Consider the following 137,153-nt stretch of genomic DNA (forward strand, 5'->3'; position numbering starts at 1 on the left):
CCGATTGATAAAGAGACCAGAAGGAGGCATCGGGAGTACTAGACACCTTCTGGGTGTATAATAAGTCTGTTTAATATGTCAGTATTATTTATCTGACAAACCACAGTCTAAAGTGTCACAAGTAAAGGCTAAATGGCAGTTCAAGTCCACGTTAACAATTCAACAATTAACAATTCAACTGATGTTCATCTGCAGGATGGTGGTGCACCATATGTGTTGTTATCTATCTGACCTTCCTGGAAAAACAAACTGTTTTAGGCCAAAATACTGGTGCCTGCACTGGTCCATACTGGGTGATTGATTGCTTGATACACCTGCACCACTTGACTACACTTGACTGGAGTGTTTCCTGTTCGCAAACCTTTTCAGGGAGACCAGAAGTGTCAGAAAGTGAATCTGCAGTATGATGCTCAGGAATAAAATAACCCAGTTATTTTTAACAGTTTTGGTTCAAATGTTGATAACGCAGCACATTTTGACACTAATAGCAATATTTACCAGCAGATGCATATTACTTTAATTACTGTAGATACTAAAGAGAGCTGTTGTTATATTCTTAAAACATTTTATTCAGTAAAGTTTCATTATTTTGCTATCACTATGTTCAATTGGATTTTTCTGTTCCAAAATATAAGTCTTGAAGATAAAGTATTTGCCCAAAACTAGATAAACTCCTTAGAAACTGTTTGGGGAACAACATCTGAGGTGTCCCCCCAAAGAATGATGAACAACTGTGCACGTTCCCTCAATATACAATATGTTTTTAGCTACTACTTGTAATATATCACAACCCAGTCTACTTTTATCAATAAAATGTAATGTCTCTACAAACTGGGAGTGTAGATCATTTCATTCCATGTAATTTAATCCATTATCTGTGTGTCAGAGCACCTTTGTAGACATGCCTGACGCCGCAATAGCACAAAGAATAAATTGTGGAATTTTATATATATGAATGACACAGTCAGGTAGTGAATGTGGGCATCTTGACCACATGAAGTCTTCTTTTCTGCCTACCCAGATTTAAAAAGGTCCACAGTTTTCAGTGTAAAACTCGGTCAGCAAAAATATCAGATTTGTGTGTGGACACAATGTGTAAACATAGCACAAGTTTCACATTTTGTGTGGAAAAAGCCAAAGATAGTTATCTGGTGGAAATACTGTGGCTCTTTGTAAACCCACAGCTCAGATTAGTCAGGGTCCATGAGTTGCTAAGTATAATGCAAAGTTATCCCTTATCAGTCATATGTATACAGTATATGCACAAGCTTTTTACAAATGAGGCAGCGGAGCTGAATATTTCTTTTTAAACATTTTATAGCAGTGTTTTGCTTTTAAATATAGTTTCTCTGTTTTTCTTTTTAACATTTTATTACCAAGTGTCCTGCACTTTTTATATTTATGCCCATGAAGGAGTGACAGTTTCCAGGCTTTCCAGATTTTTTGAAACATAGATAACACAGAGATATAATAATATGATATTGAGGCTGAGCTCAAAAAAGGAAGAGAAAGAAACTGAGATAAGAAGTAGGCAGCAGCCCAGACGAACATGGCGTGGCCCTTCCTTACTGACATCCTGAGGAGGAAGCTATGTTGCTCCGGCCCCTCGGCTGCAATCCCAGAGAGACGAGCTCCTCCAACGGGTCATCGGAGTGAGCCAAATAATGCTTATTAACACTTTCCCTTCCGCTTTTCCTCCAGTTCCAACTCACTTTTGTTATTTATTTTTATATTGAACTCAATAGAGAGCAGCCTACCAAAAAGGCTTTCTGTCTGTCTAGATATCTTGGTATCTATACTATATCTATTCAGTTTTCCTGCCTTTTTTGCTCCCACCATTGTCTCTTTTCTACAGTCTGGCTCTTTTTCCACAATTTCAATCAACCTTTCCCCTTTCCCTTCCTTTCCACTCGCCACATCACTTATTCCCCACACCTGCTTGTCATGATTTTATGTGGATATCATATACCAAACAACTGCAGATATCCACCAGACATGCAGGAGAGCAAGCATAGGGAAAATCTTGCTCCCAGCTCCATAAATCACTATTCAGTCAATCAAGCTAATTGCTGCCCAAATGGCTTCTAACGAAGCTCTAATTGAATAAGGTGGCTGATGCAGTTAAGCAGCACAGTGAGTTGAACTGGAAAGAATATTTTGTTGTGTGTGTGTGTGTGTGTGTGTGTGTGTGTGTGTGTGTGTGTGTGTGTGTGTGTGTGTGTGTGTGTGTGTGTGTGTGTGTGTGTGTGTGTGTGTGTGTGTGTGTGCACCAGGCCTGCTGGCACCAGACACACAGTGGTAAACGGCTCAGTTTAGCATTACAGTGGTGACTCCCCACGGGCCTGTCCTCCACTGCAGCAGCAACCTGAGGAATTGCAGGCTCTTAAAGAAAAAAGGCTGGAAAATAAAGAGTGAGACCAGAAGAGAACCAGACTGTGCCAGTAAAATATGTACTCTGCAAACACACAAAAGCAAGCAATATACACATTAATCCAGCAAGTTGTTGTGCAGTTTAAGTCATAGTTTATAGATTTCATTTTATTACATAGACACACCAGGCAGAAAGTAAGTGTTTGTCCAATCCTGTGTTGGCAAAGCACATCTGACCATGTCTGACATGGGTGTGCAACTTCTGGGGTGGGCCTCGGGTTTTTGACACCAGGACTTTGACACAAATTGTTTTGGTCTTGAGACTTGTTAGGTTCTGCATCCACAGATGCTCAAGCACATTGGGTTCTGGAGGTTGGATCCAGATTCCTTGAGCCATTCAAAAGTCGGCTTTGCAGTGTGGCATTGCACATTGTCCTTCTGCGGGCTGTCAGGACATGCAGCTTTATTTTAGGAACCATTCATGGTCTTAACCATGTTTAGGTGGGTGTTAGGCGTCAAAGTAGGACCGCATGAATGCTTGGAGCCGGTGTAATATTGCATTTTAATGAGATAATCAGTGTTATTCACTTAACTTGTCGCTGTTGTGGCTGATGAGTGTATTTCTATCTTGTTTTGAAATGTGTTCCCAGCTATCAAGGATTGGAGTCCACAGACATGTTTTCAACAAGGTGTGGTCGTCCAAGCATACGCCAAAAAACAATGGGAGAGTCACTCTTTTTAAAAAAAAAAAAAAATACCATATTGGGTAAGTATGACTGCCATGGATTGTTATTCCCCTTTCATTTTTTTCTCACATCTATTCATCCTCTATCATGGTTATCGGTTCTCTGCATGCCTGTTCAGCACAGCAGGGTTTCCCCGGGAGAACAAACCCAAACTCAAGGGTATGGAGCAGTCACACAGTCACCCCTCTCCCTCCTCCTCTCTCCCACTCTGTCTCCCACTGTGTCCCTGCCCATAAGCCCCATCAGTCTGCCTTATGACTGCATTGCTGATAAGACCAGGGGCCCCCACAGTGCCCAGCTCCTGGTGCCAGCACTTTCCTCTCATACAAAGTCAGTCCCGCTGTGTCACAGATGTTATGGGTGATCAAAAGCAGCAGCCCTCCTTAGCAAAGACCAAATACTGTAAAACAATAGGGTTTTGCTGATATGGCAGCATGTAGCAACTTTCTCACCAGAAGAGATTTCAGTTTCATTTTATCCAATAGTTCCTTTGGTTTGTGACCAAGTGTAAGCACAATTAATTACATTCTCATGTGCCACAGCTATACTCCATGCTTAATGCTAAATGGCACTTGTTAGCATGATGCAATGCTAAACTATTATTGTTAACATGGCAAATATTATATTTGACTAAATGTGCAACAGCTGTTTTGTTCGCCAGTGTGGAGCAGAAACAAGATGCAAACAGACATTAGCATGGCACTGAAGAACTGTATCAGAGTATTTCTACTCATTGCCCAAAGGATCTGCTGTGAGAACATAACAAAACTTTCTTTAACCTGCCAGGTGTGCCCATACCCAATTCAGTCATCATCAGTGTTGGGGTCATTACTCAAAAAAAGAAACGTGTTATACATTACTCGTTACTTGTCTTAAAAGCAATATAGTATGTTACGTAATTATTTACCAGAGAAAGTAATTAGTTACACTACTCATTACATTACTTTGTCATTACTACATAAAATAACTTGCAACACACTGTCTCATAATTACCAGTTATACAATAGACCGTCAGCATCACAGCAAAACGTGTAATGCACACACCGGTCTAGGGTCTCGGGCTATAGTTCCACACACCAACACAAATCCATATCCAAAGAGGACACATACAATCTTTCTGTTAGGTTAAACACAAAGTCGAAAACACAAAGCATGAAACCAGCCCTCAGAGCAATCACCACAGTGATTCTACTGTAGAAACATGAATAAGTACAAACAGAGGCTTCTAGTCTGCTTGCACATCACTGCTTTTGTTATCTGTTGAGGATCAGGCTCAGGCTGCTGGGCTGGGTCAAGCTTAAAATCACTCTGGGTTCTTAGCTAGCTTAGCGTTAGCATGCTGTCTGTGCAGACGCTCGCAAAGAGCCAAAGTTCTGTTAGCAGTATAACTGTTTCTGACTTGGATGAAGTTTCTGTGCTCTAGTCCTTTTGGCAATAAAAACAAAAGTCATGTCCATATCTCCACTCCTGAAAAGTTCTAGACCGCTCCACCATTGTCCTCCTCCTGCACACAAGCTGTTGCAGAAGTGCCCAGGAAGAAAAAAGCATCCTTGTTCTATCTGCCCAGTGTGCAGATAACTAAAGAACTTCTTAAATGAAAGTAGCAACTGTAATGTAATTACTGAATTTACTACAGTAGCATGTTGCATTACTGAGTTACTGAAAAAAGTGATTACACCAACCAGTGGTCATGATCAACCTACCATGGATGTACAACTGCAGCAGTGCGAGAACAGCACATTCACAATGAGTGAGTGTGTATCTTGTGACTTTTATCAAGCACCAAACCCTTCTAGGCCTAACAGAGCAGGCCTATTTCCAACTGGGAACATGTGTGAAGCAGACAATCTCCTGTTATGCACTACATGCTAGGAAAGCTGTTTGGAACCAGCACTGTCTTGAGTTCATGTGCTAAAAGGTTATTGTCACCATGTTAACATGATTAAGTTTGCTTTTAGCTCAATTATGCAGCAGTTGCAGCAGTTCATCACTCAAATTCTTTTCCTTTCTCTATTTTGGATTTTTAATGAAGTTGCTTGACCTGAGACAGTGAGTAAAATCTATTTGTCTCCTTGCTGCCACAGGCCAACGCTTAAACAAGGAGGCACACGCCCTCCAGCTTCTCCAAAAGATACATACAACCCATAACTCATCCTCTCACTGATTCAGCCAATAATTCACTTAAGAGCACACCTATTGAAAGAGAACGTGTGTGTGTGTGTGTGTGTGTGTGTGTGTGTGTGTGTGTGTGTGTGTGTGTGTGTGTGTGTGTGTGTGTGTGTGTGTGTGTGTGTGTGTGTGTGTGTTTGCTGTCTGGCACAGCTGAGTGTAGTCCCTGTTACTATTTGTCTGGACATATATAACAAGGCTCATCAATCTTCTTCAGGGACTGTTCGGAGTTTGGATTAAAAACACCTGGGTCTCGCCAGACTGACTCATGAGGTGGAAACATGCTCCTATACCCTGTCAGAAACCAAATAGTGGTCAGTTTAACACAGCCTCACACAGATGGGCACACATGGGCAGGGTGAGACTGGTGGTGTGGTGCTCTGGGAGATGTCTGACATATTATATCTTCTTCCAGAGCAACTAATGGAAAGAATAGACAGAGAAAGACAGCATGTGAACCTCTTTGTTAAAACTCATAATAAATCTCTGGGGGGGGGGAAGAACTATATACCAGGAACAACCAAAACCTTTGCTTATTGATGATAAGTTGATGACTCAGTATGCATTCAGCCTCCTACTGGCTGAAAGTAGAAGAAAAACATCAAAACGCCCAGCAGTGAGAAGGATATTGGCTTGCTTTGTGGCCTGTTTGCCTTTCTTAGCTGTTCTTGGCACTCAGAGAGATTAAGTCAACTATGAAACAAGAAAGGTGAGACCTGAGGTGAGGTAGACTTTAAAGTGCACCCTTATTGAAAGACTGGTATAATCCACAAGAGGAAGGAAGAACAGGCAATCTGAGGGTGTTTCATAAATACATTCCTGTTCAAAGCTGAGGCAGTGCAGACAATAAATTTGTCTAAGTTGACATTCAAGTCTTTCCCTGAAAAGAAAAGATGATGGACAGTGTGTGTATCTGCATACGACTTTGAGTTCTTAGTCTGTGCGCATGCAATCATGGGTGTGTGGCTGACAGGGGTGCTATGACCCCGGTCAAGTCACTTGACTTCTCGGCACCTCAGCCTCCCCCAGCTGTAACAACACATCCCTGCTCTACCCGTACAGGCAGGCAGGCAGTGGGCCGGCAGTGTGTCAGGAGCCTGGCTTCAGCCCATCACATGGAGACTGACTGTTTGTGTGCATTGTAGGTGGAGGGGACCCTTCACCATAGCTCCACTCTGTGGAATTCTAATTATTCCTCTCCACCCTCACCCCCAACTGGCAACCATGCCCTGTGTAAACAAGCAGCTGGGGTCAGGGGCAAAGCAATCAGCACCACTGGGTAGCTCTTAATGGATTGCTGTGTTTGCTGACAGGTGGTTTGGTGGCACTTTGAAATCAATATGGACTCAGTAGAGGCAGGTTTTGGGATGTGTTGTAAGACCAATATGTATGTATGTTACGTGGCTCATGCTAATAACAATAACACTGTTATTGCTGTTATTGCAGGAGGTGCAGGTGGTGCAGTATTTAATAACAATATTAGACGTTAAAGTGTGATAAAAATCTTTGAATTTAATTCGCTATTTTCCACTGAGCCAAAATTTTCTCTAGCCTTGTTCTCTTATTCATCGTTATCCCTACATATGTGGATTTACATGGCTTACTTAGGTAACAGTGAATGACAAATGCATTTTCAAATGTAGGGACCACAAATTAATCAAATCTACATTTTGTGTTGATAATATGCTAATAGATGCATTTTCATCTGAATACATACCTGTAGCATTTTCCTATAAGTGAAGGTCAAAAATTTTATTGAAGTCTCTTGAGATGTAAAACGTGCAAGTGCTCGACCTATCATGGGACAAAGGGCAGTTAGCAAAGTGGAATCAAAAGCAGCCAACAGGATTCTAGAGGACAGTTAAGTTTATGGGGACCAGTGTCTACGAGAGAGAGGAGACGTGAGTTGATCTAGGTGAATCCTCAGATAAGGCTTCCACAGGAATGTATTGTGTATGTACACTCCTGAAATGTATTGTACACAGTATTGCGTTAGATGTGAGTAAAATTGTATATTTAGGTAATCAGAGGAGGATTCTTAGGAGGCGGGCTTTGGCTTCATTTAGTCCTGACAAAAGAGTCATAGGACGGTGGGTCAGCAAGTGAGTTGATGTGCTCTTCAATCCAAAGAGGAACAATAGGAAACAGAGAAATGCAGACATTAAACAAGAAAGGTTTACAGGAATATGATGGAAAGTCCTGATCACCACAGTAACGTAGCAGATGATCAGGTGTAGAATGGACTTAAGAGCTGGTCCTTAAATACTGGCTGACAGTGAGAGTTGATGATCAGTTGGTGTGACGACCAAAGAGCGGAAACTCAGGGAAACCTTCACCTGCGCAGCCCAACCAAGACTTTGGAGACTTCTGTATTGGGTCTTCATAGAGACTATGAGTCAAACATATTTGTCCCTCGAGTTTTTCCATTTCTTTGTACATTCCCTCGCATCCATTCCAATTACTTTTGTGCACAACATCTGTGAGTTCACTTCAAACACTACGGTGTAAAAGTATCCAGAAATACACAGGAGGACTCCATGATAGTGAGCATGCCAGTCACAATAGTTGTGGGCTGTGTTGATGCTACGTGTTGTTACATCTCCAGGGAGGTGTAGCTCAGGTTACAGGGTAGGTTTAACACAGGAGCATAAATCTCCTCTAACACTTGCTGTTGACCTTCTATTATACTTATGGTAACATAATACCTTGTTGTCAACATTGTAAAGTACTATTTCACTTCAGGTGACTGCTGTCAGCTCCACACCTGTGTGCAAGGAGGAGAAAAGGAGAAATCAGTCTTACTGTAAATTTTAGCAATTTGCAGCCTAACGACTCTCACTTTGATCCAAAGTAAGACCAGTGAAAATAAATGAGATGTATCGCACCAGCAAATTGTTTATTCGTTCCCCTTATTCTTCTTGGGCTTGTTTTCATTTATTATTTCACTAATAAATATCAACAGTTTGGTAACTTCATAATTTTTTTATCATCAGTGCTTCGCTTCACCGCAAACATCTTGTGCAGCTGTAACTTGTGTATCTGTAGGTTCAGGCGCAAAGGTGAATCACTGCATTGTGTTATATGTTTAGCTTTAAGTAATGTGATAAACATTTTAGGCCCCTTTGTTGTTGAATCCCATGTAATCCTTTCCACTTGCACAAAAAATCTGGAGAGCAAAGAGCCTGAGTTTAAAAAAAAAATCCTGCTTTCATCCACCTGAGGTCATGGCAGTTTGTATATGTGTTCATATCATGCTTCACTTCAGGCTCACTACGGAAGGTAGCCGGAAGAGGATGTGGATATGGGTGGAGGGATAGAGTAGTCGAGCTACACACTGCAAAGGGTTGTTTGTGTGGACATTGATACGAATACCAGGAATGAGCATAGGGTGTATCTGACCCTGGGATACAAGTGCGGAGAGACGCGCTTTTAAAAGAAATAAACAAACAGGTGGTCTTGTTAACAGCTAAGATTTTTAACACCCTTTAACTATTTGTCTACCTCACTTGGATTTGAAATATTAAACTTCTATAATTATAACAATTATAATTACAGCTTACATTTATAAAATCCCCTATTGAAATGCACAAGGTGCTTAATGAGTAAAATCACAGCTTTAGGGAAAAACATGAAAATGTTTTCCATTTTCAAAGACACATAAGGAAGATTTTCTTTTTAAAATTGCAGCTCTCCTTACGCTGCTGTTAAAATTATAATGCATGGCTTTAAATGATGACGCGCATGATGCATGTTTAATTTCTGCCCATTGGTTTTTATGTGGATTAAAGGATGCTGGATGCCCTCGTAAGTGGCATTTAATTTAAAAAATAAATTAAAGTCTGCCACTTTACTAATCCTCTCTCAATCTCTAATATCATTACGTTGATAAATTCATCTTGGAGCGGGAAGAATGAATGGGCCTCTTGTGTTATTATTATTATTTCTGGCACGGAGCACCACACACACGCCTGTGTAGCACTGACTGAAGGTCTATGCCCAGATGGCAATGGTGCTACAACTTATTGTACAACAAACACAACTTTCAAGTCTCCAGCCAGCACTGGCCTCAATATGGGCTGGGACAAGGGCCAAACAATGCATTACCTCTCACCGCCTAACCTCCACCGCTTCCATTTCACATAGTTAGCCCTCCACTGAACAGGAGCATACCAATCCCCAGGTTGATTTACTGGCCGAGGGATGCTATGGGTTTCCCTGCTCCAGAGTAGCTGAGGAGCTGCTGTAGAACACAGCATGTAGACAAATAGCCTTTAACACAATGGCACAAATGAAGAATAAAAGGGAACATTCATACATTTAATTGGTTATCAAGTTTTGTATGGTTTCCACTGGATGACTAATGACTATTTGGAGTTGAAAGCCTTGGGGCCTTGAAAGCTTGGGTGTGTGGTTCTATACAGTCTGTGTTCTGACAGCTGGTAGAGGGGAAAAAAATAACTTGGCAGAAGTTTGCAATCCACAAAAAAAGTAGTCAATAACAGGAACTCAATCAAACTGCCCTGGTTTCCGGCAAGCTATGTACTCTGGACTGCCTGGTCTGACAGGGGCTGGCTTGCAGAAATACTGTTGGCAGCAGGTTGGCCCCCACCGCAGCACAGAGTGCACTCAGTTGGCTCTGTTGTGTGTGCCACACTCATTTGTACCTAATCTCAGTGAGGTTTTTGTGTTTTATGCCGTATACTGCAAAAGAAAGTCATTGTCAGAAACATATATGACTTGTCACAAGTCAATTTACTGTAACCTGATCTGAGTTATTCTGTTTGCAGGATAAACAACATGTGCTAGAAAAGGAACATTTGTGGAAACAGAAGTTTCACATAAATAGTGGTGTGAGTGTGTACAATACTGATCAGCAGAATGTCTCGAAACCATGGACGTCACGAGCTGATGCCTTTACCCCCTTGAGATGCGTTTACTGCAGCCATCTTTAATTGCTGCTGGTCTGTGGGTCTCTGCGTTTTATATTTAGGAATTGGAAAACATGTTGTGTTGGGTTGAGATCAGGTGACTGTCTTGGCAATTGAAGAATATCATATTTCTTTTCCGACTCTTGGGCTGCTTTTGCAATACGTGTTGGGTTATTATCCATTTGCACTGTGATACTCCACCCAATCAGTTTTGCAGCATTTGGCTGAATCTGAGCAGCGAGTATAGCCCTGCACATGTCAGAGTTTATCCTGCTACTTCTATCAGCATTCAAATCATCAATAAACACTAGTGACCCACTTCCTCTGGCAGCCTTTCATGCCCATGTCATTAGCATTCCCTCTACCGTGTTTAACCAATGACGCTCTAGCATCTTCTCATTGACTGGCATCTAAGATTCCAGAGATGATTTCCTTTTATACCACATCCCTGACATAATATGTCATCTGAAACAAAGCTACATATTTATACAGATATAAATACAGTCTTAAAGATTTGGTTTAAAACTTTCCATACAGTTAAGGTTAGATCCAGTGAGCATGAATCATCGTTTAGTTATGCTGCTGTAGGTCTAGGCTACTTGGGCTTACCATGATGTACTTAGCGTTTCTTATTCAGTCGCCTTTTTTTACTCACTGTGTTTATATGCCACTTTGCATTTAATCATTAGTTATTATTTGACTCTGGCTCTCTTCCACAGCATGTGGTTTGTCCTGTCTTCCTTCCCTCACCACCAACTGGTCGTGGCAGATGGCTGCCCTCCGTGAGCCTGGTTCTGCTGAGAGAAAAGGGCGATAATGTTGATGCTCACATTGTATGATTTTGTGGTACACGTTGAAAATAATGTCATAGCGAGTAAACCTCCAGAGTGACATGCAGCGTTAGCTTTCCACACTTGGATTCCACAGCACCTGTCATCACCGCTACCTTGTTTAGTCTAAGTGTCTCTGTCTATCAGCTCACCTAACACAGAAGAGGCAATGCTTTGAAAATCAGATCCAGAAGTGAGAAATAAAAGAGATGTTTACAGGAGAATTTTTAGCATTAGACAGATTTTTATTTTCGTAATAATGGCCAAAATCACAAAATCATGGCTTCAAGTGTAATCTGTCTTGAACTGGTAGGGAGCGAATAGGTACAAATACTGTGCTTAATTTGTACTTTATTGTCGTATTTATCTTTCTGACAACTTTTTACTTTCACTCCCTACATTTTTAAACAAATATCTGTGCTTTCTACTCGTTACATTTTCAAAACACCCTTGTTGCTTTAGGGTCAACGTTCACAGCGTTTATACTCGGAAGTTAAAGTGGGCCGGATGGACTGCAGGTGTCCGTATATTGTGTTTGCGGTACTTATTTATCTAGCCAGCACTACAGAAGAGGTGGAGGGAGTGATGTTTTTTAAGTGGTAGGTAATTTAAAATTCAACATTTCTATCAGACTGAAAACTGTTTGTGTGCAGTTTGTCGCATAGTGTGTTGCTAGCTAAAGGTCTAGCTGCTGTATTTAACAGGAAGAGAAAAGAGTGCGACATAACTAAAGTGAGAGATGGAGAAAGATGTAGGAACACAGACAGGACAGGAAAGGAAGAAGAGAGGTTTGATTTAAAGGTAAGGTCTGCTCATTGACACCTGATAAACTCCAAATTTAAAGCTAAATAAACTAACACAAACTAAGCTGCGCTAACTTTGTGTTATTCAAATGTTGCATGAAAATACTGGGTAGCTTTGTCCAGGATAAACAGGTTAGCTTGCATTAATGTGGTGAGTTCACAGTAAAGCACTGTGTTGGATTGGTGCACGGTGCCTGTGGTGCTCATGACCAGAGGTAGGTTACATCAAGTGTAGCAGAGATGAATTTGGGTTTAAGCTGATGATGCTTAGATTAATTCACTGAATTCCAACTTTACACTGTGTAGTGTAAATACACAAGACAGTACAAACAGTATAGTGCCAGTGTAGGATAGACGTCAGCCATTATAGCTTGTGAAACTACTTGAATTCAGTTGTGTAAATCCACAAAGAGCAGCATCTTAGCGTTTTCCGACCTGCTGAATCTCAGGTTATAGGTTATAGGTGTGGAGGCAAGTCACCCTCTATAACATAGCCAACAGAAAATAGTTGTTTTTTTATTCTCTTTCACTGCTTTTGTCCTACATAACAGATTCAAGTGCAGTCATTAGAATTAGAATATAAATTTGAACATTTTTTCTTTTCATGTACTAATATTATTTTATTGTTATATTCATATAACCAAAGGGTTGCTTTGTACAAAAATTGTTAGAAGAATTGTCCTTCAAGGAGCTACTTTGTGCTTTCTTACTTTTTCACTTTTACTTGAGTAAAAGTTAATTCAGTACCTATGGTATTTTTTTTAACCTAGGTATTTCTACTTAAGTAAAGAAAGTCTGTACTTTTGACACCTTTGTTCAAAGCAGCTTACTGATGACCCATCAGGAATGAGTCACAGCCTATTTTGTATCTTTAATCAAGCTCCTGTAGTTATTTACGCCTGCTTATGAGATGTCATATAGGCGCCACCCTCTGGCGGGAAGCCTCATCTACACTTAAGAAAAAATTAACATTATCCAGCGTTATCAGTCCTCTTTAAAGTTTGTGTCTTCTCCTGTCCTGTTTGGCAAAAAAAAAAAAAAAAAAAAAACCATAATCATTGCCAGATCAGAAAACATTTGGGGTGGAGTTTTATCACATATGCCTCACACCACCACCTCCCGCATGTGCAGACCACCACAGTCTATCTGTACACTTTCTCACACTCTCTATTGCCCTACCCCATGTTTAGAGCCATGGCTTCAGACTAATTGAATAAGCAGCGACCCTGTGGACCGCCTCTCTGAGGGATTAGGATATGATCTCAAAAGAGCGCTCCTCTGAGGGCAAACATAGCCAATCTAGAGCCATTTCATGCTCTGGGCTCCAGCATATGAGAGGTCGGCATGGAGGCCCACACACACACCAGAGAAAAGTCATTCATGGGGTCTCAAATCAAACATGTTTTAAATTCTGGTCTTTCTCTTATGAAGCACAGATGTTCTTTATCTTTCTGTCAACCTCCCAAAATAATGGCAACTCTATTAAAAGTCAAAAACTACTCTGGCACTTAAATTCATCGCGTTCATATAGCACTAATTGTATTATAAAGAATTACAAAGGTAATATGTTTTGACACTTTTATTGATCAAGTGTTTGTGATGGCCTGCCTGAATTTCAGATGTCTGGATTTTTAAATCACTGCTGTCACACTTTTGCCTGCGTGCCATTCATCAAATTAACTGTATGAATCTTCTAATGACGCTTGCTTCAATTACAGTGATTAACGTTAGCTCTGTGGAGTGGTTCTCACACGTAACGTTGGCTACAAATCCTCCGATCCACCACTTTATTTTTGAGAAAATGCTGCAGTCTGCGAGCATTCACCTTGAGCAGCATTTCTGTGAGCTTAAGGGTTCAGAGGAAGCGAAGTCAAACAGTGTGGGTTTTATTACATGCCTCAGCAATCCAGGAAAGGGGAAGCACATGTCTCAGTGAAATATGATCAAATTTAGATTATCTGTGGATATTTTGCCCCATTTTAACCTCTCACATAAAATGAATCATATAAAAGTCTACCCTAATTCTGTGTGCATTATTTGTTACATGGAGCGTCTTCTTTTCCCCGTGGGCAGCCAGTGTAGCAGTTTATTTCTACCTCTCTTTTTCCAGCTGCCTATTAGGATTGTGGCTTCCCTGTTGCCGGTGTATTTCTCCCCTATGGCAGAAAGAGAAGCATGCCATTGGTTCACCAGACCTGCCATTGCTGTCAAAATATGAGTGGGCAGTAAGCATATTAGATACCTATATTTCCTAGTAGAGCAGCCTCCATCGCTGCCTTCTCTTTTGGCACGTGGAAGAGAAAGACAAAACCCAGATGACTGGGTCCAAATCTATGAAAACATGAACTAAGTACACTGCTTTGGATGTGGATTCCGAAAGAAAATAATGAAAAAGCCACTGGTGGAAAAAAAAAAATGCTTCTCAAATGACAATTCCCCTGAGAAGACAGTTTGCTGTCATGGTTAGCTACAATCCCAAGTGCATTGTCGTGCTTTGTTTACCTGCTTGCTCTTTTTTTTCACGAGTTTGTTTCATGCATTTTGTGCTGTACTGAAAGAAAACGTGTGTTTATTTACTTTTTTTCCAAACGCAATAATTCTATTTTTTTTTTTTCAAACAGTGCCAGTTGCAAATGCTCACAGTGCTACTTCACCTCATCTATCTTCATCAAGGGACTCAAATAGTCGGAAGCCATTTTTTGCTATTTAGTACTGGGTTTCACTTCCACAGTGAAGCCAGTTTGATTCCTTAAGTAGCAGAGGGAATGGTGCAAGAAAGATTTGTAATAAAAGCCTGCACAGGTAAATCAATTTTCAACCTGTCATCACCCACAAGGGTAATATTATTGGAAACAGGCGGTGTGTATAGCATGTGGATGCTGGCAACTGATTTCATGGTCCCTTATGACTTGGGCACTGTTGAATTCAACACTTCTTTGTGAATTATCATCAAATATTGATTTTTTTTCCTCATTTTTTAAAGTTCACTTTTTTGTGCATAGACCCAACTAGCAAAGAAAATCCCACCTTGTAGTAAATGTCTCAGAAATGTCACTCAGAATTTTATATTAATCTTAAATTAAGCATATATACACAAACTAAGACACTGTTATGCCTGCCCTGTGCTAACAACAAGCTAAACAAAACAGGAATGTGTTAATGATAAATCATCAATAATGATAATAAAAGTTTAAGATCAGATTATAGTTTAGTTGTGTTAATAATCAAACAGTAATATTTAAATATATATTGTTGTTAATTTAATACTGTATTAAGCAAAAATAATTTCAAATCAATGTATAATCTCAAGTAAAATAAAAACTTTGTAATAGTTCAGTTCAAAACAGAGAGATTTGAAGGTGACTAAATAATAAACTCATTTTCTGGATTGATTATCTTAAAAAAAGGTTAAATATATTTATGTAACTATATATAGTTTGCTTTAAATTAAAAAAAAATCTAATTATTGAGTTTGTAAAAAAAATTTAAAATGTATATTTTTTTCCCGTCACACGATTATTAATTCTGCAGTTATTTGAATACTCCCTCTGTCTGGCCAAAGCCTTATCCACTAAACTGAATCTCAGGGCAGTCCACAGTTTGTGTGAGCTCTGAATCTGCAGGCTTTGCAGGCTTTCCTCTTCCCCGGGCAGGGCGGAGAGGCTGCTGACTCCACATTCTCATCCCTCTATCCCTTTTCCTCCATCCCTCCATCCCCCAGTGTCCTGTTTACTCTCTGTAGCCCTGTGGCCATACCACCTCGGAGACTCTCCAGACCACCAAGGCCCTGGCGGCCTCCTTGGATTGGTTGGTGACGGCCCTCACCATGGGAACTGCAGGGAGAGGTGCTGGAGTGGGTGGGGGAGTGGCACGGACAGTGGCTTAGTGGTGGGGATTTTTCATGCTGCGGACCAGGCCAGAGGGTGAAGATATGATTACATGTGGCCGGTCCTTGACATTCAAAATATATAGGTAGGATGTTGCATTGTGTGGCCAGGTGACCTTTTATAATGTTCCTCTGCTGCACTGGAGATTTTTTTTTATCTTTACACTGGCTAATGACTATTTCAAAACCATAAAAACCATTATGAAAAAGAAAGGGGATTTCAGATTATCGTTGGAGAAACTATAAAGATGTTAAAAGTTCCAGTTCGAATGTCTTCTCTCAGATTCTACCATTACATTCAGTCTCGGCTCTGGTTGGCAGGAGGTTTTCATACCATCCTTCTTAACTTTCCTCTATTGCCATGAAAGTAATAAGAGATGTTATTTTTGACACTCTGAGAAAACGGGAGGGAGTTATGCTGGCCTGCTAATGTCCTGGGATTCTTTCCAGAGCATTGGTCGCCCTCTGCTGGTCAGAGTCTACAATCTTGTCCTTGTCAGCAATAATGTGGTGTGTTTGCACAAAACCTACGGCCTACCACAAAAGCAGCCACAGCAAGCTCCATTATGACATTTATATTTGCATGGGTGGTCCTCTTTACATTGTTGAACTCAGTAACAGCAAGCTCTTACAAATCTAAAAAGACAGCTCGGGTCCAATTTTAGGCAGTAAAAAAACGGAGCTCCGCTTAGGTCAGTCCGTCAGCGACCCATTAAAGCAAACAGCACGGGCCAAACAGCATATTGAAGGTTTTCTCAAAACGTTCACTGGCAGGACATCGTATTCTCTTCAGGAAGGCCTGCCATGGTGGAATGATGAAGGAGTGAAGGAAATATGGGTTTCTAGTTTGGATGCGATATATATGAGGTGTTCAGGGCTAGACTCTGGAATAGAAAGAGATGAAAAAAGGAGGCTGGAAGAGGATACAGGTGTGTGTGTGTGTGTGTGTGTGTGTGTGTGTGTGTGTGTGTGTGTGTGTGTGTGTGTGTGTGTGTGTGACATCAAGGCATTCTGCATTAATTTTCTGCTGAGGTTTTGGAAAGCAGGTCCCAGCTCTGAGTTAAAAGTGTGTGTTTTCCCCACACTGGTGTGCTGACGTGAGCTCTGTGGGCCTACAAGTTTCTTGTGGCCCCCTGAGTTCTTTCAGAAAAGAGGGGGAGGGTCTGCTGAGACAGCACATATAGGTAAAGAGTGTGGCTTGCAGTGGTCAGTGATTAAGCAAAATTTTAGGAAATGAAAAACTTGTTTGCGAATTATTGTAAGCAGCTTCTTAACTGGACAGTGCATATGTGTCGTTTCGTGTTCCCTTTAAAGTCTGAAAGGGAAGCTCTAGTTATTGATTCTAAAAACAATTATTTGTTTCCAGCTATATTCCTGAAAAATATCACCAAACCTGAAGCAGTTCTGGAAAATGCACTTTGGGGGGGGGGGGGGGGGGGGGGCTGACTCTAAAGTGTTTGTGTAGGGTCCTCAACATTTTGACAGCCACAGGATATGTGTGGGCCATTGTTAGTCACTCCAAGTGCTACCTCGGTGGTACAGCTTCCTCCTCTCCCACCAACTTCCATGCACCCACACACACTCAGACACACATTTACATGCCATTACACACAACTTTCCATATTACTATCACAAGTTGTTGTTTTTTACTTTTTGGTAAGTTTCAGATAAGGTTAAAGACTTTTCCTGCAGTTGCATTTCATTTACATTTACCCAACAGATACAAAGTGTTGATTCAGACAAGACTGAATAAATAACATAAGAGTAAAAGTACAAGAAATAAAAGCTAGGTTAGTGTTTCAATAAAAACCGTCACAAAATAATATAAAAAGGCATCGAACACGTCATTATTTCTTAAACTTTAGCTATATATGAATGATTTTTTTGGGTGAATTTAACTGCTGGAAGAAAAGAGTGTCACCGTTGTCAGAAACATCCACCTGATAGTATTTTCCAGCTGCAATAAATCTCCAGCCTCTACCAGTAAGAGCATGAACATCATCCAAAACACCCCTGAATAGACACAGTAAATCTTTTTTCTGCTTGCGCTGCCTGCCACACAACACATAAAATGTCTCCCTCAAAATGGGCTCTTTGTGTGGTCAAGTGAATATAGCCCGAAGAATGAACCGCAGTGCTGTGATTCTTTTCCTGTTTCCCCCCGTCTAAAAGCAGACTGCCCTGAAAATGAAGGCAGGCACAAAAATGCCAAACCAAGAACAAACCAGGGAGGAATTTTTAGCTTAGGTCAGGTATCAGTGATCCCCCAGCAGTGACCGCCAATCTACGATCAACACCCAAATGGATGTTATTAAATGCAGTCAGCAGCGGTGGACAGTAATATGAGGATATCTGGCTGCTGTAGCTGTATAGTGTTTCTCAAAATATGCAGTATTGCAAATGTTGGATCCATCTTTTGCGCTGTACTAAATGTTTCAACAAGACACAAACTAAGCTGACACCCATTAAATCATTAAATCTTTTGCTTCACCTCAGAGTGACCCTTATCTCTCAGTTTCATTGTTGTGTCATCCATATAATTCTCCTGTCCCATCCTGAGCTTCATCGTGGGAAATATTTCATACTACAATAGGAGCGGCTGTACGGGTTGCCATTTGGTTGCCTCGTGCTGTGTTTTTGTTGGCCATGATGGCTGTTTTTGGGAGTCAGACGGAGAACAGGCTAAGGGTCTTTTCCCCTCTGTACGGTCCCTGCTGCAGAGAGTGCAGCTCATCGATCACTGTGCACTGGGAGGGAGGACAAACTCTGTGGGTGGGATGGGGGAACATAACAGAGACATGTACAATATGGATGTAAGAAGCTTACATACATCTAGTATGCTGTATCCTGTAACATATGAGAGCTCTACAAGTTTTATGTGTGCGCAGGCAAGTCACACACTCACACACACACAGTTCATTGGACTAGATGAAGAGGAATACAATAAAACATGACAGGGGTATGTTGTGGGAAGGATAAGTAGAAGTTTGGGGGGGGTGAAAGGGTCAAGAAGGGAATCATTTGTGTCCCTGGAAAAATCCAAAGAGTTAAAACATGCGCACAAGCAGCGTGTTCAGACACCCACGCCTGCACACGAGCTCAAGTTAGCACACAAACCTCAGACACCAAGAACATGCGCCTTCGCCCTGCTTGAACAAGATGATCGGCTCCATTTAGTCACTTCAGCAAAAACTCCTCAGCAAGAGCTAAGGCATAAAAGCGCGAAACACATACATACAGAGGCCTGATAGATTGCGGCTCTTTCGGCCACAGAGGCCTCTCAGCGGGGCTGGCAGGATGAACAGAGACCCCATGCAGGCTGAGGGGTGAGTCGGAGGGATGAGTAAATACAAATCTGATGGAAAGGGACCGCCTAACCAGCAGTAGGGCCCAACCTGGAGATGACATGGAGCCAAGCTGATGACCCAACAGCGGGGAACCGCCAAGATCATTTAAGGTTTGAGCGTGACCATTTGATCGAAGCTGAAACCACTAAGTGAAAACACCGGACGCAGCAAGCTGCCATGTTTCTCCCTCGTCTGGAAATCAATCTGCCTGTGGGTGGGAGCTATTTTCATTCCAAGTCATGATGCACTCTCACTGAAAACAAAATTTTACTGTAAATATCTGTCAACCATATGGGACGTCAAGTTCCAAATAGTATCTGGAAAATTATTGTTAATATCAGACTAATTTGATTTTGGCATACTTTAGAACATCAACGTCCCTGATAATTTCTAGCTAAAGCTCTATTAACTGTAAGTGAACTTCTCATTGAAATTATAGCATTTTAGCTGCCTGTTAGAGATCCTGATCACTATTAGCAGCTCATTATCCAAAAGCATAGGCAACAAACCAGGTAAAATCAGGTTTCATTATTTTTGAGGGACATCGTCCATATTTTCTTGAATGTATTAATTATGTTTCTGCTAAGAGTGACCAAAGATGGCAATTAAAGAGCAACAGCAGATGATATAACACAGGATACTTCAGTGTCATTAGAGCTTTTAGAAAAGTCTCTAAAAGCATCTGGTCGTGCCAGATTTAAAGCAGTAGGTGTAAAACCACTGAGTGCACTGAACTAAAAACGAGTGTGTTTTATTGCTTGTGAGTTACACATTGCTTTTTTCTTTCAAACTTAGATCGTCTCGGTTTAACAGGAGAACAGTAGTTTGCAGGTGTGGCTGTTCAGGGTGAAAACTGTGAAGGAATAATTGGACATTGTGTTCTTATTGGTGTCAGACTTCAGCAGAGTAAAAAACAGATCACTCACCCAGCATGTTCCCACCACTGGACGTGACGACACGTGTACTGCTATTAACTGAACATAAACATGGTCTGTTCCTCCCCTGCACAAATCAGAACCACCTGCCCTCGGGCCCTGAGAACTAGCTGGTCCTCTCTCCGGACCTCCTTTGAGAGAGCGAGAGAGAGAGCACCTCTTGTTTGGACAAACGTCAGAGCCGGTCCAGCGGCCTCCTACATGAAACGAATAGTGGAGAAAAGAGAATCTTAGCCTTCGTGTAGCCTCCTTCAACTCCAGGCTTCCTCTCCACCCCGTTGCACAGAGCCCAATATTTTTTAATTACATACAGGAAACTCCTGTTACAAAGGACACTTTCATAGTCAATCTAATGGCGGGCTGTGAGAAGTGCTGGGGTCACCTCTCCCTGTCTAATTGATTGTGTGTGGGTGGTATTGACTAACAAACTGGAGAGTGTGCAACCTAGAAATTCGGATCCACTTTCTCAAAGCCAAGAAGGCACCAGGTGCTTGAATGCAACATGCTTCTTAAAGACACCAACAGCAAAACTACATGTACAGCTATTGTCTTCACTTTTACAAGCACCTGATCTAGCAGAGAAAGCTGCCTCTGTAGCACCTTCTGTCTTATTTCCTTGTTCGTGTATCCTGGATTAAAATACTTGTCAGTCTTAACAATATTTTATATTGCCAGACAAAGAGTTAGACATGTCAATAAGCTTTTTCAATTCTCAGATTTTTTGCTCTGGTGGTCTCTAACTGACAGGAACTGAGGCGCTATTTGTTATCTTTAGGTCCAATAAGTACATCTGGTTTTGGTTTGGCTCCTCAAGATCGCCCCTGGAGATGTGGATGGAGGGGACTTAGGGGTGAGGTGGAGTAGTGGAGGGGCAGTTCTTGGAGCCTTTTTTCTTCTCCTAAATTGAATTTCTCACCATTCCAACCTGGGCCTTGGACCAGGGATAGAGCGAGAGCTTGCATTTGGCTTCCAGCCCTCAGGCTCCTGAAAAGCTATTCAAAAAAAGAGAAAAGGTAGGGAAAAATCCTTGGCCCAAATCAGTATCACCTGTTTTGCCAAATGACTCGCATGTTCAGAGTAATGGTTATTAAGCGACTCAGATTCTCTCTGCCTGTGTTTGCAATAGAGGAATGTATGAACTCTCTCTGAACCGTTCCTGACATGAAACTTTTAGTGGGATGAAATGATGTGTGAAAGTAAACAAATAGTAGACTAAACAAGACTGTCAGCCTCAGATTGGAAACTATTTGAAATGTATTTTTAGGACGCTTTATGTAAAAGTTTTTTTTATTTTCATTTTGATTTTTCCCCTCAAAATTGGTTATAAATCAGTTGCCAATATTCTAGTTCGGTTCAAGCATCTGTAATATTTATACAATACTGTCAATTGCACGTGTTCAGTAGCCCACAGGAAAACAGCTGTTGTTGGAAGAAAGATTATTATAATAACCCACTAAGGTGGCCTATGTAAGGAAGTGTGTGTTACAGTTTTTTATAATTATTGACTTTAATTATTATATAATTATCATTTCAGATTCAGGGGAGTTTAATGATATAATCAATTTTTTTTTCATTTATGTTCTGAACATTTATAATTGAAAATAAATTAGTCAATTCAGCTTAAAGGAGACATTTGTGCTTCTTGGTTTATGTCTATTAAGTTTTTAAAAATCTGAAAAAGCAGAAAAAAGGCATCCAAACTGTTTTTCTCCCAGGTTGTTTAACTTTACTGTAAAATTGAGTGTCTGTGGGGTTGCCTTTAAAGCCAGCTTCAAATAGCCATTTAATGAAGTTCAGAAGTGACACTTGGTCACTCCAGACATTAGGATTGCAGTCCAATAGAATGCATAAAGAAATGTGTTCACTGAAAACAAAGCATACAAATACACTGCAGTGGTTTGTCATTTTTCATTTACAGAAATGCTCATAAACTTACTTCCTTAGACTCCATGTGCGACAATATGCTGCTTTATACATTATTTGTGCAGTTCAAAGTCAACCAAATCTTTACATTTAAGAGTATTTAATTGAATAAAAAGTGGATTTAATGGTTCTCTTTAACAAGTTTTATTTATGATTCTTATTGTTCTCTTTTGCAGAGTGCATATATTCAAGTTTTTGTCTTAAAGTTTAATTTATTTTAAGAACAAGAACAACAATAAGAACAATGATGAACATTTACCATCCTTAATATATATTATTGCCACATATTTACCTTATATACTCACTTTTCCAATATATATTGGAATAAAAAGCTTGAAAATTATTTGTTTTTCTTAGTGTTTGTTTTTGAAGTGCACTTATTCATGATAAAAAAAAAATTACATGTTTGGGTATGCTAACAAGCATAGTTTTGCATAAATGCATTTATTGATTGACTGATTTTGGTACAAATGGAGGTATGGGACATTATAGGGTCCCATATTGTAAAATGTTTATGTGCCAGTATTTACCATGTTTTTGACATATATTAGATATTCAGTCCAGCAGCTTTTCATGAAGAAACCTGTCAAATAAAAAGCCATTTTAATATGCAAGAAATTTGCATAGGCCTGTTAATTCTGAGAGTCTGGTTTTATGGACAAAGCCAAACTGGAACTAAAGGATCAGGCTGTGGTGTAGAAAGGGCAGTTAAAGAACATCCTGAAATACCCGTTCTTAATGAAGAACAATGATTCACAAACTGAAGATAAATCATAGAATTTTCCAGCAAGATATCAAGAGTCGAACAAATATGAAAAATCTTCTTTTCCTATGGTTGTGCCTCATTCTTAAAAATCATCAAACCTTCCATTACAACTACAGAACATTTCATTATAGCTATCATGTTTTCTTTGTATTCAGTTTCGATATGAGATGATTTTTAGTTATTTTCCATGTTCAACTGCACTTTTCACATCATGTTCATTTCCTAAGAAGAAATTCAACCAAAATAATTCAAGCTTCAGCAGATTCCAGGTTTTACAGATGGAAGAAAACCCGTAACTGTCTAATGCATGCTACGCAAAGCAGAATTGCTATATAAATCAAAATAGTTTATTTTCTCAACTCTTACGATTCTGTAGCATAACAATTTCACACTGTAATTGTACTCAAATACTGGGTTCCTAAGGCTTTGGGGGCAGTTTGCATTTCTGGTATTTCTCTACAACTGAATACATGTTTTCCTGTTGTACTCTCCCATAAAGTCTTTACTTATCCCTGATTAAACCCCTGGGTTCTGTACAATAAGTGCGTATAATGCTTGCTTTGTGGGAAAGTTCTACTTTTCCTTACTGTCATTCTCCTTTTTTAAGACTCTTAGCCTGTTTTTTGTTGTCGGTACAATCCCTGATACCCTGAATCCCATTACTGCAACAGCATCGTCACCCCACACACTCAGTTTATTTTCTCAAGTGACTGTATTGCACAAACTGACCCCTTCAGATTCTCCTGATTTTGCTCCTGGAATCTGCTCTACTTTCATTCTGAGTGAAAGTGTGTGCTCCTGTGTTTCACTTATTATGTTTATTACATAAACTGAGCCAAGGTTTAAAAAAAAATAACTCTGCCAAAAATAGAATATTGCAAAGTTTATAAACACACAAAGAAAGCTATAAAGGTCTCTGTAATATTATCTTACTAAATGGATTTAGTTTTTGACAACATGCAGTATACTTAAAATTCAAAAGAAGAAAGGACAACAAACGCTTGAAGATACAATTTCAGTTTAATGAGTGTGTGCACACTTCAAAAATACATGCTAAATATGTTAGCAATCAGTGAGAATGACTTATTTTACCAGAACTACAATAATCTGGCATTTAACACGAAGGTAGATGAAAACGTAGCTCTAACTAGAGAGGCAGCAACAGGTAGACGGTGTGTCACTCTCAGTTAGTGAACCTTCACAGAAGGCGTTTCAAATAAACACTTGTTTTCTTTATTAGCGATTTTAGTGCAATGAATATGCAGAAAGAGAGGCTCTGAAGCACAAGGTACAGTTAAAAAAAACTAATGTAAATTATAACTACGTACCAAGTTCAAACTTTAGCTGCAAAGACATGCAAAAAAAAATGTATATACTTTGCTAATAAGACATATACTGTGTTGTCATGGTGTTTATTTTAAGGTGACATGTGTTGCCGACTAGTCTGTCCAGTGGAACCTCAGCAGCATTGTGTGATATTAGGTCATAAAGCGCACATACTACAGCTTGTTAAGCCAAACACACAAATTTCATTGTCTCCAATAAGCACAATGCACATCCAACAGATTCTAATTTGAATTATTAGCACCTATTTACAGCTTACCGTGTTTATAACCAAGAGGGCAGCGCACATAATTACATTTATATTACAACTGTTGCTGTAGCCTTCAAGCAGTAGCAGCTGAGGTATATTTCTAAATGCATAAAGTTGTTGTTCTCAAAAGGACAAAAAAAATCAGCAAGGAAAGGCAGTACAGTGTTTTTGGTTAGAGATAAATAAGGATGAGTCCAAGCGAGAATTTTATAGTGAAATAAAAGAGAAGAAAATGCGAATTTTTGTGCTTTCCACAAGCAAACACTATCATACAATATGTGTAATAGCAATTTGTAATAATAATAATAATAAGTATTAATATGTTTCTATTAAAACTACATCAGATTATGACTTCAGCACCATTTTGAAATGCCAAATAAAAGAATATTGCAAACCACCAGTTGAACATGTATACTTCCCCTGTCACAGTTTCAACAATAACTGAACAGTAGTAGCTTCACAATGATAGCACAGTAATCACACGTCACATAGTAATTCTACTGGATTTTTTAGTGTTATGTGATGGTCTGTTTTTTTTTTTATTTACCCTGTTTTTTTGTGACATCATCACCAGTATTTAACACACAGAACTAGCTACTGTTATACCTAAACTGAGCTATTTTCCTTTATATATTTCATCAGGGTGTTGCTTACAATAACACAACACAGTGGATCACATGTCAGGAAGAGGTTTGCGGAGTAGACAGATTTTCAGTCAGTGTCATGAGTACACTGACTAAAATCTAGGTAATTTACAGGGACAGAAGGGTTGGTCCAAGTGGCCACAGGTGGAGCGTCACCTCAGTGTAGCACCCTGGAAAGAAACATTGCGATGGTTTACTGTGAGAGAACCACATCTGTATCGCAGCATCCATTCTGCTACTCCAAACAAAATTTGAGACATGCTTCCCTCTTGTGGATGATTTGAAAGCATAACTCTGACACTGAATTTTTAAGATGTCGTCCCACAGCCCAAAAAAAACACGTCGGTTCAGTTAACTCATGATTCTAAATTGGGCGTGCATGTGAGGGTGTGTTTCTCTGTGTTTGCCCTGATACACTGGCATCCTGCCCAAGGTGAGTATAAGGAGGTGTGTGCATATAAGAGGGGAACAGATTTAAATATAGAGCAATACTTTCAGACCCACCTCAGCTTTCAGTATTGGGCACACATGATGATCTCCGTGATCTGCACATAGTTTTCTGTGAAACAGACAAAAAACAATAATCACCAGTACAACGGTAAGACAGGAATAAATATCCACAACAAATGTAAAGCACAATAAGATGCATTCAAATAATTTTCTTTACTAGGTTCACATATTTTACAAATTTAAGTACTTTTCCAGCATAAAAAGCCTTTACCCTCACAAACGCATGCTTTACCTTTGTGTGAAGACGATGATGAAGAGCAGGGTCGGCAAGCCAAGGATGCCTCAGAGCCTCACATGCCCCCATCCTCCAACTAATGGGAAACACAAAATCACAATATTTGTTTTTACACACTTCATGTATTATTAGCTTTCGTAAGATCAGAGGTCAGTGTATGTGTACAAAATCCAAATACCTTTTATTTACAATCAGGAGTCTGGAGATGAAGTCTTTGGCTTCTTCTGATGTATCTACAAACTCTTGTTCCTCAAAGTTCCACTGACAGGCCAAGATGTTATTCAGAGTCTCATTGTCATCATCGCCGAGGAAGGGACACAGACCGCTCAGACTAGCAGGGAAAAGGGAACGGATGATCAGCAAAGGTTTGTGGATGTGCATGCATGCTTCTGTGTGTTTACTTACAGCATATATGTAATTACACCAAGGCTCCACATGTCTGTGTTGAATGACACAAAGTCATAGTTGATGACTTCAGGAGCGAGAAACTCTGGAGTCCCAAAATTCACTCGGAGTTTCTCCCTTGGTTTATATCTAAGTTTGAAATATGATTGAAATTCACAAAAATGACATGTTGCATGTTGTACGACCACAGCAGTTCATCCAAGTGGGAATAAAACAGAAGTAAATACCAGTACTTACATCCTGGCAAGACCAAAGTCAATGATCTTGACCTTATTTATGATTCTGCTCACACACAGGATGTTTTCTGGCTGAAATTCAGCAACAACAAAGTATTACCATTTGACTTTTTGAATGGGATAATCCTGTTATGCAATATATCTACAAAGTAATCACTGCAAACATGTGTGACTTTGTTACTTTCAAGTCGAGATGCAGGATGGACATTTTGTGCATGTGTTGCAGGCCATCGCAGATCTGCCTGATGAACAGCACAGCATCCAACTCCATCAAAGTGTGGTTTTCATCAATAATCCTGTCAAACAGCTCGCCTCCGGCAACGCTGAAGGCAAAGACGAGCACATGAAAAGCATTAAAAGAAATTTAAAAAAGAAAAAAAAAAGGCAGGTTAGATAAAATATGTAAGCAAAGTAAGCTGCATATGAAACCAAATTAGAAAAAAGGTAAATAATAAGCTATAAGTAAACCAAAATCCCTTCTGAAATAAATAAACATGTTTTTTAATAAAGGAACGTACTATTCAAGTACAAGGATGATGTCATTTCTTGACTCATAGGCCGCATACAGCTTGATCAGGTTGGCATGGTCGAGATTATTCATGACTTGGATCTCATTCTTCACGACCTCCTACCAAAGAGACAGAAACACAGACACACGGATGCGATGAGAGGTGTCAGCTGTTCTCTGCTAGGACAGACAATGCTTCTTCTCTTCTAGGTCAAATACTTGTCACCTCGGTGACAAGTATTTCCCTCTATCTCTGTTCCAAGAGAGATCTTGTTTTGTACTAGCGAGTGTTTAAAATTCGAAACCAGGACTCTGCTTTTTATATCATGTGATGTAGCTGTCACTGTACTTTGTAGTCGTGACAGTACATGAGAGGTGTCATACCCTTTCTTTCTGACTCCTGGCTTTGATGACTTTCGCTGCCAAAGTGAGACCGGATGAATTCTCCACACATTTGTGCACCTGGCCGAAACGACCCCTTTGAGGAGAGAAAGCAAAGACAAAAGTCAGATTTCTGTAGCTGGAGAGAAACGTGTCAGTTCCATTATCACATCAAGTCAGACGATCCAGCAGTTGGGAAAGATGGTGCTGTGATAGATGTATTTTCCCACGACGAATCAAAAACTGATCTTCCTTCATACGGGGATGTTTCTGGAGAGTCTTGTGCTTAATCTGTTATTTCATTAAATGTGAGCCAAGCTGTGTCTCCACTTTGAAGACTTGGATTAACACTTTGTGATTAGCTACCAGCTGGCACCGGGGATACAGTTTCACATGCCAGTCGGTTCTAAAGTAAAAATAACTGCCGTGACTCTGAAGTTATGAAACATCAGAAAGGCGGGGGTTGGGGGGACTTTACGCGGTTACATTTTACGGGTAATTAAAACCTGTTCTTACCATCTTTGATCTGTGATAGATCAACTTGTCGATATCTTTTACTTATTTTGCATTTCATGGAGATTTGAGGAGAAGTACAGCACTCACCCGCCCAGGATCTCCTGCCAGCTGATGGTATAGAAGTTTGTAATCAGGTTGGGCTTGGCTGACACAATGCGGTGATTAAAAGGAGCCACTGGAGGTGGAGCGGTGTCTAAAGTCGGATGGGGGCACAAGAAAAAAGATGTAATCTGTTTTAATAAGTTGAGGAATGTGAGAACATACAAGCTTCACTGATAATTAGCTACAGTGAGCCTTTGGAGAGTGTAGATAGCTGTCATAATCAAGTTAGCACATTGTGTACTAAAGTGCTATGATAATCAACAGCTACAGAGTTGCCGCTTTAATATAACAGGTTACCATTTCACTTCATTTTGTAGTATTCCATTTGTAATTATTTTTCTTTTTTTATCCTCCCTCCCCTCACCAAGAACCAGTCATACCAGATGGTCTGGCTGTACCTGCGGTTTCTTCCTGTTAAATGGGAGTTTGTCCTTCCCACTGTCGCCAAGTGCTTGCTCAGAAGTTCTTTTGATAACTGGGGTTTTATCTCTGTTATTGCAGTCTTTACCTTACAGTGTAAAGCAACTTGAGGTGACTGTGATTTGGCACTATATAAATAAACTGAACTGAATTGAATGAAGTCTGCGACTAACTATGCTCAGAGTCCCAATAAAAAGAGTGGGAACGCATATAAATGTATGTACTGATATATAAAGCTATATAAAGACTCTTTACAGATATTTGAGCAGTTCCAGTCAAGCCATTACAAAGACTTCTACTATACAGTGTACTATAAATGATACATACAGAATTTGTTGCTACCTTGAAAAAGCAAACACATTTTCAGTTTAAAAAATGTATAATGCTACAAAGATAAGTATATAATAATTTACTGGTGCTCTCACCGATAAAGTACTGCTCAGGACCATCGTCATCCTCCTTTCCTGCATCATCTTTTTCTCTCTCCTTCTCCACCTGTTGTTTCAGGTTCAGCTGGAGTTCAATTCCATCTGCCTTGAAGACACCCCAACCCTCTGACTCAGCCTTCTTCTCGTCCTTATTTTTGTTTTCTTCCTCCTCTTCCACCTTCTTTTCCAGCAGCTGGCTCTTTGGGTGTTCCTCTACAATAAAGTGTTCCTGGGTGACAAAGGACTTGGTGCTGCTGACCTGTGATATGGTGTCCTGTTCAGCCTCAGGAGATGGTGCTGCATCTTTGTGGTCATCTCTACTGAATGAAAGTCGATGTATTAGTATGTTTTTTGCATGTTTAAAAAAAATATTTGTTATGTTTTTGTGCATAAATTTGACCAAAAAATAGAAAAAACACAAACAAACAAAAATAATGTAATAACATATCTAACACTGTTATGAATTGTTATTGAATTAATGAAATGTTTTATATCTTAAATATATACTATACAGTCGCAATGTGACACCATACAGGACGTTCATGAAATATCATGTTTTGTTCAGCAATTTTTAACAGACACTAAAATGTTTAGTATTATAATTGTAATAATAATAAATTATTACAGATTGTTTTAGTCCTTAAATGTAATAATGGACTACCTGATTGGAGTTGCTTCCTTCTTCTTGTCAGGGGAGGTAGAAAGACCTGAGTCTTCTTCAGCTGCAGAAACACCTTTTTCCTCTTTGTCCTCTTGGACTTCAAGCTTTTCTTCTTCTTTTTGCTTCCCTAGATTCTCCACACTAGGCTTGAGCTCCTTCTCTGTAACATCCTCAGGCACCTTCTCTCCACTTTCCTCCTCACTAACTGCCTCAACATCCTCATTTTTCTCAGCAATATCCACTTGGGAGTCTTCTTGCAGGTAGTCCACCAAGCTGCTGGCAGAGGCATCGGGTTCTTGATCTTTAAGGGGCACTCCAGCTTCTAGATCCCGAAAACCAAGGGTGATCTGCTGACCTGATTTCTCAGCGTTCTCCCTGTTGAGTTTCTGAACCTCCTCAAGGAGCAAAATCTGCTTCTTCAGTGAGATATGTTCTACAAGAATACCAAAGAGAAGTTAGATTTAGTCTCTTAGGATCTGGTTAATATTCATCACTTTAAGAAGAATTAACATTTTCACTCTGAAAAATTCCACTCCGATCTTTAAACGTAGTTTCTATCCCAATTAAACGCTAGCAAGCAACAGCTACGTGTAATAACACTGTAATACAGCCACATGTTCCACTCATAGAAGGTATTTTAGAGTATTTATTTACATTTTGCTGCTGCTGTGTCTCAGATTATTTTGACTTGCAAAGAGACACTGGAGTTTGTAGAAGTAACAGTGTGTTGATCTCAGCACCTGCTGTATCTGGAGGCTTCATCTTCTTTTGTGCTTTCAGACCCTTAGGGCTCAAACGGGGTGTATCTGTCCCATCTTTGCCTTTGTGGTCTTTCAACTGTGAAATGCAAAACAGAAACTGTCAAACCAGAGACCCAGACGAGTACATTAATATGAAATGAATGCATGATCAAAGCTTTATTAGAAAATAAACAAAGCAGTTGTGTCGCCCTGGTACTATTTCTTGTCCCAGAGCGATTATAAAATACAAATGGTCTTCTTTTTTTTCGTATCTCTGGAGTGGCGATGCAAATATTTCACATGTTCTCTAAGCACATAAACGTACAAAGTTTCCACATTTGCGAGAGGTGAGGAAATGCTTTGGTCCGTGAAGCTTTATCTTGGGAGAAGACTGCAGAGTACTGGGCTCGCATGCAGGCGTTATCTCTTGTTTCCCTTTTTTCCCTTTATTAGAGGTAGTTTTCTAGTAAAAAGACAAGAAGACAATGCTTAGAAGGGTTACATGAATGCACACAGAATTGGTGGCATTTTGGTAAGTTAGATTCACACGTTAATGCACAGGATGAATCAAAAATCAAAGACATGTTGGATTTAGTGTCACATGTAAAACGCAACAAGAAGTTAATAAAACGTTGAGTAATTTGATGACAGGTGAATGAAGGATAAAATACGAAGCATTTTCTCTGTTCTCAGCACACAAATTAGCACAGTTAGTGCACATCTTTATTGCACTGGTAGAATTGCATGCCTTTGATTATTTGTGGCAGACTTGGATAGACAGGAGCAGGGCAGTGAATTTATAGCTTATCACTGGTCACACTCAGCGATGGAATGCAATGTCGACCCTGAATGGAAAATATTGCAAGTGACTGCAGGCTGTAGTTCAAATTTCTCAGCTAAGGAAACTCACTAAACACTCTCTGATCACCTTAGCATGGAAAAAAGCCTGTCTTGAACATCAGGTGTCTCACATTTGTTTTCTGTATGCTGTTGGGACATAAACAGCAGGGGAGCTATTTCAAGTGCAGCGTCTCCCCAGTGACCACGGTGATTGGAGGGTGAGGAAGTGAATGCAGATGCCGCAGTAGCCCGAATTACTTTCAAGTATGTCACACCTGTGGAGGTGGAGGAAGACGGAGCAGCCACCTGGCAAACGCTCTGACGAGAACAGAAATTCCCTGAAACGTGAGTCACGGTGAAAACATCACATTGGTATTTGGTCATTAATCATCAGGGTATAATTAAGCCATAAAATGTGACACAAACTTTTAACGGGCTTGATATCGTTGAGTCTGATTTTAACGTAACCAAGTATGGGCATATAAAACCTAAGAGTGCACCACTGCACAATGTGCACTGTTACGTAGGTATTTTTTCCAAGTATGTGATATCGTTATCATGTTACGTCAGAGCCATTTAAGTGAGTTTGCGATTTGCTTGTACGTCATACATCAAGAGAGATACAAGCTGTGTGGCGAACTGATAGGAGTGTGGTGTAAGATGTCAAGCAGCACTCAGTGACCTTTAGTGAGGTTTAACTGGATGTGAGTGGATCCTAAGTTTTCAGTTGGTGAATTGTTTTTCCTTTAAAAAAAAAGTCATATAAAAATGCATATTAGATTTTTTCTTTTTCTTCAATAAGTTCAACATTTTGAATCTTGGTAGACTTGGGGGCATTGCCTCAATGGGACTGTATTACTTCCATGAACTTGTAGCAGACTTCTGAAACACTATCTGCAGTTTAAAATAAAGACAATTACTGGAAGCTGTAATTCAAAAATACCTTGGCAGCATTGTAACAAGAACTCTCACCTAAGTTTTACATTTTATGTGCTGCAAGAAGTTTAGAAGATTGCAAGGAATCACAATGACAAAGACTTCAGACAATGACTGTTCATCAACAAAGCAATAATGGCAAAGATATGACTTGGATAGTAACACTAATAGGTCTGCACAAGAGAGCCGCAGAAATGAAATGGAAATGAAAGAAATGGACTGCATGACAGAAAAGGAAAGAAAACTCTACAGTTTGTTAACACCTGGTAAGCTGAAGGGACGCAAGACTATTTGGACCACAAACACTGTAGCCCGCATCCAAAGACAGCATTTCTAAACCAGGCCACTCGTATTTCACCGCAGACCTTGCACTGGCCCTCTCGTGCCCTGCTGGAGGTCCCCCCGCACGCTTCATGCGAAGGAGACCCTCAAGTTACACTCGGAGATCCAACATCGACACGTGTGAGTTAAACTGGGAGTTTATATATGGAATAAGTGACATACTGTCCAGTAGCTTACCCAACACTATAAAACTAGTCTTCTTGCTTACTTTACCTTTAATCAGCAGTTGGCAAGTTTGTACACGCCAAAACTCAGACACTATACCAGTCCATTATATGTGGAATTTCACACACAAGCCAAGTCACATTTGCTGCTATGATCATTTTCATATGTCCTGCCAAGAACAACAAGATCCCAGTGAGATCTTAAAAATCAAAGTCAGCATGGAAAATACAAGACTTGATGCTCATGGTGATGCATGGGCTATGATGCCTGGGCCACCTTTATATACATCAAAACAAATGCTTGTGAATCTAAATTGGATCAGTAATAAAGGTTGTCCCCTTTTTCTCCAAAACCTCATTCATGACCAAACATCTTACAGTCCTTTTGCAGTATAGAGCAGGTGCACACTTCAGCCTATATGTGCAGTGTCTTACTTCAGCTTGTCTCACCTTGTCAGGCTTTTTCGATACAGTATCTGAAGATGATTTCCTCTTTATAGCTTGCTTCCCTTTACTGTCTTTTGACCTCGAGCCCTTCTTAGCCGTCGGGCCTTTGAGCATCAGCTCCATTATCTTCGAATGTTTCACCGTCTCCCCGATGAAGCTGATCACCTGTTGCATGCTTAGGACCAATTTTTCCATTCCTTCCAGCTTCTGAGCCTGCTGCTCGGACCGCTGGTTCACCACCGACATGATGGAGCTCATCTCCTGGCAAATCTGCCCCACCTCTCGTCCCATGACTTGGGTCTGATTCATTACCCTGGGCGGGAGATGGATCTCCTCCTTGTCGACCTTCAAATTCTCCATATCCTTCTCAATGTCGTCAATGTCGTGAGACATCCCATCTAGTCGGCTGAGGACTTTTTCCTGAATATTGATGAGCTTGTCCATCTTGCTGCTCAGTGTCTCTATGCGATTTTGGATGATATCAAAGCCTGCGTTCTCGCCATCACCCACTGCATTTATTACCAGGGAACTCATGGTTTCCAGTGATGTAAAATTCACGTTAAGACACCAACTTGAGACAAGAATAGGACCAAGAATGCCCTCAAAAATACTTCTGCAAAAATCTTAGCCAGCTCTACAGAAAATGAAATAAAATTCAGAAAAAATATTCTACATCGAAAACTGCCAGGTGACAGATCAAATAAACTATAAAGCTCAATTTGTGTTTATCTCAGTTACTACTGAGTCAGACTTCTGTTCCTCCCAAACCTTATCCCTGAGCGGCTGCTCCTCTCTTCTAGAATTGGTATCTAGAATGGAGTGAGCAGGTGTCCCTAAATGTAAACGGCCAGCCTACGTCAGCAGGGTTTAAGTGATTGGGGTGGGAGCTTGGCAATGCTTGGGACATATGAGACGTTTGAGAGTCTTTAAGTGTTAAGCCCACCACCGTCACTCGCCTGCTGGCTGTCAAAACGTTCACTGTACACATTTCTGCTTCTAAGGACAATGCTCATTAATTTGCACAATTTATCCTATTTAACTGACGGAGGTATTAACTTGTTCCAAGAGACGGATACATGTGGTTCACATTTTTGAATCAACTGCACTAAAAAAAGACAGAGAGCTGAATGTGAAGTCCATGTGTGGCTTTTTAGGCAACGCAAGAGTACGTTTGAGATCATTTCAAAAGAGAAAATGTTCCGTTCGAGTGTTTATTTGTTTATTTGTTGTTTAAATGTTTGTGACATCAAGGGAAGGACTGGGCTGTAAGATATTTGGCACTGATGTATGTGACTGTGCGTGTACTGTTGTGAATGAGAACCATGTTGCAATGCAGATTCCCTCCTTATCTTTTGAATGCCTAAAACTCGCATTCAGTGTCAGGGCAACCTGAAGAGGTCTGTGTTTCTTGGTTGGGTGGAGATAGATTAAAATGTTTATCCCTGACCTGAAATAAGAGATGGGTAACATGGGCGAGTTATATGATGCTTACTCACTGACAGAAACATCCACCGATAACCATCCTTAAGACAGCAAAGGATCCATTTTAACTGAGCTGCTGTAATATGACCGCAATCCAGGTTCACTATATATCAAAATAGGCATGATGTATTCTACCAACAAATCAGAGAAAAAATATAAACACAAATGCAGCCTCGCTGTCGGTCGGGTTTTTGTTTCGTTTTGTTTTTTGCCTTTCTGAGTTCATTCTGTACCCATAAGTACACGGATGCCAAAATGAAGGAAGGATCCAGCTTTGCTCAAGCTACCATGAAATTCTTTTGACAACAGAGGCACAGAGCACAAATTGAGCCACGGTGACCTTAGCCAAACTCGTTGTGACTCGAGCCAAAGTCTGGCCTCACTGGTGCAAAGGACCAGGGAAGGTTCTGAACTCTGCAAAGGAAAGTGCAAGCAAGTGAAGTGGGACAAAAAGAGTTTACCTGTCGGCTTATGTTTCATGACAAGTCACCACACCGGGTTGAACATTTGTCTAATTTTTTTTTTTTTTTTTTTTTTTTTTTTGGTGTAGATACGCTATGTTGAACAAAGCCTTCACAAATCCTTCTACACCAGTGAGACCAGAGAGTGAACCGAACCACTGCTTCCCCTTGTATTTGTATTGTCTCGTGTCTCGCTAAAGCAAGACAGCTGCAGCGGGAAGACCAAGTAACTGTGACAGGGCAGAAACAGATGGAATGAAATGGACCATCAGTCACTCAAGGTAAGACACCAGTGCTCACACCTGTCTTTGAATGCCAGCAGATGACAGACAGCATGGGAATTAACAGCATGTTGTGTCAATTTAATGAGCTCGGACACTTTGCTTTCTTACAGTGTGCATGTGCATGTAACAAACACAAATATTAAAGACAAGACAGAGCAAATGATTCTGCAACATGGTGTTGTTGTCATATCAGTGGACATTAAACGCAACCTTGCAACATCCTGGCACAATCTCGGTAGATCTGTCAGTGGTCAGCGGTGGGAGGTTACGAAACCCAGCAGGAGATATAAAGAGACATTAGACTTATGACATAAAGCAAATGTCAAGTTTATATCACTTACACTTTACAGTGAAACTAATACCAAAGAAAGTAACAGCATCACGGCCAGGGCTCAAAGTCGTCTCTCACCATCTCTGCCAAGAGCGAGTATGTGTACACACAATGTGGAAGCTGTGAAATCTTTGCCCGGTCTGCTGCTGCGTGGTTAAAAGTTGTTACGTTAATGTGACAGCAAAATCACTGGGATGTTTAGCGGCATTGTGTAATGCATAAATGATGAATGCTTTATAAATTATTCAAAATAATTCTTTGTTATATTTACGGGTGCGTATCCCAGTTGAACTTGTAGTTCTCGAGTGACTTCTAGAGTGGAAAACATGTGAAGGTAAATTGATATACAGCACAGGGGACAACACCTTTAAATAGTAGAACTTAGAACTTTTGAGATCACCGTGTACCCTTTGTATCCCCAAAGTCATACGTAATAAAAGCACTAAGAAGAATCAATCTAGTTTATGCCACAATCACTTGGTTGCAACTGATGAAGCTGATTTATCACTCAGTGAATAAGTTCTTTGCCGTGTTGCAAAAAAAACCCCAGAAAACAGATGATGTTTTTGAATGTCTTATTTCTTCTACAACCATTCAAAAGCCCAAATATATTTATTTTCCCTGGTAAATTGCAGAAAAATACTCTGCGAATTCATAATTATGAACTAACTGTGCATAGATTTTTGTCACTGACCTCATTTTTTTAAGCTTCAATAAATTGTCACATTATTTTGGTTATTTATTATACATTCAAGGGACATGCTTTTGGAAAATGAATGCTTAGAGGCATTTTTCTGCACAAATAATTGCTGAAAGACTTACATGTTGCTTCAAATTTCCGATGAACCTATGTACCCCTCATTGTCCTCACCTGTATGCATACATCCATCTACACATACTGTGTACATGCAGCATAGTATGTTTTTTTTTTGTTTGTCTGTTTATTCATTTAAGCTTCTGTTGACAGCAGTGGAAGAATATAAAAAATGAAAAGAAGATACAAAAATGTAAAAAAGTTTACCTAAATGCCCTACAAATGTGTTTGTTTGCTTGCTTGCTTGCTTGTTTAGACAGCATTTTTTAAAGGGTCAGTGTGTGAATATTGTGGCATGACCCTCTGCATTAGGTTATTTGTTTGGCACTGAGACAAGATTAAAAATGGGCTGCCCTTACAGAGAACACAATGTCCTGGGAAGCTCTGGGGATGTGTGCTATGGCCACCATCCAGTCACCTCTCCGTCTCCGCTCACACACCGCTCTGTCTGCCAGCTCTGGCTATACTTTCTCTTGGAAACTTGTGGGCTTAAATGTGACTGGCAACCATGAAACTCAACTCCTCATGCTAATGTCTAAGAAGCCTCTTCTTTTCTCCCGCTGTCATCTCAGATTTTGTCTTGGCATGCAAACACGTTTTGCTGCTGCACTTTGACAGACTTTCTGGTTCTGTTTATATAATGTCATGAAACCACACTACACAGCGTCCTGATGATTCAATATAGTGAGACGCACACACTCCAACTTCACCCTCACCCTCTCGTTGCATACAAATATGTCTGTCTTGTTAAATGCAATTGTCACGAGGACGCATTGTGTGCACATTTCTGTATGCAAACTGAAATATGTACATATTTTGAAAGCAGCTTTTGGATCCTCCATCCAATGACCATTTAAGAAAATACAGTCATTTTTTGGGTGCTTTCACTGGTTTAATTTTTCAAATAGAAGGTGTTGTGATTTCCCATTATATTGTTAGTCATATACCACAAGGAGTGCTTCAAATAAAACCAACAAAGTGCCAGAAAACTTTCATACACGACCACCTGAGGGTCACTCCAAAAAGGAAGCTAATCCTGATAGACTCCTGTGTTATAATTTCCAACATCAGGGTAGAAATAAACATACTTACAGCTTGGTACAAAAAATATTTTCCCTTTTATAGCATATTGTCCACGCCAATGACAACTGTACAGTGGTTCCATTTCTTCCTAATTCTACAAGCTGCAAATTCTACAAGCTGGATACATTTTTTTTACATCATCTTGTAATTTTCTTATATTGTGGTGACTTCTGCCTTATAGTGCATCACATAAAGTTACAGAGATTATAAAAAATGACTGACTGAATGCTGCTTCAATGTTCCTCCACATAACATATAATCAGACAATATACATCTACAACTGTATGCAAGTCTATAAACACAATACACCCTCAAAATTTCTGTATCTCTTGAAAATAATTTATTTTTTATCTTTAAACATTGCTTTAATTCCACATTTAAACTGCTTCCATATTTCACACAAAAACTTCTTATGGTTCAATATTGTGCATCTTTAGATTTAACGTATGCCTTAAATTGTACCCATCCAATTTAAATTGCTTAAACAAAAATTCATAGGCAACGACCCATACAAAGAGAACAGTAAAATTACCTGCATACTGTCACAGTTGTTTGTTGTTGTTTTTTAATCTAAGCACTGCTCAGAATAATTTCATTCATTTGCTTCTACATAGCACAATAATCCTTATTGTAATCCTAATTCACTCCCATTAACATCAAGTGCAGTCCCACTGAGGAATATATTCCCTAAGGCACTATTATTACCAGTATGGAAATGTAAGGAGCGTTTTACACAAGAGATATCAACGTTAGTGACAGACTGCAAAGAAAGCTTGGTCAAATACGTGCCACTCTCCTAGAGTAAATGTCAGTGTGTGTCTCCTAAATGCCAAGGAATGGAAACAAGAGAGGGTGAGAAGTCTTCAGCTTGTCTCTATGGTATACTGCCACAGTATTAAAGATAACTAGAGGATGCGTGTATTTATAAGCAGCGGTGTATATAGGCAGTGTATATATTTACTCTCAGTCAGATTTCCCTCAGTATACATGAGCTTTCTTCAAAATAAAATGCCATGTAAGAGTTCTGATGGAAACAAAAACACATAGGAGACAAAGTGAACTGAACTGTTGAGCTGCAAACAACAAAAGACAAAACTGTTGAGTTGCAGAAAACATTTTTTGCTCTGATGTCAGCCCCTGAATGTACTACACTAAATCAAGGCTGCCAAAAATCACTAAGTCGCTAGATGGCAGCAAAGCCAGAATCTCCTGTCTGTTTCATCATTCAGCAGAGACACTACATTATTGTGTCTGTCATGCTCTGCCACTAGAGTACACTGTACCTTTACAGGTGATTCTCTAATGTGCTCCCACAAACGCCACCAGCTACAGTCCTAAATCAGTCCCAACAAACTGAATGTTGTGCAAAGAACTTTCCAACTTCTAATAAGCATAAGAGGAAGCCAAAGATTGTGCTGACATTCCCTTGTGGCAGTAACTGTTAAAACACAAGAAGAACAAAGCAAGTACTAAACTACACAAATAATCTAGCTCAACTATAAATTCTGCATTTACAAAGTTATTAATCTTCATCTGCTATTGACACTGACAGCGGATTTTTAGTTAAACTACTTACTTGTGATGTACTGTGGCATTGTATGTAACAGGATTTAGGCCAATTGGGTACATAAGTTTGTCTTGTTGTAATGAATTACAGGCAAATATAGTTTACATCTGTGGCACTTGTGTTGTCTGAAGTGTCATACAGACTTGCTGAGGCCAGACTTTCCATGAAACCTAAGGGTACAATAGAGCACAACATCATTTTCCTGTGTAGTATACAACTTGAACTGGACTTCACCTGTAGAATAAAAACTTTTATTATGCATCAGGTAATATTTATGTATTTTGATCCCAGCAGTGAATCTTTAGTCTATTCCAAGGAACTGAAGAAGACTAAGAGCAGAAGAGAGGTGATTATGTTCAAGTAAGGGGATATCTGCAGAAAACAGCGGTTCTTTTGACATAGTAAACTAAGTAAGTAAAGTTTATTTATACTTTATAGAGCTTTTCATAGACATAAAAGTCTCAATGCACTGTACAATAAAAAAAACAAAAAAAACCACACTTAATACCAATAGATACATGCAGCAAGACATAGCTGTAGGGTTAAAACACTGTATATCACTATCCAAGAATATTGATTTTAACACATACAGTGGTGTAATGTCCTTTCATTTAAATAATAATACTAATAATACTACTAACTTAAAAATCACCACTAGAAACATGAACACTCAAAAAGTGCAAACCTCCACCAAGGCAGCTCATTTTCTTTATGGTACATATATTTCATTTGTTCTTTTTAAACATACTTTGGAAATTGTACGTTTTTATTTCCGTAAAAAGAAGTGCAAAGTGCCGGCTTTTATTATTCACCCTGTGGAAACCCATTTTAATGTACTTGACATTATTTTGATTATAGTTATTGTTTATTTGTCTAACTGATTAGGCAGCTCATTCTCTTGCTCTTGACATACTTTCGTCAAAGATATAACACGTTTTGGGGCAAAATTGAAAAAAAAACAGACAGATATGACAGGTCAAATGTGACATGATATTTGGATGCAAACTATAATGTAATATTTAGAATCCCCATAAATCACTCTAATATTGCCAATATAAACATTTTTTTTAAAAGATAAAAGACATATTATGAAAGCTTGACCTAATTAAAGTTTACTTAAAGAAAACATCAGTGGTCCAAAGCAACATGACATTAAGAATCCTCATAAATCCTTCCCTATATGCCTATATGCTGTCGATATAAACAATGGAAGTAAGAAACACAATTTTAAATAGCTCTGTATAGCATTATTATCACTTTGACCTTCAGATCAATTTATTAACCTTGAAGGAGAGGTCAGAGGTCAGATGTAACATGATATCTTAAATCTTTATATGGTACTTTTTATATGTTAATGATACATACCACACATGTAGGAATCGTAGTTTATACGTTATAAGGGTTTTTTGGTCAATTTATGACTCATAAATCATGAAGTTGACCTTGATGACTTTGGTGGATGTGCGCCAAATTTTCATAGGTTGTTAACATGCCCCCACTCGGCGACTCTTTAAAGTTTTAGCAGAATTCATTGAAAATTTCTCGAGCCATCGTGTTTACAGACAGAATGACACTCGTGCACGCACGCAAAACTGACAAAGCATAACTTCCTTAGTGGAGGGAATAATTCTATTCTGCAAGAAAAATACAGTCCTGATGTGACAGTAAACACTGTTCTGCCTTTCTTGAAGGACATAGCAATGTGGACGGTGATTACCAGGTAAGAGCTGGTATTAGATGTTGCTTTAAACGCTGCTGCTGTCACCTCTTCTTAACACAGAGTTTTTGGTAGGATTGATACTATTTGTTGTAGGCCCTTTTTAATGATTGCCAGCAAGCAAAAACACAATTAGTGTTTCAGAGTAAAAGAAAACATAACTCACAGTGCAACAGTATTGTTATATGTGTACGTAATAGGGCCATTAACATTCACTTATTAATACCTCAATAAATCAAAGATGTCTTCTTCTAATTAGATTTTAAAACAACATGGCATAGCATCTTACACAGATCCAAAAAAAATGCAATTAAACAAATATGTTTTAGTATTCTGTGCTGTCTCATTAGGACTTATAACAACAAAATGATCCCCATGATGAAAAGACTGGATCTGAATATAATGTTTTTGTTTGCAAAGGTAGAAAGTTTTCTTTGTCCCATCTGCTAGCTCATCAAAGCATTAAGACAATCAAACTCTCCACAGAACAACTGCTGACTATTCAAATGCTTACATTGAAACCCATACAATGAAAAAATGTAAAATACTGATAACCATTGTTTAAAAACACAAAGATATTTTAGCTTTTTACGATTAACGTGTAAATATTGTCCCACATATCAGAAGGTTTTGTATGTACCTGAATGGTGAACGCTCTTTGCTGCCTCCTGTAGTAGAATAAATCATACAGGCTGTGCCAGAGGTAGGAAAGAATCAGACACATGCTGTTGACTAGCCAGATATCCCAGAATGTGACAAAGTTGTCCATGGCTTTCACTTTACCCTTCATCCTTCCCTTTCCGCCTCGCTTTGCCTATATTTAACTACAAACGGCCTTTGAAAGCTCAAGGAGGAGTCTCTCAAGTGAAGCTGATGAGCGTATACTTTCTCAGGATAAGAGCTGGCAGGACATTAATGCTACTTTACCTCCCGCAGCCTCTTTTAATTCAGCCAAGGGTCCTACTTCAATCAGCACTTGCAGCTAAAGGAAGGGCAGTGTGTCCTCATGACAAAAGAGTGACAGGTGCCAGCAAAGGGTGTCTGGGAGATAAGCTCTCTCTCACGCTGTCCAGTCACTCCAGCTGTATTAGGAATCGACCTTTTTTAAATTTTCTATATCACTTTTGTCCCATTGATCTCCACTTTAAAACTGAGAATCACAGAATGAAGAAAAACTAAATTAAATCAGCACAGCATTGACTCTGAAGAGTGAGAGAATTGTTATGGGTTTCCAGCTCGCTGTCAACACAGACCCAGTGTAAACCAATAGCCTGTGCTATGCAATTCCCACTGCAAATGTCACAAAGACTATTACATGAAGGATTAGACTCAATGATTCCAGCTGTATCAGTTTCATATATAATAATTATTAAATGACACTACAAATGAACTTCTAATCAGTACTTCATGGTGGCTCTGAAGAGCTTTAAGCTCAGCACCATATCTTCAGTATATTGTGCAATAAAGACGTGTGTGAAAGGTGTGTGAATATATATAACCACAATCCCAAGAATGTATTATCTGGCTAAGAGTGGTACGTCACAGCTACACAGCTATGTGTAGCATGTCTGGAAACCTCCTCTGACTTGACCAGTCATTCTGCCAAACACAACACAGAGCTCACTTTTGGCTTCTGGGTGGAGGCATGTCTAAGATTGCTTCTTACAGACAAGACAGAGAAGTGTTGAGGCACATTAGTTATTGGTTTGTTTTTTGGGTTTTTTTTTTTTTAAATATTATTACTATTATTAATATTGTGTTTTATTTTTAATATTTGATCAACTGGAATTCCTCAATTTACTGAGGTCAGATTTAAGTTTCTTTTTCCCCCAATGTATTTCAAATGTTTTGTAAAATTATAACAAGTGTTGCTGATTATGTTATTTCTGGATACTGATAGACATTGATCCTGAATATGAGATCTTAGAAGTTTATCATTTAAACTTATGAACTGTGAATTTTCGCAGTGGTGTATTTTTACTGATACAGTTCAATAAACATTTTCTCCATTATAGATATAAACAATTAGATAAAGATGAAGAACAGTTAAATGGGTCATTTAAAAGACATTTAACTGGAAATAAAGAAAGCACATTCAGAATTTACAATAGAGAAATTATTAGAGAATTATTTGAATAGCGAAAACTTGCTGAAAACTTAAAATGCTTGTTCCCACAGTCTTGCAAAACCACAGCCACAACTTGCATGCCTGGGGGCATACAGGTCCTCCCGACTTTTCAGAGGAATTCACACTTTCAAACAAACAGCTCCACAAGACTATATGATTAACTTCACCGAGGTTCTTTTACTTTGACATAAAGCTACTTACAAACATCCTGGCACAGATACCTTTCACCCTGAACTCTTACAAAACAATTAAAAAATAATTAGAAATAAAGAGGGATAGAGAAGCTAAAAAAAACTGTGTGGTTCACCTTTTAAGTCCCAATTTTATTTTATTTTATTTTTTTTATAATTAGGTTCTGACTTTTTTTTTTTTTAAACCTATCGACACAATGTGCTTTCCTGGTGACGGACTGTCTAATCGGCACGTAAACGCACACAGGAACGTAATCCGAAAACTCGTCTAGAAAGGCAAAATGTTCATTAAAAATGTTTTTAAATCTACACACCACACCACAGCTGGTTAAAAAGAAAAAATTAATCATTAAAAATGAAAACGTCAAAAGGTCAACGCCTTGTTTTGGTCACGTGATCAAAGGTCCAACGTTTAGCGGGAACCAACATGGCGAACGAGAAGACAGCTGCAGCACCAGACTCGGTGCAATGTCCCGTTTGTTTTAAAGACTTCACGTCCGCCACAATCAACGGACATCTGGATATATGTCTGCTGAAAGGCGTTACCGACAGCAGCCCGTCCACAGCAGACGAGAGCGGACCTCCCGTAAAGAAATCCCGCACTGGTCCCGAGGCTATCATCAAACCTGCAGCCAGCTCCTCCTCCGTGGCCAGCGCGCAGTCACCGGGGATGTTTTCGCTGTTTCAGAGCAACAGGGGGAAACCTCCGGTCCAGACTGAACGGAACGGTTTGTTTGTCGGTAAACAAAGTCCTGGCAGTGCTGCCAACAAGGGGGTGAAACGTTTACTGAACGAGGAGGCGGATCTTGGAGCGGCAGGTACAGAGACTTTGAGGAGTCAGCAGCCCGCGCCTGCATCCAGCGGGCAGGGCTTGAAAACGGCGAAACGTCTGTCACCGCGGACGTTGCTTGCAGTAGACAAACCTCTGGCGGAGGTGCTGAGACCAGAAACACTGGAGGAATACTTTGGCCAAAATAAAGTTGTAGGAGAGCAAAGTCTCTTCCGGCCACTTCTTGACTCCCAGGAAATACCGTCGCTGATCCTCTGGGGACCCCCGGGATGCGGAAAGGTGTGGAGGTGACCCAGTATGATGCTGCATCTCTCCCCAGCTTTGCTTAGTATTTTCCTGCTGTTTGATATGTGATGGTTAAAACACCTTATTGCCACTGATTCAGCTCCCCTCACTTTATTTGTGGGGGACAAATTAAAGGAAAAACCTGTATCCTTCACCCCTAAGATGATAACCGGGCGGTATTATTGGGTCAATTCCAAAGGTCACTATAAATCAATGCAAAGTATTTCGGCATGATCACGTTTTATGTCTTATTGTAAAGGAGGCGATGAGTTTCAAAATTAAGTGAATCACGTGCTGTGCTGTTTTGTCCTTGTCCTATGCCACGCTCTCCAAACACCAACCGAGATGACTAAAGTCAGACGTGTCGCATCATTCATTAAAGTTTTCCTTTAATTTGTCATTAATGATATGCAGATGATGACAATAAGTCATCATCTGCTCTCGGCAACTAGTACTCAGAATTGAAGATGCTTGAACCGACTGAGTTCTAATTTCTAAAAAAAAAAAGAAAATCAGGGATATTGAACAAAAACTTGTACTTTAAAAAATGTCATTATATAAAATTATCAAATGTTAATGTACAGTATAACCATATAAATATTTAACACTCTACCTCATCCATATAGTGCTTTAAAGGTGTTTTTTTAAATATAACTTATAAAGTTTCATCTATTCAGTGATTCTTAAAGCTCTACTCTGATTGTTCACACAAAAAATATTTTAATTTAAGAAGCTTTTATCAGTTTTCTTTTAGTAATATGGCAATTTTCTGTTGAATTAATAATCCACAAATTGCTGAAATTATTGTGGGTAAGAGAAAAAAAATTATTGTGATTAATTATTCGAGTGCAAATTTCTTATATTCTAATAATTACAGTCTCAGTTTTGGCATGAAACTTGGGGCTTGTCCATTTTGCACCTTTTTTCTTGTATGTTTTTAAATAATTATTGTCTAGATTAATGCTGAATATCCAATACAGTGGATTTAAGTGAATTTTCAGCTGTGGTACTCTTTGTTGTATTCAAGTAGAACTGTCGTGTTGGAAGAGTGAATGATGGCATCTGTGGCTGCTCGGTTGGTGGTACAGCTTGTTAATGACTCCTTAGGCATGTTGAGCTGCCAGCGTGGCTCATTGAGCAGTCACTAGCCATTCCCAGACTTTGTCGGCATGCTTTTCTGACACTTTATCTCTTCTTTGACCCTCCTGTCGACTGCTTTGCCGCAGTCAGGTTTCCTCATTGAATAGACGAGTCACAAAATCAGCTCATTTAACTTGATTACACATCACAGAAACTTCTCGATGAAAGCTGCATTACATGTTCTGCCTGTGAGTTTACGTTAAATTACTCTCCATGTGGCTCGCTGTATTTCAGACCACTCTAGCCCACATCATTGCCAGCACCAGTAAGAAGAAGGGGACGGCTCGCTTTGTAACTCTGTCCGCCACCAGTACATCCACCAATGAGGTCAGAGAAGTGATAAAGCAAGCGCAAAACGAGCTCCGACTGTGCAAGAGGAAGACCATCCTGTTCATCGATGAAATTCACCGCTTCAATAAATCCCAACAGGTGAGGAGGTATTTTAGAGCAGAAAGTTGTACTCTGCTTGTTGCAAACTTTTTTTTTATGTTCTTCCCCCTGCTAATAAGATTGTATATCAGCACGAGTGTATATGTATGTATAAACAGCTTACGGGACCATCTTTATCCCTTCAAAAACAGCACGAGTTCTCCAGCTCATGTCTTTGATCTATTGGAAACATACATTTTTGGGGTTTCGACTGATAATAATAAGTAGAAACGATTTATTTACATTTTGTCTCCTAATTCATTGGTAACTAAATGGTTCATGTTTATGTTTTACAGAAATCTTAAATGGTTCTATCAATCAATATAATCCATTGTCCTTTATTTGCAGTAGTTTATTCAGAGGTCTGCTTCACTACTGGTACCAAATATTGCCAAAAGTATTCACTTGTCTGCCTTCAGATGCATATGAACTTGAGTAGCATCCTATTCTTAATCTATAGGGTTTAACATGATAACGACTCAGCCTTGCAGCTTTCACAAATGTTTGTAGAAGCAGTCTGCATGCCTATGTGCTTGAATTTATAGACTTGTGGCCATGGAAGGGATTAGAACACATGAATTCAATGCTTTGGATGGGTGACATCCAATTACTACTTTTGGCACTATACTGTATTTATTCTGAAAACTGAAGCTTTAAATTCTAGCATCCTGTGAAATCCTGTATTATGTGTAACAGTAATATAACAGCCATGTCTAATAGAAACAAGGATTGGTCCAGATCCTTATTGAATGCCCAGTAAAATTAGTCTCACTTGAATCTGTATGTGTTTGCGTCTGTAGGACACCTTCCTTCCACATGTGGAGTGTGGCACAGTCACTTTGATTGGAGCGACCACTGAGAATCCATCCTTCCAGGTGAATGCTGCCCTACTGAGCAGGTGCAAGGTGCTGGTTCTGGAGAAGCTGTCTGTGGAGGCGATGGGCTCGATCCTGAACAGAGCTGTGGCCACACTTGGGATCAGAATCCAGGGACAAGATTCGACAAACCCCAAATATGAAGACCAAACAGATGGACACAGGTAGGTTCCCACAAGCTCCTCGACTGTAGTGTCACACGTGACCAAAAACCTCACTATCTTTGTAATCCTCACATAGTGGGTATCGGAAGATGGAGCCACAGCAATAGTCTCAGCTTTGGTTTTGTTTGATAGTTTGACAGATGAGGTTCAGCACGAGCTATAATCACCTGTTAGCTGCCAGCCGATGATTGCATATAATCTACTATCTGTTTAAGGTAGATTACACAAATCCATCGTTTTAGTTAATTATTTTTTTATGGGGGAAAATAAAAAACAACATTTTGACAAAACTGATGAAATCATTTTGCTGCCAGTCAGTGACTTATATCAAGATGTTTTTGAGATGAGTGCTGGTTAAAACGGAAGAGCATAAGACTGAGAATATTCATGATGAAAGGCATTTAAGCATTTATCTGTTTTTTATTTTTTCAATTTTATTCCATATTAAACAGTAGAGGCACTGATACAGTGTATATTTTTAATGTTTTTAGACCAAAGATTTACATTCAGCAAAAAGCCCTGGACACCATGGCCTACCTTTGTGATGGCGACGCAAGAGTCGGACTCAATAGTCTCCAGCTGGCTGTTCAGGCTCAGATGTCCAAAACAAACCTCTTAGCACCCGACGATTCTCCTCAAGAGATACTAGTGACAGAAGAGCATGTCAAAGAAGGTCTCCAAAGGTCCCACATTCTCTATGATAAAGCTGGTAAGCGCAGATGTACTCACATTGTCATTTTAGCATCGACGCTCCTTTCTTTTAAGTTCCTTTTATCAAAGCTGGTCTTTTGGGTGTCACTATGTGCAACTAGGCCTGAATAAATATTCCAGCTCATAACACTGTGACCCATGCTTGCATCATCCTCACCCTCTGTTTTCAATTGTATTTCCAATACTCTTACATGGAATCCTGTTTATGTGGAAAATGTTTTTGCAGGTGGGACCAAGAGGCAGAAATTACCGGCCTCTTGCCTCTAATTTCTTATTGAAACTGTTAATTTTTTACGTCTGTTTTGCTGGAAAACGTCACCAGAGGTCCTGGGATAACGGTTGTTTCAATAAAAGAAGAGGCTTTGTCTTTAAGGATGTGGGCAGCACTAGGCAGCACAAATCGCTCCATACTTTACAAATCCACATTTTTTAAATTCCTCTCGGCAGCGTCATTTATAGCACTCGTCATGAGTACTTTCATGCTTTGAGCTTAACAGCTCTATCATATTACGCCCCAGTGTCTTTGATCACCGTTATATAACGGGGACAAACCTTATTTCTTGCGTTTCTTCGCCCCTGCTAGGTATTTAAGTGTGCTGTGTGTTTCTTGTGAGTGCAGTGCAGGTATTTTAGCTGAGCGTCAGAGCAGCGTGTGCTATTCGTTCATACCAGATTCATAAAACGAAGCGCTTTGAGACTTTTTTTTTTTTTTATTGCATTCATAGCTAACTGATATTTTAATGTTTTTGCTCATTACAATAACTTATAAGGCCCGCGTTTACCTATAATCAGTGCTTTTTTTTTAGTCTGCTGTAGTTTTAGCTGTTCTTATCACCTTTGCTCATCATGCACAGAACTCCTCAGACTCATTAGTCCTCCACACTGTCCTGTTACACAACACGCAGCTGTCCCAAAAGATGGAGATTTACTGTTCCCTGCTTCACTGGGAGATGAAGCCATCATTCAGCTTGACTAATGACTTTAATGGAGACGGTATTCATCTATTTTTGCCTGATCAGTCTTTGTTTTTTTAGATAAGGTCGTTTTTTTCAGTATGTAATGTCCTTCAATCTCTTGGTTTGAAAATTGCTGATGGAATGCCACCTGAAGAAAAATCTTCTTATCTGTTTGAAACATTTCGTGTGTGTGTGTGTGTGTGTGTGTGTGTGTGTGTGTGTGTGTGTGTGTGTGTTACTTAAAGGTGAAGAGCATTACAACTGCATATCAGCGTTACATAAGTCTATGAGAGGCTCCCATGAGAATGCGTCTCTATACTGGCTGGGCCGTATGCTTGAGGGTGGCGAGGATCCGCTCTACGTGGCTCGCAGATTGGTCCGCTTTGCCAGTGAAGATGTGGGTAGGTGAATTTAATTATTGCATTATCTCACCTCTACATTTACATATATATATTTATATATTTTAGAATTTTCCAGCTGCAATCATCCGGTGTGTATTGACCTTTTTTTTTTTTTTCCCCTGGCACAAAGGGTTAATAAATAGCAAGAAAATCAAAATACACACAGAAAAAAAAAGATACGGGCACTGCTATCAGCCCAATAATTTTTTTAAACATTATCAGTTCATCCCTAAGTTAAAGGCTTCTTACACTTTTTTCCAGTTTTTCTTCTCTACAATCCTAACCACATTTGGCTTTATTATGTCAGTAGAGCTATTTATACTTTTTTATTGTACAATTTTAAGACAAAATAAGGCAATTTTGAATTTGGTGGCAACAATATGTCTCAGAAAAGTTGGGACATGGCAACAAAAGGCTGGAAAAGTAAGAGGTACTACAAAGAAACAGCTGGAGGAACATGTTGCAACTAATTAGTGTAATTGGCAATATTACAGCAACAAGATTAGATATAAAAAAGCATCTTAGAGAAGCAGAGAGTTTCTCAGAAGTAAAGCGCAGAGGTTCAGCAATCTGCCAAAAACTGCATCTACAAATTGTTAAAAAAATGAACTAATTTTCCTCAATGTAACAAAGACTTTAAATATCTCATCATCTATAGTACATAACATTATCAAAAGATTGATGATTAAAGAAATCTCTGTGCATAATGGAGAAGGCTGAAAATCAACATCAGATTCCCGTGATGCTGCATTAAAACCGGGCACGCCGTTGTCATGGAAACCACAGCACGAGCTCAGGAACACTTCTATAAATCGCTGTCTGCGAAAATAGTTCCGAAACTACTGACTGGACTGAAATGCCAGAGAGAGAGAGGAAGCTTGACAAAGTAGTCATAATGTTTTTTTAAAAAGTGCTTCTTATTCTGCAGCGTTGCATCCTTCTTGTCTTTCAGGTATGGCAGATCCCGCCGCTCTTACTCAGGCTGTTTCTGCCTTCCAAGCCTGTCATTTCATTGGGATGCCTGAATGTGAGGTAAGCTCAGTGGACCAATCAGTGACTGGAAGTCTCCTGTCTTGTCAACCCTAAAGTTGTCTTCACCTCAGTTTTCTTCCTTTTGTTTCATCTGCTGATCAACAGGTGATCCTCGCTCAGTGTGTGGTCTATCTGGCACGAGCACCCAAGTCTGTTTCGATCTACAAGGCCTATGATAATGTGAAGACCTGTTTGAGAAGCCACAAAGGTCCCCTGCCTCCCGTCCCCTTGCACCTCCGCAATGCCCCAACCAGGCTTATGAAACAGCTGGGATACTCGAAAGGCTACAAATACAACCCAGCCTTCAGCGACCCCGTAGAGCAGGAGTACTTACCTGAGGAGCTGCAAGGAATCAACTTCTTCACCTGGAAGCCCTCAGACTCATGAGTACTTTTGTAAAAACAAAAAACACAAAAGTAAACACAGCAAATTTATTTTCTCCACATAAGTTATATCCACTCAGCTCTGCTTCACTGCATATTATTCTGTAGTTGTCCAGCTACCCTGCTGTACTGACACACTGAACCACAGTTTGAAAACCACTGCTGTCATGTTCTTTAAAACTGAGGCTGCTACAAGGACCAGTTAAGGCTTATTATATAAGCTGTGTATTTACGCTGGCAGTTAAGATTTTTTGTTTGTGTCACAAACTTGTTAATTACAAAGGTTAGAAAAAAATAATAAAAAACTGCACTCATTCTATAAACGGTCATTTCTCATGTTATAGTTTTTACATTTGCTTTGTAGTTATACAAATAGATCAATGACACAGTAACTAAATACACCCAACTCACCTTTGTATTTTCATAATGCTAATTCAGACTTTTTAAAACTGTCCATGTTTGGATTTATCTTTGTAAAACATGTATATATTGTTTAAAATGAATAAATGCATTTCCTTATCTGTTCAATCCTGCATGTTTCTTATAATGTGTAGATGCTTAAAGGAAATGCAAGTCAGACATAATACAAACATTTTATTATACACTTTAATGTTCAGTTTCTTCACATGTTATGAAGTCTAAATCAGTTTTGGGCCGTTGTCTGCAAAGAAACATCACCAGAGTTTGTACCTGTCTCGGAGAGAATTTTCTTTACAGGGCAGTGAAACAGATTCCTGTCATCGACTTCCTGATTTGTTCTTTTTCACATATGAAATATGAATATGAAATATTCCAGATAAAACAAAATTTAATGTCAGATAAAGATAACCCAGGTAAATACAGAATGCAGTTTTTAAATAATTTAAGGGAATAAAGCTATACAACCCTACCTGGCCCTGTGTGAAAAGGTAAATGGCCCACTTAAATTATGAATTAACTTAGAAAACAGAGTTCAATTTCACTAACCACACACTGACCTGATTACTGCCAGGCCTGTTGAATCAAAAAGATTACTTTAACAGAACCTGTATAACAAAGTGAAGTATGCTTAAAGATCATGCCACGATCTAAAGAAACTCGAGAACAAATGAGAAACTGTTAAGTTTCCAGATTGATACAAGTGGATGACATCTATCTGTCTGTAAAGGTTACGTCACATCTAAGGCTTTGGGACTCCAGAGAGTAGACAGCCTACCAAAATTACTCCCAAGAATACATCAGCACCTCATCCAGATCACAAATGAACGCAGGACAACATCTAAAAAACAGCAGGCTTCACTTGCCTCAGTTAAGGTCAGAGTTCATGATTCAATAATAAGAAAGAGGCCAGGCAAAAATGGCATCCATGGGGGAGTTCAAAGGTTAAAACCACTACTGGCCTCCAGAGTCACCCTGAACCGTAACACATACACTGAACAGTTTATTTTGCAAAAATATAACAAAGTTCTGTTGTTGTTTTTCACATGGCATGCTGACTTGCTTTCACCTCCTGCACAGACCATTGTTGTCTTTACTGAACCACCCCACCAGTCACTTTAACTGCAGACGCTGTGATCCACCACCTGCTGTGGTGTAGCAGGGGGCTAAAGATCACAACACCAATCAAATCGAATGCATAATAACTGAGTATTTAGAATTTAACAAAGATGTGCCACACTTGACAATAGCAGTGGGTCTTACTGTAGAGACGACCCCACCCTGTGATGTAGCAGGGCTGGTTGTGGGTGAGAGTAGCATCAGGCAAGCCAGCTGAACCTCATCCCTGATAGTGGTTCTCTTCTCCAGTTTTAGTAGGGCAATGTCATTCCTGTGAACAAGGATGAGGAAAAAAATAGACTGTGTCATTGTTTTCCTACAAGTTAAAGAGTAGAAAGCAACACCATATCCACACGACACACAGTTCCATTTGGGGTGTATGAATTTTTCAATGATAATGAACTATTCAGGTCCCTCTTTGTTCATGTCATGCTCAGCAAGAACCACCCTGTATGTGTAGAAACTGGAATTGAAACGAAAAAGGCTTTCAGTTCATCTTCATGACACTTTTTTTTAGTATTCAAAATGGCTGCTTATATGTGATCTGGCCACGAAAACACCAAGAACAAATTCGCTCTCGTGTGATGCAGTGTGCTGCTGTCAAGACCCAGTTAGGTGCAATTATTGTCCCTCCACAAGTGGGTTAGAAGGACCGCAAAGAAACCTGAAAGTAAAGGAAAACTTTGATTGATTTGGATCAGAAATCACATTCACAAGGCTCAGATCCTTCAGCGTTAGCAGCAAGATGCTCTATATGTTTTATCAGTCTGCTGTTGCAAGAACCGTCTTCTTTGCTGTAGCATGCTGGAGTCCAGGCATCAAGGCAAAGGACACAAACAGACTGTACAAACTCATCTGGAAGGCAGAGTCTGTTTTTGGCATGAAGCTCGCCACCCTGGAGGAGGTGAACAGTGACAGAATGCTGGCAAGACTGCTGGCAATCATGGACAATGACTCCCACCCCTCCATAACACACTGGACAATCTGAAGAGCAGTTTCAGTAATGGGTTCCTTCAACTTTGCTATCTGAGGGAACGTTACAGGAGGTTGTTCCTTCCTGTTGCTATCAGACTCTTTAATTTATCCCCGTGGGTCACTTTTGTGCACCACAACATATATTTTCACACATACTTGTCCTATTATATTTATATGTATATTTATATTTATACCTATATCTCTATATTTATCTATATGTCTTAATGTTTATTTATTAATATCGCCGTTTCTACACTCATTTTGTATGAGTGCTTGATGTTTGTTGTATATCTGCTGCTATGACAACTCAATTTCCCTCTGGGATTAATAAAGTTTTTCTGATTCTTATTCTGATCTGCTCATGTTTTTACGAGGCGCTCTAAAAGATGCAGTTATACTCCCTGCCACAAGAGGGCGTTTCATGAAAACAGCTTGTAGAGGAGCCGAAGAAGAAACTTTAATTTAAAGATGGCGCTACCCGGTGTTTTACTCGTGCGTTTGAGAGCGCTATGCAACATTGGCAAATGCGTTCACAGTGGCTGTAAAACGGCGTCTGACTTGAGTAAAGAAATGCGGTGGTATGGGACCAAATCTCCAAGCTTTCAGATGAATGCGACATCTTATTTCCAGAGTAAACGAGGTGAGTGAAGATGCCGGTTAGCTAACGGGTGACAGCTCGCCAGCAGCGGCGCTAAAAACTCAAGGGCACGTCATTTAAAAGGTTATGGTTTGTGCTTGTATTTCGCAGTCTTGCTTCTTTTATCTCATATTTGGACTCCCATGTATCCACTGCCGACAGTCACCTTTTACAATTTTTATTATATTTACTATTTAGTCGATAGCAGACGCCACCTCCTGAAGGAGTTTCCAGATCCTAAAAGCCTCCTGCACAACACCATCTCACGGTCACTGGGAGTCAGCGACCTCTCTCAGCTCATCCAGTACAGTTGCATGGAACATGCTGGTGTTAAGGTCAGCGCTAAAGTCAGAGCGAGACAGCATTATTGCTTTCACTGTACATGTGACAAAATCCGTTGATGGTGTTAAGCTTTGTGTTGTGGCTCCTCTGTAGAAGGCCACTGTCACGCTGCAGTGGCCCTGCAAGATAGAAGAGGAGGGTTACGGCTCAAAGAAGAGCGAGGCAGAGCAATTTGCAGCAGCTGCCGCTTGTCAGAAGCTCAGAGTAAGCTGAAAACCAGCATGTGAGTTTGCAGTATATGATATGTCTCTTTCTCCCCTCTCACCGTTCTTTGATTGTGTTTGTTTACAGGAAATGGGTGTGATAGGGCCAAACAACCAGCTCCCCAGGAGGAGAGCTGGCCGAGGGAGAGGAGGGCTGCATACACCTCTTCATGATAATGAGGATAATTCCTGGACAGGTGATATCTACAGAGGCAGAGCAAATGACCGGGCACCTGCTAAAGAGGATGACTCCAATGTGTCAGAAGCTCTTTCCTTGTTTCCACAACCTAAATCTCTGTTGAATAGGGTTATCCAGGTGGCCACATCGTCCAACAATATCTGGGTTTGTAGTTCACTTTGTTTTGGGCGGTAACAATCTATCCTCTTTAAACTCAATGTGCATTGTAAGCTACCATGTGACTTATTACTGCAGGAGCTACTGCAGTTCAGAACAACAGGAGGGAAGCTAAAGACGTGTGAACTGACTCTGCTCTGGCCCGAGGAGATGACATTCACAGCCAAAGCAGGCAGCCGGGCGGCAGCAGAGGCGAGAGCTGCTGCACTTGCCTGCATGAAGCTAAAGGTGAGTATTTGTCGAGAACTACTGTATCTTAACAAGTCAAGATTGTACTTAATATATGCATCTCACCTGCTGGTTACAGGAATTGGAGCTGCTGGATAAGGACAACAACCCACTGACACATGCCAAGTATCATCGAGAAAAGGTGAGGGAGGCTGGAGAGAGGGAGAGGCGCCCACTTCCATTGGAGATTCCAAAATATCTGGAGCAAAGCGTGAGAGAGTACCTCACCCAGGTGAGTCTTGGTACAAGGAGGATTAGTGGTGTTTGACTGAGTTTTGACAAAAATGTAAGTTTCTGAGTTTGCGCATTTTTCTAACAGTACCCAGTGACAACAGAGGTACAGAAACTATGGGAAGAGGAAGAGGCAAAAGAACAGCAGACAATAAACCGGAATGATGAGGAAGAGGAGGATTTTATAACAGATGCCATCACAGGCAGGCCGTACAGGCCTCTTTCTGAATCTGAGGCTCAACAGCTCAGCATCCACCTGCAGGAGAGATGGAACAGAGCGAACCCCGAACTGAGCCTCGAGCTCCCGGTCGACGCCCACCGTCAGCGTGTGATCTCAGCTGTGCAGGCCTCCAGGGTAGTTGTGATTGCTGGAGAAACAGGATGTGGCAAGACAACTCGGGTCCCTCGTTTTCTGCTGGAGGATCGCGTGAGAGGGGGCAGCGGGGCTGAGTGCAACATCTTGGTAACCCAGCCTCGCCGGATCAGTGCCGTGTCGGTGGCCCACCGTGTTGCTCAGGAGATGGGTCCAGCTCTGAAACAGTCTGTAGGATATCAGGTTAGGACAGCTGCATAGATTATACAATATCTTAGTTGAACACAAAACGATTTGTTTTGATTTCTCTAATAAGAGAAATGTATTTGCACAACTTCAAAACTTCGTCTTGTGCTTTTAAAACTTTTTATTCAGTAAACGTATTTGAAATTCCTCTCGGCAAAGCTGTTTTAGGGCTCACACAACAAAGTGCTCTAACTTTAATTTCAGTCATCACCGGGACATAAAATTATGTCATAGGTGTTTTTGTTATTTTTTGATTTTATGAAGCTATCTAGATTACAGTAAAATGTTTGATCTGCCTGCACCTCTCTCTAGAAAACTTGAGCGTTGCAGCTCATGCAATGACTACAGATTTATATTAAAGTTCTAATTTTTGAGGGCCTTCCTCATATCTATTGTTTTTAACTATTTTCTGACATAAAGAGTAAAAAGTAGAATAAAATAAACTGGCAGTTTTCTCATTCTACCACATTGGTTTTGTAACTGAACCCTTGAATTGTGGCTGGTAGCATCGCAAGGATATGAAGGGTTGAGTAATCTTTTCCATAGTAATGCATAATATTTGTATTATCTTTCTCCTGTAGGTGAGACTCGAGAGCCGACTCCCAGAGCACAGTGGAGGAGCGTTGCTCTTCCTCACAGTGGGTGTCCTGCTGAGGAAGCTGCAGTCAAACCCAACCCTGAAGGGAATCAGCCACGTGGTGGTTGACGAGGTCCACGAGAGAGACATAAACACAGACCTGCTGCTGGCTCTGCTGCGCACAAGCCTGAATGAGAACCCTGACCTGAGGGTCGTTCTCATGAGTGCCACTGGGGACAACCAGAGGCTGGCACAGTACTTTGGCGGCTGCCCGATCGTAAAGGTGCCAGGGTTCATGCACCCAGTACGAGACAAGTACCTGGAAGATGTACTAAAAGAGATGGGGCGTCGGTCTCAGGTCCCAGAAAGGGCGAAGACGGACAAAGAGGTGGAACTCACATCTGCCACATTTTTGTTTTTCACACATTTTCTTTTTCTTTTTTTTCCAAACTGATGAGTTGCTCTGCGTCTTCTTCTTGTTTAGAACGATGCCACACCGGATCTCGATTTAGTCGCTGATGTCATCGAACACATTGACAGATGTGGAGAACCAGGTGCCTATTTTACCAAGCTGTTAATTCACTTTAAATAATAGTGTTTGAAATTTTGGGCAGAGTCATATTTTACAACAACTCCTCTCCCCTCGTTCTACAGGTGCAGTGCTGTGTTTCCTCCCGGGATGGCAGGACATAAAGGCTGTTCAAGAGAAGCTCGAGGAAAAACCGCGCTTCTCCTCTGGCTCCCAGATGATCCTGCCCTGTAAGTAAGGCGATGGATTTCCAGAGGCCAAAAAGGAGGCCTCTGGAAAAAGGTTCCCCACCTATAACCAGTTTATAATTGGTTCTGCTTTTCTTTTAGTGCACTCAAGTTTATCAGTGGCTGACCAGCAGGCTGTGTTCCAGCGCCCCCAAGTGGGACAAAGAAAGATTGTCCTGGCCACAAACATTGCTGAGACCTCAGTTACAATAGATGACATTGTTCACGTGGTGGATGCAGGAACTCACAAAGAACAGAATTATGACCCAAGGACTAAGGTTAGTATTGACATTTGATTTTATTCCAGGAAAATGTCAGCAAAAGTAATCTCATTTATTTATTTCGCCCCAGGTGTCCTGTCTGGATACAGTTTGGATTTCCCGTTCAAATGTTACACAAAGAAAAGGGAGAGCAGGCCGGTGTCAGCCGGGACAGTCCTACCACCTTTTCTCAAGAAAACAGCTGGAATCCATGCCTCCCTTTCCCATCCCTGAGATCCTGCGCATCCCACTTGAGAGTTTAGTAGTGCAGGCTAAAATCCACAGTCCAAACTCAAAGGTACAGGAATAATTTTTTCCCTGTTCTTTCTTGTATCTGTATTTACATTTTTCTTCTATTTTATATTTATTAATGGCTTATCATTTTTGGTGCTTGTAGGCTGTAGATTTCTTATCCCAAGTATTGGACAGCCCAGAGCCAGAGTCTGTGAGAGACGCTGTCCGTAATCTACAAGATATAGGTAAGCGCGTCTTTACTCGTCTTTGCTCGTCTTTACTTGTCTTTACTCGTCATTTTGATGCACTTTTGTTTTGCAGGAGTCCTGGACAGGACCGAAACACTGACTCCATTAGGGGATCGTGTCGCCTGCATGTCATGTGACCCACGGCTGGGCAAAATATTAGTCCTGAGTAGCATGTTTAGATGTGTTATGCCTATGTTGTCTGTAGCTGCCTGTCTCACTAGAGACCCTTTCCACAACAGCTTGCAGAACAGAGCACTAGTCAACAAGGTGAGATGTCTTCACCATAATAAATTTTGCCATATTTTTGTTTGCTAAGCTGTTACTGAGTCGTCTGCTTTGTTTGTTCAGGCCAAAGAGGCTCTGAGTGGCTCAAGCTACAGTGACTATCTGGTGGTCAGTAGAGCTGTTCTGGGCTGGAGGAAAGTTCAGCACGACGGCAACCGAGAGGACAGGGATGACTTTCTGGAGAGACACACCATGTCCAAGGCCAGCCTTCGTTTTATAAACGGTCAGTCTTTTACACCCTGTCTCAGTCCACTTTTGGAAGTTAAAAATCCCTGCCCCTGCCCTCTTGTTTTTTGCTAAATTCAAATATTTCTGTCATCTGATCCTATTGCAGGTCTTATATCTCAGTTCAGTGATAATCTGCATGACGCCGGGCTTGTTTCTCATCCCAGTGACTGCCAGCGTTACACCTCTCTCTACAATGAGCACAGCAACCAGGATGAGCTGCTTAAAGCTGTGCTGCTGGCTGGGCTGTATCCCAACCTCATTCAGGTACATGGCAGCTACCCAGACTGACTTTCATTGCCTATATCCTGCTATAATCCCCCCCAGGGACTCATAATTAACTCATAACAGTGATGTAACGGTTCTATAAATCTACTTGAGCTTTTCTAGGTTAAAGCTGTATAGGTGTTTGTGTTGAATCTGACATTGCATTGCATTTAAATTAGACCTGGTTTGTTTTGTTCTTTTGTTTTTAGGTGAAGAAAGGTGTTGTGACTAAAGGAGGACGCTTTCGTCCCAACAGCATTTCTTTGCGAACACTCAGTGGGCCAGTGCTGCTTCACCGCTCCTCAGTGAACCGGTCAGAGCATGCCCTAAATATTGAGTTGCATCACAAACAGACTTGATGTGCATGTAAAGTTTGTTTTCATTTTATATTGTAGTGGGAAAGAAGACCTCCCTAGTCGGTGGTTGACATTCTTCAGTGCCATCAAGTCCAACGGGAATGTTTTCATCAGAGACTCTTCTACAGTCCATCCACTCGCTCTGTTGCTGCTTACAGACTGCGATATCACAGAGATGGGTAAGATGTTTTCTGCTCTCCCTAAAGAATGCATTTGTAGCACAGGTTGGAGGATGGTAATCTGACTGAAGTCCGTTGTTTGTGCACGTCTCTGATCAGCTGAAAATCTTGTTGGTTTAGATGTGTTCAAGTGCTGACTAATGCTTTTGGACTGTTATGGAGTGCTACAGTAAAAATGAAATTATTTCAACTGTGCAAGTCTGTCTACATGTTTGTAGTTTGCATTTTAGACAAGCACCAAAAATGAAATCATCCCTCTGCATTAGCAGACTTGAATACTACTCTTCTTTTTCTTGTGACCAGTGCATGGCGACAAAATAGAAGTATCATTTTCTGGACGATCTCTGGTGCGCTGTGAGCTGCAGGTTGAGACGTGGGAGCTGCTCTGGGAGCTACGCACTTCCATTCAGACCATGCTGCACCGAAACCTCAACAGCCCCAGTAACACAAACGCTTCTCAAGATGGAAAGCTCATCTCTTTACTAGTACAGCTGCTGAACAATACAGATTCAAACCCTCTTGTTCACAGCAGTGACAGTGAGGTGGATTGATAAGACTGAGGGTTTTCTACATGTCTGCTGGCTCAGACAGATTAAGTGGCTAATGATTTGCTGTTTTGACATCACTTTTTTTCTTTTCTTTTTTTTTTTTTTTTTTCCCCCCCCCTATTTTAGTGCTGGATTCCGTTGTGAAAGCACGGAATTTATCAGGAACTCTTTAAAGAACACACTACTATTTTTTTTTTTTTAAATTTAATTTTTTAATGATTGCTGATGTAAGGCCTCATTTGAATTTGGAACTTGTAATAGACGGTTAGTTGCTTTCTGAAAAGCTGAAGCTGTATCTTACTCTAATGGGTAGTGACAAAAGATGGCTGACCAAAGATTGTATGCAATAAATGTCATATTTATTAAAATCAACATCGCTGTTTCAAAAATTGGTTTGATTTTCTATATAGAGTTATGGGATTACAGAAAAAAGAGACTCCAATGGGAACTTTGTCTTTAAGAAAAATCCTTCATAAATGTCATGTGGAAGCTGCTCAGGCGTCTCAGTAATTCCTCCATGACGTCCTGAGGGACCGCGATGCAAAATCTGCAGAGACAAAAAAAAAAAAAAAAAAAAAGACTTTGAGACTTGGACCATGAAATGAATCCATCTGCAGTCTAAACACAGACTTCTTTTAACAATAGAAATTATTTTTTGTTTTATACCAAAAATAAAATTGCTTTATATAATATCTATAATTTCCTAATGATTTACTTTGAAGAGTGCCCGACTTGTGTTGTACCTGATGTGGTAGGTGCCCTCCTTTTGTCCGTACTCCCAACCAGGACTGGTAAACACTCCACCTTCTTCTAGCAGTCTCGTACAGTAGAATGTGTCTGGCTGCAGTCCTAATTCCTGAAATATCCAAGGAAAACAACAAACACATTTCAGGAAAATGAACCAGGAGAAAGTTCAAAGGGCTTCAACACAGATTATGTAATACATCCTCTTGCATTTCTGCTGTAACCTTGGCTTTCTGAATAGCTTTTGGTGTGAGGTGCAGTCTGGGGAACGCAAACAATCCTCCTTCAATGGGTGGGCAGCTGAATCCCGGTAGGCTGTTGACAACCTCGTGGACTTTCTTCACGCTATGAACCAGCACAGTCCTGATCTGCTCAATTTCCTGCAGAAGACATCAGCTTGTAGAAAATGGCAAATTCTTTATCAAAAACAGCTACAGCGCTACATGTAGTTGGTCATCCTCAGCTAAACAAGAGTACAGTTCTCAGGTCCAACCTGTTTATAGAGCAGGTACGAGGGGTCTCCTGGCTTTGGAGGGTCCGTCATCAGATCCAGGGCAATCTGACCTAAAACTGGTGAACAAGAATCTTTGGAGAACAGTGTGTGGATGTATTTCATGACAGCAGGATCCAGATTTACCAGCTCGACATATCCAGCACGGAGACCACACCTAATGAAAGAGACTTGCATGTAGAAACAACAAAAATGTAGCTGTTCTGGAGCTTTGCTTCTCATGATCACTCTCAGTGGATGACCAGTTTATCACTGAATTTCATTGTTTTGTTTTGTTTTTTTCATTTCACACTATTCCTACCAACCCTCTGCACGCCCTTCTTTACGACATCCTATGAAGATTTCTTCTTTACTTCTTGCCTGCCAGCTCAAGGGGACTGGTACATCAAAGCTCAGGTTGAGCAGGTTGGAGACATAGTTTGAGACCGAGATGGTTTGGACATGTGCAGAGGAAGGATAGTGGATATACTGGACACACAACCTTCCTTTTCACTCTTGCCATGAAATGCATCCCTATCCTCTCCACCCTGCTTGCACTCTTAAAAATATCACTGCTACACCTGTGATACTTTTAAGTTCCGCATTTTAGCTTGTATAAGAAGTGTTTAAACTTACAATGAGACTCTGGTCAATGATCTCTTTGTTCATACCAGTCTAAAGAAAATGTCCAAAGCTATTTTAGCACACTTGGCACTAATTTGCATGAATTTCAAAAAGACATTTCTACAATTAACACCGAAAATATATGTTAAACACAAAAGTGTAATTGTCACGATGCAAGTTGTGCAATGCAATCAACTTTGGAAGATTTTACCTGACAGCCATAAAAGACTGACAGACAACATGGGCACCCAAGTTTGTGAATGTGATAACTCGAGAACAAACTGATGTAGGAGTTTTAAATTACATCATAGGTGTATCTACTAGAAGGCTGAGAGGTGCCACTAACTGCCGCCAGTATCAGGGTAACCATTGCACTGGTTAGCATATTAACTTGGCTGCAAGGAGGTTCAGGGGTCAAACCTGCTGACCAGCTGGAGTCTCTCCCTGTGCATATGTGGGATTTGTCCAGGTTATCTGGCAACCTTTCAGAGTCCAAAGATTGCATGTTAGGTTAATTGGTGACTTTAAGTGTGAATGTGTTTATAAATGACTGTCTCTCTGTGCTGGTCCAATAACAGCCTGCCAGCCTGACTAGGGTGTATCTCACGCAGTGATGCTAAGGTACCCAAAAATCTCCTCAGAACTTTTTTTTTTTTTTCACTAGTATATCCAGTGTTCAGATTTCTCTTCTGAAAAAAGCATAAACTGTAGAGAGTAGCTTATGTCACATTTGTGTTTTTCAAGATAAGATTTCTTAAAACTCAACAATACAGAGAAATAATATTTGTAATGCAGTTAACAAACTTGAGAAGTTTGGTGTATAAGTTTTTAAAAATCCTGATCATCTTTGTAGTTGTGCAAATAATGCACAATAGCACTTATAAGTATCAGTGAGCAAACTAACGTCTTCATCTTTTTGATCTTGTAGTGAGATTGCTTATTTGACTGCTTTATTTCTTTAAATTTCAGTTTAATTTTTGCCTCAAGCTTTGTGAGAATCATCCATTACAAACCAGATACATATCTGGACTGAACACATACTCTCCCGAGAAGCCTTTGGACACTGAGTGAAAGGACGCCAGCTCCACTGTGCCTGAGAAAGGAGGCCCCATCTCGCTCACAGCCCTTTTGTAGGAGACAAACTCACAGTTTTCCCCATAAACACAGTCCTGATAGAGCTGCAATGGAACATGTAAACATCCATAAGTTCCTTTATACAGATGCATTTGGTTTTTAAAATATGCTTGCATGGATGATAATAGCTTCTCCACCTCATCAACCAGAAGAAAGAGCCTCTTTTCCCAAGCAAACCGGATCACCTCTAGCACTGATTTTTGACTCTGAACATAACCTACAGGCAGTGTGGCATAAAAACAAGTAAGGGTATAATATTCATCCTGTAACACAAAGAACAAACACTTACAGTAGATGATCCCCACACTGGCTGGAATAAATACCTGCTGGATTTCCGGGGTTGGTGACGTACAGAGCCACAGGATTACAGACTCCCTTTGCAGATTCGTGCGCTCGCTGCAGCTCTTCCACCTGCAGCGCCCATCCCTGCTCCTCACTCAGGTAATAAGGGACGGCGACTGCACCCAACTGCGTTATGGACAACACGGTTTTGTTGTGGCATGGCACTGGAATCAACACACCTGTTCTTGGTGAAGCCTCACGGTTCACTAAGACATTGAGAATGTTCTAGAAAGCACAGAAAAGAGAGATTGTGATGATCCATTAGAAAGCACATACACATGGCCTTATGGCCTCTGACAGTGAACTCATCTCTGTGCTTGTCCTGGTAGACCTTAGTGCAGCGTTCAATACTGTTGACCATAATATCCTATTAGAGCGATTAGAACATGCTGTAGGTATTACAGGTACTGCACTGCAGTGGTTTGTATCATATCTATCTAATAGACTCCAATTTGTTCATGTAAATGGAGAGTCCTCTTCACACACTGAGGTTAATTATGGAGTTCCACAGGGTTCAGTGCTAGGACCAATTCTGTTTACATTATACACGCTTCCCTTAGGCAGTATCATTAGAAGACATAGCATACATTTTCACTGCTATGCAGATGACACCCAGCTCTATCTGTCCATGAAGCCAGATAACACACACCAATTAGTTAAACTGCAGGAATGTCTTAAAGACATAAAGACCTGGATGGCCGCTAACTTTCTGCTTCTTAATTCAGATAAAACTGAGGTTATTGTACTCGGCCCTGAAAAGCTTAGAAATATGGTATCTAACCAGATTCTTACTCTGGATGGCATTACCTTGGCCTCCAGTAACGCTGTGAGGAACCTTGGAGTCATTTTTGACCAGGACATGTCCTTCAACGCACATATTAAACAAATATGTAAGACTGCGTTCTTCCATTTGCGCAACATCTCTAAAATTAGAAATATCCTGTCTCAGAGTGACGCTGAAAAACTAGTTCATGCATTTAGTACTTCCAGGCTGGACTACTGTAATTCATTATTATCAGGATGTCCAAAAAACTCACTGAAAAGCCTTCAGCTAATCCAAAATGCTGCAGCAAGAGTCCTGACAGGGACTAGAAAGAGAGAGCATATTTCTCTTGTTTTGGCTTCCCTTCATTGGCTTCCTGTTAAATCCAGAATTGAATTCAAAATCCTGCTCCTCACATACAGTAATCAGGCCCCATCTTATCTTAATGACCTTGTAGCACCATATCACCCTATTAGAGCACTTCGCTCTCACTCTGCAGGCCTACTTGCTGTTCCTAGAGTATTTAAAAGTAGAATGGGAGGGAGAGCCTTCAGTTTTCAGGCCCCTCTTCTGTGGAACCAGCTTCCAGTTTGGATTCGGGAGACAGACACTATCTCTACTTTTAAGATTAGGCTTAAAACTTTCCTTTTTGCTAAAGCATATAGTTAGGGCTGGACCAGGTGACCCTGAATCCTCCCTTAGTTATGCTGCAATAGACGTAGGCTGCTGGGAGATTCCCATGATGCATTGAGTTTTTCCTTTCCAGTCACCTTTCTCACTCACTATGTATTAACAGACCTCTCTGCATTGAATCATATCTGTTATTAACCTCTGTCTCTCTTCCACAGCATGTCTTTTATCCTGTCTTCCTTCTCTCACCCCAACCGGTCGCACCAGATGGCCGCCCCTCCCTGAGCCTGGTTCTGCCGGAGGTTTCTTCCTGTTAAAAGGGAGTTTTTCCTTCCCACTGTTGCCAAAGTGCTTGCTCATAGGGGGTCATATGATTGTTGGGTTTTTCTCTGTATCTATGAAGCGCCTTGAGGCAACTTATGTTGTGATTTGGCGCTATATAAATAAAATTGAATTGAATTGAATTGAACATGTATGCAGGATGTCGGTAATCATGGAGTTACCGAGATTGACCACTGTGAGCCAGGGCTGATGTAAATGTTCTCGGGGTGAGATGGAATTCCTCCGTCTCGTCTCTTTATGAATTCAGAGATGCTGTGGATGATTTCTGGTATGCCAGATACAGCAGAATATGAACCTGAAGAGATTGAAAACAGACTTTAACTCACATAAAACACACCAACAACTTGATCCTGCAAAACAAAGCAGACTTTCGGTATTATTATTTCTGCCTAGATTTGAATTCATAAAATGGCTTTTTTAAACCATTTTATAAGACATATACATTTCATTGTATTTATAATGTTTGTCTATATGAGCCTATAGTTCATTAAACACTATATTGGAATAATTTTTCTTTTTTATTATTGCTTCCTGCTTCTCGTATAGAGACTTTTATGTATATAATAAGCATAGATGCCAGAGTCTCGTCTCTTTATGAATTCAGAGATGCTGTGGATGATTTCTGGTATCCCAGGTGCAGCAGAATATGAACCTGAAGAGATTGAAAACAGACTTTAACTCACATACATTGGGGGCGATCGTGGCTCAAGAGTTGGCAGTTTGTCTTGTAATCGGAAGGTTGCCGGTTCGAGCCCCAGCTTGGACAGTCTCGGTTGTTGTGTCCTCAGTGTTGGGGAGTAACGGAATACATGTACCGCCGTTACGTATTTAAAATACAAAATATGAGTAACTATATTCCGTTACCGTTTAAAAAGGTGGTATTTAGAATACAGTTACTTTGTTGAAATAAATGGATTACACGGCGGTACTTCCCTATTTCATATTATGGCGGGTCAGGACTGTTTGGGTTTTGTTTGACAGCTATGTTCTGTTGTTCCAGGCGGCAGCGTTACGGTTGCCATGGTTACAGGGTGACGCTCTCTCTGCTGTTTCCTGGGTGAGAGAGCGCCTTTTTGTTGTTGTGCTAAGCTAATAGGCAGAATGCTACAGGTACAGGGAGTGGAGAATTATTAGGCAAATGAGTATTTTGTCAACATCTTCCTCTTCATGCATGTTTTCCTACTCCAAGCTGTATAGGATTGAAAGCCTACTACCAATTAAGCATATTAGGTGATGTGCATCTCTGTAATGAGAAGGGGTGTGGTCTAATGACATCAACACCCTATATCAGGTGTGCATAATTATTAGGCAACGTCCTTTCCTTTGGCAAAATGGGTCAAAAGAAGGACTTGACAGGCTCAGAAAAGTCAAAAATAGTGAGATATCTTGCAGAGGGATGCAGCAGTCTCAAAATTGCAAAGCTTCTGAAGCGTGATCATCGAACAATCAAGCGTTTCATTCAAAATAGTCAACAGGGTCGCAAGAAGCGTGTGGAAAAACCAAGGCGCCAAATAACTGCCCATGAACTGAGAAAAGTCAAGCGTGCAGCTGCCAAGATGCCACTTGCCACCAGTTTGGCCATATTTCAGAGCTGCAACATTACTGAAGTGCCCAAAAGCACAAGGTGTGCAATACTCAGAGACATGGACAAGGTAAGAAAGGCTGAAAGACGACCACCACTGAACAAGACACACAAGCTGAAACGTTAAGACTGGGCCAAGAAATATCTCAAGACTGGTTTTTCTAAGGTTTTATGGACTGATGAAATGAGAGTGAGTCTTGATGGGCCAGATGGATGGGCCCGTGGCTGGATTGGTAAAGGGCAGAGAGCTCCAGTCCGACTCAGACGCCAGCAAGGTGGAGGTGGAGTACTGGTTTGGGCTGGTATCATCAAAGATGAGCTTGTGGGGCCTTTTCGGGTTGAGGATGGAGTCAAGCTCAACTCCCAGTCCTACTGCCAGTTTCTGGAAGACACCTACTTCAAGCAGTGGTACAGGAAGAAGTCTGCATCCTTCAAGAAAAACATGATTTTCATGCAGGACAATGCTCCATCACACACGTCCAAGTACTCCACAGCGTGGCTGGCAAGAAAGGGTATAAAAGAAGAAAAACTAATGACATGGCCACCTTGTTCACCTGATCTGAACCCCATTGAGAACCTGTGGTCCATCATCAAATGTGAGATTTACAAGGAGGGAAAACAGTACACCTCTCTGAACAGTGTCTGGGAGGCTGTGGTTGCTGCTGCACGCAATGTTGATGGTGAACAGATCAAAACACTGACAGAATCCATGGATGGCAGGCTTTTGAGTGTCCTTGCAAAGAAAGGTGGCTATATTGGTCGCTGATTTGTTTTTGTTTTGTTTTCGAATGTCAGAAATGTATATTTGTGAATGTGGAGATGTTATATTGGTTTCACTGGTAAAAATAAATAATTGAAATTGGTATATATTTGTTTTTTGTTAAGTTGCCTAATAATTATGCACAGTAATAGTCACCTGCACACACAGATATCCCCCTAAAATAGCTGAAACTAAAAACAAACTAAAAACTACTTCCAAAAACATTCAGCTTTGATATTAATGAGTTTTTTGGGTTCATTGAGAACATGGTTGTTGTTCAATAATAACATTATTCCTCAAAAATACCACTTTCCTAATAATTCTGCACTCCCTGTATAGCTCTAAAGAATGTAGCATCATGGGCAGTGTAGTCCGTGCTGCAGGGAGAATGGACTGCCATACACGTTATGTGTCTGTGAGCGAGGGAGGGAGAAAAAGGAAAAGTACGAGTTGTCATTGAGGAAAAACGGGAGTTGGAAGCATGTAAATATAATAACAACCACTGCAGCCAAGAAGAGTGCCTGACGAGCCCAGTTGTAAGTAAGCTATTAAGACTCGACTGTACACCGTGTTCGTGTTTTCCTCCAAAAACAACAAGTTCCGTTGGAGCATCCTTTCAACGCCTCTCTCTGTCTCTCGCAAGCAAAGTTGACCCAGACAACAAAGTAAAGCTATTTTTCGGCTACGAGCCCGACACAAACCTGACGTATTAGCCAGAGGTCTCTTTACTACGGTTCAGAGCCGCGAACCTTCAGTAACAGTAATAAATCACAGCAATAGTACATTCACGTAGTTGTAAACAGCATGATAATATATTAAGTAATCCAAAGTATTCAGAATACATTACTCTCATTGAGTAACGTAACGGAATACGTTACAGAATACATTTTGGGGCATGTAATCTGTAATCTGTAATGGAATACATTTTAAAAGTAACCTTCCCAACACTGTGTGTCCTTGGGCAAGACACTTCACCTACCGCCTACTGGTGATGGCCAGAGGGGCCGATGTGCGATATGGCAGCCTCGCTTCTGTCAGTCTGCCCCAGGGCAGCTGTGGCTACAACTGTAGCTGCCTCCACCAGTGTATGAATGTGAGAGTGAATGAATAGTGGAATTGTAAAGCGCTTTGAGGGTCTCGAAAAGCGCTATATAAATGCAATCCATTATTATTATTATTATTATAAAACACACCTACAACTTGATCTGGCAAAACAAAGCAGACTTTTTGTATTTGTATTTCTGCCTAGATTTGAATTCATAAAATGGCTTTTTAAAAATGTTTTATAAGACATATACATTTCATTGTATTTATAATGTTTGTCTATATGAGCCTATAGTTTATTAAACACTTCTATTATTACATATGCTTCCTGTATAGAGACTTTTATGTATATGATAAACATGGAAGCCAGAGTATGACAGTATTTCTGCGCAGTTTATTTGTAATCTGTGGAGACCTGTTACTGTTGTTTTAAGTGAATCACTGAAAGTAAGATATTCTCACCCAACTTTATGAATTAAAAAACTTTTTTAAAAGAATTCTTGCAAACCTCATTTTTTATACATAAACAGCTATCTTATTTTATTTTAGATTTGAATTGAATTTAGATTTTTTTTTCTATTGCACACAGTGGGCAAAACGCATTTCAGTGCTGTGTATGTCCTGTACATTGCAGAACTGACAATAAAGTTTGATTTGACTTGTTTGATTGTAGTAACCCTAAGAACCTTAAAGGTATTCTCCAGTTCCATTTTTACCAGTTGAAGCTCTCTAGATCTGTATCTGTAGATAGTTTTGATGCCATCTGCCCTGTTTTGGGGGTTTTAGTCTTTTGCTATTTCTGCCACCACATGGTTACTGCAGATAAAGCCTTTTGGCAGGGGCATGGTCTCTGGCCTGCTGCAGCGGAGAAAACGTCACAGTGAGCTCATGGGGCGGTGCTGAGGCGGGGAGAATAGGTGCGCAGGTGCATCAATTGACTGTGTGTCTGCTTTTTGTCAGGGAAAGCTAGCTGGGAAGGTGTGGCAGCGAGATGGGGTGCCTGTGTCCGGAGCCAAGGGCCGAAACCACAGTAGTAGTTGTCACACAATCTTTATTGTGTGACAACTACTACTGTGGTAGGTGGAGTTTATGCGCTCCACCTTGGGGGTCCTGCACTACAAGCATTTTCATTTTTTTCCACGTCATTAGACCGCATACGTTGCCCTCACCTACACTCCCTCCAACACATCTCCCCAGCTCCTCCTGGGCCCTCTGTCTTACATCAAGTGGCAGATTGCTGCTGTTGATAAGCGGCGGGTAAACACATGCTGCAAGAACCTGTGAAAAAGCGCAACACGGGCAATCCTTACTCAAAGGAAACATAATGAGTTTACACAGTGTGTAAAGGTCCAAGTTTACCTGTCTGACAAATGTCAGAGGTTTCATTCCTGCCCTGTGTAAATCACCCTGGAAGACATCGATCACTTCTTTGTAGGGTCTTCTTACTCCCTGTAGAAGAGGAATTGAAAGCAAAGGTTAAAGATATTACAACAAAGACAGCATGACTAACTCTGGTTTATGCTTCCTTTATTACAACTCTGTGTAAACATAGTTTTTCTTGCCTGTCTGAGCTCGTTCTTGATCTGGTTTGCTCGTCTTGCCAGGGCTCCATACTCTAACTGCTTCATGTTCCACATGTTTGGATGGATGTCCTGCTACGCAGATATTACTGTAACCTTCTTTACTTTGTTCAGACCAACAGAAGTGTGGAGGAGGTGAGCTGAGTCTTTTCTTCCTTCACGGCTTGATGTGAGAAGAATCATTTACCAAAGGACTTGTTTTTTAGTCAGATGTGCACAGAATTAGGCAATATGTGCCTTATTAACAGACCCTGTGCTGGAAGGACAGACTTCTTGAATTGACTCCAGTGCACAATTCGATGCTTTACTTCTGCATTGTGTATAAACTTTTGGTCATGACCATGCATGACAGAGCCCATTAAAGTATCTTCTCTTAGTGCCTCTGTGTGCGATCTGTCAGTCTTATTTAGAGAGAAGTTTTAAACAAATAATTATGATTTGTTTTTATTTATTTATTTATGTATTTATTTAGATCTCCATAAATAGGAATAAACAACTTATGTGCCATGTGGTATGTGCCACTGAACAGCTTTCATTATGGCACAAAGGTTAGAAGGAGGTTAATACTTTCCTTAGAAGAAAATGTCTAAGAAAGACTCTCCCTCTCTGCTGTTCAAGGTTATCAGTGCTTGTACGTTCATCTACGTTTGCAGTACCACGCAGAAGTTTTGATCCACCCTCATTTCTTTATATTTTGCTCACAAAATGAAAAAATAAGTGCATCAATTTATTGAAATGTGAAAATATACATGGAAATACAGAATACAAGGTAAAATTGAGCTTTTATAGTTCAAATGTGCTTGAAAGTCGATATTGTGTTTGACCACCTTTATTCTTCAGCACAGTCTGACATCTCTTAGCCAAGCTTTCTGATCATTTCTTTAAGTAGTCTTAAGGAATAGTTCTTCCTTCTTGAAGAACATCCAAAGCTCTTCTTTGAATGTTGGCTTCCTTTTTGTTCTGTTCTAAGTCAAGATGATCCCACACTGCTTCAATAAATGTTGAGGTCCGGGCTCTTGGCAGGCTGATCCATGACTGTCAGTGCTCCATTGTGTGGTATGCTTTTACTGCATTGGCAGTGTATTTGGGATCACTGCCATGCTGAAAAACGAAACCCTTGGAAATCAGATGTTTTAGAAATAGTGTTTCATGGATGATCAAAATCTGGTGGTACTGTTCTGCATTAATAATTCTATCAATTTTGACATGATTCCCACTGGCTGAAATGCGGACCCCAGACAAAACCCAAAACATCCTCCACTGTGTTTTACAGATGGCTGTAGACACTCACTGTTGTACATCTTCACTGATTTTCTCTGTATACGTTGATAATTTGAACTACACGTTTCAGTTTGGATTCATTACTCCATCAGATCAGTTCATGTGAAATGTGGCATACCTCAGCCACAAAGAGGAGAAAACATCTTTCCCTTCATTAACAATGGCTTCTTGACAGCCACTCCTCCACTGAGACCATATCCGATGAGGTTTCAGTGAACAGCATGAATTTAGCTGAAGGCCCAGATGCATGTCTCAGGTCCTGTATTAGGTCTTTGCTGGATTGTTTCCTATTTTTATAAGGGCATAACTTTCAGATTCTGTTCAACTGTTTTAGATAGTTTTTAGGCCCGACACTCTTTTTTTCCTCCATTTGTCCAGTTTCCTAAATTGTTTTTAGGCACACAGTTTCGAGATATGTCAGGTTTTTGACTAACAGCTCTTTGGGAATCACCTTACTGGTACAAAAGTATTTCACTCTCTCTTTTTTTTTGTCTATCAAACCATGTTATGTTTGGTATTTTTCATAGATCCAACCAAAGAAACTGGAACAAGTTATATGTTTTGCACTAGGTTCAACCCTTTGTTATGCTGCTACAACAATGTGAATTTCCCAACTCTGGGATTAATAAGGGGTTAGTAAAGGGTGTTAACATCCATGTCTTACCATCCATAAAGCTTAAATAACTTATAGCCTACTGGGATGACTGTTTCTTTCATTTTCTTTTTCTGAACAGTGCATATAAATAACATGAAGCAAAGGCAAGTATGATTAATATTAGAGATATAATTCTTTATTAGAGATGATTAGAGATTAATATTTTTAATTTTTAATCCGAGTGTGTGTTTTAAATCTTTCTTATATTGCGCTGTTTTAAAATTGGAGTCGCTGTTTCTTTACGGAGAAGATTTACAGTCGTACTCTTCAGCTTCCTGTTTTGTTTTTCTGTCGCTCGGCTTCGGGTAGACATGGAAGAATTTGCGAGGCGCGGAGACAGCCAGAGCCTCCCCGTGATAAAACGCGCTCTCTTTAAACACCGGTGGACCTGTTAAACCCCGCAGAAGACACGGGCAGCAGTACCGAGCCTCACCCGTCCGTGGTGTCCGCGACATGGCTCTCAGCTCGGGCGGCTGGGCACCGCCAGCCCCGATTCCTGCCTCGTCCCCACAGGCTGCATGCGGCGGCCCTGCACCTACCGCCTGCTGCAGTACAGTCTTAATGTCCGTCCGTGTTTCGGTGTGCCATTCCGGGATCCGACCGCTGTACCTCCCCGGAGCGGGCAGCGAGGCTCTGCGCCTGCAGCTCAGCATGGACCCGAGCCGGGCCGGAGAGTTCCGACTGGCTTTACGCGATACGAGCGGAAACCGCAGTGTGGTAAGCGTAGACACACACACACATCTGTATGTTTAGAACAAATGCTTTTGTTATCAACCTAAACGTGTGTGTGTGTGTGTGTGTGTGTGTGTGTGTGTGTGTGTGTGTGTGTGTGTGTGTGTGTGTGTGCACAAACGCCTTTTTTAAGTGACATTTATATTCTTAACTAACAAAAGGCCTTTACGCGCAGTTTTACGGATCTCATAGCACGACATGTGCACCTTGGTGGATTCAATTTGAGGCACGACAAATCTCAGAACAACAGAAACTCTTTCCTCCAGTTTACACCAGGATCCACTGTGACAATCAAGCGCCTGATAGCAGAGCCTTCAGACTCCCTCCCCGGTGTCGTGCTTATTACCAAACAGTATGTTTTTAAAAGGGGGGTCTTAAAAAGCCTCACATTGTTGTTTTAACGGAGAAGTAGTGTAGTTACTAAAACTTTTAGTTTCGTTTTCATTTTCGGCCCTTCCACGACATAACAGCATCACGGGGGAAGTCCTTTATAGTGGTAAACTCTCCAAATCTTAATGGCAAAATGGCAGGTGGGAATTTCCACGATCCTCTTGTCATCTGAACAAACATGCAGATTTCAGCCTTGTACTGGCAAGTCATTTCTCATTATGTGTGTTGTAGGAAGTCTGTATTTATTCACTGGTATTCTACACCAAATGATTCAAACAGTGGCTTAAGCAGAAGAAGAAGCTTTAGTCATTCTGTTAGCCAGTTAATGGCGTGACTAACCTTAGTGCTCAAGCCCTCCTGTGATTGGAGAGTTGGTAATGACAGATAAAAATAACAGCATGGCTTATCAGGAAAACCACACTGAGCACAGAGGTTCATTTACCTTAGCGCTTTACCACTGTTTCCATTTAGATTGTTGACTGTGGCTCTAACAAAAAGACAGCAGGCAGAGTTGAAGATATATTTGATTTTCATTGGAAGTGACCAGGAATTAGAAATGAGTACAACAGAAGGACAGCTCAGGTTGAGCGGTTTGGAGACAACGTTAGAAAGGCAAGGCTGAGTTGGTTAGAACATGTGCAGAGGAGGGAAAGTGGATATATTGGAAAAGGGATGGTGAAGATGGCGGTGGGAAACATCAGGCACCCCAGGATATGATAGTTATTTAACGTTTTATAATATGAAGAACTGTGTCACTAACAGATTATACTTTTGAACAAGAGAAACAGTGTAAGGGTTAAACACAGAATTATGATTAATTTGTGAGTTTGCAGGTAGTTAATTATGCACAATACTGATCAGAACATAATCAGAAAATATAAAAGTGTTTGAGTTTGGCTAAAATGATGAATAAGAATAAAGGTAAGAAAAGAAAATAATCATTTTAGAGACAGGCGTAAGTCAGGCCTGGATCGCAGTCGGTCCAAGTCAGACTGCGACTGTTTGCACAAAATTTGTATCCTATCAGGTGAACTCTGGGCAACCATTTAATCACAACAAGTTACCATCCGTCACAAAATGTGAAAAACAAAAAACAGTACAGTCTCCAGGCAACCACCAGTTTTTTGAAATACATGGAAGGATGTTGCTATCCTGTTTTCACTGAGCTTTTAGCTTTGTCGAGCTAAGAGTGTCCACTGTTGGATGGTTCTTTGGTTGACCCAATTAAAAAGTAAGAGCCAGGAGGATTGCTGTGGTTTATACAATCGAACAACCTCTGGCTAAGAGGATGGCACAATGCAGAGCCCACAACTACCTCTTCAGGCCAGGACTCTGCAGTCTATTTACTCCTGTAGGCCAGTGGACACTTTCAGTGATGTGGATGTACACATATTGGACAGGGATGAGCATTGGGGAGTCTAGGAGGCCACGCTCAAGAAGAACATAGAGGAGATTGATGGATGTATGGTGGATGACGGATGTGACAGAAGAAGATGGTAGGGATAGGGTGAGATAGAGGCGGGTGATGCGCTGTGGTGGCCCTTAAATGGAGCAGCAGAAAGAAGAAATGAATGTTTACAGGCTGTATAAAACACCAAATGTAAGCGTAGTACTTTCAACTTCTAATGTCGGATTAGTTCTCGCATCTTTAGTGCTTCTCATTCGTGAAGTGTCTCCATACTCTTTCCCATGGTTCTTGTGTGGTTTGTGGCGTTTGAACCTGTTGTGTTTGGCATAATTTGCTGTGTTTGTGTGTGTGTGTGTCTATGTGTGTCAGCCCTTCGTTTAGGAGCAAGCTCCTCGATTTGTCTCGGATGGTCCTGCTCTGCTGTTCAGAGCTACCTATGCAAGCCTGCACACCGTCATCCAAATAATTAAAAAGTATTGCCGCAAAATGTAACGTGTGACACCATGAAATAAATCATGGAGCCTAATATGAAACTGTAGATCTATGATATGATATTTAGACACATTTTTCGGACAGTTTTTGCCCATGCAGCAAAGGGCCACCATTCAGACTCGAGCATGACATACGGTCATTTTTCAAATTTACTGCTTGTTTTTATGTTTTATTGTCTCTCTTTCAGTAACAGCAACTTGTTCAGTTTAAATAAAGCTTTGATCTTAAATACTAAATACTTAAAAACCGACCAATTCTAAGCAGTCTGTGAGACTAAACGTGTATTTTTGCACAATTAATCTGGCAAAGCAAGCCATTTAAAGCTGTTTGGCTTCACATAATTGTGCTTTTTTTTTTACTACTTTTTGACGATCAAAGGATCAATTAGCAGATTGTGGCATGCAAAAGACATTTCAATACAAACACAAGTTTAATCTTCTCAATACTGGCAATAAAATAAACAAAAAAGGCACACATGCTTAAGCTCACCTCACTTTGCACAGTGTCTGACTGGCCAGATCATAACTTAACTCCCAGATCTGCCCTTTGTTTGTCACATTCACTGTGTGTCATCTTCCTGAACTCTGACAGGCTCTGAATTTGCTTTTGCATCTCCACTCTGACAGATTTCCCCCTCGACTACCGAAACACGTCTTGATTCAACTTCTTTTAGCTCGTCTGTCTCAGCTCAAAGACTTGACAGCCACCCCGCGTTATCGTATCAGACAATGTGCATGCATTCCTTCCGGCAGAAGGCAAATCCATCTTCCCGGCTTTTGTCTGTGCCCTGAAGATCCCACTGCCACAGTGAATGTTCCAAGACGGATTGTGTGTAAAAGAAATCTCTGCTGCCAAATTCACTCACTGATGACACGTCTTTCTCTGTCAAAGTGAGGATTTCACATGCTTCATTTTGCCATGTATCAGGGGATTGTTTCCTTTCTATTAAACTGTGATAGTCCTCCAAAGAGAACTGCAGTTTGGATTTGTTGCATCTACTGTTTGTTTTTTTTCCTCCCTCAGCTCTTGTTCAGTGCAAAGGAGGGTCTTCCTTTTTAATATGCTAAACATTCGTTAGCTTTTCAGGTTTGAGGTGTTTTTTGACATATTAAACAATTAGTCATGTGGATGCAAACGAAAGTGATTTGACTTGTTGGTGTTGGAACTGAGTTTTTGGCTCTAGGATTCATTTGTCACACTTCAGCTAACGTATGGGGAAGAAATTTTCTTACATCACTTTGTGTTTTTACCTGCAGTTTATCGCAGAGTTTGACCTGCGCTCTGTGCAGTATGAGGTCAAGTCCTCTCGCTGCCATGAGATGCATCTTGTTGCTCCGCCTCACGACTGCATCCGCTTCAACTTCCGCTGCGACCGAGAGGCCGAGGAGTGGGCCACCGTGATGATGTCTTCACTAAGAGAGGCACACAGAGGTCAGTTTGACAATTTTGTTTCTTTATTTCCGATAAAATGAAAAATGGTTTATATCAGTCAAATATAAATGTAACACTCATTACACAACATTGTACATCCTTTCCAAAATCCATTTTAGTAAACATTAGGACTAAAGACTCAGTAACTGAAACCAGGCCTTTTGTTGGTTGTTGTTCTGAGATTTTAAGGTCCAGGTCACTAAGATCACCCTTCTCCCCTGTTGTGATACTCTGTTCAGCAGGGCATCTCTACCATGTCTACATACCAAAATGTGCCGAGGTCCTGTCCTGTGATTCGTGTTAACAAGCAGTTGAAAAAGGTGTAGCTAACAAAGCAGCCAGTGAGCATACAGTCACTTGACTCCTTCAACTTCAGCAGGTCGTCTTGACCATGCCTAAAAACATGGAGCTGTGGATTTTAAACCACAGCTGCTGCACAATTCTACTAAAGCAAATCCAGCAAACAGCAACCTATTTTAGTCGATTTTAGTTGCACAGTTTCTGCCATGTTTGCTGTAACTAATTAGATATTTGTTAACGAGTGGTTTGAGAGGACGTAAAGTGTATTTCACAATTCTGTTCCCTGTGACGCATTTTTTTCCGCTGTGTTGCTTCAATTTGAAAACTCAGTTCAACTTTCACCCAAATATCTGCTGAGTAAAGGATCCTCTTCTGCGTTTTGACTGGCAACGGTCCATTTTGAATCAGCTTTGATGAACTGCAAATCTCTTGAAAGCACAAAGCATCAGCGTCCTTACTTTGTGCATACACAGCAAAACCGTTTCTTACTGGTTCTTTTTTACAATGACGCAAAACTTTTTGTCTTAATCTGTGTTCCACTCAGTTTTTGCTGTAACAGTTCAACAAACAAAATGCTTTCAAGCCTCCACCCAAAGGGAGAGAGTATGTAATCGGTCTGTTTCCTAACAGTCTAGCATCCTGAGTTTTCAAGATATCGTTTTCAAATTTCCTGTGATGGTAGATGCCAGAATCAGGTCAAGTTAAAGGTCATACCAAATGTGGAAATCAGTACAAACTTTAAATTAACCACAATTTTTCATGGATCATCTTCAAATTTTGCAACAACATAGTAGGCCTTGGGGGACATGAGTACCTAGGTTGGTTAAGCATTTGACCTTGACCTTCAAATGACCGTGAAAATAAATCCAAGAACACATATGGAGTAATATGTCATATGAAAGGGCATGGAGACCCTGCGACGTCACAATGACGCCGTAAAGCTTTGCAAAAGTCACACAGAGCATGAATAAATGTTTTTTCAGCTTACAGAAGCCAAAGATTTCAGTCAGTTGGGTTCCAATCATGTGGGTGAAGATGATAAAATACACTATTCGAGTATTTAATGCTTCAAGGTCATAGGTCAAAGGTTAGGGTCACACCAATTAAGAAAAAAACTGTAAAGCAATATATTGGTCATTGGGGGACATAAGCTTTTTTTTTCTTCTTTAAAACATTTTTTCAATATAAGATTATATAACTTCACAATGACTCAAAAAGATTAATAAACTACACTTGCTACCCATATTTACAATGCTGACGTCAGCATGTTGTAATAAAAACATCATAAAACATTAAAGTGTCAGTGTAGCCCGCTGAGAGCTCTTGTTTGTAAAGAATTGATTTAATGTTGATAATCCATCAAAGAAATAAAACCTGAGGCGCCCTCTGGTGGCGGCATGCTGATGAACAATCTATTTTTTTTCTCTACCCGTTTTGCCTGTCTCTCTCTCCCCTCATACTTTTGTTTATTACATTTTTCTTTTCATAAAAACGTGAAAATAGGGTTTACCTCAGGTTAAAGGGGATGAATAAAACCATTTGTTAAACCGTTAAAAAGACTCTTTATAAACAAACTGAGTAAATAAGGGCAAATTACTGACCCTTGTTATACTGTAAACGTATTGCACCTAAAAAAAATTTGTGTCTGCGAAACGTAACTCACGCTGTGAGAAGTCAAAGAAAAAGCACTTTAGATGTTTTCTATCTGAGGTTAATGGTAAAAGCTGGAATCAAATCAAAGCAGCGTTACACATGTTAGTTGGAGGAGATAAAGTATCGTTTGGTTTGGGTCAACTGTTATAGGGCGTTAGTCTTTGTATGCTTTTGCTTTGTTGCTTAGTGATAAACGTGCGCAGACGTAGGACCTTTATCAACCCGGTGCAGCAAGTGTAAACACTGATATCGGCTGAACTTGGTATGTGTTGACTTCAAGGCGTTGTAAAGCACTTCAGTGACAAACTTCTCCATCTCTCCTCTGACAGTTGCAAATGTGGATACATACGAATCAGACAGCAAACAGAACAACACGGCAGTGGCGAAGGAGCAGTGGAGCTCAGCCTCGCTCCCGCTGAGCGGTGAGCATCCATGTTTGTCGCCATGGTTTTTTTTTTCTCTCTCTCTCTCTCTCTTTACTCACAGTGTAGTTTAATAATGTCACGTTTAATTGCTGTGCTGTGCTTTTCAGAGGAGCTGTGTTTGGAGCTCACCAGGGCAATCGAAGCCGGCGACACGCAAGCTGCTTCACAGCACGCGTCCGCGCTGGCTCGACAGAAAGCGGCGCTGACGATACAGCTGTCGGAAAAAAACTACGCAGATGGGGAAATCAGGTGAGGAGGTGGAGAAACGTTTGGCTGCGCAGGGCTATTCAAGGTCATTATTATGACCGCTGTGTCTTCCAGGGTTTACCCGTGTGCCATGTCTGTGTTGCAGTTTATCTGTGGTGGTGGAGGATGTCTCCTCGTCCTGTTGCGTCACAGTGAAAGTGTTTCCCTACATGACTGTGGCTGCACTCAAGCAACAGGTCAGAAACCTGCTGGTTACAACAGCTGGAAATGTAGCTGATCTTAAATTTGCACTCACTGACTTCCTCCTCCTTTCTTCTTCTTCTTCTTCTTCAGGTATTTCTCGAGTACGGTTTCCATCCTCGCGTCCAGCGCTGGGTGATCGGTCAGTGTTTGTGCACCGAGCCGAGGTCATTAGCTTCCTACGGGGTGCAGAAGGATGGCGATACAGCGTACCTATACTTGATCTCTGCCCGGCAAGCCCGGATTACCCGCCAGCTGTTCCAGCAGGACCTGGAGAGTGCCCTACTCACCACACCTCTCCCCCCAGGCAACGGGCCCACCTCCCAGGACTGGAGGGGTTACAACACCCTCCCTTCAAGGCTTCCCCACAACAACCAGGGTGAGTTCAAGGTACATTGCGATGATGATGTTTCGGTTGCATCTGCAGTGCACTGCTGCGGTCCTGCTAATTAACAACAACACTTGTTAGCAGAGTCAGTCGCAGCCACCTTAACCATCCTCAGTACTTTAGAGCTTTTTGTCACTGATGTGCTGAGATAATACTGATATAAACTGAACCTTTCCTGCTGCTGAATCAGGGGGATGTTGGAAGTTATTGCATAATTAGTTTCATTTCATTAGGTAAAGAAACCCTTCATGGAGGAAGCGTTGCCGCCGAGCAGCCAGCACTCTGTGACCGAACACCGGAGCAATGTTTGCTGACTCGATCATCTTTTAGATTTACTGCGTCTCAAACTCGTGGTCAACGAAGCATAAAGTCTAGTAGAAAGTCACCTGTGTACACATTAAAGTCTCGTGATTTCCAGATTAGTTCCTGACTGCAGAAGATTTGCACCCAGTCTTTAACTGTCCACGTTTTTAACTGCCAGCCTGTCTTATCGTCTTTCGTTGGTGTCCGAAACACCAACATAGACCTTCGTTTCAAGAAGGATGAACACCTGTCCACACACATGGCATCGACCAAATCGAGTGCTTCCGAGCACCAAGATACAGAGTCCCATTTGTAAAACCGATGGTGCCCTGGGAGGAGCAGATAGAGGAGCATGACAGGAGGAAAGGGGAAATAGATATGATGGTACTAATCTGAAATCCAAGCCAGACTGCGTAACGGCTAAATTCCTGAAAAGCATGATGACCGCTGATACTGATGAGCATAAAGTGCTATTAGATTAATTATTCTAATTACTCGCTGTCTTTTGGGGGAAGCTATGTGGAGAAAATACAAGAATCCGGACAATCCCTACGGTTTGAGAGTCATCAAACCTGAATTAACACTGCAGGAAAACAATTCCTAATGTAGGAATTATACATGTTCTGTCAGGAATTTGTGAGTGGGGCTGCTAAATAACCTTAAGATATTATTCAAAAATTACAATTCTTTATTTTGGGATTTTTGTAGGCGTGTGAAAGTCTTTCAAGCTGGATGTAGATGCAGCCAGTTTAACATTGTGTTGTCCGCAGGTACAGGTGGAGGGAGCGACAGACCAGGTGACATCAAAGATGTTCTCGACATTGAGAAGCTGCAGCTGAATGATCATACCAGCAAAGCGAGTAAAACACAGGTATGTGTTTAGTATATGATGCTTCTAACATTGCAGGGACACAGGAATGCCAAACTTGATTAACTCCCCTGCACCCTAATAACAAGGACATGTTTTGGCTCTAGTACGCTGTATAAACTGACCCAGTCATTTTGTCCTGGAAGCCAGCCTACAATATGAAAGAAACTGCTCTGTTCAGAAAAGAGAAACAAGGGTTACCCCTAGTAGGCATCCCAGGAGGGAAGAGTTAAAGGATAGATTATGCTTGGAGTGAATTAAACCTTAAAGTAAACCTGTTTGTAATGCAGTCATAGGTCAGTGTTGGTGGGCTCTGGGCTCTTAATCCCCACAGACAAGAGTTAATGCAAAATCTACCTAATTTTTCAAACCATAGTTCCCAGCAAGAAAAGTAATGGTGTATTTGTTAATTACGAATAATGAACACCTTGACAGCACAGACATTATAGATAAGCAGTATTATTACTTTTGATAGAGCTCTAAATGAACTCCACATGTTTGTGAACTCAGCAGACAGAGTGGGCGTGTCCCTCGTGCACTTTCATCAACAAGCCATCTCGTCCCGGCTGCGAGATCTGCGCTACAGCCAGACCTGACACACAGAGCTTTATCCAGCAGGTACTATAACAGATACCTAGGAATCAATATTTGTTTTACTCTCCTGGACCTTCTCCCCCTGCTGACAGTGATCTTTTTTTCATCTCACACAAAGGAGAAAGGAAGGCGAGAGGATCGGGGAGAGTCTGGTTTAAGCAGCAGCTGACTGCCCTTCATCACTGTCCTGTTTTCACTTCTCACTCACTCGCACGCACACATACATACACACAGAGTGAGAAGACTAATTCTGCCACTTACATGTTGACAAAATACTTACACGAAGCCTGTCAAGTGCACTGAGAGTCCTCTGACAGCTGGCTGGCTGCTGAAGACGGGGCCGTTTGAAGCGATGTAGCATGACGCAGAGCTGCACCCTTCGCTGCTCAGACGATGAACTGCTGACGCGAAGCTTTGACAGTTTATATGGACATGACCTGACCATGACATACATCTGCATCGAGCCAGATCTCCTTGCTATTTATTTTCCTGTGTGCGTGCGTGGGTGTTAGTGAGTGTGTGTGTGTGCGTGCGTGTGTGTGTGGAGCAAGCAACACAGACAGCCTAATATTTATTTTAGGTGGGAAGAGAAGGGAGGTAAATTTGATTGGAGCTGAATTTGTGGAAATGTCAAACTCCGGTGTCTGCCAACTGTGAAGTGATAAGAAAGGTTGAAGCCTTGTGCAATACCCTATTCTGTCTGTTAATATGACATCTGTTGGTGCCAAAAGAATATTAAAAGTGTTTTTAAAATAAAAAAAGAAGCAGCAGTGGCTGTAAAGAGAAGGATTTGTGATGCATTTACAGGGTTGTTGAGTGCTTTTATTTTTGTATAACATTGTATTACTTGTATTATTTTTACCAGAGGAGCATTGAGTAATTGTACATTTAGCAGCTGATCTAATTTGTTTCTTTGAGATGTGACAGCAAAAGAATGATCTGTTTTCAGTACATAATACTGTAAAAGCTCACATTATCTGAATAAACAAAATGGAATTAAAATAAATGCTGTTTCTTCTGTTCTTGTGAGATCTACAAATGTCACGTTATTAGGCACAGCCTGCTAGTAAGAGGTTGGACCTCTGTTTGCCTTCAGAATTAACTTAATTCTTCATGGCGCAGATTCGACAAGGTGCTGGAAACATCCATCAGAATGGCATGACGGCATCGTACAGATGCTGCACATCTGTCAGCTGCACATACACATACATGATGTTAATCTCCTGTTCCACATCATCCCAAAGGTGCTTTGTTGCCTTGAGATCTGTGATTGTGGAGGCCATGCGAGTAGAGTGAACTCATTGTCATATCAAGAAACCAGTTTGAGATGATTTGAGTTTTCTGACATGGTACGTTATCCTGCAGCCATCAGACGATGGGTCCACTGTGGTCATAAAGGCATGAACACGGTCAGCATCAATACTCAAGAAGGCTGCAGTGTGAATCATAGCCTCAGCTTCCTGCTCCTAGGTGAACAGAATCTGGTGCGATCTTCTGCTGCTGTAGCCCATCGGCTTTAAGGCTCAAGATGCTCTTCAGCATACTTTGCTGTAATGTGGTTATTTCTGGGTCTTATCTTGAAGCAGTGTGGTCTTCTTCTCCAACCTCTAGCATCAAACAGGCATGTTTAACCAGAGAACTGCAGCTCACTGGGTATTTTGTCTTTGACCGTTCTCTGTAAACCCTCCAGATGTTTGTACAGGGCCTTTGTGGAAGTCCTTTTAATCTGTGGCAACAGGTCTGAAATCTTTCTGTAGGAAAAGTGTCATTTCACTCTTTTTTTGTGTTTTTCTACACTAAAAAAACTATTTTTCATCCATGTTTATTATATTACAGATTAATGTTAAATAATTCTGTGACACGGTAAATGATATCAAATTCGTGAACACCCCTGTCCTAATGGAACGTTTTTATGTATTTGCCGCAGTAAATAAGATGTACGTGTGTGCAGTGATAATACAGGAAGGTGTCAAAATGTATTTTATTTTTGGCAGCCATAAATATGAAATAAACACAAACCAAAATTTCAACAAGTATAAAAATATTAGATGTAGTGATGGCTTGTTCCAATGCAGACAAACATTTTAAAAAGAGGCAGACGGCCAAAATGGTTTCTACCATTATATCACTGTTTTATATGTTGGTACCGAGTCAATGTTTAGCATCCTGTATGATTAATAAAAAAACTGTATTGTTCTTTATGTATCCCCCCAAAAAACCTTTAGAAGAAATCCCCAAAAAAGTCTTTAATCAAAATCTCCTTTTACACAAATCAACCCAACGGTGACTTTTATAGTTATTGGGAAACTCATCCCCTTCATGCAGCTATACTGTGTAATTCTAAGACTGATGTTAAGTAGAAATCAGTTCATTTTGCTCACTTTCAAATAGTTTTTGGTGACTCAGAAATGCCTCTGATGTTTAAAGTCTGAAATATTTTGAGTAAACGTAATAACCAAATGTCCAAACATGGAGTTGGAGTTGCTGCGGCTTCTCCAAGGCAACTACAGTACATTGTTTTTTCCTCTCCAGTGGATTCAACTGGTAATTCTTCACATTCACCCAGCAATGACAGACCTGAGTACATTTCGGAGGGCGGTCGCACTCACGAGACCCTTCAGTGGACCTGTGGGCTACTTCCAGAAGAGGATGTTCCAGAAAAGCAGCCAGCATGGATAAACCAGCAATGCTATGAGTGGGTAGACTAAAGATCCGTACAGGGAGTGGTCCAGGATCCCCTGTGAAATGACTGATAGATACAGCAACCAGCCATCTTGGAAGCTGACAGGCATGTCTTGCAGCTCTTGAAAGAAAAAGACTGAAAACAGGAGCGTGCAAGCTGGGCTGAGGATGACCAAGATGAACGCTGACAAAACCCTGGAGAGAGAAAAAGAGCAGAACACGGTTTTAGTTCTGTATAGTGATAGAGGGCTATGAAGGCCAAAGTGTCTGTGCAGGTGTTTACTTTGGAACGTGGGGTGTGACAAAGGCAGCTAAGGGCACCAGAGTGAGAGCCAGAATGAAGCCTAAGGAGAAGTTGATGAGGGCAGTGCAGCCCAGCAGCACAGCCAGGTACAGCACCGCGACGAGCTTCAGCACTCTCCAGCCCTGCTCCGTGCCCTCCCCCGACAGCAGTCTGCAACAAACAACACAACAGCTCACTTAATCTCCTGCGTCAAGTTAGCCATTGTCTGATAATCAACTAAAAGTTATGTTTTGACATGTTTACAATTTAACTTTATGTACTGAACTTTGAGGGGTAATCCACACAGGAAGCTCACTTTAGTTGATCGACTCATTCGGGCCCCACAGATTTTACGTCGCCGTCCCCTTTTTAACTTAAAGTTACCAAGTGCTACTGACTTTCTGTGGTTTCTGGTCACTTTGAAATCACTTCCTATGTGGATGTCTCTTAAGTGTGTCACTGATGCATACATAACTCAGTGTGAGAACCCTGAATGATTTGAATTTGTGCTCATACTGAAAACTCAGTTTCATAGTTTGTACATTAATGTTTTGCCCTCCTCGAGTCACTCTACTCTGACATCAGGAACTGTCGCTCACTGGATATTTTTCTCTCTTTTTCTGATCATTCTCTGTAAACCCTAGAGATTGTTGTGTGGGCAGTTTGTGAAATACTCAGACAAACCACTTCTTACTATCATCTGATTGATTGATTAAATATTTGGGTTAACAAGCAGTAGGACAGGTGTATTTAATAAAATGTACAAGGAAATAAACAAGGAAAATCAATTTACACACACACACACACACACACACACACACACACACACACACACACACACACACACAAAATGTAGTACCTGTGTGTGTTATGCGGCAACGCCAGGCCTGCTGTGTAAATAGCAATTGCTGTCAGAACCACAGCCTCGGTCTCAGACACAGGGAAATGTTCGACAGCAGTCTCCTGAAAACGGATCGGCAGCGCGTACAGAGCAACTCCTGTCAGGTGGCTGATCACCAGAGGAGTCAACACCGACAGCACTCCTGGACTGGACTGCTGGAAGGAAGCAGATTTTTATTAAAGTGTTGCTTAACCAGCAAAATTCAGGTTCAGTTTTGATGAGTTTGTCTCAGCACGTGTGTCTAACCTGATCAATGTCAGCAACTCCATCCTCTGTTGTCGATGGTGGAGTATTGAGTTGAACCCACAAGTCTAATGCCTGTATTACAGTCAAGGAAAAAAACTGAAGGTTGAATTTGTTCCCACCCTGCTCTCAGCTGTTATTAGGTTTCTTTTATACATTTCATTTCATTTTTATTTCAGGATACACGAAGCAGCAGAATAACGGCGAGCAGGCCGAAGGCTGGCATGTAGTATCCAATAGAGACAAAGTGAGAGAGTGACGGCATGAGGTAGAAGAAGTAGGACTGGTGCAGGCGCTCCAGGAGGTTATTCAGCTTACGATACATTCCTTCCAGCAGCCTGCAGGACATTCATTTAGACAAAAAAAAGATCATAAAAGTGTCAAATTACAAGCAGAACATAAAAGCCTTAAATATAAACAAAATCAGTATACACCATCTCTGACCTGCCGATGGTAGTGGCGTCAGTCTTGTACTGCCGGAAGCTGTTGACACCCTTGATGGTTGCAGCTTCGATGTGGTAGCGCAGAAACAGGCCGTGGTCTCCCCAGGGCCGCCCACTGGCCTGCTTCATCACCATCAGCATCATAGTCTGCACAGCGTGGTTGTACCCTGACACGCTATCCCAATCGTTCCTTTGCAGCTGTAAACACATCCACAAAGAAAAGCTACATAACGACTCTCCAACACATAATCTTAGCACTCTGCTAACCATGCACAGAGCAGAGTGCGTCTGTTTATAAGCATTTACCTTGCCCTGGATGGTGCAAAGAACTCCTATCTTCTGACAAAAGGCATAGAAGAGGTTTGCTAAGTCCAGGTTGGGTAACTGGCCATTGAGGCCTTCCAGTACCAGGTCCAAACTGGTGATGACATCACTGCTAAGCTCCAGGGACAGTGCTGCCTGAATTGATCCGCCACGGCCTTGTAATGGAGACCACGACATACCTGGATGAACCATTTCAGCAGTAAAGTTAACTTAGTTGTACATCTCTTTCCTTTATTTTACTGTACTGTAACTAGATACACGTGTTTGATCACCTGTAGTGTTGGTGTGATGGTAGCCCTCCAACCAGGCCTGCATACCAATCAAATCATGCTCATTGACAAGGAAGATGATGTCCTTTGCCCAGTAAATCTGATCTATTAAACAAACAACATTCATTAAACCAAGAAAAGCAACTGCAGCATCATTCAAATTGTGGAGGAGGAGAGGGGAATGAGTGTTGTACTCACTTCTGAAGTACTGAGCCAAGCCGAGAAGCAGTCCCACAGCCTGGTTGTTGTTATCACCTGGGCTGCAGGGAGCACTCAGCACCAAGGCTTCAGTTCGTGGAGCTCTAGGAGCTCGAAGGATACCATATACATTTGTGCCTTTTACAATCTGCCAAGAAGAGGAGACAGCACCAAAAACAAAGTCATGAAATATTCATAAAGATTATGCAAACACCAGTCTGTCTCTTGCTGAGAACAAAATCAGTTTTCCACGATAAACGTACATATCGCTCTTTGTTTTCATCAGGGAAGGGTAGTGTGCGAGAGAAGCTCTGAGTAAACACTTCCAGTCCTCGATCCTGCATATTCTTCACAAGCCAGTCCACTGGCATCCCACTGCAGAGAAGCAAATAGTCAAACAAGATTACACTAAAAACGATCAGACTTCTACCTAGACTTGAGTTTGAAAAAACAACAAAAAACTAGGAACAAACTGCATAAAGACCCACAAGCTTATAGTAAACCTTACCCAACTTTCTTCTTATGGGCTGCAAACTCCCTCCCTGTGGCCAGCGCTCTCTCCCCAGCTGGAAAGCGCTCCTCCACCATGGTAGAGCCCATGGCATTCTCTGACATGTATGTCCGCAGAGTGAACGGCTCAAAGGCCAAACCCATGAACCAAGCCACACCGGCAAAGTAGCAGACCACACTAAAACAAGACAGAAGTAATATTAATAGAGAGAGAGAGAGAGCTAAACGAAAGTAGGCAGACGGTTCGCACTGACTAAAGCTCACCAGATTGGGGCATTGAGGCGAGTCAGCATGCTGATCAAAGCCCGTCTTCTGTTTGGGTCAGATAGCAGCCCCATATTATCAGCTGTAACGTTACTCCAAAGCCTGGGTTTACTGGCGGATCCTGAAGGAAACACACTAACAATCCGTCAGGATAGCTGCCGCTGAGGAATAAACATCGATATGAAGACATTTATGACCATTCGACGCTGCGGTAATCACGCCTTTATATCGAGCTAAGAAATTGCTTCCTGGGATCCATTGTCAGAGCATCTACTGACAGCTGAGGTTAGCCAGGACGATTTCGCTAAATGGTAAATGTTTAAACCCGCTATACCCTGCAAACGCGTTTTTAAGATGTTTAACAATAACTTTGTATTATTTTGCAGAATGTATATGAAAAACCCACCTGTGTCCACTGGTCACATCCACCTTCAGAGGTGGGGCTTTATCGCAGAAGCCGCTGCTGGACGTTTTCGATTTCCTTGTTCCTGCGGGAACATTACTGCGGCGCACCGACTTCCGCTCAACCAAGTTAAAAATAAAAGAAAGTAAAACAAAATAAAACGACACAAAGAAATATTGAAAATACTCGATGAATAACCTGTTCCATCGTTATTTTAAGGTACATGTTTAAAACTTCCCATAAAATTTTTCTTAAATGCCTAAAGCTCGTAGTTTTCATTTAGCGTGTGAGTTTACGCGTTTATTTAGTTTTAAACATCTAAACTTAGTTTTTTTTTTAATTATTATTTATTGCTATAAAATGTAGAACATCGATGTGGTAGCTTGTGGTAGCTTGCCAGTGGAAAAAAAAAAAAAAAAAAAAAAAAAAAAAAAAAAATATATATATATATATATATATATATATCTCATCTCAAAATGTGTGAGCTCAGAAGTAAGACAAAATTTCAAGAACTTAGTAACTTAAACTTTTGAGAAAAGGTTAAAATCGCAAAAAAAAAAAAAAAAATGGAGTTGGACAAACAAGCTTCCATCGTAGACAGTAGGGAGCAGGTGGGGAAGATAACCGGGAGTGATGGAGGTGTGTCCTGGAGAGAAGGTCAGTAGAAACAAGAGAGGATACGTGTTTTAATGGCAGGTGGAGAGGTGAAGCTGCAGGAGCAGATGTCATATAAGTAGACAAGTTTGAATACCTCCCTCATAAATAAACAACCAATAAGGAAACGATGCATGACTAACATATTTATTATTACATTTATCACATTCATACAAAAGTATTCAGTGACTGATATAAATGAATTAAAGGTTAATATCATTTGTAAATATTTAAAGTCCAATAACACTTTCAAGCTGCACTTGGAATCCACATGTTCCCGCTGCCGTCCCACGTCACTCTCCGGTGAGCACCGAGGCTTCTTGAAGATGCTGCCTCACCACCTCATCCAGCACTTTGCTCACACCTTTACAAGCAGTCATTGCAGCCTCAATCAGAGTCTCGAGGTGATCCTGATGCAGTCTGGCATCCATCTGCAGCAGAGCGATCTGTCCACCTCGGGGCAGAAGCGCTAAAGCCAATGAGCTCACGCCTCCATTTTCCTCCGCGTAGCACAGGTCAGCAAGGGGGGTCTCATCCACAAACCCCACAGTGCAGGCACACACATAGTCCCGCATGGGGATGCCAGCGTCAATCACTGCCAATGTGGCAGCATTCACGCAAACGCTGTAATTCCCTCCGTCTGACTGCAGAATCTGTTGAAAGACGATGGAAACGTGCTTGTGAACAATTACAAAAAAATCTATTTCTGCAATAATACCTCTCACCAGATGAAGCGTCAGTCCAACACGAACCTTGACATAGATATCAATTTGAGATCGAGGGTACAGCTGGGTCATCACAGCAGCCTCAAACGTCTGCTTCAGGTGGAGGCTCATCTCAGTGGATTTGCGGTCTCCGTGTGGTCGTCTCTTCCTCTCCGCTGTGCTGAACGTGGCCATGCTATACTGGCAGTTGATAACTGCTCGATCATGAAGAGTCCGACTTCGAGAACCTCGCATCTGGAGGAAAACGACAGGTAAGAACTGATGTACAGCTTGGACTGGACGTTACTGTGCTTACACACTGGAACAATGTTAACTGCACCCAACATAAATAAATGCTGCAATATACACCAACTGGACACATTTTTTGGTGCACTTGTTCGACGGCTTGTTAACACAAATGGAATATAAACGTATCATTTGCACAGAGTCAACCTGATTATTGTTGCTGACTGTGTTCATCCCTTTATGATCACATCTTGGGATGTTTGCTTCCAGCAGGATAGCACCCCACGTCACACACCTCAAACAGGTTTCTTTAATATTCTCAAATGACCTCTACAATTACCATGTCTCATTCCAAAGGAGCACCTTTAGGATGTGGCGTAACAGGAGATTAATATTATGGATGTGCAACCAACAAATCAACAGCCACTGTGTGATGCTATTATCTCAATATGGACTAAAAAACTCAAGTGGAAAAGTGTTGTTGAATTCATACCATTAAACAAGGTATGAATTCAACAACAAGTGTAGAGAATGTATATGCTATCATAACTTTGATTTCAATTCATACTTCATGCTGCTGAGCCTTATATAAAACTTACTACACATCCCGTCTGCTTTGAGCAATAATTTAATAATGATACCACACTGTGCAAGTACTGCTACAAGCAAAGGGTCTCGCTGAAAATGCCCCTTTCTCAGGTATTTACACTATATTATATCAAAATGTGGCGACTTTATGTTACTGGTGTGATGACCATAATCAAATGCATTTTATTGTTTATCCCCACTAACCCTCTCCTCCATCCGCGGCACTTACTTCGTGGGGACCGTACACCACGGCCAGAGCTTTGGTGTTCCCCTGCTCTAAATACGCAGAGCCGTCGGCCTGAGTGAACACACCCATACGGGCCTGAAGCTTCCGCAGCTCGGTGGCTTTCCTTCCATCTAAACGGTATCCTTGATCAGACAGCAGTTCCAGGCCCGCCATGTTTCCGTAAACTTCGAATGAACGGCAACGCAGCGTCCCACGTGTCTCCTGCTACACTACATTACCCATACGCCGAGTACCTAATAGAAATACGGCAACAGCATAGGTCCAAACCGAACGACAACTTCCGGAAAAGAAAACCAGGCAGAACGGAAACCATGAGAAGCACAGTTAGTATCCACAGTAAACCGTTTTCATTGTGTTTAATACTCTGGTTTCACGTCACTGGTGGCTATGGTCATCTTTTATATACACTGCTGTGGTCCAAGTTGTTCATACCAAGATGCCAAATCAGGAATCCGTGCTCATTGTGACGATTGTGATACAAACTTGCTCAAAACGTCTAAAATAAAATATCTTCTCTTGAGGCCTCTGGACTTTTGTTACTACCCAGATCACACAGTAGGATCCGCAATCCACAATGGAAGAAAGGGTGCAAGAAAATTCCAACACTTTTAAAAATAAAATTTATTAGCATCTCTAATGTGTATAAATAAAAACATATATGAAACAATGCATATACGTATGATGTAATGAGCTTAACAATAACAGGGTTACATGTGATACAAAGGAGCAGTCTTCATTTTAGCCAGTGTATTGTGAGGAAAACTGAAATCAAGCTTTCAAATATGCATACCTATAAGTTGCAAATCTACATTCTTTGACAAGAATGAAATAAAGAATCTCTTTGGGGCGATAACAGGGAGAATATGGTAAATATCCTTTTTATGCATTCCTGTTCAAAGATTTTAAAACATCTTTCATTGAGTACATTATACTTCTTTTTTTTAAGGTTCACTAAATGTTGAGGCGCGGAGATGCAACACTATTCACACTGACCCTCTCAGCTTTACATAAAAGTTAAAATCCTAAAAGGATTTCTCTTTACTCCCTTTTACCAAGGTCACGTTGTTCCACAGACTTGAAATGAGGGTCTTTATAAGCAGGCCCGATGGGAACAATATGACTATAATGTTTGACACAGCGACAAAATATTGGAACATATCAAACTTTACATGTAACTAGCGGACCCAAGCAGATCAAACAAACAAGTGGATTTTACATTTTTACTAATGTAACAAGGTTTGTCATTTTCTGCATGGCTTGCTGTGCCTGGGTCACGATACAAAGGAGACAGTGAACATGGGGGTGAGGGGGGCTCATCTAAGGATTTGGCTCTCTAAGGCTTAAAGCAAAGAATGGAAAGGACCTCTCTTCTTGTGTCACTTAGCGTTTTCCCATTTGGTCATCCTTTAATCAGTCAAAGTTGTCAAATGTCTGGACAGATTTGCACCTAAGACAAAATCTAAATGTGATGCACACTCTTAATTTACATTGCTGACAACTGGACGGGAATCCCTACAACCCAAAACGTGTGTATCATTATTGGCCACTGTCAGTTTTTCCTCATAAATTGAAAAATATCACATTTTTATAGGGGATAACAACATCCAAGACTAACTGCTTCAAAGTAAAAAAAAAAATGGATAAGTACAAAAAAAAAAAAAAAAAAAAAAGAAAGAAAGAAAGAGAAAAGTGATGTGTCTGCTTTAATATGCAGGTGTACGTGACGGTGACAGGTTATCGGCACCCAAGGATCATGGCGACCTCATTCAGCCTTGTGGAATGAAGGACTATGTAGTAGATCTGAAAAAGATGGTCTCTGCTCCATCCCAAGTCTTTAGAAGAGTGCAAAGATCCCCTTATTTTCCCTGATATATCCATGTTCTCACGTCCTAAAACTCTGCGAACTCCTTTGCGCATTTTTCCGTTAAAGAAACACGGATTTCCTCCTCCTCGTAGTCGTCGAAGTTGCTGGTGTCCCCCGGGCCTCTACACTTTGGTATGAATGGAGCTTCAACCTGCAGAAGAACAGAAGGACTTGTTTTACTGGGTGAGATTATATTATATTTATGCCTACACTGGCTTGTCAGTAGAGCAGGCAAGACTGTATTGTATTACAGTGAATGTAGACAGCATCTGTTGTCCTGGCAAACCCCGAATGCTGTCAACTTAAATGATGTGCCTGTCAGATAGCTAGTGTCTGAAGCCTCTCCCTTTACAATGGAGGCAGTTTTTAATACCTTAACAAAAAATGTCAACTCTGCAGTTTGTGTAACAATTCACCAGATGTGCAGATACGAGAGCACACACATCTAAATTTCCCTCTAAAGTCTGCTTTTCATTCCTAAAACTACTTTATTCACGTCCTATGAGTACAACAAAGCACAAAAGCATGAATCCTTTGATTAGACATCTTAATCCCATCTTAAAAATCATCTTCAAAGCATCTGATCTGAAGAGCTTCCACACCACAGATATAGACACTTGTGCCTTCATACATAATCAGACACACACTGTACAAACCAGCTGATGCATAGCAAAGCGTTAACCCTTTAAAGCCCTAACCAAGAAATCATTCAGAGAATTTGTTCATTGAATCTTCTGACAATTTTTGCAATTTATCGTTTAAAAGTGTGTTGTCCAATTTATTTAGGTTTTATGGGAGAAGAAAAACCCAAAAGAGCAGAATCAAAGATGATGAAAAACTGTATGTATCAAATATGTTACAGGTTAATGGGTACCTCTGGTATCGCTTGTACTTTCATCTTTGTCCCCTCTAATTTAACAGGATTTTGTATAGCTACATTTTAACTAGGGCTGCACAATGACTCAAATTTTAATCTCAATCATTTGAGAATTTGACTTCCCATAACTGTTCAGCATCACATTTCCTGAAAGCACTTGACTGGGGTGATATACTCCAGGTAACAGCCATCGAAACAAAATTTAAATGTCTGGCGCAGCACGACGTGGAGCTTGTCCCTAGAAGCGGATCATCATTCATAGTTTGGAAATACTTTGGATGTAGGGCAAGCAACGTCAGCCAAGTCATATTATGTCTGTGCCACAAAGCAGCACAAGTACCTTATTGAAAACACATCACAAACTGCAGGATAATTAATGCATGAAGGCTAAGGAAAAACAATGCAATGGCTGCTAACAAGAATTTTCCAACATCAACTCAGACGTTTGTAAAAATAAGCCAATGCAACGCCTTCGTATGCGTATCCGTCTGTCTCACAAAGACACGCTGAAATCAAAAAAGTAGCCACATTAATTTAACCAAAGATATGAGAGTTTAAAAAAAACAGGGTGAGTAATGTAGGCTTCTGGAAAATGATCGACAAAAGAGCCATTATCCCCAACGCAATTATTTTTCCAAAGTGGTAATACCTGCCCTGTATGCAAAACGTTGCAGGGGAAATGGCAAATGATCTCACAGCTGTCGGGCACTTGGTACTCCAAGCTTAGGTCACTTAGGTCACTGAAATATTTGTCTGCAAAGATGTTTTAATTAACAGGAATTTTAGAAAATTTTTAGAAAAGCTAAAAATCGCTGACTCAACTATGCGTTAAGTTCTACTTTAATTTTTATAAATATTTATTTTTCTTCTAAATGATGCACTGAATTTAGTCATTCAGTATGTTTTATTTGTTTGTTTACATCTGGCTTGTGGACAACAGTTAAAAATTAGCCATCTGGCAAACATTGTATATTTGACCTCTTCGGACAAAGCATTATCCTTGATAAAATTAATATAATTTATATGATCTATATTTAACTTTCTTTTAACTTGCTCTTTGTACTGTGTTTGTACATTAATTTTACCCATTATTTAACAGAAGTCATATGATTGCAGCTTATTCAAATACATAATACACATAACTGAGACTAAAGACAAACTGTGATTGGATGATTTTCTCAAACAGCAGAGTTGCATCTGTAATGCTTCAATACATCACTTACTGAACACTACTTTCAAAGATGCACTCAGTACAACACAACGTGTATATCTTAAATACAAAAACTGTGGCATTTTTTCAGAGTTGCCCGTTCAACTCCCTCTGCTCTGGATTTACTACATGTCAGAGAATAACCTTACACGCAGAAGCATGTGACATTAGCCAGGATCCAGAAACAAATGTTATACAATTAATCTGATCATTTCGTCGTAGTCAGATGTCTACTTTTTTTCCATAATTATTCCATCCTGAAAATACATATTAAAACAAAATGATCAAAGAGAAGAAAGGACCTCTGCAAATATAACAAAATATGCTTATATGAGCTGGACTAGAATATTCAAATAGGATATTTGTTCACTGGGACTTTATAAAATCTCAGCATGGGTGCCCGCCAACTTACAGTGAGACTACACAGTGATTGGCCCAAGATATTACATTCTAACACTGTCATACAGCAATATACTAAAGGCAACTGTCCACAAAGAAAAGGTTCCAACTTCACTGTAAATACAAAACGGCTTCTCTTCCTTTTTGCAGCTCTTTATCTTACTTTTACTTCATAAAACCCCAGGAAGCAATTCTGCTCATGAGGAACTACTCTGGAGTTTTACTGGACTAACTTGAACAGAGAACGCTGCTTATTTTCATCTTATAGCAAATCACAGGTAGAGTGCAAAAACAAAGTTAATAAAAAAAAACCCATAATGATTCCATATTAAGCTAAACTAAAGGAAGTCTATAAGATTTAAGCCCAAGCTAAATAACTAATTAGATTTATCCAAACAGTCCATTATCACTGTCACGCCTGCAAACTGGCATGTGGCACCATGTGCAGTAAAGCTGGGTGATTTCCAAGTGAAAAAACCCCACACCTTTACTGGCCAGTTAAAAAATAAAATAAATATATTAAGTAAATACTGTGCATGCAACAGTAACGACAATCAGAAAGGACCGTGTAGTAAAACTGATTGAAGAGTATTTAGAAACTTTCTAGAAAATAAATAAATAAGTATGGGTGTAAATCGATATGTAATTAACTCTACGAGCTAATTCTGTATGGTGTCACTTTAATGTGTGTTTGGTATCTTGCCTTTCTCTCATAAATTGCGATCCAGTCTGTTGTGGCGAACCATTTGTGTCCTTTGATGTCATTGACTCCATTCTTCAAGTTGCCGTAGCGTTTGGTCAGATCCACCTGCAGCAGGTTTCTCAACAGGTCCTTTAAATCGGAGCTGAAGTGAGACGGGAACCGAACCTGAAAAGGCCACAAGTGTTAGGATTTCATTTCTAGTAGTTAATCGTTAATCGTGCACATTTAATTTAACTTAGCTATCATGCATGACCGTTGCTCCTCATGCCATCATGTTTGCATTTCCAAAAGAAGCAGCTTCTTACCTTTCCAGACACAATCTTCTCATAGATCTGAATAGGCTGATCTGCAAAGAAAGGAGGGTAGCCAGCTGCCATTTCATAGATGAGGACTCCAAGGGCCCACCAATCCACAGCTTTGTTATAGCCCTAAAATGAACATAACACATGTTAATGTAACAGAAACACACAAGAAGAAAAACACTTCTAGTATATAAGTGGAGAAAAAGTAGGCTGTTTTTAAGACATTTAAGACTTTCTCATTATAATTTATCACTTGAGAAAACTTCCAAATGGCTCCCGCAGCTGCACTTGGATAATAACACTGAGGAGCTTTGGTTAGTTGCATTGTAAGAATCTGCACGTCACCACTAATTTTACTCTGACCTGCAGTTAGAAAACTGGAACTTTGTATATAGAAATAAGACATTTGTATAGCAAGCACAGACAATTCTGTTCCCTCTCTAGATAAATTCCTGCAACAGTTCTTTTCTTTTAATGATGATTTTATTTTTTGGTCATAGAAACTTTTGTAAAATATGACTCATCTACAGACCAGTGTTTAGGCTTTACAAGCATCCATTAGCAGAAATGAAACTGTACTCATAAACGCAATTAACGCAAATGTTTAATCACCCAATCATACTGCACATCTCAATTCATTTATGCACGGTCAGGACAACCTACTGAAGTTCAAACTGAGCATCAGAATGGGAAAGAAGGGTGTTTTAAGTGACTTAGACCTTAATATAGTTGTTGGTGCCAGGCAGGCTGGTCTGAGGATTTGAGAAACTGATCTGCTGGGATTATCCCACACAACCAACTCTAGGGTTTACAGAGAATGGTTTGACAAAGGGAAACTATGCAGAAAGCAGCAGTTCTCTGTGTAAAAATGTCTTGTTGATGCCAAAGGCCAGAAGAGAATGAGAGGTCAACAGCAACTGCATTCAAAACTCACTGAACCTTGAAGCAGATTGGCTATAACAGCAGAAGAGGACACCTGGTGCCACTCCTGTCAGCTAAGAACAAGAAACTGAGGCTATAAATCACACCGGTTCACCAAAACTCAATAATAGCAGATGGAAAAATGTTGCCTGGTCTGATGAGTCTCGATTTCTGCTCCAAAGTTTGGTCAGGTTTTAGTGAAAACAACATGAAAGCATATATCCGGCTGCTGGTGGTGGTGTAATGATGTGGGGGATATTTCTTTGGCACACTTTGAGCCCGAGTACCAATTGAGCATCATTTAAACATCACAGAGTATTGTTGCTGACCATGTCCATCCCTTTATGAGAACAGAATCTATATAAAATGAAGAATTCAGTCAGTTCTGAAGCCAAATGGAGATCTGTACCTAAAGTTGCCCGGGAGTTTTTATTACTGTATCACCTATAACTAAAAGTTTTGTGTTGTTAGAATGTGCCCTTCTTATTTACACAGGCAGTAGGTCCACTTCCATTGAGCTGCAGCGGACACTTAAAGCTCACCTACATGTCTAGAAAGGAACCAGTGATGAGGTTGCTTGCAGTCCTACAGACAAGCTGTTTAAAAGATAAGCTGTAAACCTTTTCTTCCTATGTAGTCACACAATTCTTGATGTTATTTTGCTTCAACATTTCTGTGTGGCATCGCTGATTTTCAATATTAATCAAATAATGACTAAAGTAAGAAAAAATGCTTTGATGCAGTGCAGAAAAGTAATGAAAAAATAAAGTTACAAAATGATGTCCATACTTTGCTGAGTATGATTTCCGGAGCCAGGTACTCCGGTGTCCCACACAACGTCCATGTCCTGCCTTTTACCCGCTTAGCAAATCCAAAATCTGTCACCTGGAAGTCAGTCGCACATTGTTTATTCAGCAAGTGTGGACACACAGAAAACACAGCAGAATTGTGTATTGATCTGCGTTCTGGCTCACCTGAATGTAGCCGTGGTGGTCAATGAGAAGATTCTCGGGTTTCAGATCTCTGTATATGAGATCTAGTGAATGGAGGTATTCAAATGTCAGCACTATCTGGGCGGCATAAAACCGCGCATGTGGTTCACTGGAACGGAAGAAGAGATAATTCTGTTTAGAGTCGTAAACAAACACGCGCGAGTAATATCAGAAAATCTATATGACGAATCAAAACCGCAGGAGACTGCAGACGAAAACTAACCTGAACCTTCCAATTCGTCTTAGGTGTGAGAACATCTCACCACCTGGAACATACTCCATTACCATGTACAAATTGGAGTTGTCCTAAAACAAGAGGGGAGGGGCCAAAAAACACACTTTAATTTTACTGAGACTCAAATAAAGGAATTTTAATTATATAATGCCAAAAATCATACTGTACCTTAAATGCGTACTCAAGTTTGACGAGAAAGGGGAAGCTCACTGCCTGTAATATCCTCTTCTCATTTAATGTGTGTTCTATTTGCTTGAGTTTCACCACCTGACAGATAAAGAGATAAGATGACCTTGCCGGGCAAATCTCACTAACATTAGCAACAGACACGGCTGAACACTGAAAGCAAAGGCAGCTTTTAGTTATAATTTATTTTACTGGTGTCCCCCAGTAACCCTTTTAATACAACAAGAACAGGTTATAATGTCATTTTTTTAAGAAGATTAGCAGCCATTTGTTGGATGTGTTTAGCGCCACCTCACTTTCATCGTCATGCGTGGTTCCCGCTTATGTCAACACTACTGTCTGTTTGACAGTGTTGCCACTGACCTTCTGCTTGTCCAGTATTTTCATGGCGAAGTATTGCTCTGTTCCTTTGTGCTTCACCAGCATGACTCTACCGAACGAGCCGGTACCCAGCGTCTTTAATCTGTCAAAGTCATCTAGGCACGTCGTGCTCTGTTGAAACAACATTATGTTAGCCTGCTTCGTGTGCCAAGTCTTTAAATAGCGAGTTCAACTTTTCGAGATTCTGACCTGTGGTGGGCATTCCCATTTCCGTAAGAAATCTTCTTTGGCTTTGGCTAGAAACTCTTTAACTAAAAGATAAAGAGCACAGACAGGCGGTCAGCACACACTTCTTTATGCCAAAAGAGCTTGGCTTATGAGTACAAAAGTTATATTTGGCAAAAAGAACGAAGGGCATTGTTATAGAAGGGAAAGGAACAAATGAGGAGAACAATACGGGCAATCAACTCTCATCTGGATATGAATTAAAACATATATTAAAAGTATCACATACTTTAGTTTAAAGAGGGGGACAAAATACAAACACAAGACAGCAACATCCACAACAAGCAGACTAGTGATGCATTCCAAGACACTCAGAACGTTCTCTGTTATTTTGTAGCCTTACTAAAAACGGTAAGAGGACCACAGCACTCAGAAATGAGAGGGAAAAGTGTATCTGAGCATCTTGTGCATCACTTACAAGGAGTTTGTGGGAAGGCTACCAAACAAAGCATAAAATGGTAAGCATAAACAAACCAATGTATGGGACACACAGCAGATATCCAGATTGAGAGAATGCAGATAACAAAAAACACTGAATTATTTTCAAAGCAGGACAAAGTAAAAAGCAAGCACGTCTAGCAGGTTTTCACAATAAGACCAATTCTGTTTGCCATTCTGGTCATCTTTGGAGGAATTTAGCATACCAAAGGTCTCTATTGATCACCAAGGTTTTTCAGGAACAATCACCCACACGGATGACGTGATAGAAAAGAGAAGACAGAGAGAAATATAGAGTTCATGTACATAAAAACAAGTATAACACGTCAACAAACATGGAGCATGTGTAGTGAATAGAAGCAACAGGAATGAAAACAGAGCTGAGAGTCACGTGAGGAATCGAAGAAGAGACTGACTGCCTACTATGGTGTTTTAAAAAAAAGCTATATCAGAAATTCAGCCATGCGTGCTAGATCAGCCTGAAAAGATCATCTGTAGCAAAGATAAAAACATTACAAATCTAATCTGAACTACAAACTTTTTTTTATTTAAAGCATCTTCTTTCTTTTTTCACTCCCACTGAAAAAAGAACAGCTATGGTACAGTAACAAGTGGCTACCTCAATGTCGGAATTGAAGGTTTTTAGCAATAACTTTTTGTTGATAAACTCTATGGACACCAAGACATTTGGGTGTTTTTGTCTTTAACATGAGTATAGTGATTTTGTCAAATGAGGTTCTGGTTTCTAAGAATCAGACACGTGCAATCTGAGTCACTTCCAGCACCCTTTCAAAACAACAGCAGTTCCTTAGTTCCCAAACTCTTCCATTGGGCTGTGAAAACAAAGAGGTGATACAATACAGCAGTAAACATCCTCCTTCACCAACTTTTTAAAGCGTGCTGTTGGTATCAAGTTCAACACAAGCATTTTTATGAGGGAAAATAATAGTTTTTCAGTTTCCATTGGATATATTGACTGGCAGGTCATAGCATACAGATTTTATTTGCATTTAACAGTGCCCTGTATATCATCCATTACACATTTTCACAGCAGATGCTGTTGCAGATGCAACATCACTTATCCTGCTGAACCACTGCGCAATATTTTTGTACTATTGAGTGATTATTGTTATCGTTTTGTGTTTTTTGTTACCATTTATATGCATTTTTATACTTTTAACTAAAACATCTGTAGAGCTGCAAAACCAAATTTCGTTTCACTGCATATTCTGTTGTTGCCAACTTGTATCATCTATTCTCTTAATTACTTTTCTTAGCTCTAGTATGACCTTTTATAAACTTTAATCTGTTAAAAATAAGAAAATAATGCCCCAAACTGCAGAGGTCAAAGTTAAAGACATATTTTTACCCTTGCTTAAATAACCCATCACAAACTAAACATAAATTCCAATTCCAAGGTCTGCAAATACATTAGAAGAAAATATCCAGCTTGTTAGAGAAATAAATGAAGCATCTAAAAATTATATCAAAAACTTGAGGAATATACTGTCTCAAGTCTAATTCAGTGCGGGGGTTGGAAAAAACAAACTGTGAGGTTTAGGCTTGTTCAGTTTAAATCTTCAATACTCTTTGCAATGCTGCGTGTCTATAGAGTAAAGTTAGCACAGTCGACAAGCCCTTTCTGAGATCAATGCCAAACTCCACACAAGCAAGACATGGTTGAGTTATGTTGGCTTATCCAGTTACACTACAGTACACGCGCACTGTGATATAAAACAGGTGTCATGATGGCAAGTGTTTAATCTCTCCGTCCAAGTGTGACCGTGTCAGTGCTCTTCCAACCGGTCCAGCTTGTTGCATCAATGTACAGTAAACACAGGTAACGTGCAGCTCTGTGGGTAACCAGGTCGTCTTATCAGGGCGGCTACACTCCAGACAAATCTGCCCCTCGGAGCACAGTGTCAGCTTAAATGGGTTTAACAGTTAGCTATGGCCCAGGATCTAGGGATCATAGTTGCATTCAGCGGAAATGCTTGGCAGTATAGATAATATAGCTGATCTGATCATCTCCATCTGCCTGAGTACGTCTGCTTGGAACTGTGCACAGGGCCTGTCTGGTGTCTCTCTACAGGTCAATAAATCTCAGCAATCACTGCATCATAAAGTGGCATTACCTTAAACAAACTCAGTGTACAACTCAACACAGATGGTTCTCTGCTTTGTGTTGTTTTTTTTAAGAGTAAGAAAATGCACTGGGCGTGTTTTTGTTTGTAGCCAAATACAGGAGGATTTCTTTTTATTATTTAAGAGCAAGGGGATGCTCAATGATGACCAGCTGCACACATAAAAGCATATGAGCACAAAGTAACACTGGCCTAGTCTGAGCTACGTCAAACCTTTCAAAGCTTGTAATACCCCTTATCCTCTGACGAAGGTCTGATGACAAGCTGCTCCAGTCAATGACACTGAGTGTGAGAAGTGAGCCCTGATGGACCTTTACCACAGTAAGATTAGCAAAGGGACTCTAAACAAATGAGTGACACGATTAAAGTGTGCTTTCTGGGGAGCGTGCGGCCCTAATGCTGGGAAGACGGCAGCAGGTCCAGGCTTTATGAATGGAAAGAGGGCATTTGTCATTTCTCCACCATATTTGGTCATGCTGCTGTTTATGCAGCCCAGAATAAAATGTGGCAGTGAAGAGCCCGGGGCAGGAACAATCCTACGCTGCCTTCAGATAAAATTTACTGTCTATTTATTTAACAATTACCCAAGAGCCTGCGGTTTATTGCCGCAGATTTAAGACCATCTGTGAAAACTTTCTGTCTTCGTACAACTAGCTGCTGTTGTTATTGTTGAGAAGAAGCCTGCAGTCAAATATGCAGCAAGAGCCAAAGAATTATAAAGCTCGAGATGACACAACAAAAGAGGTGGCGAGGTGATGCTAAGGCTCAGGATTTTTACTCATTAAGCAGGGATTTTGACATGAGACAAATACAAGTCGCTGATGAGTGTGTCAGTGTATGAAGGCCCTAGAAAGCTACAACCATCAAGAGGCAATGAAGTGACAGGGGCCTTCTGAGGGCTAATCCCCCCACCACTACCACCACCACCACTTAAAGCTAAAGTTAGCAGGCTAGCTGCTCTTCCAGGCTCTCTTGTGCTCCAGTTTGCATGCAAATCGCCTTTTTAACATTTGAAATTACCATAGAGAGCCATTAATAGACACGCACTGTTTTCCTGGCTACTTAACAGGCTTTAATAGTCTCCTAACACTGCCAGAGCTCCCCTTCCCCACCCCCCTGAATGCCAAAAAACCACAACAATCCGGGGGTCTTCTTGGCGCTATAGCTACCTTCAGTAGCCCCCCTACTTTAAAAAAAATGGATATATATACGCAGAACCACAAAAACAATACTTCATGCTCATTTTTCTATCTAAACGCAGAGTGCTTTCAGCGTCGGTGCAATGTGGGAATGTGCGGGGGGCGATGACGGACGGACGGCCCTCCCTTGCTTTACTCTGGCTGGTAGTTTAAACAGTTTTTAGTTATAACAGGCTAGCTGGCTGCTTCGTGGCATCTTGTTGAGATGACTAAACGCAACACAATAACACTTCTGAGTTCAAACGACAGCTCGCACTCACCGCTCTCTAGCTCGTTGCCCTTCTTGGCGGTGGCAGCGTTCCCCATGGTGTGGAAGACACGGCGGTCGCTCCGACTGAGAAGAGATGGCGGCGGCTAGCTAACCTTCCAGCTTATGTTTTCGAGGTCTTCAAAAGAGGCTAGCCCGAAATCGATGCAAGTGTTTACTCGGTTTAAAAGGCGAGGAAAGCAACGTCCAGTAGCCGCCCCCTTTCCTTCCAGCTGCCCCCTCGCTCTCCCTCTGTCTCTCCCGCTCCTTCTTCCCTGCGAAAGATGTTCCGCTCCCGCTAGTTCACTGATGTCTGCACGGCTGTCATGAAGCTAGCGGTCACTCCTGTTTCTGACTAAGCTGCTCCCGAGAACCGTCACCAGCACTCAGCTGCGTTCACGGAGCGCTCAGGGGCTTGGATTGGCCACAGATGGCTCTGAGCAGATGCCAAACCAGGCATGCTTCCGCGTTTTTGGAGCATCGCGGCGATTGTATTTCGCAGATGTGGGATACCGTTAGAGTGCTCTTTTGTCTGACTTTAGAGGAATGAGTCTTTATTTCATTTGTGTGTTCAGAGCCAAACGCTATTAGTGTTCCCTTACACCATGTCAGCTGCACATCTGCTTTGACAAGTTCATTGCACAGCTTCAAATGTTTATTTGTATGCCTGTGTGATTTATACATGACAAGTACGCGATAGACAGATATAGTATCACAAATATAGTAGTAATAACTCATATATTATCATTATTAGATTTAACTGAAAAGGAAAGGGAAAATTATGTTAAAACCATGTTGTTTTTCTATCAAAAATAACCAAGGTTTTTATAGTTAACTGAAAGTAGACAAAAAACTAAAACTAGATTTGTTTTTATTTAACTGAAAAAATAATAAAAACTACAAATGTAAAAAAAAAGTGCAAAGTAAATTTCAAAAAAGTAATTAAAGTAAGTTAAACAAAAAAAGTCAGTGAAACGATTTTGTGAACTTGGAAAACAAAACAAAAATATATATATATATGAAATATCCTGAATTTTGGTATTTGTTCAGTCTACGGCCTTTGTCTATAGACTGAAAGTCAACTGCTTTTAAAAAGTTCTGTTTGTGATTTTTATAAATCTTGTCTCTGGCATTTGTCATACATAAAATAACAAAAATTAAAAATAAATAAATAAATGATATAAAATACTCTGAAAACAGATAAAATAAAATAAAATATGCAGAACGTTTCGTTTACATTTTTACAGATTTGGTTGTATTTATTTACTAGTCAAGTACATAGAGGACTGTTTGTAATCTACTTTAAATTTTATATTTCTATCTATCTGTAAAACATTTCAGACTAGATTTCAGGTTTAAAAACTTTCTTAGAGTAAAGTATGTTTTTCTATCAAACTAAGATTTGGTACATAAAGGAGTTTTAAAGCGATTTAAAAACCTTAATTTAGACACCCCAAGCTGTCTTCATAAATTTTTGTATTATAAAATCTAGTTTAAACCTTCCTCAAAATTCCCATATTAGGACAGGGTATTTATTTTATAAATAAAATAATAATACCATAAATACCGCAAGAAATAGAGTAAAACATAACACAAAACAAAAATGCAAGACTAAAAACATAGTATTAATGTTTCTAATAAAAATATTGAAATTATTTGTCTGCCAATCTATCATCACAGCTTTTTCTGAACTGCAAACAGTAAATAATCAATAATAAGTTATTTTGTAAGTACAAATTTAATAAGCATACCTGTAGTTACAACCACTGCAGCTGCCTCATTCTTTTCTGACAAGATGTGGCTCGCTTTGCTCCATTCAGCTACATGTGCCTCGCAGGTAATACCATGTGGTAGATGGTATAAGACCTCCTTGATCTTCTTGCTTCTTTTCCCTCTTTAACATCTGTGTCAGGGTTTTGTTCTTTGCCTGCAGATCTGAAGGGAGGCAAGTGCATTGTGCTTTTGCGAGGCACAGTGCAGCTTGGCTTTAGGGTGACAAATGAAAAAAATTCCTGCATTTCTTTTTTGTTTTATTCCGTTTTAATTTTTAGTATTGGTAACTTCTGGTAACTACTGAATCTTCCTGTGGTAACGTGAGTCTCATATGGACTTTCTAATATAGGAAAAATGCCAAGGGTGGAATTGTGGTACTACAGGAAGAAGTCTGGAGCGGCAGAGAAGTATGTGAGGGTGATGTAGGAGGTGAGGACAGCGTAACAGAGGTGAGATGTGTGGTGTGGTCGGTTTAGGGCAGCTGTGGCTCAGGTGGTAGGCAGGTCATCTACCAATCAGAAGGTCTGCGGATTAGTAACTGTGAACAAGATACAGAATCCCGAGTTGTCCTTGATGTACCCACTGGACTGTGAGTGGGTGAATTTTAGATAAAAGTCATTATGTGTGTGATGTTGCTGTGGTTGGGGTGAAAAATAGGTTCAAGGTGGGGGTTGGAATACATCAGGTGGTCAACCATACATAGCAACAGATAGTTCACAAGAGAGGAGAAAAAGAGTGTGAATGCTGGGTGGAGTGGGTGGAGATGAGTGTCTGGGGTGATTTGTGACAGAAAGATAGCAGCAGAAGTGAAAGGGAAGATAGTAGAGAGACCAGCGATGATGAATGGTTTGTAGACAGTGGTACTGACAAAAAGACAAGAGGCTGAGCTGGAGATCTTCATTGACTAGAATGGACAAAATCAGAAATGAGTACATCTGTGGTGAACCCAAATAGAGCAGCTGGAAGAAGAAGAAGAGAAAAAGGCTAGATAATAACGTCTGGCTTTGCTTATTTATCTGTGCTGTGAACTAGCAGAATGGTTGGAGAATCTGATCCAAGCTTTGCAGTTTACCTCAGGCCTACATCAGCTTCAAATCCACACTGGGTATTCAGTCTGACAGACTAACTGTATGGTGATGTTCCTATTTAGATGCGTATCTGTGTGCATCTGCTTGGAGTTTGGATCATTTCCTGTGGCTTGTTCACAGTTCAGATTTCCTGGTTTTCATACACGCGACCTGGATCAGTGTCTTGCATCTTAGGAACAAGCCTGTTATCTCGTGCTTTAATCTTTGGTAAGCGATAGCTTTCTTTAAATAATTATGGCAGCGCTGCCAAGAATGTCACAACTACAGCATGCAGGAAGATTATTAGAGGAAGTGAGGAAGTAATCCATGCCTTTGGAGTGATGACCAGCGAAGCAGAGCATTTGGTATCCAGCCTTGCTGTCATATGACATCATGGGTGTCTGATGATTGCTATCAAACATTGGCTGGTCAGTTATTTTGAGGGCAGAAGCTGAAAAAGCATTTTATTCGACATATATTCTGACACAGGAAGAAGAAAAGATCAAAATGTTTTTAGGTGTTTATTTCAGGCTAGTGGTTTGCCTCCGTAGATTAAAAAAATATTTTATACTTCCATTCTTCCAAAACACAAAGAATATGTTTACATTGTCCTTCAAGGACAAGCATATCGCCTTGCTGTCCTTCATTTTAGTCTGTCATAGGCAAACTACGTCTTTACAAGATGCATGAGCACTAAGGAGATTGTTCCTGAGGAGTGCAAATATCCCTTACTTGGAAGACTGACTCATTTGCACCCCTTTACCTCAGGAAGCAGAAGGAAGAGAAAATCCATCCTCATCAAGGTATCAGGCAACTCTGCGAAGGGCAAGAGGTCTTTTGACCCAACCCACCTGTCCATGTTTGTTTGTTTTGTATCACTGGATTCAGTGGAAATGTTAGCCTTTTCTCACTTTCTTGGGGGCAAGTTTGTGTTTATTGTCACACTAGAGGTGGATCTCTAGGGAAGAGGGGATACAGATGATTTGGCATTGTTATGGGAAAGCCCAGCCCTTTGTTTCACACACAAAGATTGCTCTATGTTGTTTTCTCTGGCAGAGACCAGCATTCCTCAGGGGATGGATGGCTTTTCCAACAACTGCCTGAAGGGTCTTCTCTTCTATGCATTTTCTTCACTCTCCTAACAGCATCTCACTTGGCGAGAGCATCTTCTCACACGAAATCCCCTGAAGGCCCCCAGGTAGCCATCAATATGATTGTTGGACAGAAATCACCTGGAAGCCTCCAATCAGGATAGAGCTTTGGGTGTGGCCACCAAAAGCTTACAAAAGGGGTTAGTGACATTTAGGTGTCCTTCAGTCTTGAATTTAGCAGACTTTCCGTTACCCAATGGCGCCAAAAGAGCTGTTTACTGTAACAGACACCAGACTACAGATCCAAAATGACTGCTCTTTACAGCACATGCAGTAGCTTTAAAGAATTTTTGAACTTAAATATAAATTACTTTATGCAACCCTGAAGAATAACCTCGGAGGTGGTTGATTAAAACCTTCTGCAAAAAATGTCAAAGAAAAGCAAAGTAAGCTCCGAGGAAAGTTCAAGGATTGCTTGTCTGCACACTATTATTCAAATCATATGCAAAGCAAATCAGTCCTCCATCACATTTACTAATCCTGATCAAAATTCATAAATGGAGGACTTCTGTCGAGAACAGAAGGCAAACAGGAGGAGCCAAAAGGGCACAGCAGTAAACTGAGCCATATAACTGTGCGTAAAGTCAAGACGATGACACACAGAGATCACAGAGAATTACCAGTTCACCAGTGTTAGGCCCAAAATTCATCAAAAGCCCAAAGAGTAAGAAATTTTCCTTTGCAAAAGAAAAACAGCAGCTTTTAGAGACTTCTGCATTCCACCTGCGCGTCTCTGGCAGCAGAGATGTGACGTATTTATGTTAGGGTCCCTGGGTCGTTGACCCAGTGTTTTTGTGTTTTTGGTTCTTTGATTTTGTTATTTCATTATATTCTAGCTTTGCTTTATGGGTTTTAGGATTATTCTTAGTTTAGGTTCTCTGGGTGGGGTTTGGTTAGTTTTAGTGTTCTGGTTTTCTCTCTGTGTTCCATGTTGCTGTCTCCCCTTTCTGCTGTATCCCCACATCCAGTCAGTGTCTCTGTTCCCTTTGTTATAGTGCCTGCCCGTGAGTCTGTTATGTTTCCTGTTTTACTTTGAAAGTCCAGATTGCTCCCTCTGTGTATTTTAGCCCTGTGTTTCTTAGTGTCTGTGTCGCGATCTACCGTTTACTTTGCTGTGTGTTTTGTCATTTTTCTAGTTTAAGTTTGTTTTGAGTTTTTTCAGTCATGTTATATTTTGAGTCTTAAATTAAAGCCTTTTTGAGTTCACGTCTGTCTCCGGAGTCTGCACCTTGGGTCCTATTCCTGCTTGCACACAGCCTCACCTAACAATTTAAAGCTTTACAAGTCACCTTTTATACGCTGTGATACTGTATGTGCAATATTACTTTTTTCCACTTCTGCAGTGTTGCTTACTGTTCTAATGATCACATCCCAAAACCCTGCCCGCCCTGTTGTTTTTAAGACCAATAGCAGAGATGGTTGAGATAGCAGAACTCACTGCTTGGCTTAGTGCAGATATCAAGGGTCTTATTATCGCCAGCATGTGGGGTGGGAGGTTCCCCCCTTCACTGACAGACTCAGCCAGCTGTCATATTTTGATAAGGTGTCTGATGATTGGCTTTTCCTGTTCGACTGCAGCCTTCCTGCATACTGTAACCAGATATCCCCACCATTTGTTGTCGCTGCACTGATCCACAGTTAGGTTTACATGTATTCACCTTTGGATTGCATTTCAGGGGGCTGTTATGCAACTTATAGCATATGTTAAAATGCTGAAAAACCTACAAACCAATTTTATTCTGGCATTTTAATGAAATCAATTATTGCTAGCTAAGTGATTAAGACAGGTGATTTTTGCTATTAACAACACTACTTATTTTATTACTGACAACTAAAAGATTAGTTTGAACTCTTATCCCTGTGTGGAATTTATCCTGTTTACATTTACACTGAAATATTTGTGCCGTCTTTGGCATTTCAAATGCAAATTTCATCCATCTATTTTCTTACGCTTATCCGATTCAGGGTCACGAGGAGTTTGGAGACCAGCTGCTGTAGGGCAAAAAAGTGCGGTAAATTTTGGACATGTTGCCAGTCTACTGCAAAGGTAGACCTATAACCATTCACACCAACATTCACATCTATCACCAATTTAGAATCACCAGTTCTTCTAATGGGTTTACTGAGCTTGGACTGTGGGAGGAAGCATAAGTACCTGGGTGAAACCCAGGCAAACACAGGGAGAGTGTAAAATTCCACACAAAAACACACACACAGCCAGCTGGCTGGTGGATTCAAATCCAAGACCTTGCTGCCTGAATTGTTTGATTTTAAATATATCTTGGACACCTGGAAATGTGAACGTGTGCATTATTTTTGCAAGATGAAAACCAGATTTATGTGCTTTATCTCGCAAATGTGTTCAAAGTCACTAAAGACAACAGAATGACTGACATAAGAATACTGATAATACTGTGTGAGTGGCTCCTAGGGCGGTGTATTGCACGTTTGCCCATTGAGTGAAAGATCCTTGCTTTGATCCTGGGAGGGGACACAAATCCCTTGGGGTTTGTTGCAGGAACAGCAAAATAATGGGAGCTACCTGCTGGGGTGACCCCTTGTGAATGAGGGGAGCAGCCAACAGTAGCTTTTACTGTGTGACATTAAATACAGCTTTTACTGTGCTCCCTCTCTCTCTCTCTCGGTATTGCATCAGGCCAAACTTTGAGCTGTAGTTATCTTTCACTACACAAGAGGGCAGCAGACCTCTGCCGCATAACCTGTGATAAACACCCGAACCAATTCTCTGTGCACTCATGTTTTGCCTTGACCGCAGTCAGAGGGAGTTGATTTAATTTTTTGATTTTAGTTCATTGCGGTCAGCTTTGCAAACTCGGTTCAGTGAGTCTGCTTATATTGCATTTGGCTGATGTAAAGTTTGGTGCTTGTCTGCTGTGTGAATTTAAGACTTACAAACAAGGCTTTCTCTTATGACCAAAGTAAGTTGCACTTTCTGCAACAAACATGTGACAGTGTGTCCTTACAGAGCTGTGGCGTGTCTGAAGGTTAAAAAAAGAAGTGTTTTTTGTGGATTGATAGCTATCCAAGAGTTTTTCTCTCTGAAAATGTGGTGCCTCATCGTGTTTTTCACAGAAATTGCGTGCAAGCACGTAAAGAGATATTTTGGTTATTGAATGGAACATTCATCTGTTTTCACTCTTTTACCTCCTCGTTTTTTCCCTTTCTTTCTCTTTTCTTCTCAGCAAACAGCAGGTCATATTCATCTCGATTGACCAGCTGCTCTCCATATTGGCTTTCTTATGTTTCTTGCAAACAGTCTCGGCTGCGCTTCAAAGGGAATGATTTATGCCCTTAAATGAATGAATGAAAAGCCATATCTTCCATGTTTTCAGATTTGATCGCCTCAGACCTGTGACTGGAGAGTATGCTGCATTCTTTCAGCCTTCTTTTATCTTAATCACAACAATAGCCACAATGATTATTGTAATTATACTGTAACCGCGACTCTCGACTCATTTGATGACATTGTAAAACAATGATAATTCTATTCTAGGTGCTTATTTGTCCAAGCAATTGAAATATTGGGTAGAGTGGCTGTATTTCAGACACGCCCTGCTACACATTCACACAGGAGCTGCCTAGTACAACCACAGATTTCCTCTGTTGGCAACCGACCAGCTCTACTCCAGTGGTTGAGGCTTGAGTGCCTTCATCCACAGCACATCAGCTGAATTTATAGGGAGTAGGGTGTGTGATATTTGCAGCTCTCCAGCTCCTGGTTGTCACTGAATCCCTTAATTTCCTTCCACTTGCTGGGATTCAAACCAACAACATTGGAATACCACATTCACTGCAATCATTTTGTGGCCGCTAAAACCTAGGGAGTGAAGTTATTGGACCCATTTTGCTTAAAAATCGCCTATTCTTCTTTAGGCAGGGGGCGTGAGTGGTGAGCTTGGGAGTGATTGTATGAATATTGCTACTATTAAGCCTCACATGAAACGAGGGCAAACTGATCAACGTGTATGCTTAAATATGTTCAAATCTGCATTATTCTAACATTGTGAGCTGGTTAAAGGGAGAAAGAAAAAGGTCACAGGTAGCAGACAGACACGGATGTTCTGGTTATCTCCCTCTTATCAGTCACCAGCTCCTATTAGGATGTTGCATGTGGTTCCAGGACATTACCCATTTCCTCCTCTGTATATCAAAGCCTCGAGGTGCCCCTCCCTCTAACCCCCTAATTTACTCCAGATGAGCACAATGGGACATTTGATTTAGTGTGCAAAGACACATGTATACAGCTGTGTCAGCTTGCCTCAAACAGCTGGCGCAGAGCTTCGGTACAACTTTTAATCATGCATTTGTTTATGTAATTAAGATTTTAAAAAAAAAAAAAAACAGCGCCAAAGACTGTGTCGTATTGTGCTCAGCTGCGGTCCGATCAGATATTTCAGTATGATGTAGGTCCTGTCTCTACTGTAGCTCACATTGCTAGCAAATGCTCATGGTTTAATGACATGCAGGTGATACAAATCAAGTGCAAACTGCCGAAGGTCTTCCAAGAGTGTGTCAACAAACGTGACAGCTCTCCCACTGAATATATTTTTGCTGAATATGTACTTTAGACCCCAAACAAGAGGCTTAAATAACCTGTTGCAAAGACCGCTTGTGAGCTAACATGTGGTCCTTTTTTTTTATCAGCCTTTATTTAACATTTTTATTACAGTGATAAAATGTCAGACATGAGCTGCAAGAATGCAGCACACATTTTGTATATTCACTTCCCGTTTTAGTTTTACAGCCATCAAGTATTGATGCTTGAATTTGCTGCTTGGCACCCTAGTCCTGTGTTAGCTCCAAGCAGGGTGAGCACTGGGCATGAAGAGGTATCATATATTTACAACACGTCTGTCTGGGAATGTTGATCTGAAAACCATAAGGGCTTTTCTCTATTGGTTCTCTGTTCACTGTGCTAAGTCTCCTTTGTGTCTTTATGTGGGAAATATTCAAGTTTTTTGTCCTTTAGCAGCCTTCATGGTGCACTACTACACAAATGCCTGTAATTTCCCAACCGCAAGATAATGTATTCTTACCAACAGAGGATGGTCTCAAAGTGCTCAGACAGTTGCAAAGGCAGCTAATTTGGGATAGATGCACAATATCCCTTTGAAGTTCTGCTTTAGCGCTAGCGCTCTAAAATTTCCCCCTTAGAAAGCAGCACATAAGAGCTCCTCTGTTGTGCACTGTTTTAGTTGCTGAAGGGAAAGCAATGTTGCATTTGATTAAGTGGAAGGTTTATTCATTAACAAAACAGGGCGTGCACGTGGAAGTCCAAGTGCAAAGTAAGAAAGTGTTCTGGGTCACCTTGCCAGAATCCTGCTTGTTTCATTTCAAATAACTGCAATATTTTCTTCTTCAGATGAATAAACTATATATTTTTTTCCAAGATGTATCCAGGGTTTCCTCAGAACTGTTTCTTCCCTGAGCTTTTATTAATAGATAAGGTGTTTCATGCTTACTGTGCGGGGTGAAAATATTGCCCAGTGCAGAGACACAGAAACCCTGTCAGTGTTTTTTTCCACTGCAGTGTTTCAGCGATGGAAGAGATTATGGGAGGATAACACTGCACAACATGGCCGCCCCAAAACCAGATCAAAGCAAAGACAATCAAAGCCAGAGTGAAAGCTACAGCAGTAAGCTCTTTTAAATGTCTGGCTCCCCCCACTCCGCCCCGACTGAGCAAAAGTGTTACCCTCGACTCAACTGTTTCCATCCCCAATCTTTCCTCTTCTGGGGCAGACATAAGCCCCTTTGACTGAAAACTGGACAGTGAGTAGGCCGGACGTAAATCCTTCAAAGCAATGCAAACAACACAGTAAATGACCTATGATAATATTAAACCTGAGCTGTCGCGCTGTAAAGCCTGTGTAATGCCAATACTGATAAGACATGACACTGGTCATAATCATTTATGGTTCAGGATTTGGCTGTACAAGATTGTCATGACAAACGATTTATCATGACTCATGTATGGGTTTACATGAAAGAGTGTAACCATGGGGCTCGTGCAGGCTCCATCATAGCAGAGTTGTCTTGACCCACTTTCCCACAGAACAGATTACGCTATAGAGGATTGGGTTACTTCTCAAATGTAATAAGTCACCCTTTAAAAGTGTAATAACTAATTAAAATATTTTAAGTTCATTTCTAATTTCCTTTCTTCTTTCAAACTGGTATAAAAGTATAAAAGTCCTCTACAGGCTGCAGATGTTGGACATTGAGCATTTTGTGAACTTTTATGTTATTCGGTGTTTTAGCCCTTTTCAGATTTTAGAAGGAAAATAGTGAACAGATACCCACCTTAGTGTGGTCAGCTAGTACAAGTGTAGTAGTCATATTATAAGGAAAGGTTTTTTAAAAAGTTTTTTAAATAATATATGTTTTTAAGTCATAAATACATATGAAAGAGTTCAAATATGTCACAAAATCTAAATATTTAAATAAAAATAGAAAAAAGTCAATATGTTGAAATTAAAGACGGATAAAAGAAAAAGACTCAAAATTCTGAGCTTAAGGTTTTGTTCATTTTATTTATTTATTTCTATCTTAAAAGGGGCTACATAAATAAATCTACTTACTTTTTTTTTTTCGCAGAACACTGAAAAAATCAGGATTCAGAGATTAAAGTCTTGTTTTCTCCACACTCTGAAAAGTCACAGCAAAGTCAGAATTCACCTTTTCTAAGATAAAAGTCAAAAATATTTTTTTTTAAAAAAAGGTCAGAATTGGGAGATTAAATTTATATAGATAATAAAATAGATAAATGTACATTTTGTCAGAAATGTGTCTTTTTCTCAGAATTCAAAAAAAGAAAAAATTCACAGCCCCCAAGTTGTTGTTTTTTTTTAAAGTGGCCTTAATCCTTCTCAATAAAGTAAAGTAATGCATTTGAAATATTTAAAATGCATTACTAAACTGCGAAAGTTGCGCTTAAACATTTGTGAGAAACATGTGTTTGCATTTTCCTGTGCTTTGTCATTATGAGCAGCAGGGAGGCGACCGCAGTGATCTCTTTTCCAGACACAGTCTTTTTCATTGCTTTGTTTTGATCGGTTATTACAGAAAAGGAGGCCTTACATAAATAAGTGGGTTGCTATTTTTCTCCGTGTTTTGAGTCGCACTGCTACAGTGAAGCCATTACATGAATCCGTTTTGAATACAGATATGAAGGAATTACATTTGTTGCTTTCTCTTTTTGTGCGGTTTTATTGCAGTTGAATTGCTTTGACAAGTAGAGACTGCATCAAAAGTGGTTACATGTGGTTTGTTGAACTTGCAGAATTGAATTAATTATTGTTTCGGTATTTTTAGGAATTATGCAGGACTGATATCATTTTTCAATTAACTTTTCTTTTCTTTTTTAAATTGAGCACGAACTCTATTACTCCAAATTTCCTCTAGTGGTGCTGCTACCTCCATATGAGAAATGCAGACAAGAGCCAGTGCACATTCAAACAAGAGAATCAATCAATCAGTCAATCCCCACTGATACTATATAACGGTGGCTACAGAAATCTATTGATGCATCACCATATTTCAAAAGTCAGGCCTCCTTAACTTTTCAGCCTTTGACATTTGACCTCCTTGACATTTGCCCATGTGGTTTTAGATTGATGGATGCATTTTTTCTTCCTCGCAGACAGCTACTGGTTTCAGTTTATTTCAGTGTGGTATGAAAATCTATATCAGAGCACGGAGCCTTGCTTGAGAAATTTAATCCGCCACCCTGGGCATTCAGCTTTCTTTTTAGTAGCGGTTGCATTAATGATAATGTATTCTATAAACCTGAATTGTTTTTGGGATGTGTTGAATTGGATGTTACATTAACGAATATTGTATTTTTCTTCTTTTTCATTTCGAATCAAAGGTTCCTGCCAGCATCGCCTAACCCTCATCGATCCGCAGGTAAATAATTTGTATTATCGCACCGCGATACAGTACAATGGGTCAATATTCATAAATATCTAAGAGTATTTGCTCCTATGGATTAACTGTCCAGAGCAAGATTTTAAGCTCTGCAAGTTCATTTTCAAATTGCACTCGACAGTAAACAGTGGCTCCACGGAAAGAATGAAACACATTGATCGGTGTTTCATTCAAGAGTTGGGCGTTCACCTTGTAATCGGAAGGTTGCCGGTTCGAGCCCCGGCTTGGACAGTCTCGGTCGTTGTGTCCTTGGGCAAGACACTTCACCCGTTGCCTACTGGTGGTGGTCAGAGGGCCCGGTGGCGCCAGTGTCCGTGTGCCCCAGGGTGACTGTGGCTACAATGTAGCTTGCCATCACCAGTGTGTGAATGGGTGGATGACTGGATATGTAAAGCGCTTTGGGGTCCTTAGGGACTAGTAAAGCGCTATATAAATAAAATACAGGCCAGAAAGATGTAGACTCTGCATATGACCTCAGCCTCACCCGTTTCCATTTGCCTCAGAGATAGAGGTGACAGGTACACCGGGAGACCTCTCAGGGAGAGATTTACCGTGTGGATCAAATGTTTTAAGTGGACTTGCAGCAGCAAGGGACAAACTTGTATCAATTAGGAGCATCGCAATGATTACGAGTGAGATCAAACAGCCGACCTGGCCCTGCTTGTCAATTCCACAGACAGCATCTTTTCGAGTGCTTATAATGTCTGTGAGAGCAGAGATGAGCCCGCTGAGGGGGAACTTTCATTTTGATGATGTTTCATCAGTCTGTTTGAAGTTTTTTTTTGGTCCCTTTTTTCTTTTTGGCTGCACTCTTGCTTGGTTTGCAAAAGCTTTCACTCCAGGTGACTCATAGCAGTATTTTGCTATGTTTGCTGTCCTTGAATATCTCCATGGTATCTAAATCTACAATTTAATTAGACCAAACTATGTTTTGGGGGGAGGGTTGGTTGGTTTGTTCCGAAAAGATAGGTCAAACTGAAAATGACAGTGCAGCTGATAATGGTCTTATCAGGTCCATACTGCGGGAAGATTTCTAACTCGAATTTAACTCTCCCAGTAATGCACAAGTTGCTGCTTATTTTTATCTTCAGCCTAGTCTTGTATTATTTTTACTATTAGTCTTATCAATAGAGCTTCTTCAGTTATGACAGTTCAGTTTATAACTTTTCTATTGTTCTATTTTCCTCTTCTTAGTTTCCTGAGTACTGAATAAATTACTTTTTGGCATGAGCACAACAGACTGTGCTTGTGTGTTTCAGGCAAATAAAATGTCTGCTGCCGCTGCTCTAAATATTTAGCCATTGCAAACACGCAGTTCATGCTCTGTGTCTGCTTTAATAAGATGTGACTGTTTCTGGATCTAGCTCCGTTCACATTATTGCAGTTTTCAAATAGCTCTACATTTTTTTTGTCTTGGACATGAAAGAGAGGACACGAGTTCTGGCCCGCGATGCGAGTGTTCAGCAGGGAATGTGTTGTTAAATTGCTTAAAAATCAGAACTGAGAAGTCTGCACAGGCTTCCTCACACATAGCGCTGAAGACATGGTTGATTCCAGGAGGGCTTTCTGATCTCACCATATTCAACTTGACTCCAACTTTCCCTTTATAAATCAAGAATGTGGGAGCGGTATTCTTAGCTCATCTCAGGGGCTTTTTTTATAACCCTCTTGATAGTTCTGATTCCTATGTTCAACATCTTTTTCCAGCTAAGGTCTGCCTCATACCATTGTAATTAAGACCAAGAATTATCAGACCGGAATCAGATGAAAGGCTCATAAAGCACTGCTGAATTCAGACGTATGCCAGGGGCCAGCTCGGTTACAGACTTAATTCATATTCCCTTTGTTCCTCTCCAGTCTCACAGAGGGCTTGGGGCAGCTGAAGGACTGGTGGGTCTAGTGACAATATAACAGGTATTAAATAGACCATTTCCAGTGTCACCATGTGGTAACCGGAGGCTTCAAAGAGCCACCAATTTGCTATGAAATTAAACCTGGGATCTGTCTGACCCACATGATGCCTTAGTATATCTTTAGCGATCCACGAGTGAAATGTTGTGATTCAGGCACTTAGCATGCACTCAGCAGCGGCTTCTAAACAACATCATTTTCTTGTAGATATTAGTCCAATGTGGCATTCATGTGAAAGACTTCTGTTCACTCACCGTGTGTATAAATCACGATGTGTTTCTAGAGGATGTGGCATGAACTGGAGTGTGCTACATCATCCGTTTTGCTTTCCACTTTTGGCTCAAACCCTCTAATAGGCTGTTTTCTGTAAACATGGCAGAAATTATGCAGCCTAACCTTGCAAGTAAAATGATTCTGTTTGTAAAGCCTGTTTGGTATTCCGGTCATTCCCAACCAAACCATCTGGTGGCGGTCTTTGCACTCTCCCCGTGGAACATTACTCTTAGTGATCTTGTTACCCTATCAGTTGCTACCTCATTAAAATGAGTGATGATAATAAATTCCATAGGCCACGTTCAATGAAATCATATTTATCTGCAAATATGCACACTCGTATCCCTCGTGTCATACATATGAGAGCACAAACAAGCCCGGTGCAAAAGCACAAGGAACCACTCCACTATTAAAATAATTCATTTGAAACCCAGTCTCACTGTGCAGCACCTTGCAGGGACACGCTATAGACACACTATAGACACATAGGAAAGGCTGCTTTTTCTCTCTCTCTTCTGAATCCAAACCAGAGAGGAATGTTTAATCAGCCAAGGTCACTGTGTATGTTGCTATGCTGTGTTGTTGAAGGAGGTTCTGGGAGAACAGAGGGACCATCTCTCATCTGTATTCTCTTCAGATGGCTTGCGTTAGTAGGATCATGCAGATATGGGATTTTTCTCTGAGAATTAAAACCCAGATGTCACGCTAACAGACACACACATCCGCACCACAGTAAAATATTATTTATGGCTCCGCAGTCAGCATAACTAATGCCTCACACTCAGCAATCACTCACAGTGAACAATGCAAAAATAGTCTTCAATTTGAACTTGTTGGCAATAATCCAGTTCCACCCATGTACCAGAATTTATCTGCCCTACTAGCTCCGCTCACACACACACACACACACACACACACACACACACACACACACACACACACACACACACACACACACACACACACACACACACACACACACACAGGCGCACTTGAATGTTAAACATTAAATTATTTCACAGAAAGGAAAACAAAACAATGCTGTTTCTTCGATTTTAATCTCACAGCGGCCCGAGTTATTTCTGAAAGTTAGTGTGAGTGTCAGAAACACCGAGCAAAGGGACGTTTGCTGCACCCTGCATAAACACACTTGGTTAGGCTGTTTCTGCAGCACATCCTGTGGCGGTCGTATAATCGCAATGCTGAATGCAAAGGGAGCACACCTCTTTTGATGTTTGAATGTTTTATGTAATGCATGAAAGTGTGAATGCTGTCAATAATAGCGTAATAGTCTGTGCAATATCAGCTTGCCTATTTGATATGCAGGAACACTCGCACACAGAGGCTGGTTACATGTCAGAAGCCTTCCGCACAGAGATATTTAATTTAACATTATGATGAGTTCATATTTGTAGAGCATCACTGTATCTGCAGATAAATGTGACACTATGACATGTCCGTATCTGCTGTTGTTGTGGAATAAATTCCATCCTGGGGTGGCGGCAATTGACTGAGCTACAGATATGAAGTCTCTGAGAGCCTTCTGCTGTTTTACATGAAAAAAACGAGGCTTTGATGTCCCCCGCCGAATTGCGCCGCAATAACAACAGAAGACATCTCAACACATCACAGGTAAAGCAAATGCAACAATATGATAACTGGGTTTCATGCAGTGTTTGGGTATGCTAATGCACTAAACAAATAAGATCCGGCATGAATGTAGGCGCCAAAGAGCAGTTTAATATGTCTGTTCGTTGCCTTTGAGACAAACTACAAGCTACAGAAGTGATTATTGTGATTTTTGATTTACTAACATAGAAGAATATCCCTCATCTTTACCCAACGGAAGCCTGAGAGCCCTTCTTTTAAGACCCCTGATGGGATACGAGCTGCAGCAATGAGAAAAGATAGCACAGATTCACTGTGTGCTGAGAAAAGGGATCAGAGTTTAAGGTGGGCTAGTCTTTAATTATTGAGCTGATAATAAAACATGGAACCTACACAAATAGGGGCACTAGTTTAGCTTACTGAATGGTTTCAGCTGTTTTATGACTATTAAGGTGGTTAAAACAAAAATTATTTTAATTACAGCAGATTAATTCTTTTTACAGATGTCGATAAAACTATTGAAATAAATATATTTAATATTCAACATCGTAACAACCAATTAATTTTATACCAGTATAACATATTCTAATTTCTCTCTTTCTTTCTTTTTCACTGGAGTTGCATTTTAGTTTCTTATTTTGTCATTCATGAAGATAATTTCTTTTTCATTTCCACTCAAAAAAAAAAAAGAAAGAAAGAAAGAAAAAAGAACACTGAAGACATTTGGCTTTAACAAAAGTTATCTCGGGTGATCTCACATGCACAATCAATTCCAGGCTGGAAAAAAAGTAGGTGAACCTCTCGGCTAATGACTTTTCCAAAAGCTACTTGGAGTCAAGTGTTCCAGTTAAGGAGCTGACACTGTAAGTGTGGGCTGTGAATACAGACATACAGAGTCTGTTCTTCTCACCAAAGATAGGTCATAACCGTGCCTCACACCAACTTTTAGGGCGCTGTTAAAGAAGCATTACAGAGATGCAAGAAGCTGGAAAAAGATGCATTTCTCATGGCCAGAGAGGTATAGTGCAACCGTTCTTTGTCTTAGATGGTTCTGCACAACCTAAAATCCAAGTCAGAGATAACAGGTGTCACCAACATCCTCTGTTAAGCCAGGCTTTCTGTTTCAGACTTTGGACATGCTCACATTAAAAAAGGAACATTTCACGCATCATATGGCTTTTCTTTTGCAGAAAATAAACCTACTCCAACCAGAGATGTTATCAGATGATAATGACTATGAAAAGGTGATAAAAATCTATTTTAAAAAAATGTATTACCATTTTAATTTCAGACCAGTATGTAAATTGATGGCAGCTAAATTCAGCCAGCGTGTAAAGTTATAAAAGTAAAATGCAACACTGCTGCAAATTAGATAGACAATTAATGCAGCAGAAGTAATCTCTGGGTTTAGCGCACAGAGCAGAAAAATAAACATTTTTAACTTGAGTTAATTTTTTAATGCTGCTGGGGTTTTTATTCTAATGCGACAAGTTGCAGATTACAGCTCTGAAAATGTTCTTGATACATTTAAACATTGCAGGTTAGTGTCCCATAATCTAATAGAGGAGACGTAGAAATAGATTTTGTTTGTTGACAAATCAAAGTGAAAGTAATTGTACTGATCAGTTTTTCTAATCTGTGCATTTCCACCTGTAAAACAGACTTAACAGCACATTAGAAGCCCATATGAAACATGTATATATTTTTTTGCATCACTAGCTGAATGTGACATTGCCACGCACAGTTAATTCACTTTACAGTCAATTATTTGGGGGATGTACATCTTAACAACTTCCACATATATAACATATTCTTACAACGGAGAATCTACATAGTGCTTAAAACCTGCTGGGAAAAAAGGATCCGTGAGTGGCACTGTGCGCAGCATCAGTTACCACGGTGATTTAACCAGGTAAAAAGAGAGCCACTTTCATAAGACATAAAACTCTGACTTTAAGTTAAACAACATAGCTCACTAACCCATCAATCTCATTTTCAGTACACCTTTCTGGTTCACAGAAATACATTTCATGTCAAATAGAGAAAAATCAGGAATTTCGCTGCTCTCCCCAGGTGTGGGCACCTCTGAACGATCACAGAGCACACAACCTGCGGTGTGCAAAGGAGGCGATAGAAGCAAAACACCTTCAGAAATCTTTGGGACAATATTTATGCCTCGCTGAGACAAAGGTTGAACTTTTTTGGCAAAGATCTTCAACGCTTTATTAAATTTGTATCAAGAAATTTTACAGAAAATGTCAGGGTAATGGTCCATGACCTGAGCTTAGGAGCTCTTGGATGGTGCAACCACACGAGCGCCCAAACGACACAACAAAATCAGTCACAGGATGTGAAAAGGGAAAAAAAAGTCAGGTTCAGACAGACTGGTGACCTTAAATAAATAAAGATACTGTGGCATGACCTGAACAGGTTTAGGGTAAATAAAGACAAGCCAAAAATACTGAGAAAGAGACAGAGTTTAGCAGGGAGAAATCTTAAAAATGTTCCTTATCATCATGGTGCAGGAAATATCTAATGGGAGGCTGCTGCTGCTGCTGAAGCAGGTTCTGCTAGATTGATGAGTCAACCCAAAATGTGAATGATTAGTCAGTGGATTTGATTAGGACCTGATATGTACAATTGTCAGTTTAGTGAGGCTGGGTTTTTTTTTTTAATTTAAATGTGGAATTGACTTAGATGAAGAATGAATGAAGGCAGGCTACATGTTGTGAGTAATCAGTGCAAAAATCCTTTTTCCATTTGTTTTAACCACAATAACTACAACTGGTTTGCTTCTATGCAAAATGTGTATTGCAATATAAATGATTGTTTGTTCAAAAATAAATATTTTAATAACTTAATAGGGTTTTATATAAAAAGGTAAAATATTAATATTCAGGTTTCTTATCCTTTGTTTTGCAGGCTGTATGTTGGATGGAAATGCTAATGTAAAAGAGGCGAGGGTATAATTTTAATGTTTTCATTCTTTTTTTGGCAAAACACACACATGCTCTTTGGGAACCCTTTGAGTGAAACCTTTTTGAGTCTGTGCCCACATTATTGCCTTTTCTGTCCCGTCATTATAATTCCACACAACGGAAAAGCGCTCAGAGCCAGCACCAGCCGCGCATACTTAGAGCGGAAGACATTAAATGGAGACATACCTGAAGTGACACAAACTTGGCTGGGCCGAAATAGTTTCCAGATAGTTAATTAACCTCGGTGGCTGGTGCAGCAGTCTTACGTGGCTGGTCAGTCGCAGGCTGTTCGGGGATAAATGCAACCAGTCATGTTGACATGTCAAAGTTCATACATGTCATGTGTGTACTGCCAGCCTTTACACTTTGTTTAGAGCTGAGTTCACAGGGGATTTTCACCATGGAGGAGGGGGGTGAATTTGTGCACAGCCGTAATGTTATGCAAACACGCCAGAAGTCTCTGTGTCTGTCCGTAATTAACTCAAGAAGTTTGTAAAATGGTATTTCTACAACCCTTTGTTGAAAATATTATATTATTCATTAGAATTAAACAAAGGTTTTTGACATGAGAGAGGAAAAGAAAAAGCAGTCTTGTCATGTCCCGGCAATGTGAATAGTTTTTGGTTTTATTGCCCCAAACCCCAAAAGAAGGTTAAGTGAATTTTGTTGGTCCTTCAATAAAAAATAGATTTGAAACATTTTAAATGTTTCTAATAATTCAAACAATGTGGACCTGAATATGAGTTCAGACCAAGGTCAGAAAATTAATCTGCAACAATAGTTGACATGTACTATATATATATATATATATATATATATATATGTATATGTATATATATATATATATATATATATATATATATATATATATATATATATATATATATATATATATATATATATATATATATATATATGTGTGTATATATATATATGTGTGTATATATATATATGTGTATATATATATATATGTGTATATATATATATATGTGTATATATATATATGTATATATATATATATATATGTATATATATACAGTATATATATACAGTATATATATATATACAGTATATATATATATGCAATGGAAAGCATGTGGGGCATTTTAAATTTGGTGTAGTTGACTTTTGACCTTTTGGTCGTAAAAGAAATTATTTCACCCTCAACCGGAGGCAGCGGATGGCTGCCCCTCGCCAACCCTGATTCTGCTGGAAGTTTCTTCCTGTTAAAAGTGAGTTTTTCCTTCCCACTTTCACCAAGTGCTTGCTCATGATTGTTGGGGATTCTCTTTACCATATTTTTCGGACCATAAGGTGCACTGTCGATGAACGGGTCTGTTTTCACAAGGTGCACTGGATTATAAGGCGCATTAAGTGAAACAAAACAGTCAGATAACTCAAACTTTACTCAACTGATTCTTCTTGCTTCCTCCACTTCTGTACCATTGATTCATTAATGTTGAATTCTCTAGTTAACTTTTATCAAGTGGAAAAAAGTTAGCATTCATCCTTCAGCTTTACTCTGTTTATGTTATGCTAACATAGCTGTGTCACTAGCGATCATGTAGCACATCATTATGTGCTAGTCCAACTTCAGTAACTCGACAAAAGTCACTACTGTTTATTTTTCTGTCTTCATTTATGTTGGAAGTGATAGCAGAGCTGTCCGTTTACATTTTTTCAGAAATCTCTCAGTCAGAACATGCTAGGTGGAAACTCGCGAGCTAACTTCCTGCTAATTTCTATCTCTGTTAAATTTAATAAATTCTGTTTTCATGAATACCTGGATTTTAAACTTAATTGTTACACCTGGTAAAGCAGCAACGCTGATCATTTTATTAAAGATGAAAGAATTTAGACAGTTTTTAACTCTTAGTGATGTCACAGTGTTCGTTTGACATTGGGACGGAGTTTTGGACCCAGATTACTCCGTGAGGCTCCTGACTACGGCAGCCATAATGCTCCAACAATCCATCAAGCGGTGCGGCTTCGTAGCTTACCAAAGTCGTGCTAAAACATTTTTTGACAGATTTTTGTGCACCATGTACCACATAAAATCGGTTCGAGGTCTGTAAGCACAACAGAATTCATACATAAGGCGCACTGGATTTGTCGATTTTTGTGAAATTTAAAGGATTTTAAGTGCGCTTTATAGTGCGGAAAATACGGTATTTTCCCTAGCTTTCTAATTTTGAAAAACATATGAGTAGATTTTGAAGACAATTGTCATTTGCAGCCTTACTGGGGACATTTTCTCACTGGAATGGCTAGCGAGTGAATACGTTATTGAGTTTTAAAGCAGATAGGTAGTGAAAACCATCCCGATGCCTGAAGTATTAAATCAGTGTGCTGCATGAGATCCAGATGTCACTCTGCTGCGATTTTTATGGAGAGAAAATGTCAGGCTAGGAGGTGGCAGCCCCAAGTAACTATTAAGTCTATGGAGTGACATAAACATTTATGTGCATCGCTCTCCCGATTCTTTAACGTTTCCATATTTCTCACCGCCATCTCACACGTAGCTACATTTCAGCTAGATCTTTAAAAGCTATGTCCTAATCAGAACGCCTATGACTGAACTGAGGCTGAAACATCTGGACGGTAACACCTCACAGCTTCTGGAGAGAGAAAAAAGGCATTAAAGTTTGCTGAAAGAGATCGCATGTGTCAGAAAAATGGATAAAGAGTCGGTGGTGGAGTCGGTTGAAATGAGGGAACAATGACATGCACATGGCTGCGATTACACAAAAAGAATAGAAAACGGGTGGAATCGGCATGCACCCACTAGGGACACAATTTTATAGTGTTAATTTTTTCAGGCTTTCTCCCTCGGTGAGGAGAATTGTTCTTTTAGACTTGTTCACAGTCTCAGAGCCTCCACGCGGCCTTTCCAGACTCATCCTGTTAGTTCAAACACCAAGGACTGAGACATTTCTATCTCAGGCTCGAGCAAGCCCAGTCACATCAGTGGAAACTTCGCCTCACAACTTTATTCAATTACTCAAAGAGATACTTGAAGACTTGTCCAGGCAAACGAAATGAACGCAGTGTTTTGTAGCAATTTGTTGAGCAAACCCTGTCAGTTTGAAGAGATAGATTTGCATGATATTACTGCCAAAAGCAATCATGGTTGACATGTAGGATATCCCAACTTTTTCCCTATATAAGCCTCGCAAACGTCATACCTCAGCGCCTACCGCCTGATTCGTCCCCCGTCAAATTCTACCCTTATATTTTGTTTTAACAGAGCTTAGGTGATTTAAGAAACCCTAACAGAAGAAGACATGCGGTTTGTATTCTCATGGCTGTCTCAGCTTAAATGTCTCCAGATTTTTTATGGAACGGCTTGTAGGGGGTGATTTGCTGACGTTATTTACATGGAGAAGGTTTTGTAGCCTCCCTGTTGGCCAGAACATCAGGATTTTGGAATTTTTTGGCAGTGACCTACATCTGGATTTCTGCACTAGAGGGTGCCCCACCCCCTGACTGCCTCTCACAGAGCCACAAGCCAGATTTTTTTTTCTCCCTTTCTCCGCGGTTCCACTGCGAGACACTCAATTGTGAATACAACCCTTAAATGTTCTCTGTCACACATATCACAGCAGAGTCCGGTTAAGTCTTAAAACAACACTTCCTCGCTGCATCTCTCTTACAAATGTGAAGCGAAGGAGAAAGAGACACAGAGCGTCCTTCGGGTCTTATTCTTCATGCTGTATGTGGAACAGTATGTGGAGCACCCAATCTGGTTTTCATCCTCCGCGCCCCACCCTGGCTGAAATACAATGGACTGGGAGCAGGCCTGTGACTTTTAACTCACTCTGCAGATTCTATGCTCTGCCGCCAGTCTGGCCAATCTGCAGCCCAGAAAAGCCCCTTGATGTGAGGGCCAAAGCAGCTTTGAATCTAATCATAAGGCCGTAGGTTCCCTTGTAATAGTACGTCCATGTTCCCTCACTTGGACACAATAGAATTGCGTTTGTTCGAAGCGATGTGGAAAAAAGATGAATTGATTTTTTAGTCATCAATCTCTGCTATTGCATGTCAGCAATAGTTTAGTAAACACTTAAAATAGTTTTCCATTTTTTTTTGTCAGTTGTTGAAATTTCAACATAACTTTTACATGCAGTCGAACAGAGCGGTTGGCACTTTGCCCAAGGGCGTGCAATTAAATCTATATTTGTCTTTGTTACTTCCAGCCGTTTATTGAAGCACTGTTTTCCATAATAGGCAAGAATGGGCACTTTAATTAAAGAAAGCTGGGATAAATGAGTGAATGACAGTCTTTGAAATCCCAGTTGTTCATTCGTCAAACTTTGAACCGCCGTACTACAGACTTCTGTGTCTCCGCAGTGGGTTTTGAATGATTTTCTTGTTGTAGCCACCGTACAAACAAAGGCACCCCTGTAGATTTATGTCTCATCCCTCTCTCTCATATTGGACTCTGAGGGCTTTAAGGCTGTAATTAAATTCCAATCCCCACTCTCACTTCTCCACTGACTGTCCCTGTCTCTGTGGGAGGCTGAGAAGCTGGGTCTTACTGCCTGTTGTGGTTTGTTTGAAAGATCCAGAGTTCTCTGGAAACCCCAGCCATTACGATAGAATTCACACATGTGGTGCAGAGAGAGGGAGAAAGAAAAGGCCTTTGCTCTCGCACAGACGCGGGAACTGGTGTGACATCCGGTCTGGTCGAGAAGTTGAGACACTGCAGCATGTGTGCGTGTTTTACCCACATCACCACCTCTGCCTGTGAACTGCAGGATTTGAGCATTCTCACGTCAAAGTCAGGGATTGTCATTCCAACACGTTGCTATTTCATGCATATGATAGTGCTTTCGAGGGGTGTTAAGATGCCCATATGAATAACTCCATCATTGTACCTATCAAAGCCTCGCCTTAGCAGACGGCCACCCACTGCCAAAGCACAGATTGCTGGCATCAGCCCATAGCAGGGCCAACAAACTGGAATCAGCTGCAGCAGCAGGCTGTCAGTTGGGACCCCTGACAGCGATATGAGGGGCTAGGCTGAGCAAGTCCAGTCCGGCGGGGACCAGCGGGAGAGGAAGGATGAGTTCTGCACCACTGATCCAGAGTGACAGTGATGGACAGGTTCAGAGAGGAGAGCTGATGGCCAAGGTTTTTCTCCTGTCTGGACAGTGTTTGAAAAGATGGACATGACGGTCGCAAGGCTTCTGAGTCCAACAGGGCATGTGTGCCTGCGTGTGTGCATGTGCATGAGTGACTGTTCCAGAGTGTTGACGCGCGTGCACACGCTTGTCAAACGGTCAAGCAGAGCAATAAATGTGAAAAGTGACACTCAAAATCTGACATCAAAAACTTGTTTGTGTACAGTTTTAGCTCCATTTCAGGCAGAGCAGTTTATTAAATTATAGAACGTCTTTATTTTTAACTAATTATGTTTGCCTGAGTCTGAAAATGATTCTTGCTGCGTTTGTTTGACTTTCTTGAAGCAGCAGTAAGGACGGGTGCTGCTATTTATTGTATTCTTTTCATAGGCAATAAAGCCCTCCATTAGCTCTTGTTCTCATAGTCCCATATTTATCACTTGGTTCTTTTAATTATTTTAGGTTGATTGGACTCATTTTAAACATTTTTTTAGAGACATCACCCTTGAGTAGAAGTCCAGTTTCATATCTTCGGGCTCCTAAAACCTCCAAAAGAAAGAGAAGCAACAAATATTCAGAAATGAACATATTTGGCATTCGTAGTAAAAAAAAAAAAAAAGAAACATATCCAAATATCTGTTCATCAGCTAATGAGCTGGTTTATAAAATCACCTCATTTCTGGCCCGGTCTTTGCTCGAGCTGCCATTACTGTAAGCACCACTAGCAGAGGAGCAAATTCCCTCTTTTTCTCTCTTTCTCTTGTTTTATAGAGCAGGGAATCGACTCTGTCTTGTTAAAAACCTGAATTATTTGTCACAAAAGACGCTCCTCTGCAGCTCACGCTTCATCGAAAGTCAAGGTTCCCCCTCTGACAAGTAATTACGTCAAGAACAAACATTCCCAAAGGCAGCAATTAATGCTGAACTCATAACGCACAATGATACTCCGGGGTCCCGGATCTAATATGAACAATGGCACCCCTGGTTGGCGTGTTTACCACATTGTCTGCATCTCACAGTTTGATTTTCTTTTACTCACTTTAAAGTTTTGCTCATCACGTCGAGTGCGTGCTTCAGTCACTCTAAATATTTCCTCTTTGCCTTTAATTGGCCCGGGGGCAGATTGTGCATGCTACCATACACAAAGACAAGCAACGGAAATCATTGCTTCCCTCCCCAGGTGAGCTGATTCATTTTTCAGACAGATATATTATCAAATGGTACAACTTAAGGATGCAGCCCAGCTATCCATTGTCTTTATGATGATTTTTTTTTAACTTCTCCTACAGGACAGATCACTCCCCCATCCTCCCCTCTTCCCCCCGTGGAAATAAACTAAAACGCAACCCCTGTCCTCCCCATTTCTCCTGGATGTCTTCAAGGTCTTCACCATATCTCACAGAACCCTTGTCCAAACTTGAATTATGTCAGTACATTTCTTCCATGGTCAGGAGAAGCTTTCAGAATAAATAGTTGATAGGCTCGGTCAGAGAAATGAAAGTGAAATGACCACTGCCTCTCCGCGCCGAGGAAGATTGACATGCAGCATTTGGAGCCTGGTGGTTTGAGGGACGGCTTCCTCTTTTGCGTGAGGTGGTCAGAGACAGCTCTGGGTTTAGGCTTTAGGGGCTTTGTGAGGTTGTTAAAAATGTTCCTGTTCACTTTTCCAGCTGCAGCCTTTTAACGGTGCATTAAACGACAGTTAACCCAGCCCCCCACCCCCCTCAAAAAAAAGAAAATCCACCAGGGAAAACAAGCAATGCTGTCTGAAAATCAAGGAAGGGTCAAGTACAATCCTCTGGCAACACAGACGTGCAAAGAGAAAAAGCAGATATAGTTTTAAGGTCACTTTAGATGGGAAAAAAAGACATATTAAACCCCTAAGTCACCAACAAAGAGGCCGCAAACAAGCGCCAGTAACACTTTAAGCTATCTGAGGAATTTTTCATCACTTGTATTTTCTCATATGTGAAGATAATTACTCTTATATGAGCAAATGTTTCATATTATTGCACCAGGGTTTAAAGATTACAGCAGGCATGTTTGGAAAATTGTAGTCGGCGCGCTGCAGTGACTTAATGCTAATGCCAGCAGGCTAACTTACCCAGAGTGACAGTGACAACATGTTGACGTTTAGCGAGGACGATGCCGACCATATTTACGATCTTAGCTCAGAGTGTTAGCAGATGTTTGCTAATTAGTCAGGCTGACAATATTTGATTCGCTTTATTAGAATTTAGCAAATCTAATGCAGCTTTACGATGAAGCTGAGCCGAAGTATAAAGAGATCACTGTAACAGCTGATCACAAGGGGGGCAATTATGGGGGAAAAAACAAATCCAAGTTCAAAAGTACCAGGGGTAAAATCATGAATTTCATAACAATGTAGTAGTTATTAAGATATTTTACTAAAAACAGATGCCAGCCGCATGGCGCAGCAAGGGGGAAAGCCAGGGGATCACAGAAATACATAGTTAGAGCTAAAGCGCAGCAACTAAATGTTTGGCGAAGCCAGAGTATGTCATGTTGACATGTATTTTGGCATTTGATTTTTATGCCACAGCAATACAAAAATCAAAGGAAACCACATGTGAAGTTACAGCAAAACACAGCTGGAAACCAAACCAAACCGCCGGCTCAGTCCAGCTCAGTCCAAATCCAGAATCCAAGTCCAGACAGCAGCTTGATCCAGTCATGAGGAATATAAATAAAATGAAAAAAACACAAAATAAGAGTGGTTCTGAAAAAAAAAAACCTAAACCATCATCACCACATACACACAAACACACACAAATAAATACATAAATGGGATAAACTTCAAGCAAAGTAAAAACTTTTAAATTCCACAATGAAGTCTGTTAAACTGCTGTTTTTAAATAAAATGTGAACGTTCATTTCCCATTGTGGTTTTATTGTTACTGGACTTTTTAGACACATTATGTTGCTCGGAAAATTTATTTTTGATTTTTTTTTTTATCAAAAGGCCGATGACCTCAGTATTTGCTGACTGCTGTTAGATCAAGGTAAAGTTTTCTTAAGGTTTTTTAGCAGTATATTTCATAAAGGCATCCTTCAAAATAAAAGTCTAACGGATAAAACACAGGAAAACTTCAAATGAAGGCGTTACATTCTGTTATAATATGAAAACTTCCCATCAGCCTGGTAACTTACCATTTTTCTGCAGTAACATTCAGTAGTTTCTGGGCTATTTCAATCACATAGCCACACTAGCAGCAAAAACTCATCATGTGTGATATTTCCTGTTTTTGAGATACTGGTCAGGTTTGCAGCAGGTAGAAAAATGGGTCACTATCAGGGCAACATGCTGTTTATTAATCTTTCTTTTTTATGAGAGGAGAGAAAACTTTTGCCACCGCCGTGTACTCTTCTTATTCCCACCATCATCTTTTTTCCCTCTCTAAACGTCTCAATACAGAGTATTCACATTCTTGGCACTCTCGAAGCAGACTCGAGTCAAGACCTTTCAGGGTGTAGACGAAGCAAAGCGATAAGGAAAGGAACAGAGGGTTCACTGCAGAGGCCCTGAGCGCAGTGTGGGATTTTCCTTTATGCATTTACTGAAAAGACCCTTCCTGCCCTTTCTTTTTGACTGTGCTGAACAAGATGTGAGTTCTTGAAATGCAGCTAATGTGCTAAAATGCACGTCCATGAAAAAGTTTATTTATGGATAGTAAGGGGGGCTAGAAAAAAAGAAGGAGTAATGTGACCAAGGCAGGAACAAGTGTTGCTCTGCGCTTTACAAAGACTGAAATGTGAAAGACATGTGGAGGGTGAAAACTTGGGAGATTTTTTTGGGCTGCCTGGAGCTTTTTTGAGTGTGAGCTCACACAGAACAGAGAACACAGAGCAGCAGCTCAGAGTGACTTTCCATAATGGTTTTTTTGCTGTCGGCTTCTGAATGTTTTTTTCTTTCTTGCATTGCACAAATGGAAAAGAAAAAAATAGAGAGATGAAGGAAATGCTTCAGAACAACAGAGAGAATATTTGCCCCTGTATTTATTATTTATTTAGCAGTGTTATATGTCTTACATTTTTAAATCATTCCTCTTCAGGAAAACCAGCAAGACTAGTGAGTCAACTGAGGATACTTGCTTTTCACTAAGAGCTCTGGGTCTCTCTTCTTTTTTTCACACAGTCATTCACCACATGGAGAAACCGTGGAGCCACTGGAGGAGACGTCAAGTGGACTGAACTGCAGGCCTCTTGTCGGGGTGCCCATAGTATGCGAGCAACCTTTCAACGCAACGCTTTTGTCGGGTAAAAATGCAGAATGAATAGTTATTCATGTAGCGTGTTAGGTGGGAAAGAAATACAGCCTGGTTATTTTGCATTAAGGGCTTTGGTATTTATAGTGGTGTGAAATAATGTGAAACACAGTCTAATATCCTCGGGGATTTAGCATAAGAAATACATGAGAAATAAACCTTTTCTTGTGTTTCGTGCACAGAAACTACTTGCTTCAAAACAGCAAAATATTTAGAAATGAAAAAACTGTGGATCCTAATTGTCACTCGTGTCTCTTATTCTTATTGCCTTCTATTGTCAGATATAAAAGACTCAAGCTAAAGTCATATCAGCCCAGCGGTACCAGCAGATTTTCTATGGCTTATTTTACTTAAAAAGTCATCTTTTTACACAAGTTATCCTCTCATTCTGAGCAAATCAGGGTTAAAGACCGTGAAACTAGTAGCCTCTCCGCTTTTGTACTCTTGTGCCAGAAAAGAAAAAGTCCCCCCACGTCTGGGGACATGCTTTCTTCTAATTGGCTCGGAGATCTGGGGCTCCTTAGAAGCGAGGCTCACAGCTCTGCATCTTCCTCGCCTTGCTCTGGGGCACGCTGATAGTAGGAAGCTGCAACAACTGAGGAGCTTCCTTCTGAAATTTGATCTGTACCTCCATAAAAGTGTCAGGACGTTTTCCCTGAGCATCAAACCGTGCGCCCAAACTGACTCTGACAGGAAGTTTAGATAACAAAATATTTCCAAAACAAATGTCACAATGAAGCATTTTTATTACTCTGTCCTCATTTTTCTTTTGTTTTAATGCGTTTGCGGGTGGTTTGGAGCATGTGTGTCTGTCTTAACTCCTAAACCAAATATTTTGCTGGAATATGAACCCTTGTTGATGTAGTCTGCATAAAAGGTCATTTAGTGGCTACAAGAAGGCAATAATAAAGCATTTCACCGTGTGTATTAGCTCAGTTCATCGCAGCTCGGTATAGTTTCAAAGCCAGGGCCAAGCTTTCTTTTTCTTTTCTTTTCTTTCTTTTTTTAAACCCATCACTTTGATTTTCAAACTGGTGGCTCAAGAAAACATTGCTTTAGGCATCTATGTAACTTCAAGCATGACATTGATTATCTTAGCTTCATAATTATCTCCACATGTTACTGTACCACTGTATTTCACATCCAGACTAGACTGGGCACAATCCTGGGTGGGAATGAAAGCCTTTTTTAAATAAAGGCACCCTGCAGTTTAATGCTATAAAACATCTCAGTATTCCAACTGCGAAGTTGGCGCCAAACAAAAGCAGGGCACGCTTTCAGTCAGAAAATGACTAGAAATGGCTGCCATACATGAGAAATATATGTGATTTCAAATGAGAACAAGGCTTTAAATGATATGATGAGGAAACAAAAGTTTCTATATGGAGGCTTATATTTGCCACTGGGAAAAAAAAGAAATTAAAAAAAGGTAAGTTGAAATTTCAAATTAGTATTTAAAAATTTTGAGTTTTGAAGTTGACATTTTGAGATAATAAGCTGTTAATTTTGACTTAAACATGATGTAAAAAAAATTTATTAATTAAACAAATGAATGTTGAAATTATTACATGGATTAATTATATTTATTATTTAATAATTAAAAATGAATCTATTTTAAAATAACTGTATGCATTAATTTTCCTGCATTTTTCCATTTTATTTATTTTTTCAGTTCTCCTACTCTGTTATTTTTTCTTTACACTTTCACCTATACAGGGAGTGCAGAATTATTAGGCAAGTTGTATTTTTGAGGAATAATTTTATTATTGAACAACAACCATGTTCTCAATGAACCCAAAAAACTCATTAATATCAAAGCTGAATGTTTTTGGAAGTAGTTTTTAGTTTGTTTTTAGTTTTAGCTATTTTAGGGGGATATCTGTGTGTGCAGGTGACTATTACTGTGCATAATTATTAGGCAACTTAACAAAAAACAAATATATACCCATTTCAATTATTTATTTTTACCAGTGAAACCAATATAACATCTCCACATTCACAAATATACACAGCAAAATCTCCAGTGTTAAATTAACACTGGAGAGTGTCTATATGGGTCCACACCTCTGAGTGTTAAATACAACACTGTTGAGTGTTAATTTAACACTTTTGACAGTGTTATATGTTTAAAAGTAACCTAGTCAGTTTTGAAGATTAACAATGGCTAACACTGAGCAGTGCTGATTTTCTAATACTGGAATATTTCTAACATTTTGAGTTATTTTCCAGTGTAAATAATTGAAATAATTCCATTTCAATTATTTATTTTTACCAGTGAAACCAATATAACATCTCCACATTCACAAATATACATTTCTGACATTCAAAAACAAAACAAAAACAAATCAGCGACCAATATAGCCACCTTTCTTTGCAAGGACACTCAAAAGCCTGCCATCCATGGATTCTGTCAGTGTTTTGATCTGTTCACCATCAACATTGCGTGCAGCAGCAACCACAGCCTCCCAGACACTGTTCAGAGAGGTGTACTGTTTTCCCTCCTTGTAAATCTCACATTTGATGATGGACCACAGGTTCTCAATGGGGTTCAGATCAGGTGAACAAGGTGGCCATGTCATTAGTTTTTCTTCTTTTATACCCTTTCTTGCCAGCCATGCTGTGGAGTACTTGGACGCGTGTGATGGAGCATTGTCCTGCATGAAAATCATGTTTTTCTTGAAGGATGCAGACTTCTTCCTGTACCACTGTTTGAAGAAGGTGTCTTCCAGAAACTGGCAGTAGGACTGGGAGTTGAGCTTGACTCCATCCTCAACCCGAAAAGGCCCCACAAGCTTATCTTTGATGATACCAGCCCAAACCAGTACTCCACCTCCACCTTGCTGGCGTCTGAGTCGGACTGGAGCTCTCTGCCCTTTACCAATCCAGCCACGGGCCCATCCATCTGGCCCATCAAGACTCACTCTCATTTCATCAGTCCATAAAACCTTAGAAAAACCAGTCTTGAGATATTTCTTGGCCCAGTCTTAACGTTTCAGCTTGTGTGTCTTGTTCAGTGGTGGTCGTCTTTCAGCCTTTCTTACCTTGGCCATGTCTCTGAGTATTGCACACCTTGTGCTTTTGGGCACTCCAGTGATGTTGCAGCTCTGAAATATGGCCAAACTGGTGGCAAGTGGCATCTTGGCAGCTGCACACTTGACTTTTCTCTGTTCATGGGCAGTTATTTTGCGCCTTGGTTTTTCCACACGCTTCTTGCGACCCTGTTGACTATTTTGAATGAAACGCTTGATTGTTCGATGATCACGCTTCAGAAGCTTTGCAATTTTGAGACTGCTGCATCCCTCTGCAAGATATCTCACTATTTTTGACTTTTCTGAGCCTGTCAAGTCCTTCTTTTGACCCATTTTGCCAAAGGAAAGAACGTTGCCTAATAATTATGCACACCTGATATAGGGTGTTGATGTCATTAGACCACACCCCTTCTCATTACAGAGATGCACATCACCTAATATGCTTAATTGGTAGTAGGCTTTCGAGCCTATACAGCTTGGAGTAAGACAACATGCATGAAGAGGATGATGTGGACAAAATACTTATTTGCCTAATAATTCTGCACTCCCTGTATGGTTTCCCTCGGACCTATTCATGCACGGTTGTCCTTCACAGTGCATTAAAGGGTCAACCTTGTGCCAGTTGCTCCCAAACTCACACTCGCATTTTTATTTTTCAAGGATTTTATTTGGTTGAGATTTTGGCAGATTTGGTCCTCCATACTCTCTGTGCTGTCTTTTGAGAATACTGTTTCTCTGAATTGCCAAATCAAACAACACTTTGAACTGGGACACACAGCAGAATCGACTACATTTTATCTTCACAAATGTATTTATTTTTTCCACGTCTAGACTCCAGTGAGATATGCTTTCTCACACATTCACCTTTCTAGTCCTAGATTTAAAAAAGAAAAAAACAGAAAGAGAAAAAATAATTACAATCATTATGTTTTGTCTCAAATGGCCAAAAAATGTGGGACCAATTGCTTAAATATGGGAAAATTCCTTTCTTGACCGTTTGATTAATGGCAGTCGTGTGTTGTGTTTGTGCCTCCCGGGAATGTATTGATATTACTTTAAGGGAGACAACCCAACCAAAACACAGCCCTCTACAGAGTGTTTACTGTATAATGGGTGTGACAGGCTACCTTAGCCCAATTCTGAGGTCACTGCTGGTGTTTCCTACGAGGTATGACAGTTTTACAACTGCGGGGCTCAGACTCAGATTGTTTCTGACATGTTAGACTGCTGCTGCTCGCCGTCTGTCTCACCATCTTTCCCCTTCGCTTTCTCCTCTTCAGCCTCCCTGACTCGGTCTGAAACACACTCCATTTCTTTCTTTCCCTGCAAATTATATACAGGCTTTCTGAGCCAGCCAGCCAGCCAGGAAAAGGGACTCTTGAGCATATTTAAGCCAAAAGTCTTAATCTCTCATAATAGCTTTTATTTGTTAAAGTTGAGTGAAAGCCCATATTTCATTTAAATGGGCCTCTGCTGGGACCGATGAGGGCTAGTTGTGGTAATTTTCTAACAAGCTTTAAAACAACAAACTAGAAATGTCAAGGGGCTAAAATAAAATAAAAAATTAAAAGAGAATCACAGCAAGGTTAAAGTGCCATAAACTGCACAGGAAAAACAGATTTTTCTTTTCCCCACTCCTATTCAACACAACTTTCACATCTATTCTCCACCAGCATTAAAAATGCCAGGCAGCTTGATTTCACCTTGTTTTGCAGGCAGGTTTGTGTCACACAGAGAAGCCGAGTGAGCCAAGGCAGTGCGGCGCTGTTCGGTGGGATGGGTGGCAGCAGATGCAGGAGCGGTTCAGATATTCTTTATCTTCATGCTGCAGAGCAGTGAAATATGGAGGAATGCAAGCTTTACATTTACAGAGGCCCCGAGGACACACAACTCTCCCCCTGCATTGTGGTTGTGATAATATAATCATGCATAGTTTCTGCACTAGCTAAAGAATAAAGATTGCTATCCAAGAATATAAATATTGTCTGCAAGAATGTGTTTTAATTTTAATAATAATGCTCCTCCCTCCTTTCCAAAAGACAGACTTTGGTGGAGTGGGTCAAAAAGCTGTCTCTGTAAACATCCTGTTCATGTTAGCTTTGAGAAAGCTTTGGGGGGGAATTTGTTAAGAAAAAAAATGTACCTCCTTTCTAAGTACTCACACAGTATACAGTATATAGGCAGTCATTGCACACACACACACAAGCACACCACATTTGGCCGAGGCTCTGTGATCTGATTTTGAATGCAGCATCTTGTTTGATGTCTTTTTGATGATGGACATGAAATAATGTCCAAATCACCAGAGGCTGGAACATCAAACAGTTCCAAATGAAAACACGGTAATGTCTTCTCGGACTGAGCCTTATTGCGCCTTCATTTGCCACTGCCCCATGGAAGCTGGGCTTTGACTACGAACAGATAAAAGATGAATTGATAAATGAAGCACTTTCATCTCCAACAAACTTTGACAACTTTTTCATTTGCAACACAAACACTGCATGGCTAATACGCTGCATCATAATATAATCAGATAATGAGAGACGGTAATGTCAGCAGCTCAATGAAAAGTCAAAGGTGGAAGGAATATCTTTGAAGAGGATGAATGGTCGGAAATCATCGCAGCAGGATAAGGAGTGCCCGGGAAATGCTGATCTTTGTATGAAGAACCCCACACACGCACACCCCACTCCAACACACGCAGGCAGACAAGCACAAACAGTACAGGATCATTTATATATTGTTCTATTTCAAAATCCAATGTTCTTTAAGATAATGGGGTGAGAGAGCTAATGCAGAGCACAGGTGACTTAGTGATAATGAACCAATATATATGCATCATGCAAAACTGAGCCTTATGCTTGGCAAAGAGAGCTCAGCACATCCATTCATCTCAATTTCGCCTGTTATGAATCACAGGCGGGGAAGCCATCCTCGCAGTTGCATCACGCGTGCCTGTCCCGAAGGGTTCGTCTCGTGTGAAGTCCCGCTGCGAGCTCGTCACGTCCGGCGTTTATCATAAGACGGCTTTCGCAGAGGGTGCGGGCTCATTCCCGGTGAACCGCGAGCAGGTCATCAACTTTGCATTTAATTCGAGTCTTAAGTGAAAGGAAGCAGAGTTTCTGGATGACTTGCAGATGGGTTCGGTGTCTCCCGCGGGGCTTTTTGGATGGCCCTGTGTAAACCGAGAGGCCGATGTTCAAACAACAAGACAGAAAGCCAAGGTGGACTCAGAGCTTTGCTTTGGCCTCCGTGTTAGTTCCCGACAGCCTACTGGCACCCAGCTCCAGTTAATAAAGTGCACCACCCAGATCCTGCTGCGACCGTATGTCTGCTGAGTGGGTGTATGTGTGTGGTCAGTACAAGCTGAAAAAGCCACGGATGAAAGACAAACTGCATGCCACATTTGCTAAGTCTGTGATGGGAGTCTCATCCACTCTGTCTTCTCCTCAGATGATGCGCAGCAGCTCAGCACATGGAATGATTTAGACACAGAGGATGATCAAAAATGATTATGGCACGTCTTGTTAAACTTGCATAATTACTGTCACAGCGTATTCTTGCAGTGGCAGTCAGAAGCTCGAGCTGATTATTTTTTTTGTTTCTTTTTGGTCAATAAAGCCCACAAAAAGAACTACACAGGCCACGAAGCTTCAACTGCTTTGGCGCGATCATTAAATGGCCGCGATAGTGGGCGCAGCTTTTTTAAATCCGCAGTTCATTCCTGCAGCACAGCTCATTAAGTAGTGGAATTTAAAGAGAAGAAAATAATCTAGTGACGTATTGCTTTAGGATGGTCCTGGCAGATTAAACCTCTTCTTTAATGACGATCTCAGATGTATCCACGTCAACAAGCTCAGTGGATAACCTCCAACCCGTTCGAGCCAACTGTCAGGAGCTTCCCAAACGCAAATGTTTCATTTTGTCTAACCGAGTTGGTGTTGCTATAAAAAGAAGCGATAACAGATGGATCTCAATTAGTTCTGAGTTGTGACTGCAATTTATCACACGCTGTCAACTTTAGATTACACCTGCAACTCTTTAGCTGAGTTCTTTTCCTTCTTCCCCAAAACGGATTTACACCACTGGGGGACTTTTTACGAAGCTTCTGCCGCCGCCGATGCTGCTGCTGGACACGGAGCAGACAGGCATTACGGTGAGACAACAAACGTCCCGTACAAAGCTGCGAGATGCAAGCGCAGATGCAAGAAGAGACAGAATGAGGACAGAAACAACATCTTGCTGTGAGAACATCATGGCTGACACACATAAAGGAGATGTTT

At 40.5% G+C, this 137,153-nt stretch overlaps 8 protein-coding genes and 1 pseudogene across 15 annotated transcripts; 3 read left to right on the forward strand and 6 right to left on the reverse strand.

Annotated features, from left to right (window-relative positions):
* Positions 1 to 23,781: 23,781 nt before the first annotated feature.
* Positions 23,782 to 33,597, reverse strand: mylk4a (myosin light chain kinase family, member 4a). Of its 2 annotated transcripts, XM_080861694.1 has the most exons (15): positions 32,816 to 33,597; positions 30,409 to 30,546; positions 30,084 to 30,180; positions 29,344 to 29,776; positions 28,680 to 29,002; positions 27,820 to 27,925; positions 27,220 to 27,313; positions 26,846 to 26,955; positions 26,509 to 26,650; positions 26,329 to 26,399; positions 26,092 to 26,220; positions 25,865 to 26,017; positions 25,684 to 25,762; positions 25,446 to 25,500; positions 23,782 to 25,111 (listed from the first exon to the last, which is right to left on the reverse strand). In XM_080861694.1, the coding sequence occupies exons 1-14, from the start codon at positions 33,344 to 33,346 to the stop codon at positions 25,447 to 25,449; spliced, it is 2,460 nt and encodes an 819-aa protein (XP_080717820.1). In that variant the 5' UTR covers positions 33,347 to 33,597; the 3' UTR covers positions 23,782 to 25,111; position 25,446. The 2 variants fall into 2 exon arrangements, with proteins under 2 accessions (XP_080717820.1, XP_080717821.1); XM_080861695.1 differs by lacking the exon at positions 30,409 to 30,546.
* A 9,596-nt stretch (positions 33,598 to 43,193) lies between these two features.
* On the forward strand, positions 43,194 to 50,564 carry wrnip1 (WRN helicase interacting protein 1). Its single transcript, XM_080907339.1, has 7 exons — positions 43,194 to 43,939; positions 45,320 to 45,514; positions 46,315 to 46,553; positions 47,045 to 47,262; positions 48,466 to 48,621; positions 49,574 to 49,653; positions 49,759 to 50,564. The coding sequence occupies exons 1-7, from the start codon at positions 43,298 to 43,300 to the stop codon at positions 50,038 to 50,040; spliced, it is 1,812 nt and encodes a 603-aa protein (XP_080763465.1). The 5' UTR covers positions 43,194 to 43,297; the 3' UTR covers positions 50,041 to 50,564.
* A 138-nt stretch (positions 50,565 to 50,702) lies between these two features.
* Positions 50,703 to 52,517, reverse strand: LOC308413060 (elastase-1-like; annotated as a pseudogene). The gene is made up of 5 exons: positions 52,356 to 52,517; positions 52,133 to 52,236; positions 51,976 to 52,035; positions 51,717 to 51,750; positions 50,703 to 51,619 (listed from the first exon to the last, which is right to left on the reverse strand). The product of its transcript is annotated as an elastase-1-like (transcript).
* A 351-nt stretch (positions 52,518 to 52,868) lies between these two features.
* dhx30 (DEAH (Asp-Glu-Ala-His) box helicase 30) lies at positions 52,869 to 59,375 on the forward strand. The gene is made up of 19 exons (XM_080906980.1): positions 52,869 to 53,187; positions 53,383 to 53,519; positions 53,620 to 53,730; positions 53,818 to 54,072; positions 54,163 to 54,312; positions 54,392 to 54,544; positions 54,632 to 55,099; positions 55,684 to 56,067; positions 56,164 to 56,233; positions 56,334 to 56,438; positions 56,538 to 56,713; positions 56,787 to 56,993; positions 57,093 to 57,174; positions 57,251 to 57,444; positions 57,526 to 57,685; positions 57,797 to 57,954; positions 58,164 to 58,267; positions 58,350 to 58,489; positions 58,793 to 59,375. Exons 1-19 carry the CDS (start codon positions 53,016 to 53,018, stop codon positions 59,038 to 59,040), a joined length of 3,474 nt encoding a protein of 1,157 aa, XP_080763106.1. The 5' UTR covers positions 52,869 to 53,015; the 3' UTR covers positions 59,041 to 59,375.
* LOC308412546 (alanine aminotransferase 1) lies at positions 59,225 to 71,119 on the reverse strand. The gene is made up of 11 exons (XM_080906986.1): positions 69,055 to 71,119; positions 68,852 to 68,941; positions 68,662 to 68,770; positions 64,268 to 64,401; positions 62,353 to 62,596; positions 62,167 to 62,246; positions 61,937 to 62,073; positions 60,275 to 60,449; positions 60,006 to 60,161; positions 59,781 to 59,893; positions 59,225 to 59,584 (listed from the first exon to the last, which is right to left on the reverse strand). Exons 1-11 carry the CDS (start codon positions 69,127 to 69,129, stop codon positions 59,494 to 59,496), a joined length of 1,404 nt encoding a protein of 467 aa, XP_080763112.1. The 5' UTR covers positions 69,130 to 71,119; the 3' UTR covers positions 59,225 to 59,493.
* A 177-nt stretch (positions 71,120 to 71,296) lies between these two features.
* Positions 71,297 to 81,445, forward strand: sharpin (SHANK-associated RH domain interacting protein). 4 transcript variants are annotated; one of them, XM_080906989.1, is made up of 9 exons: positions 71,297 to 71,725; positions 75,287 to 75,461; positions 77,744 to 77,836; positions 77,947 to 78,088; positions 78,192 to 78,282; positions 78,380 to 78,665; positions 79,754 to 79,848; positions 80,356 to 80,463; positions 80,558 to 81,445. In XM_080906989.1, the coding sequence occupies exons 1-9, from the start codon at positions 71,462 to 71,464 to the stop codon at positions 80,606 to 80,608; spliced, it is 1,305 nt and encodes a 434-aa protein (XP_080763115.1). In that variant the 5' UTR covers positions 71,297 to 71,461; the 3' UTR covers positions 80,609 to 81,445. The 4 variants fall into 4 exon arrangements, with proteins under 4 accessions (XP_080763115.1, XP_080763116.1, XP_080763113.1 ...); XM_080906990.1 differs by having other exon boundaries at positions 80,359 to 80,463; XM_080906987.1 differs by having other exon boundaries at positions 71,298 to 71,725; positions 79,748 to 79,848.
* A 958-nt stretch (positions 81,446 to 82,403) lies between these two features.
* On the reverse strand, positions 82,404 to 87,109 carry gpaa1 (glycosylphosphatidylinositol anchor attachment 1). Of its 3 annotated transcripts, none has more exons than XM_080906983.1 (13): positions 86,963 to 87,109; positions 86,557 to 86,677; positions 86,291 to 86,470; positions 86,046 to 86,157; positions 85,783 to 85,930; positions 85,588 to 85,689; positions 85,298 to 85,494; positions 84,993 to 85,189; positions 84,733 to 84,886; positions 84,552 to 84,623; positions 84,264 to 84,457; positions 83,405 to 83,575; positions 82,404 to 83,316 (listed from the first exon to the last, which is right to left on the reverse strand). In XM_080906983.1, exons 2-13 carry the CDS (start codon positions 86,628 to 86,630, stop codon positions 83,073 to 83,075), a joined length of 1,845 nt encoding a protein of 614 aa, XP_080763109.1. In that variant the 5' UTR covers positions 86,631 to 86,677; positions 86,963 to 87,109; the 3' UTR covers positions 82,404 to 83,072. The 3 variants fall into 3 exon arrangements, with proteins under 3 accessions (XP_080763109.1, XP_080763107.1, XP_080763108.1); XM_080906981.1 differs by having other exon boundaries at positions 84,264 to 84,460; XM_080906982.1 differs by having other exon boundaries at positions 84,264 to 84,460; positions 86,557 to 86,717; positions 86,963 to 87,050.
* Positions 87,110 to 87,746: 637 nt separating this feature from the next.
* exosc4 (exosome component 4) lies at positions 87,747 to 89,624 on the reverse strand. Its single transcript, XM_080862005.1, has 3 exons — positions 89,381 to 89,624; positions 88,366 to 88,572; positions 87,747 to 88,266 (listed from the first exon to the last, which is right to left on the reverse strand). The coding sequence occupies exons 1-3, from the start codon at positions 89,549 to 89,551 to the stop codon at positions 87,907 to 87,909; spliced, it is 738 nt and encodes a 245-aa protein (XP_080718131.1). The 5' UTR covers positions 89,552 to 89,624; the 3' UTR covers positions 87,747 to 87,906.
* A 371-nt stretch (positions 89,625 to 89,995) lies between these two features.
* prkacbb (protein kinase, cAMP-dependent, catalytic, beta b) lies at positions 89,996 to 102,125 on the reverse strand. The gene is given in 11 exon segments (XM_080907952.1): positions 89,996 to 91,305; positions 91,308 to 91,413; positions 94,452 to 94,616; positions 94,757 to 94,879; positions 96,464 to 96,559; positions 96,649 to 96,775; positions 96,890 to 96,972; positions 97,070 to 97,168; positions 97,451 to 97,579; positions 97,658 to 97,719; positions 101,735 to 102,125. Coding segments are annotated over 11 exon segments (1,209 nt in total). The 5' UTR covers positions 101,781 to 102,125; the 3' UTR covers positions 89,996 to 91,132.
* Between the last annotated feature and the right edge of the window lie 35,028 nt (positions 102,126 to 137,153).

Source organism: Rhamphochromis sp. 'chilingali', assembly GCF_963969265.1.
Source record: "Rhamphochromis sp. 'chilingali' genome assembly, chromosome: 16".
NCBI classification, from domain to species: Eukaryota; Metazoa; Chordata; class Actinopteri; order Cichliformes; family Cichlidae; genus Rhamphochromis; species Rhamphochromis sp. 'chilingali'.

Excerpts from the sequence above, each read along its gene's own strand:
- exosc4 (XM_080862005.1), bottom strand. The coding sequence starts at position 89,551 with ATGGCGGGCCTGGAACTGCTGTCTGATCAAGGATACCGTTTAGATGGA. Across the intron at positions 88,573-89,380 it reads TGGTGTACGGTCCCCACGAA|ATGCGAGGTTCTCGAAGTCG; the intron begins GTAAGTGCCGCG and ends GTTTTCCTCCAG. Across the intron at positions 88,267-88,365 it reads AAATTGATATCTATGTCAAG|ATTCTGCAGTCAGACGGAGG; the intron begins GTTCGTGTTGGA and ends GTCTTTCAACAG.
- dhx30 (XM_080906980.1), top strand. The coding sequence starts at position 53,016 with ATGGCGCTACCCGGTGTTTTACTCGTGCGTTTGAGAGCGCTATGCAAC. Across the intron at positions 53,188-53,382 it reads TTATTTCCAGAGTAAACGAG|TCGATAGCAGACGCCACCTC; the intron begins GTGAGTGAAGAT and ends TTTACTATTTAG. Across the intron at positions 56,994-57,092 it reads TCCACAGTCCAAACTCAAAG|GCTGTAGATTTCTTATCCCA; the intron begins GTACAGGAATAA and ends TGGTGCTTGTAG.
- sharpin (XM_080906987.1), top strand. The coding sequence starts at position 71,462 with ATGGCTCTCAGCTCGGGCGGCTGGGCACCGCCAGCCCCGATTCCTGCC. Across the intron at positions 78,283-78,379 it reads TGGCTGCACTCAAGCAACAG|GTATTTCTCGAGTACGGTTT; the intron begins GTCAGAAACCTG and ends CTTCTTCTTCAG. Across the intron at positions 78,666-79,747 it reads GCTTCCCCACAACAACCAGG|GTACAGGTGGAGGGAGCGAC; the intron begins GTGAGTTCAAGG and ends TGTTGTCCGCAG.
- wrnip1 (XM_080907339.1), top strand. The coding sequence starts at position 43,298 with ATGGCGAACGAGAAGACAGCTGCAGCACCAGACTCGGTGCAATGTCCC. Across the intron at positions 46,554-47,044 it reads GACCAAACAGATGGACACAG|ACCAAAGATTTACATTCAGC; the intron begins GTAGGTTCCCAC and ends TAATGTTTTTAG. Across the intron at positions 48,622-49,573 it reads CTTTGCCAGTGAAGATGTGG|GTATGGCAGATCCCGCCGCT; the intron begins GTAGGTGAATTT and ends CTTGTCTTTCAG.
- LOC308412546 (XM_080906986.1), bottom strand. The coding sequence starts at position 69,129 with ATGTGGAACATGAAGCAGTTAGAGTATGGAGCCCTGGCAAGACGAGCA. Across the intron at positions 60,162-60,274 it reads CGTACCTGCTCTATAAACAG|GAAATTGAGCAGATCAGGAC; the intron begins GTTGGACCTGAG and ends TGTCTTCTGCAG. Across the intron at positions 59,585-59,780 it reads GAGGGCACCTACCACATCAG|ATTTTGCATCGCGGTCCCTC; the intron begins GTACAACACAAG and ends TTGTCTCTGCAG.
- mylk4a (XM_080861694.1), bottom strand. The coding sequence starts at position 33,346 with ATGAGTTCCCTGGTAATAAATGCAGTGGGTGATGGCGAGAACGCAGGC. Across the intron at positions 26,956-27,219 it reads CCAGGAGTCAGAAAGAAAGG|GAGGTCGTGAAGAATGAGAT; the intron begins GTATGACACCTC and ends TCTCTTTGGTAG. Across the intron at positions 26,400-26,508 it reads TCCTGCATCTCGACTTGAAA|CCAGAAAACATCCTGTGTGT; the intron begins GTAACAAAGTCA and ends GCTGAATTTCAG.
- gpaa1 (XM_080906981.1), bottom strand. The coding sequence starts at position 86,630 with ATGGGGCTGCTATCTGACCCAAACAGAAGACGGGCTTTGATCAGCATG. Across the intron at positions 84,887-84,992 it reads GACGCCACTACCATCGGCAG|GCTGCTGGAAGGAATGTATC; the intron begins GTCAGAGATGGT and ends AATGTCCTGCAG. Across the intron at positions 84,624-84,732 it reads CCGTTATTCTGCTGCTTCGT|GCATTAGACTTGTGGGTTCA; the intron begins GTATCCTGAAAT and ends ACTGTAATACAG.